This window comes from Hyperoodon ampullatus (genome assembly GCF_949752795.1).
Source record: "Hyperoodon ampullatus genome assembly, chromosome: 3".
In the NCBI taxonomy this organism is placed as follows: Eukaryota; Metazoa; Chordata; class Mammalia; order Artiodactyla; family Ziphiidae; genus Hyperoodon; species Hyperoodon ampullatus.
In genome coordinates, this window is record NC_136916.1 from 113,569,090 (window position 1) to 113,713,268 (window position 144,179).

Sequence of the window (144,179 nt, forward strand, 5' to 3'; positions counted from 1 at the left end):
TAGAGCCCACGAGCCACAACTACTGAGCCCGTGTGCCACAACTACTGAAGCCAGAGCACCCAGAGCCCATGTTCTACAACAAGAGAAGCCACCGCAATGAGAAGCTTATGCACTGCAACGAAGAGTAGCCCCTGCTCGCCTCAACTAGAGAATGCCTGCGGGCAGCAATGAAGACCCAATGCAGCCAAAAATAAATAAATAATTTAAAAAATAAAATTAAAAAATAAGTCATTAAATATAATAAAATGTATGTTCTTTGCTTGATTTGGTCTGTAAGAACTTTAAAAAAAAATTCATCAAAGACAATACAATCTAGTGGTGGAAATAATAGGTTTGCCTAGACCATTTCATTCCCTTACATCAGAGACTGCTGCAGACAGAAAGAGACAATGCCCAAGGTAGCTTGTAAAAAGCCCAAGAGAAAGTTAAGGGAGAAGGAAAAGAAGATGGAGAATCAAAAAATAAAAAGAAAGGAAGAAGGAGGAAACATCTAAAGTAAGAGTAAGAGGGGGAAAAGAGTGAAGAAAAGAAAAGGGAAGAATAAAACAAAAAATAAGTAGGTATATATATTAGGCAGTTCAATTGCTTCAAGACAGTTTACCTTATTCTGCTTTATACATTGCCTTTTTCTCAATTTTCAACACCAGTATAATCCAAACTTTTATTGCACAAGAAATAATAGGTTCATTTTAAAAAGTTTTAATTGCAGAAAAAGCAAAAAAGAATAAAATAAACATTAGCTGTAATATCACCATATAGATTAAATCTCTAGTAACATGTTAGTCAATAATATCGCCATCTTGTTTTCAAAACATTTTCTTTTTATAAAAATAGAACTGTGCTTCCTTCCTCGCTTTGTAGCCTGATTTTTTTCACAGAAAATAAATGAATATCTTTCTACCTCAATAAATACATACTTTCAAAGTATTTTAGGACTTCCCTGTTAGTCCAGTGGTTAAGATTCCACACTCCCAATGCACGGGGCACGTGTTCGATTCTTGGTCGGGGAAAGATTCCACATGCCACACAACGTGGCCAGAAAAAAAATAAATAAAGGGTGTTGAAAAATATTTTAAATATTTGCCTCCATTTAAATTTAATTTTAAAGAATTTGATTTATGGGACACATAGAGCTTTTACAAATTTATGAATTTTTCCTTTTACTTTTTTATCATGTTTGTAAAATCTCAGAGTTCTTTTTTTTTTAATTTTTTTAAATTTTTGTCTGTGTTGGGTCTTCGTTTCTGTGCGTGGACTTTCTTCTAGTTGCGGCGAGCAGGGGCCACTCTTCATCACGGTGCGCGGGCCTCTCACTGTCGTGGCCTCTCTTGCTGTGGAGTACAAGCTCCAGACGCGCAGGCTCAGTAGTTGTGGCTCACGGGCCTAGTTGCTCCGCAGCATGTGGGATCTTCCCCGATGAGGGCTCGAACCTGTGTCCCCTGCATTAGCAGGCAGATTCTCAACCACTGCGCCACCAGGAAAGCCCTCAGAATTCTTAATGTAAACACTTTTGGGGGAAAGAATAGAAAAGAGTTACTTAACGTCTACTTTTAAGAGAACCAAAGCTAGAAATAATAAAGTATATGCTAGAACCCTGTGCTGGGCTGTGCTGAAGAGAGATGGGAAGACTATTTGGGGAAAGATGAGTATTGTTATTCCTCACTATGTAATAGGTATGTATGAAAGAAGCTGTGCATCCATCAGAAAAATCACATTGTTATTTGTGAAGCTTTTTGAAGAAAATGTAGAAGCATGGATTGGTGAGACAAACATTTGCCATCTATTGCAGTTTATAATAATAGAGGAAAATGACAAAGCCTTAATTGTGAAATAATTATACACCTTATCATTGATTTCAGAAACTGCTAGCTGCATTTCTTTAGAATGTTCTCTGATGTTTCAGATCCATGGTTACTTGTCGCTAGTAACTCACATTTACCTACCAGAGAGATGTAATATGGAGAAATGTGGGTTGTACTTAGGGAAGGACATCTAACTCAACTTTCACAGGCTAATTCACCAATTTCTTTAAATGATTTGTACTTTCCAAAGTGACTATCTCAGCTGTATTTCAAAATATAATCCAAAGCCTCCACAGAAATCCATAAAACCTAGAGTGTTTCATATTATTATTATCAAACATTTATTGAGCTTTCTACTAATTGTATTCTAGTTATTGTATAGGACCAAACATTCATTTGTGATCCCTACCTAGAGGGGCTTACAATCTAAATTTGGCCTAAAGAGAGTGGGAATAAGGGATATTCACAAAAATTATGTGTATGGTTAAATAGTCAAGCAATACAAGTTCCTGTTTCCCATTGTAAAGATTTACAAATTACAGTGGCAACAATCTCAAAGAGAGAATTCAGTTAGCAACCTTTGCAGTTATTTTTTATCTTTATGGGGTTAACCTTATTGGGGTTGATTAAATTCAAGCTGCGATCTTTCATGAAAACTCAATGGAGGGTCCAGATGGTCCAACATTACCTCCTTTTGTGAGAGGAAATAACTTGAAAATTTTTGTCTAATTAAAGTATTTGTGCTGGTTATTCCTTTAAAAGGAGTCTGCATTACAAATAATCTTTATAAAATACTAATTAGTCAAAACTAGAGCTCTGATTTCACTCTTTCAGTTATGTCTGAGAACCAGAGCAGCATGAACATGACATTTTGAAACTAGACTCTGATACCATCTTTGGGATTTCAGTCTGAAAATACAATTCTGAAAAATCAACAGAACAAGGTTCTGTGGAACAAAATGCCAGGAAGGTCAATGCATTACTTTCCTACTGTTCCAGTCCCATGCTCACAATTACCTTAACTCTTGTCAAAATATTTTCTATGGTCACAGCCAAGACATAATTAGCACCTTTTCTTCATGCTGAAAATATCATTGGTAGCCATAAAACAAATTTGGAGAAAGCTTTTCAGCACCTCAACTCAGCAAATGGCTACTATGGTTATATTGTGGTCATTGGTTTTTGGTATTTGCCTGCTAGTGGAAGAAACACTCCATCTTACTCTGCCTTCCCTCCTTCTAATAGCCCTAACTGTATGAGATACAGAGAAAGAGAAAAGTCTAGGGAGAAGGTGGGGATTAGGTGGGTATGGAAATAAGTTGTGACATTCTATAGGAAATTAGGCAAGAAACAACATTACCATGCTTTGGTTATTTAGTTATTTGCCTTTGTTATTTTCCAACTTCTTTGGGTATTTTGTCTGTAATCAGGTTGATATTCTGAGATAGTTTGTTCTCCAAAAGCCTGTCTTATGTCAGACAGGCAAAAAGTGTGGGTCAATTTTGTCATGAATGGAAAGGCCCTTTATTTGGCTTTTCCTATGCTCTTGGTTCAGCCTACAAAAGCCAAAGTAGTTATGATCAGAGATTTCCAGCAGGGGGTGTACCTGCTTCTATAGGGTAAGTTCATTGAAGCCAAATGACATCAAGCATCTCAATATAGTATGTAGTGTTACCACTGATGGTAGAAGGTGGAATTTTGATAACATTTTTTATGGCTGTCATCTCTTTTGATCCTAAAAAGACCATGCATATTAATACTTTATTAGGATGTGTTAAAGAACTAGAAACTTGTGGAGAATATTTAAACTAAAAACCTAAAATGCCTGACTGAAATCTTATTCTGCTAATTTTTAAAAAGTAAATGAAGAACAAAGCTTCGGGTGATTTTAATTATCCAGTACAGCAGAACAAGTGCTTAAATTTTTTTTTAAGATAAGAAGAGTAGTTGATTTGAGAGGGGTTGGTAATATTTACTCTATCTCTCCTGTGTGTGTGTGTGTGTGTGTGTGTGTGTGTGTGTGTGTGTGTGTGTGTAAATGATAAATTACTTATTTTCTCAAAGTTTTTGTTTTGGGTGGGGAGGGTTGGTGTTTAAAGCAATTTCTCTGAAGGCATGGTTCCTGATCAGTTTTAAAATATGCCATGTTGTCCTTGGGTTTTGTTTTATTTTCTGCTGTTTATTGCCTTTTATTTATATATCTGTAAGCATTTTTAACCCTAGAACTTTTGCCCCTAATTCCTATTTTCAGATTTTTATGTGTACAGAAAACTGTATGCTTTCTTTTTTGAGAGGAGGCAGGTACTAACATAAAAATGATACAAATTTGTTAGTTATTAAGCAGTTTACCAGTATATTAGTATTAATAAGGAGCAAAGTTGTAAAGTTCCAGACCCCTTAAATCAAGATGGATGATGCAGGAGGACTAAGAAGTAAAAACAATGCCAGCTATGAAAATTATCTTTTGAAAACTATGACTTTTTTCCCCTTATACTTTCTAGTGTCTTCGTTATGAGAAAATGAGATTTTAAAAGTCATTTTTTTCCTCCTGTATTATGTCCTGATTCTTCAGTATCATGTCCTGTTTTAAAGAAAACAGTATTATGTAAAGAAAGTAACACCTTTAAAAGCCCTGATTTGACTTTGGTTTATATTGATACATGTCCATGGTTATGAAATTTCTGATTATTTAGGAAATAATTTTTAAAATATCTTTAGGACACCCTATAGTACTTAACATTTCAACCTCAAAATTATGGCTTTGAATTGGCTTCTTGTACTTTTAAGGACTTTTAGTACAGAGGTCAAAAAATGCATTTAAATGCATGAACTTTCCAACCTATACAAGTGGTGTGGCTATGTAAGGCATTAGTACCATGTTTTGATGGATCCACTCTCCGAAATTTCCTCCTCTCCTCTTTTTTCTTCCTTTTCTCTGTATTTTCTTTCATTGCAAGTTTTCTTTAGTGTCCTTTTTCCCTGCCTATAGTTTGTAACTGAAAGAAATAAGTACCTATGTACCTTACTTATCTGGTACCATTCAGATGTGAGGGAGTGACTGGAGTAATTTTAGTCACACCTTTTAAACTTAGGGAGGAAGAGACATATAGAGAAATTAAACATCCCTTCTGTTTTTGTCTATTAAGTTTACCTTAGAGAAATATGGAGAATAGAGGGGCAGGGGTGTGGAAGAAATGAACAGAATTTCTGCTGGAATATTGTGACAGATTTACTGACAAATATTTTCTAACAGATTTTTTTTTTTTTTTTTTTTTTTTTCCCGGTACGTGGGCCTCTCACCGCCGTGGCCTCTCCCATTGCGGAGCACAGGCTCTGGACGCGCAGGCCCAGCGGCCACGGCCCACAGGCCTAGCCGCTCCGCGGCATGCGGGATCTTCCTGGACCGGGGCACGAACCCGTGTCCCCTGCATCGGCAGGCGGACTCTCAACCGCTGCGCCACCAGGGAAGCCCCTCTAACAGATTTTTACCAAAAGGCAGTTTTTGTTTTTCTTTACTGACAGACCGGAAACGTACTTCTGGTTGGAAGCAGCTGCATCATTATAACACTAAAAAGCAACCTTGGCTAACTTCAGTACCTTATGTAACATAAGAAATACAGAATAATTTTAATTTAAAAGACTTTTTTATTTATATGTTTACTGATGACGAACTGTTTTCAATGCAGGAAATCTATCCCCAAAGAGAAATTCTCCCCCACATTACTTCTTTCTTTTAAACTTAACAACAAATTGGGGTAGATTTATGTTTTTGCTCATTCATTCTTTCATCTGCTGGCAGCTATTTTAAGACCTCTGTGTAAGACGGATTCTGATGACCTTGGGAAAATCACAAGACCTCAGTTTCTTCAATGGTAAAAGAAAAGGCATTCTTCCACCGTCCTTTCTCCACCATTCAATGCCAATGCCCAGATGAGAGATACACCGAAAGCTCAGTGTACCCCCAAACTTGTGAGATTTCCACAAGTCTCAAAAAATATTGAATATATTTAAGTCAGTGTAATAAAAGCCGGGTGGCCGATGGTTCCTAAGGTTGGGCTGGTAGTGGTGTGAGCAGGGGTCTTCTGGGCCACCCCAAAATCCGCCCCATGTGGCATCTCGCTCAACTTCCATAAGAACGGACTAAACCGAGGGCCTGCCTCCGTCCCTGTGCGGTGTCGACGGCGAAATGGATTCTTCTTTCTCCCATGGAGTTTTTGCCTTCTGGGTGAGTATGGCACCAGGTCCCGGGCGGGTGATGTCTGTAGTTCGCCAGCGATCCCAGGCAGAAAACTGGCTGCACACGCAGGAGCATACAGGCAAGTATGTCCCTGAGAACGAGCTTGGGCGCATATTTTCATCTCTTGAATTCTTTAACGCTCTGGGACCATAGGCTGATTTATCGAGAATCATTCAGTGCCCATGCGATGTTCTGCAACGGCTAACACAATATCAGGTTCCTTTTCAGTATTGTGGTTTGCTCTCAGTTACGGCCAGAAACCGGAACAGAAGGAAAGGGAGAAAGTAGGAAAGGTTTGGAGACGACCGTGCTCAGGGCGGCATGGTCTGCAGCTTCTAAAGCGTGGAGGATGGGACGGAGAAGGAGCAGAATACGGAGAAAGGGGAAAGCAGAGGAAAAACACTCACGCCAATGGGTAAAAGGGAAAAGGTGAGAAGGAATGGAGTAAGAGAGGGAACCAATGGGTGGGAGGGGCGGAGGAAGAGGGGGGAGGGGCAGAAGCCAATGGGGGAGCCGGGACGCGAGCGAGGACGCGGCCCCGCGCGCTCGCTCCCTCCCTCCTTCTCGGGCGCTCGCGCCTTCCCAGGCTCCCGGGAGACGAGGGCAGGGGCGGGGCCCAGCCGGGCTCGCGGCGCGGGAGGCGTCGCGAGGTGAGGGCGGCGGGGGCGGGGGATTGTGGGGAGGGCGCTGTGGCTGCGCGCGCGCGCGCGCCGTCGAGGCTGCGCCGCCGCTCCGCCCCCGGCCGGGTGTGTGGCAGCGCGCGCGCGCGCGCGTTCCGGCGGTGCGCGCCGGGAGGGATGCTGAGGTAAAGTTCGGGAGAGAGGGAGAGATCCGTCAGCGCGAGGGAGCCCGAGTGGCCGCCATTACTGAGCCCGGCGCGGCGGAGGGCGCAGGGGAAGGGGGGAGGGACGGGGCCGCCGCTGGTGGTGGGGAGGGAGGGAGGGTGGGTTACCCGGCCGCGGGAGCCGTAGGGCTTGAGGTTTCGGGGCGTGTGTGTTGGGGAGGGCGGGGGGAGGTGGCTGAAGGGACGCGGCGCACGGTGAGCGCGCCGGGAAAGAGAGACGAGCAGAGAGTGGAGGAGGAGGCGGCGGCGGGAGCGCTCCCCAGGAATGTCGCTGCCGCCGCCACCGCCGGGGCCGCTGCCGTTGAGGAGGAGATGGAGGAGACCGACGGTGTTAGGTAGGACCTTTCGACTCCCCGCTCCTCCGGGCCTGCCGGCTCGCCCCCTCCCCGCCGGGAACCCTCCAGCCACCCGCTGCCCTCTGTCCCGCTCGGTCGCCGCCGCCGGTTGTAACCAGTTCAAGGGGCTGAGGCCCCGCAGCCGCCGAGGGGAGCCTGGCGCCGCGCTCGGTCCTCGCAGGCCGGGGCGGGGAGCGGCTGCCGCGGGGAGGATACGGGCGGCGTGAAGGGCAGAGAGGCCGTGGGGGGGGGGTGGTTTCTCCACAGGTGACGGGGCAGGGGTCGGCGGAGGCCTGGTGGCGGCCGGGGATCGCGCGGGCCCCGCCGGGTGTCCGCTCTCGTCCGCCGCCCTCACTTGCTCTGGTCTCGGATGGCGCGTGGGGGAGGAAGGTGGCTGTGTCTGTTGCCCGGGTGGCTGCTGTTAACGAGTTCCACCTGGAAGGGGGAGAGGGGGTGGGCGCATATTCTCGGAGACACAGTCCTCGTTGCAAACTTGAGCGTCTTTCTGGGGGAGCGGCCCTTTCACTTTTCTCCCCTAGCTCCCCCACTCCTCCCTGGGTTCTGTTCACCAATTTCCCGTCTGCTCCTAAAGCTCGGGGTAGGACATGAGAAGTTACGCTGCGCAACCAAAACACAAGAGTCCTAAGGGTTGACTGCGCCTGGGTGAGCCTTTGATACTGAGTTCTCGCTAGAATAACCTCTAGATTCTCCCTGTTTCCACTAAAGAAAAGTATAGGGGTGGGGGTGGGGAGCTGCGCGGGAGCGCGCGCGCACTTATCCACACATAAATACACTCACTCCTTCACACCCTCCCTCTCCAGCGTTACTAGAAATGCAAGTGAGGTGGACGCTCTGGGTGCAGCTGAGGCTGAAAGGTGCTCGGAAGTCAAGGCAAACTATCAGGACGTTTAGTAAAATTTCGAGAAAGTTGTAGGGGAGAACCTTATGCTTTTACAATATGATAGAAATCCAGTCTGGGCCCATGCTGAATATATAGGAATTTAAATGTTCAAATTTAGGCCAAAATAGGCATGCAGATGGTGTGTACGCGCGTTTTTAACTTTAAATTCCCAACGATAATTTGCTTTTGCCTTTGTGATTGGTAGGAAACGACATCATTCTTTAAAAAGTGTTCAGGTATAAAACAGTGAAATACATCGCTATATTTACTGGTTTTTGCTTATGCTGTCTTCTACAGGTGTTGGGTGGGGGGCGGGGTTTGTCGACTCCACTTAAATCCAAAACCAGTATTCAATTTGAATAGTATATTAGGGAGTGTTTATTTACATTGATGTTCTCCTTCCTTTCAGGGCATATTTCTCTAAGTTTCCATTTAAGATGGTTCTTTTAACAAAAATGTGATCTAGATTCAACTCTTAAGAAAAATATTTAGTTAAGTAAGATATGTTAACAAAATCTGTTTGGAAATGTTTTGCTGTCAATTCCAGTTTATTTGACTTTAATGTGATAAAACTGTACTCTTCCTTAGTGTTTTTAGATAGACATACTGACCATATAGGTAACCTGCTAGACAGTTTCCAGATTAAGGTTTTGCTTCCATTTTAAATTGCTTTCTCATTTTTGGCTTTTTTCATGTGTTCTTTGTAATTGACTCACATTTCTTGTATCTGTAGTATCAATAGATCAGAGGAAGAGACTGGTAAATGCAGATCACCAAAAGCTTGCATAGGCCTTGGAGCATATGACTAAACATACATGACTGAAAAGCTGGGAATACCTGTGCATTTAACTTTCAAGAAATAGCACTATTGATCAGATGGACTTAAAGCAAAAATTAGAGCAATACAGGTGACTAGACAACAATCGATTTGGTTGTCATGTGTAGGCTACATTTTTTTTTAACCCACCTCAGCATGTCTTATTTTACCATTCTTTGTATGTTAATTGTAAGAGCACTGGGGAATGGGGTGTGTTACACTTTGATATGAAAAAGAATTGTCACAGAATCTGATATCTTTTATCAATTTTTTAGCACCCCTCTCCCACATTTAAATTACTTTAGCCATTTAGAAATTGTATTTCAAAATTAATCTCTTACTTCTGTCACATGGTACTTATCCTAAATGTTTTCAAACCATGCCCCCACCCCCATCTTTTTATGTTTGAAAGGCAGATTTAAATCTGCACACTTGCTCTTTGGGAGAAAATTATTTTGACCTTGAAAGTTAAGATTTTTTAAGGAATAAAATACTGTACTTGCATTCTTTTTTTGGAATTGAAGTTGTGGCACAGCTTAGAATAATAGTTTAGTAACTCACTTTTAAATTGAAAAAATTATTTCTCAAGAAGAGCTTACTAAACTTTTACTTTTTCATCATTAGCAGGACTTAAGGTAAGTGTTGCCTTTAGTATTCACTTCTTAAATATGAAATGGCATAATAGAGATTTTCTTGATAGCTACAGAATGTTTTAATTTTCACAACTTCAGTTTCCATAGATATTATTTTTTAAACTATTTATTTGGGCTAATTTTTCTTTGCCCACCAAGGAAGGATACAGGTAATATAGTTCACTCAAGAAACGCTGTATAGTGTTCTGTTTTAGTAATGTCTTATGTTCCTAAAGGATGTTTGTAAAATACATTTGAAGTACACCAAGGGAATTCGGCTTTTTAAAGAACTGTGAAGAAACTTTATAAAGTGATCCATTATTTGGTGACTTGAGTAATCAAGCTCCTATTTGTTTACGTGAAGGTTGTTGATAATTTTCTCAAACTCGGAAAATTAAGAAAAAATAGTTCAGTGCTAAGAATTTTAAGTATGAACTTTAATTGGTTTTCAAATTCTGTTCCTTGGATCCCTTATGGATTTTTGCTGGATGTCTTGAGACTTCCTCTGATACCCCACCCTTCAAAACCAGGGCAGCCTTTATTTTTGTCTATTAAATGTATTGTATCGATACTTAAATATAAAAAATTCCTTTGAAAAAAGAAATCATCTGCATTAGGAATTTTTTTGAAAGCCTCCAGTTTGTATTCATTAATTCAGATTATCTTTTTTGGCACTTACTATGTGCCTGGCCTTGGGGGTACCAAGATAAGTTAGTAGTAACTTTACCAGGAATAAATAGTTACAAGTACTAAGAGATGCGGAAAAGAGAACCACTGTTTCTGTCAGGGCCTCTTTGGGAAACCTTTACAGAAGAAGCATTTGAATTTGGATGTTTTGACGGCAAATAGGAGTTTGAATGTAAGAGAGACAAAAAAGGTTTTTGTTTTTGTTTTCACTGTATTTTGGAGGTTGACCGCAATTCCTTAGATTTGCAGTCAGATAAAATAGGTTGTTAATATTTGGTCATGTCTGTGTTTTACTCCTTAGAATTAGACTGTTGGGAAAAATTATGCATAACTTTGTAATTTTAGGGTTAAAATATGACTGGTATGTTCCATTTGGTTAGATTCTCAAGCTTTTCATCATAAAGAGTTAATGGAAAGGTGAACTTTTATTTTTCTAGCTTCGTATTCGCTTTAGTCTATTTTATTATCCCTGACCAGTATTTTATGGAGCAGCTAGGCACTGTGAGTGATACAAGGAAATATAAAATATTGCTCCCTTAAAAGAGCTTACAGCTTTGGTGGGGAGTAAGCTTGACAATTTAGGAATAGTTAAATGCCAGTTAAAAATAGAGTAGAAGAGCCATATACAAGGTAGTACCTATTGATTTAAAAATTGGTGTAAAGGAATTTAGATAAAGGAGATGTCATTTGGAAGTTGCCTAGGATTGGGATGAGTGAGAAAAAAAAGACATTTAAGTTAATGACACTGTGGACCCAAAACACAGGGGAAGTATGGATGAATTGACAGGTGAGGGGAAAATATAAGGTAAAAATGTAAGAGCATCAGTTTGTATGTTGTGAGCCAAATTGAAGGATTGGGGAAAAGTGTTAACACAAGGTTAATAGGAGGAGTAATCGGGAAATAAACAAATTACATCTGCATTACTGTCCTTGTTATTGTATTTGGCATTGTCAAACAGCCTTGGAAAACTCATTCCTTGGCTTCTGTTAAGGTATATAGTTTGTTCATTTTCTTCCTAGTGATGCAATATTGTGATCCAGTATTTTGCGTTTCTTTCTATACTTGCCTTTCCAGAGTCAGGATAATGTATCTCTTTTTATTTGCTCCTTTATTTTTATTTTGGTTGATTACTAAAGAGAAGGTAGAAAATTAACATTCCTATGATCTGGGAAACTGAGATCCAGATTTCTACTCTTCTCTGTAAGTTTGTAAATCTTTGGATGCTTGTTACAAAGGGTATTAAATCAAATGGTCTCTTAAATAATTTTCTAAAGTTTATGATCTTGAAATTGATGTTACTGATCTTGACTTTGCCTCATTTCATTTCTGTATTTTCATTTGTCTTGGTAATACTGTTACCTGAAACTCAAGTGATAGCACCATCTGTTGCTGAGGCTGATTAGTTTTTCTTTAAGAAACATTGACTCATTGGTCTTTATTTCTTTTATCTAGCAGCCAGTCACCAAGATCTTTGTTTTGGACTGCTGTTTTCAGTTCTGTGATAGTTCAGGTGCTTTCAAGCCTCTAGTATATGTCCATCTCTTGGGCATTGTGCCCTACCAAATCCAGTTTTGTATTCTACATCTAATCTGGAATGGCTTCTTATTGCTCATTACAAAGTCTAACTCTTGTTTGCCCTTGAAGACCTTCTATAGATCTTATATCTTCAGAAATAAATAAGAAATAAGTTTCTACTTTCCAACATGGCAGCTGTGTTCAACCACTCCACCCTAATCACACACCAGGAAGGACTTCTTTTTAAAATCCAAATTCAGTCTGTTTTCAGAGTTTACTCAGATCCTTTAATCTGTTGCAGGGGTCTGCAGATTATAGCCTCTGGGCCAAATCCAGCCTGCTGCCTGTTTTCATTTAATGGCTTTTTACATTTTGAAATGGTTGAGGAAACAGTTAAAAGAATAATATTTTGGTATATGTGAAAATTATATGGAATTCAAATTTCATTGTCCATAAATAATCAATGATCATTTTTGTAAGTATTGTCAATGGCTGTAATATTTACTGTCTGGCCTTTTACAGAAAAAGTTTTCCAAGCCCTGACCTATACCAGTTTGTACTGATTTTTCATTTCTTTGAATTCCTATTACATTTATCAGTTCCATAGTATAGCATACTGCCTATGACTCCTCAGCTATGGTACTATATATAAAGCTTCTTAAAAATAGTGGGGAAAGTGTTTTTCAGTCTTCTAAAAAAAAAAAAAAAATCCATACCTCCTTTTTAGTCTATACCCCTTTTTGAGATTCTTATTTGACCACCTAATGTTCCCATAATTAAGAATACTGTTAAACTTAATACAGTTTGTTTTCCCTCCTGTGTAGCATTACAATAACAAACGTTAAATTATGCCCTCTCCCCCTGCTTTTCAGTTCTTCAAAGTGAGAAGAAAGGACTCAGACCCTGGAAGGGAGCATATTCATAGCCTGGCTTAGTGGACTTCCCTATACATACCTTTGTACCCTCAAAACTTCTGACATATGGGCTTCCCTGGTGGCGCAGTGGTTGAGAGTCCGCCTGCCGATGCAGGGGACACGGGTTCGTGCCCGGTCTGGGAAGATCCCACATGCCGCGGAGCGGCTGGGCCCGTGAGCCATGGCCGCTGAGCCTGCGCGTCCGGAGCCTGTGCTCCGCAACGGGAGAGGCCACAACAGTGAGAAGCCCGAGTACCGCAAAAAAAAAAAAAAAAAAAAAACTTCTGACATAAAGCTAAGCAAATAGTAGCTAAGCACAGTATGTACTTAATGGGTTGCTTACATAGGTTGATGTAAATGAGGTTACTGTTGGTTCTTCTGTTTTCATCACAGAATAAGGAAGTGGACTAGGAGGAGTTTAGAATAACTTTGACACCACGTCCTCAGAGACAGCATGTTGTTAGAGGAAAGTGTGGATTAAAAACAGGATAGGCAGTTAATCTATCTAAGGAATAGTTTACATCGTTGCTTTTCAAATATTTTCTACAGTGAAACTTTTTCAAACAATAAATCCTTGAAATATCAAAAGATAAAAATGGATAAAAGCAGAATTACCTTTGCTGAGTAGGTTTTGGGGAGATCTCAGAGTACTGCCTACTGAGATCCTTCTGGAAGGTACCCTTCAGGCTTAATGTTTATAAACCCATAATTTGTTAATGAGCAGACTAAAGATCTTGGAAAAAATACTGGACTTTTTATATTAGAATATTCTGCTGTGCTAAACCTTATGGACCCATAATAGTGTGTGATTTTTGTTAATTGTGACTACGAATATGACTTCAAGGTTGTCCAGTGGTTTGGGATCCGAGTCTGGAGATTGATTCATTCAGTCATCAAATACTTGGACACCCACTGTGTGTCAGGCACTGATCTGAGTGCTAGGAATATGGTAAAAACCAAAACAAAATCTCCATCCTAGCAGTTTATCCTGAATCTTACCAAGATATGCTTCAATAAAGACTAATTCATAGGAATGATGACTTTAGCATTCCTTTCAACCTTAAGATAGTGTGCTTATGTGGTACAAACCTTGGTCAAAGAAAACATGGAATATGATTGACTCTCCTACAGGTGTTAACATTGTTTACTTAGCTATCTTTTATATGTTAAAATGACTTTTCCATTTCCTCTTCTAATTTTTACGGCATATATTTGTCATTGAGAATTAGCAACATTAAGAAAAGTATATTTTAAGGCAATATCATGCCATATTCATCTTTTAGTATACAGTTGATGTTTTTATTCTCAAACTGTTCTAGATAAGTTTACCTAAGATTGTGGAATATATGATCGATCACCTTTGGGCTTGGATCTGTGTCTGTCTTGAATATTTATTTAAGGGATATTTTCTCTATTTGACTTAAAGAAGATGGAGCACATAATTACAGAGCTGCTTCTGCGTAATTAGGTCTTTGAAATGTTTTCTGTAGTAAATAGTTGTGATTTAAAAAAAATTTTAGGTGTCAAAAATAAAAATTAGATGTTTATTCTGGCTGAGTACAGGCATACATTTTATTGTGCTTCGCAGATACTGTGTTTTTGCTCATTCACGGTTTTTGGCAACCCTGTGTAGAGCAAGTCTATAGATGCCATTTTCCAACAGCATTATTTTTTTATTTTTTTTTTTTTTTGCGGTACGCGGGCCTCTCACTGTTGTGGCCTCTCCCGCTGCGGAGCACAGGCTCCGGACGCGCAGGCCCAGCGGCCATGGCCCACGGGCCCAGCTGCTCCGCGGCATGCGGGATCCTCCCAGACCGGGGCACGAACCCGTGTCCCCTGCATCGGCAGGCAGACTCTAAACCACTGCGCCACCAGGGAAGCCCAGCATTATTTTTTAATTGAGATATGTACCTTGTTTTTTTAGACATAATGGTATCGCACACTTAGTAGACTACACTATAGTGTAAACATAACTTTCATATGCACTGAGAAACCAGAAAATTCATGTGACTTACGTTATTGTGATACTTGCTTTCTTGTGGTGGTCTGCAACCAAACCTGCAATATCTCCGCCTGTACAGTATTATAGATTATAGTTAGTCTTTATTCTGATGGCTTAATTTTTGACAAAAAATTTTGGGACCTTGAATATATGTATATTTTCTCCATAAATAGCTTTAGAAAATCTTTTAGATTAATAAATCATGGCACCTATTTAGTAAACCTAACATGCTTTACTTTTGTTTTTTTAAACCGAAGATTTAAGAACATTTGATTTTAATATTTATTAGCATTCATGCATTTGTTGAATAGCTACTATGTGGGAAGGACTGTTCTGGGCTCTTGGGAGCCCAGATGATGGAATGAACAGATTTGTGCCTTTGTGCACCTTTATTAAACCTGGAGCGGGGCAGGGAGAGGGATAGAGTTAATGACAGATAATAAAGAAGTAAGTTGTATAGTAAGTTAGGAGGGTAAGCAAAGGGGAATTTGGGGAGTATTAGGAAAAGTAAGTGCAAAGGTAGGAATATGTTTAGCTTGTTGAGCAACAGTTCAGGGTTTCTCACTGTGACTGGAATAGAATGAGAATGGGGAGAATAGTATGAGAGTAGGTCAGAGAGTAAGATAGGGCTGGAGAAGGTAGATCTTGTAGAAAGCCATTTAAAGGACTTGGCTTTTACTTTTAGGAGCCACTGGAGAGCTTTGAGCAAAAGAAAGGAAGGGTCTGACTTACGTTTTAAAAGAATTACTCTGGCTGCTCTATGAACAGACTTGGGAAGGGGAGCAGGAGTGGAAGCAGAGAAATTAGTTTAGAAGCCTTTGGAATAATCCAGAGCCAGAGATGACAGTGGAATGAGATCAGAATTATAGCAATAAAGGTAGTGAAAAGCAATAAATTCTGAATGTATTTTGAAGATAGGGCCAGCAAGAATTTCCTGACACAGTATGGTAACTTAAAAGCGTGAAATAGTTTTTAAAATATACTTTTTATTGATTAATGAGTGCAACAGTTTTGTGAAAAGGTACAAAACAAAATTTAGTTTAAGTCCAGAATTACTAAGAATCTTTTCAGATTCCTAGATCCCTTATAGAACTTAAAAACATTTTTGTTTTTGCAGAAAACTACTTCATGTTATTAAAACTCCATTAAAAGGAGCATGTTACGTTTGAATGGCTTAAAATAGCTCAGAAAACTTAGTTGTAGAGATAGCTTCATTGCAGCAGACAACTGTAGGACAGTTCCACTCAAAAATTGTACCTTGTCATTAATTTCTGTAAGAATGCTTAATCTAAACATTTCCTTGAAGTGAAAGTTTATAGGATAATCTTAAAGGCAGGATGAGAAACTGCATTGCAAACTATTAAAAGCAGCGCTACTGCTTAAGAAAGTAAAGATTGGTCATCAAGAGACTCATCTTAACCCTGTAACTTTTTTTTTTTTTTTTTTTTTTTTTTTTCTTTTTGTGGTTCGCGGGCCTCTCACTGTTGTGGCCTCTCCCCTTGCGGAGCACAGGCTCCGGACGCGCAGGCTCAGCGGCCATGGCTCACGGGCCCAGCCGCTCCGCGGCATGCGGGATCTTCCCAGACCGGGGCACGAACCCGTGTCCCCTGCATCGGCAGGCAGACTCTCAACCACTGCGCCACCAGGGAAGCCCTTAACCCTGTAACTTTGAGTAGGTCATTGTTTTTATCTTTGTTTTTTCATGAGCAAAAATCAGCATGATAGTAGATATTAGAGAAAACGAGGTATTTTTAGTTATATGAAAATAGTTGTATCAAAAATAGAAAAGGTATGTCTGGATTGACATAGTCAAATATTACCATTAAAAATGTTTGAAAGGAATTTTCAAATTAAATCAAACAGCCTGCCTATAGACACTGGCCATTAGCTTATTAGTGGGAACTCAAAACAAAAAAAAAACAGAAGGCATTCTTTTTTTCTCAGCACAGAAGAAAAATTACCTTGGTTAGTTAATGAGGGCAGTTTTGACTTGGATAGTGAAGACCAGTGGATAATTCATGTATGTATAAACTATCCAAGTGTCTGAAAGTAAATTTCTTTATAACCTATTACAGCCAATCTCATGAGAGCTGTAGCTGTCTTTCCCCCTTGAGGTGGTAATAGCATACGCACTCAAACAAATGGCAAATTTTGAGGGCAGGATGGCAACACTTTTTTTTTTCTGGTCTAGGATTTCTGAAACATTTTGAAAATCTGAAAACACTTTTATAAACTTTAGTTTCTGAGTTAAGTAAACCTGTAAATCAAATAAAGAAGACACTGCTCTGATGAAGAGTTGGAGAGAGCAACTATTTATTTGCCCAGTGTTCTTTTCCACCTCTAGATGAAAGAATTTTCCCACCAGAATTTGAAAATCACTATATGGTGACTCATGACATAAACTCTGGATCTGACTTCAGAATACCAGCAGGTAGCCTGCCTGAGAGCATCGTTAGAAAAAAGAATATGGATGTTCCTCACTGTGTCTAATTGGTAGTTTACTGTGAATTTGGTTTGTTAACCATAAATGTCACACAAAGCTACCTTATTTTTAATTTAAACTTCAGTATTTGTAATTCAGAGACTGCCACTAACAAATTAATTAGGATGTGTTGAAGCCTTAATATTAAAAATTATCCTCAATATAATAGAGGGTTTTTTTTGGTCAGATAAAAAGTCTTCCAGTTTTCAATGATGAAAGAGTGAAGACTTCATGCCTCCACTCATCTTCATTTACTTTTAAGGCCTTTTTCTTTCTGAAACTTTAAAAATTGATTTTGTGATAGTGTTTTTATTTCTACTCTTTTTTTTTTTTTTTTTTTTTTTTGCGGTACGCGGGCCTCTCACTGTTGTGGCCTCTCCCGTTGTGGAGCACAGGCTCCGGATGCGCAGGCTCAGCGGCCATGGCTCACGGGCCCAGCCGCTCCGCAGCACGTGGGATCTTCCCGGACCGGGGCACAAACCCGTGTCCCCTGCATCGGCAGGTGGACTCTCAACCACTGCGCCACCAGGGAAGCCCTATTTCTACTCTTATACTCTATAACTTTAGATAGAAAAGTATCTCAGTCTTTTGAGGTTTATGCTCTAGGAGAGCATGAATGATTCTTTTCATATGTTTCGATAAGTATATGTAAAAAATATTAACAAAGATGTGACCATTATGACAAGGATTAGATTTGTAGTTGAAATTTTTCTGCAATATTCAGGTCCATATGATGTTGAATTGTTACCTTTCTATTAACAGCTTTGTGTCTCTTAAGCTGGAAAGCAGGGGACAGTCTTAAACTTCTTTGAATTGCTCTTAGTTTTCAGAATAGATGTTTGTCTACCAAAGAGTTAATAAAGAGCTATATGTAGTTCCAGTGTTTGTACTGTTTAATGTAAAAATTCCCCAGAATAATCACTGGTTATGTTTTCTTTTGATGTACACTTAAAAGGATATCTTCTGCAATTTTTTGCTTGCTTAGTAAGAAGGATAGACCTTATATTCCACTGTGTTTTCAATTTTTTTCCTTAATTGTTAGTTATGAATCACTATGCTATTTTCACAAACTACTTTCCCTTTTATAAATTTGTTATCCAGTTAGTTCACTGTTGTCTTTTCAGTAAATATCCATTAAGTAGCCCAATTGTTCTTTTATGCAGTTTAGGTAAAGAATGTTAAACTTGGTGCTAAGTGCAAATATTCAGTTTGATCACATTAAGATTTTTAAAAATTTTTACTTAATGAAAGAGAGTTAAGAGCATTGGGTGGGACTGCTCTAATTTCTTATACTGCTAGTTATTGTATATACTGCTGCCAGATAAATATTTGTAAGTCACCAGTCTGATCACATCATTTTTAATAAATCTTCAACAGCTTCCTTGGTTCTAAGAATCAAATTTTAAGAACAGAACTTAGTATTTATTAAGCATTTTTTTCTTTGCTAGGCACTTAACATTAAAGAGAAAATTAGTTCTTAAATTTGTATAGATAGGCAGCCCCATTTTATAGATGGGGGAACCATGTCTCGAGGTTTAGAGCTTTACTATTGTCATAAACTAGTAAATACTAGGAGTTGAATTTGAAATCAGTTCTATTTACTCATGGTTTTCTACTACTTATGTTGCTCTTTCAACATGGCAATATTTTATTTATTACCGAATTGAAGCTAATAAATATTTTGCTTGAATATCAGATGGCTGATATTGTTAAAATTAATATTTGGTTGAGGCTGATAGGAGAAACTTAGAGAATACAAGAATAAATTTGAAACTTTATTTTAAAATATTATTATACTAGGAATATTAGAATTTTAAATTTCAAGAATAATTTCTCTTTACCATTAGTTGTTAGTATAGCAGATGTGCAACACAACCTAAATAGATGTTTACTTGCAATTTTGAGGGTAGTGGAGAAGCCACATATTGGGGGCAGGTAGTGGTTCTTTTCTTACCTTTTATTTTTTTCCTCATGGTCTTTTTATTCTTTTATTTTGTCTGGATTGAAGATAATTTTCACATATGTTGATGTACATGACTGGATATTTTCCTTGTGAAATTTTGATGTGGTAGAAATGATGCATTGCTTTTCCTTCAACCTCAAAAGAATGTGAAGAATCTCCAAATAAAACCTTCGTAAGAGACTGAGTCATTGCTTCCACACAAATAACCTAAATTAAATTACATGCAATTCTTAAAGTTTATTTGATGTTGTTGGTATATCAAATAATTCTAAAAGATTTTCTCAAATGTATAATAGTAAAATTCTTTAGCTTTGTGCTACTCAAAATGTGATCTCTGAGCTCTTTGTAAATACTCAGAGGGAATAAATGCAGAAATCAAAAACATTTAGAAACAATTTGACAGTAATTTTGTGTCTCTTGAATCTAGTAAGAAACTGGGACCTAGATTTTTTAAACATTTCATTCATTGTATTTTTAAAAATTGACTTACAGATATGAAATAAAAGTTGGTCCTTAGATCGTTTGAGAAGCATTGATCTAGTTAAACGCTGTCATTATTTGTATTAACTGTTCATTTATTTCTATTTCCTTGTTTAAGTATATGAATATCCTTAACTGGTTTTAGATATAAAATTTGATAGATTTCACAGGAGTATGTTGAAACTTCTTGAAAATTTTTTTTAATTCTGAAATCTTGCTAAATTCATATGAAATTCCATTTTAGGGAATAAGTTTTGAGGAACCATGTTACAGAAAGCAGATAGTTTTTTTAAGTTGTGAGAGAGTGGTTAACGCAACTAGTATGTTTTAGTTATCGTCAAACATAGCCAGCCTCCAGCCAGAAAAGGCAGGAAAATTGAGGGAGGGGAAAGGACTAGTTGTTTCCTCAAACTCATAGGAAGAAGTAGAAACAAAATGCACATTTGGTTAAGAGGGTTTTATTTTAAAGTTTGTAAGATCACATTAAAATTTGTATTTAGTTTTTTTAGTGTTAGATTTACCTTAAATTTTGAGGTCATCTTGCATTTATAACAGTAAATCATAAACTGTCTTTGGTGATTTCTTAAAATACATGTAACATTGTTAACTTGTCTGGTGCTTTGTTATGAACATCTTTAATATGTATATAATTTGACATGTGTAATTCATGATTAAGATTTGTCTTTTTTCTCTTTCTAGGAAGATGATCCATATGATCTTGAAGACCTTTCTGCACAGAAATGAGGGAAATACAAAGAACCAAATATAGTTCTGAAATTCGGGATCTGTATTTTGAGATGATTTTATTTTCAGAATGAGAAGTATATCTGGTTATCTTTATGAATGTAGAGACATGACAAGAGAGTTATGATGGCAAAAAACAAAGAGCCTCGCCCCCCATCCTATACCATCAGTGTAGTTGGACTCTCTGGGACTGAAAAAGACAAAGGTAACTGTGGAGTTGGAAAGTCTTGTTTGTGCAATAGATTTGTACGCTCAAAAGCAGATGAATATTATCCAGAGCATACTTCTGTGCTTAGCACCATTGACTTTGGAGGACGAGTAGTAAACAATGATCACTTTTTGTACTGGGGTGACATAACACAAAGTGGTGAAGATGGAGTAGAATGCAAAATTCACGTCATTGAACAAACTGAGTTCATTGATGACCAGACTTTCTTGCCTCATCGGAGTACGAATTTGCAACCATATATAAAACGTGCAGCTGCCTCTAAATTGCAGTCAGCAGAAAAACTAATGTACATTTGCACTGATCAACTAGGCTTGGAGCAAGACTTTGAACAGAAGCAAATGCCTGAAGGGAAGCTCAATGTAGATGGGTTTTTATTGTGCATTGACGTAAGTCAGGGATGCAATAGGAAGTTTGATGATCAACTTAAATTTGTAAATAACCTTTTTGTCCAACTATCAAAATCAAAAAAACCTGTAATAATAGCAGCAACTAAATGTGATGAATGTGTGGATCATTATCTTAGAGAAGTTCAGGCATTTGCTTCGAACAAAAAGAACCTTCTTGTAGTGGAAACATCTGCACGATTTAATGTCAACATTGAGACATGTTTCACTGCACTGGTACAAATGCTGGATAAAACTCGTGGCAAGCCTAAAATTATTCCCTATCTGGATGCTTATAAAACGCAGAGACAACTTGTTGTCACAGCAACAGATAAGTTTGAAAAACTTGTGCAGACTGTGAGAGATTATCATGCAACTTGGAAAACTGTTAGTAACAAATTGAAAAATCATCCTGATTATGAGGAATACATCAATTTAGAGGGAACAAGAAAGGCCAGAAATACGTTCTCAAAACATATAGAACAACTTAAACAGGAACATATAAGAAAAAGAAGAGAAGAATATATAAATACTTTACCAAGAGCTTTTAACACTCTTTTGCCAAACCTAGAAGAGATTGAACATTTGAATTGGTCAGAAGCTTTGAAGTTAATGGAAAAGAGAGCAGATTTTCAGTTATGTTTTGTGGTGCTAGAAAAAACACCTTGGGATGAAACCGACCATATAGACAAAATTAATGATAGACGGATCCCATTTGACCTCCTGAGCACTTTAGAAGCTGAAAAAGTCTATCAGAACCATGTACAACATCTAATATCAGAGAAGAGGAGAGTAGAAATGAAGGAAAAATTCAAGAAGACTTTGGAAAAAATTCAGTTTATTTCACCTGGGCAGCCATGGGAGGAAGTTATGTGCTTTGTTATGGAGGATGAAGCCTTCAAATATATCACTGAGGCTGATAGCAAAGAGGTGTATGGTAGGCATCAGCGAGAAATAGTTGAAAAAGCCAAAGAAGAGTTTCAGGAAATGCTTTTTGAACATTCTGAACTTTTTTATGATTTAGATCTTAATGCAACACCTAGTTCAGATAAAATGAGTGAAATTCATACAGTTTTGAGTGAAGAACCTAGATACAAAGCTTTACAGAAACTTGCACCTGATAGGGAGTCTCTTCTACTTAAGCATATAGGATTCGTTTATCATCCCACTAAAGAAACATGTCTTAGTGGCCAAAACTGTACAGACATTAAAGTAGAGCAGTTACTTGCCAGCAGTCTTTTGCAGTTGGATCATGGCCGCTTACGGTTGTATCATGATAGTACCAATATAGATAAAGTTAACCTTTTCATTTTAGGGAAGGATGGCCTTTCCCAAGAACTAGCAAATGAGATAAGGACACAATCCACTGATGATGAGTATGCCTTAGATGGAAAAATTTATGAACTTGATCTTCGGCCCGTTGATGCCAAGTCGCCTTACTTTTTGAGTCAGTTATGGACTGCTGCCTTTAAACCACATGGGTGCTTCTGTGTATTTAATTCCATTGAGTCACTGAATTTTATTGGGGAATTTATTGGAAAAATAAGAACGGAAGCTTCTCAGATCAGAAAAGATAAGTATATGGCTAACCTTCCATTTACATTAATTCTGGCTAATCAGAGAGATTCTATTAGTAAGAATCTACCAATTCTCAGGCACCAAGGGCAACAGTTGGCAAACAAGTTACAATGTCCTTTTGTAGATGTACCTGCTGGTACATATCCTCGTAAATTTAATGAAACCCAAATAAAGCAAGCTCTAAGAGGAGTATTAGAATCAGTTAAACATAATTTAGATGTGGTGAGCCCAGTTCCCACCAATAAGGATGTATCAGAAGCTGACTTGAGAATTGTCATGTGTGCCATGTGTGGTGATCCATTTAGTGTGGATCTTATTCTTTCACCCTTCCTTGATTCTCATTCTTGCAGTGCTGCTCAAGCTGGACAGAATAATTCCCTAATGCTTGATAAAATCATTGGTGAAAAAAGGAGGCGAATACAGATCACAATATTATCATACCATTCCTCAATTGGAGTAAGGAAAGATGAACTGGTTCATGGGTATATATTAGTTTATTCTGCCAAACGGAAAGCATCAATGGGAATGCTTCGAGCATTTCTATCAGAAGTTCAAGACACCATTCCTGTACAGCTGGTGGCAGTTACTGACAGCCAAGCAGACTTTTTTGAAAATGAAGCCATCAAAGAGTTAATGACTGAAGGAGAGCACATTGCAACTGAGATCACTGCTAAATTTACAGCACTGTATTCTTTATCTCAGTATCATCGGCAAACTGAGGTCTTTACACTGTTTTTCAGTGATGTTCTAGAGAAAAAAAATATGATAGAAAATTCCTATTTATCTGATAATACAAGGGAATCAACCCATCAAAATGAAGATGTTTTCCTGCCATCTCCCAGAGACTGTTTTCCCTATAACAACTACCCTGATTCAGATGATGATACAGAAGCACCACCTCCTTATAGTCCAATTGGGGATGATGTACAGTTGCTTCCAACACCTAGTGACCGTTCCAGATATAGATTAGATTTGGAAGGAAATGAATATCCTATTCACAGCACACCAAACTGTCATGACCATGAACGCAACCATAAAGTGCCTCCACCTATTAAACCTAAACCAGTTGTACCTAAGACAAATGTGAAAAAGTTGGATCCAAACCTTTTAAAAACAATTGAAGCTGGTATTGGTAAAAATCCAAGAAAACAGACCTCCCGGGTGCCTTTGGCACATCCTGAAGATATGGATCCCTCAGATAACTATTCAGAACCTATTGACACAATTTTCAAACAGAAGGGCTATTCTGATGAGATATATGTTGTCCCAGATGATAGTCAGAATCGCATTATTAAAATTCGAAACTCATTTGTGAATAACACCCAAGGAGATGAAGAAAATGGATTTTCTGATAGAATCTCAAAAAGCCATGGGGAACGGAGACCTTCAAAATACAAATACAAATCTAAAACCCTATTCAGTAAAGCCAAGTCATACTACAGAAGAACGCATTCAGATGCAAGTGATGATGAAGCTTTCACCACTTCTAAAACAAAAAGAAAAGGAAGACATCGTGGAAGTGAAGAAGATCCACTTCTTTCTCCTGTTGAAACTTGGAAAGGTGGTATTGATAATCCTGCTATCACTTCAGACCAGGAGTTAGATGATAAGAAAATGAAGAAGAAAACCCACAAAGTAAAAGAAGATAAAAAGGTAAGTTTAATTTATGGTTCATAATGTTTCTAAAGATGTTTGCTTTTGACTTTTAAAAAATTATTATTTTTTAACAGAATGGATTTGACATCAATGAGAACTTAGGCTGCCTGTGTCATTCAGTAAATATAATTGACAGCTCTTTTAAATTTTCTGAGTATTTTGTGAGGGCAGATTATTTTTTGTTACTTATTACATTTTATTGTGCTTTATCTTATTTGGAGTGGAAGTTTGATTTCATATTCTTCAGCATAAAAGTTCTAGCTGAATATGTGTATTCTCTCTGCAGAAACTCAGATATAAAGTGATTTTGTTCATTTTTTTCTGTTTGTCTGTAAGCATCCCATTTGTCTGTTTTTCCCTTTTGATCTACCAGTTTTGCAATATTAATTTGATACATTGACCTAGCTTGTTTTATTGTGTTTTGCTTTTGCGCTTCTCAGATACTGCATTTTTTACAAATTGAAGGTTTTTAGCAACCCTGCAACAAGCAAGTCTTCATCAGCACCATTTTTCCGATGGCATTTGCTTAATTCTTACTTGCTTCCATGTTACATTTTGGTAATTCTTATAATATTCCAAACTTTTAAATTATTATATTTGTTACGGTGATCAGTGATCTTTGATGTTGCTGTTGCAAAAAGATTACAGCTCACTGTAGGCTCAGATGATGGTTAACGTTTTGTAGACTAGAAAATTATAGACAAAGATCTGGCAAGATGGATCAAATAAAAAGAGAAGGCATAAATCCTGAGAATGAAAATGGGAATATAATTACAGATAGATCAGATTAATAAGATAGTAGAGAATACTATCAACAATTTTATGTCAACAAATTTGAAAGTTTAAACAAAGTTAAACTCCTTGACAAGAAAGCTTAGAATAATCCTGTAACTATTAAATAAATTATGAAGTAGTAGTTACATCTTGCCACAAAAATACCAGGCCCAGGTAATTTTACAGGGAACTTTTTAAGGAACAGATCATTCCAGTGTTCTACAAATCCAGAAAATAGAATAGGAGAATACATTCTTTAATTCATTCTCTGAAGTTATCTATTCTTAATTCCAGAACCAGTCAAGGGTAATATTAGAAAAGAAAATTATAGTCCCATTTTACTTATGAGTGCACATGCAAAAATTCTAAAAAAAGTTCAGGTCTACAGACCCTTAACTGCAATTTTGAAATCCAATAACCTCTGAGAACCAAAAGTTTGTTTAGAACTTGGCAGCATAATCTGATTTACCCTGTTCTTGGTGGGAAAACCTGACTTGAACTAATGTGTGGGGCTACATATAAGCATTGTCTTATTTAGAGTGAATATCCATATAGTTCACTGCAAGTGTATTAATGTATTTGAATACAGGTACTGACCCACAGTTTGTTGGGGTTGTTACCTAATACACGTTTTTTGTACTGTACAGTAGGGATGATGACTAAAATTTTCTGAATTCTAAAATATCTTACCCTAAGGGTTTTACATAAGGGATTGTGAATGTATAATACCAAAAAAAAAAAAATTAACAATGTAAATAAAAAGCACTTGATAAAATTTAATTCATGAGAAAGCTACTAAATTATGAACAGATGAGAACTTACTTGAGAAAAGATATCTATATATATGCAAACAAGTGAAATCTGCAATAAGCATCATCCTAATTAGGGAAATGGATTCCCTTTTCAACCAGGAACAAGACAGAATGTACACACCATCACCACTTCCAGTTGGTATTATACAGAGATCCTAGTTAAAGCGGTAAGTTAAAAAAAATTAAAAGGATGAGTATTGGAAAGGAAGAAACAAAATTGTCACTCTTGGCTGATGATATGATTGCTTATGTAAAAGCCAAAAAGGATCTACAGATAAATTATTAGTATTAATAAAAGAGCAAAACAGCTGCATATAAGATCAGTAATCGTCAGTTGCATCTCTATACGTCAGCAGTAAACAACTAGAAAAAATAATCAGAGAAGACACCATTTATAAAAGCATGGCAGATTATCAAGTGCCTGGGAGTAATTGTAACATCATGTGCAAACCTCCGTGTGGAAAAGTATAAAACTTTATTGTGGACTTCCCTGGTGGTGCAGTGGTTGAGAGTCCGCCTGCCGATGCAGGGGACACGGGTTCGTGACCCGGTCCGGGAGGATCCCACATGCCGCGGAGCGGCTGGGCCCGTGAGCCGTGGCCGCTGAGCCTGCGCGTCCGGAGGCTGTGCTCCGCAGCGGGAGAGGCCACAACAGGGAGAGGCCCGTGTACCGCAAAAAACAAACAAACAAACAAACAAACAAAAAAACTTTATTGTAAGACATTAAAGAAGATCAAAATAAATGGGGTAACTATTGCCTTCCTATCCATGAATATGGCTTATCATAAAGAAGTTATTGTTGTTCAGACTTATCTCTAGATTCAGTGTTTCATTCAAAGTGTCAAAGCTCAGATCTGCTGTAAAAAAAAAAGCAGGCATGGACAATATGTAAATGAATGAGTATGGCTTCTTTTTATTTATTTATTTATTTTTGGCTGCGTTGGGTCTTTGTTGCTGCGTGCGGGCTTTTCTCTAGTTGTGGTGAGCGGGGGCTTCTCTTGTTGCGGAGCATGGGCTCTAGGCATGCGGGCTCTAGAGCGCAGGCTCAGTGGTTGTGGCACAGAGGCTTAGTTGCTCCGCGGGATGTGGGATCTTCCCAGGCCAGGGCACGAACCCGTGTCCCCTGCATCCGCAGGCAGATTCTTAGCCACTGCGCCACCAGGGAAGCCCAGTGTGGCTATTTTTAAAAACAGGCAGCAGGGTGGATTGGTCCCCTAGGCCATAGTTTGCTGATACCTGATCTATGGGAGAGAATAATACAAGGAGAGATTTGAGACTAGGGACTAGATGCAGACCTTTTTAGCACTGTTAGGAAGTTTTGTTATTTAGCCTAAGAGTAAATTGAAATTAACAAGAGTTAGTGGATCTGAAATCACTGGGTTTTCAGTATGGAGTGTGGGTTGTGTGATACAGAAGACCAGTAGGCATTTACAGTAGTCTAAGCGAATCATGATAAAAGCTTTGAATAGGTGGAGTGGGGAGGGAGAGTGGTGGCAATGGATAGAATGGGATGGATTTGAGAAATACTTAAAATACATAAGATTTGATAATATATTGCATATGTGGGGGAAGAGTAAAGATGATGAAAGAGATAGGAAAGATATCTCCTTGGTTTCTAGCTTGTGCAGCTTAATCAGTGATGATGCTGTTCCTGACGTAGAGCATTGGAAATTTGCCAGGTTTGGAGTGGAGGGATGGAAATTAAAACTTTTAGAGTTCAAGTGGAGATGTCAAATAGGCAGTTAGATATGTAGGTCCTCAGAGAAGAGGTCTGAGTTGGAGATATGTATTTAGGAGACAATGAAGTAGAGATGGCAGTAGATAAAATGACCTAAGGAGTGAATACAGAGGAGTGCCTAACACAACCTAGACCAATGTTGAATGGCCAAGGAGCAGAGAGGATCCTTAAAGGTAGGGAGAGTAAAAATAGACGACTTACCCTTTCTTAGCTCATTCCCTCACCTGTAAATTAGGAATGATAATGTTTCCCTTGGAATTGTGGTAGAAATTGGAACTGTGTGTCTCAAGTGTCTGACATACAGCAGTGCTCAATAAATGCTATTATAGTATGCTTCAGGCCTGAAATATCCCAGTATACTCTGTCTGTATTTCAGAATAGTCCTTTGACCCATTTGTTGGATTAGTCTCCTGACTCATTTTTAAATTAAATACTCCTGTGATTTCTGATCCTGAATTTATGTACTTCTTTTTTTGTTTGTTTTCCTCTCTAAGAGAAAAGTTCATTCTCTTTACCTTCATTCTTTGATTCCAACATGGGAGCTATAGTCTAGGAATATTTTCTCAGGTTCCTTGACATTGGAAAATTATAACTTTTGGGCATTAGTGGCATCTAAGGAAGGCTCAAAGATCTGTTTCTCTTAATGTGGGCTTTAGTTGTCATTCCTGCCAAGCAGAGAAGGCTTTATGCTTAATTATCTTTTGTTCTATACCCCAAAATGAGTTTAATATTAGTTGTGGGAACAAAACCTCTAAGACATTTCTTGATTTGCAAGGATTTTCTTAAGTCATGACCCGTTATAGACATAAATATTTCTATGTAAAGGAAATCTTGCAAAACAGCAAAACAATACCTACTTTATAAGTTATTTTGATTTTCTAGTCTATTGCAGTGAAAAAAGAGGTGCTGGTTGTGACCTACTGAATTGACTTCATAACTTAACAGGTGCTTGAAAAATAGTGCTTAAGAGAATGAACTGAATGAGAAAATTTGAGTTGTATTGATAAAATTGACAGTTTTAAACATCCATTCAATGAAGTGAGGTATACTTGTGTTTAAGCTAGTTTGTTTTTTCTTCAGTATCCATTTCAGCGCTGTCAGCTTGATTCAGATAGTAAATAGTAGAATACTTTGAATTTTGTGGTGCATTAGAATAAGCTGGTATTCTAATGATTTTTCTTTTTGCGCTTTTCTTTAAAATTGTTTTCCTGTCTTATTTCCAGGTCATGAATCTTTTCATCCTCTTATTTATATTAGCAACTACCAACTCCTATTTTACTCTCAAATGTTCCATCCAGTCCTTATTATTTTCTCTGTATTTTATTGGTCCCTTCTTATTAAACCCCTCTATCAGATAGTATCTTAGAAGATTCTGCTGCTTTAGCCATTATACTAGGGTTTGGAGCCTGTTTAGGGAAGAATACCAAAATAGGTATGTTTTCTTCAAAAAACTGAAGAGATATCTATGTGTATATATTGAGTCGAATATGTTAATTTAGTATTAGTAGATAGTGAACTGATACTAAGCTATTAATAGGGTAGATCCTTTAGAGTATAGTAAATCTTAAGTTTAGAATTATTTGACTTCTGAGTTCTAGAACCTACAGTCTTTATTAAGTAAAATGCCTTTTGAAAACACTGTCAGCCAAACAGTGGTGACCAGAATTTTCTCTTGATTTATAGATTGTTCATTCCAGATATAAAACTAATGAAATATATGAAAGTATGTCTGTGTTGAACTGCTGTTTCTCTGTATCAAAATGTCTAAGTTGTAGGGTAAGTTTGCTTTTTATTTTTAGTGTATATCACTTAACCTCTTGACAGTCACTTAACTGTCAGTGTTCACATCTGAGGTTCTTGAAAGAGTTATAATTAAGGCTAAATAAAAATTGGATGCTTAAAGAGCTTACTGTAGGAAGAGCAATACTTACAGATCAGATACAGAGAGTAGTTTGCACTTTGTTTAATGAGTTAAGTCATTTAACAAAGTCTTGAACTGCTCGATAGTTTCAGGTTTTCTATTTTTCACCTATTTTTGGGGGAGTACCTTGGTTAGATTTCTGGGCAGTTGATAATAGGGTGCCCATTATATATGTTATTACCTTGCAGACACTTCCTTAGGGGAGAGAGTGAGGGTCACTTTTATAAAGGAAGTATGATCAGAAGAATGAGAAAACTGTTTTCCCAGATTCCTCAACCAGCATCTTTTCCAGCCTCATTGCCATGAGTTGGGTCTTATATCCATTCCTGACCAGTAAAGTCTGGCCAGGGGTGGAGAATTATGCTATTGAATGTAGGCCTGAGCCTTTAGAGCTCTGGGTGAGGTTGGCTTCCCCCAAATTAGGGTAATTTCTAAGGGATGAAAACTGCAGTGTCTAATGCAGGCTAGATTTATATGTTGTTTATAGTTGATCTCCATGGCCTAGCATAGTATGTTGTACTATGATCAGTTGAAGTCAGCTTTGTTTTTGTAGTGGTAATGAAAGAACCATTTATGGGTTTTTTAAAATAATTACATTTATTTTGACTCAAGGAAACTGTTGTTTTAGTCAACAAGCATCTTACTGAATGCCTTCTATGCCTGAACACTGTCCAAAGCTAAGGATACAGGCATGACTTGGTCATGGGCTCTGCTCTCAGGAATTCAGTCTAGTACATTTGATTTTGGTGAAAATTAAACATATTTTATATTTTCATCAAGGTTAGTAAAACTGGTTCTTTCATATCTCTCATTTCATTTGGAAAGCATTTACTTAGGAGTCTTAGTAACGATTTTTATTGCTTTCGTATTGGCTAAATATGTTCTACCTCTGATTGATTAGTTCTAAGGTGTTTCTGAAATTTCTCATAAAGTTAAAATTGGTTTCTTTAGTAGCATTTCTGGTGCTGGCGACATCAATTTATGGTATGACGTAAGTGTGGATATATAATGTGAGTATTTCTGCCTACATTTCACTATTTGCTGTTTCTTTGAATTTGTCTGTGCTGTTGGGTTGACCATGATCTGTTACTCTTCAAATTCAGAATGAAGTGTAATGAGATGGTTAGTTTTTAAAGTATATTTTGACTGATGTGTTCTAATAAGACTCAATTTAAATGATTGTGTCAGTGGTATGCTTGTTTTCACTAATTTAAAAGCAAATGTAAATGTCTTCAGTGTGGCTTTCTATTCAAACTTTGTGTTTTTTCTTAGCTTTCATAACAACATGTTGAATGTTTAGCAAAAACTGGCATAGCACAAATTATTGAAATTACTCTTCTGCAGCACATTCATTATATTAATTGTTAGACTATATTTAGTTAATATATCAAGGAGGCACTTTACCTCTATAACATAGAATACTGTGTTCTTACTATAATTTTATATCAATGGGCAATTGTTACTATTCCAAGACTTATAAGTGAGTTTATAGGGTTGTCAATTTTATGTGCTCCAAAAATTTATATACTACAAATCATCCCATTCAAACCTAGAAGAGTTATTTCCACAGTAGGTATAGTTTTATGATTTTCAGCTCTGTAATGTTTTTTTGTCATCTCAGCTGATGGGTTGAAAGAGTCCTCAATAGGGCTTAATCTATGACTGTGTTAAGAGAAACCTCAACAGAAGGAGGACTGCTTTTTAAAAGTAGTAATATCTGATGTTTACAGTTCTTACAACAGAATATAAGGGTGTGACAAAAGTGATCTTGAGTTAGTATCTAACTTTGTCCATGTAAAGGTACACCTTGCATATGTTCGTGTATGTGTGTGTAGTTGTTTTGAACTTTTTGGAAATTGTTCTTAGCCTTTGAAAATTTGAGGAAAGGTTTGGATATTTTTCCTGGAAAAATGCACGGTCACAAAATTTTAGTGGCATTTTAAGGGTATCATATATACTTTCTAAAGTATATATGGACTCTAGAACCTCTGTTGATGTAAGAGAAGAGAAGAACACACTTGAATTTGTCTCATTCTTTACTGATGCTCTGATTGGCAATCTTTAGAGTGACAGAAAGAACCTAACAGATGACATGGGAAGCAAAGGGAGAAACATGGTTTTAAGAATGAAATGCTGGGTATAATATAAAACTTATTTTGATTTGAATACACTTGAAAAAATATTTTTAGGGAAGTTGGGAAGAAATCTACTCATCCTTAACTTGAATAGCTAGGTGTTTTGCTAGGACCCTCTCCAGGTGACTCCAGGTTTAATTTTTTGTTAGTAAAGTTGTTAATGGCATTAATGAAATACCTGCCAGGTAGATAATATATGTTGAAATGCTTTATAGGAAGGTATCATCTTAGAGATGAATCAGTGCAAGAACCAGTTTGTCTGATACATGTATACAAGAACCCAGACCACATTTATTTGCTCTCAGTTATTTTCTCTTCCCTCTTTTCACCTAGTGTTAGGTTAAAGGGTCTGAAAGAGCATTCACAACATCCAGCACCTAACAGCTTTTAGAGAATTTAAAAAAAAAAAAAAAAAAAAAGGATTAAGTAGACCTTCATGGAGTACTGACTCTAAAGACTTCTTTCTTATGTTGATGTGTTATGCTGTGGTGTAACACTTATTCTTCCCACATAAAGTAATCACTTTATAGTAGTTTTACTGCTTTGTAGTTTAATAAGTTTTGTTTTTCTTACTACATTGTAAGCTTTTTGAAGGCAGTTATGATTATCATTCATCTTTGTGTACCATACCGTAGTGATTCTCTATCTTTTTTTATATATATATATAAATTTATTTATTTATTTTTGGCTGCGTTGGGTCTTCGCCGCTGCACGCGGATCCCCCCCCCCCCCGCCGGCTGCCGCGAGCAGGGGCCACCCTTCACTGCAGTGCGCGGGCCTCTCACCACGGCGGCCCCTCCCGCTGCGGAGCACGGGCTCCAGGCCCACGGGCCCCAGCAGCTATGGCACGCAGGCTCAGCAGCTGTGACCCCCGGGCTCAAGAGCGCAGGCTCAGGAGTTGTGGCGCAGGGGCCCAGCCGCTCCGCGGCACTCAGGACCCCCCCCCCCCCCGGACCAGGGCTCGAACCCGCGTCCCCCGCATTGACAGGCGGACTCCCAACCACTGCGCCACCAGGGAAGTTCCTGATTCTCTATCTTGAATTATGTATTGACTTTTTTTTTTAAAGTTAAAGTCTCAGACTTCCCAGGGCTATATCTGTAGCCATCTCCCAAACTTGAGTTCTTAGTCCTTGATTTTATTAGCCTAGCGTAATGGTTCTCAACCAGGGTCAATTTTGACCTGCAGGGAGCACCTGGCAATACCTGGAGACATTTTTGGCTGTCACAGCTCAGGTGGGGAATTGCTACTGGTATCTGTTGGATTGAGGCCAAGGATGCTGCTAAACACCCTGCAATTCAAAATGTCAATAATACTGAAAAAAAAAGTTGAGAAACCCCGTGTAGCCAAATGTGGTCTTTAATGAAATTCCTGTGAGATTCTAGAAGTCAGTCATACAAGGCTTGTTTGTACTTGCTCATTAGGAAAGGCAGGTTTTTCCTCACAGGTCATAGATATTTCTTCCCTATCCTCACCATGATTGGGTAAGAATGTATTTTCAGGAAGGAGGTACTGTGGGTCAAAGGTACATGCTCTTGCTATTTATCTTGTCTGATCTTTATTCTGCTGTAAGACATGTTTCCATTTCATTGTCACAGTCTTAGTCGAGGTTATCATAACTTCTTACTTGGATTATTGCAATGACCTTTTTAAAAAAAATCATTTTAATTTGAGGTAATTGTAGATGGACATACCATTGTAAGAAATAATACAGAGAGATTCCATGCACCCTTTGCCCAGTTTCCCGCAAAGGTAACATCTAGCAAAACTAGTAAAATATCACAAACAGGGTATTAACATTAATGTGACCCACAGATTCTTTAGATTCTCCCAGGTTTGCTTGTACTTGTGAGTGTGTGCACACACGCATGTGTGTGTGTACTCTATGCAGTTTTTCACACGTGTAGCTTTGTGTATCCTATCCTGCACAATACCTAGCATGATGTTACGCACATGGTAAATGCTCAGTTCTTACACACTGTTGAAAGTACATTACCTTATATCCAAATGAATTCACATAGAGTTGGCTATTTAATTCTTGTAGTTTTATGATAAGAATCATTATTTTGTATGAATCCTGATTTTATTAGGTTCAGATGCTTAAGCTTAGGTATGTCTATATAATGACTCCCGTAGGAAAAAAAAAATTAGGTATAATGAAACTGTTTGCACAACTGGTAAATAAACTAACAGTATTTTGTATGTTTATTAACAGAAATCTTATATGGTTAAAGGCTTTCTCTGGCTCCTGTTTATAATTTTGTTTGCTGCTGTTAGTGTTGACTGAGCACCTACCATGTGCCAAGTTATAGTTACTAAAAAGGAAAAGTGGACAGTTTCTAGAGTATTTTGGAAGTCATACCAACAGGGCTTCTTATGCATTCGCTGTGGAGAGTAAGGGAAAATCAAGGCTGATTCCTAAATTTATGGTTTAAGCAACTGGGTAGATTTAGATTTACTGAGATAGTGAAGAAGGTTAAGGGTGAAAGGTTTCAGACCAGAGAGACTCAAGACATCTGTTTTGTGCTTTTTATATTATGTTTAAAATATCTATGTTGACATCCCAGTGGAAGTATAAAAGTTAGATTATGAATCTGGTATTCAGAGGAAGACTTACCAGGTTATAAAAGGATTGAAAGTTATGAGTTTAGATAAATTCACGTAAGGACAGAGAATAGCTAGAGAAGAAGGGAGGGGCTCAGAAGTGAGTTTGGGTAGACCAGGAAGACTTGTTGGCAGGTGAAACCGGTCCCACTACTGGGCATATACCCTGAGAAAACCATAATTCAAAAAGAGACATGTACTACAACGTTCGTTTCAGCTCTATTTACAATAGCCAGGACATGGAAGCAACCTAAGTATCCATTGACAGATGAATGGATAAAGAAGATGTGGCACATACATACGATGGAACATTACTCAGCCATAAAAAGAAACGAAATTGGGTTATTTGTAGTGAGGTGGATGGACCTAGAGACTGTCATACAGAGTGAAGTAAGCCAGAAAGAGAAAAACAAATACCGTATGCTAACACATATATATGGAATCTAAAAAAAAAAAAAAAAAAGGGTTATGAAGAACCTAGGGGCAGGATGACAGGAATAAAGACACAGACATAGAGAATGGACTTGAGGACATGGGGAGGGGGAAGGGTAAGCTGGGACAAAGTGAGAGAGTGGCATGGACTTATATATACTACCAGATGTAAAATAGATAGCTAGTGGGAAGCAGCCACATAGCCCAGGGAGATGAGCTCCGTGCTTTGTGACCATCTAGAGGGGTGAGATAGGGAGGGTGGGAGGGAGACACAAGAGGGAGGAGATATGGGGGGGATATATATATATATATGTATAGCTGATTCGCTTTGTTACAAAGCAGAAACTAACACACCATTGTAAAGCAATTATACTCCAATGAAGATGTTAAAAAAGAAAGAAAGAAAAAAAGAAAAGAAGAAAGAAAGAAAGAAAAATGAATCCCTGGTGAGAAAAGAGGAAAAATTGGTAGAGTAGTGACATGGGAGCCAAGAGAGCAAGTGTTCAAGGAGGAAGTGATCAAGAAAGAATGTTGCTGAGAGCTCAAGAGGAATGAAAAGTTTCTTTTTGATTTGATAGTGTGGAAGTATCTGATCTTGACAAGCAGTTTAGTGGAATGGGAGAGAAAGCCAGATGGAAGCAGGGTGAAGAATGAATGGGATGTGTAAAGTAGAGATAGATATAGATGATATCTTCAAGAAGTGTTTATATGAAAGGGAGCAAGATTTGGGTCAGTAGCTAGAGTTCAATATGGGATCAAAAGAGGGTTTTGTTTTCATGTTTGTTTTTAAAAATGAGAGATATTATATTTGTATGTTCATAAGAATGACCCAGGAAAGGGACAGATTGATGCTATGAAAGAAGAGGTGATGGGATGTTGGCTTGTATGAACAGGGGATACTACAGTCATAGGAAGGAAAAGATGAATCAGGGTAGAGATACATAGGTGGGTTGGTTGTAGGTATAAATGAAGAAAAGGGAATTCCTATGTGTCTTTTCCAATGAAATGTGAGTTGAGGTCATTAGGAAGAGAGAAGGTAGGTAGTGCTTGTAGTTACATGAGTTTCTTTAATTGCACAACTTCTCAGAATTTTTTAGCATGCTGTGATATGTTGACAATCTCTTGAGTGGGACAGAGTATATAGGGACCAGAGAAAACTCAAATTGGAAGCCATTGGGGAGAAATTTGATTTCCTATTTCTTTCCATTTTGAAAAGAGGATTAAAGTTTATATATCATAGACATACATTTTTAAATTAATTAATCTGTTTTTGGCTGTGTTGGGTCTTCATTGCTGCATGCAGGCTTTCTCTAGTTGCGGCAAGCGGGGACTACTCTTCGTTGTGGTGCGTGGGCTTCTCATTGTGGTGGCTTCTCTTGTTGCGGAGCACAGGCTGTAAGCACACGGGCTTCAGTAGCTATGGCATGCGGGCTCAGTAGTTGTAGCTTGCAGGCTCCAGAGCGCAGGCTCAGTAGTTGTGGTGCACGGGCTTAGTTGATCCGCGTCATGTGGGATCTTCCCGGACCAGGGCTTGAACCCATGTCCCCTGCATTGACAGGTGGATTCTTAACCACTGTGCCACCAGGGAAGCCCAATCCGTTTACATTTATTTTTTAATTTGCTTTTTTCTTGTTATCTATTTTTATTCCTCATCAGCAAAAAAAAAGAGAAATAAAGGAACTACTAGTTATCCTTTTCCCTTGTAGATTATTACAAAACATTGAGTATAGTTCCCTGTGCTATACAGTAGGTCCTTGTTGGTTATCTATTTTATATATAGTAGTGTGTATGTGTTGATCCCAAGCTCCTAATTTATCCCTCCATGCCCCGTCTCTACCCAATGATGTTTCATTATGTGTTTAGGATTTCTAAGAAGGCAGTTCGAGAGTGCTGTAATTTAAATATTAACTATTACATATTTGAGAACTTTTAAAAATCTGTAGTTGCTTGTTACACACATTTGGATGACATACTGGCTAAATGAAGAATCTTTGCCAAATCTTTTTCCCATGAACATTCACATAGAAGAGTTTTCTGACTTCCCAAGTTTTCGTGAGAACTTTGAGGCTAGCCTGATATTTTCCCTCCTTTGTTGGTCATTGGTTTCTTCTGCCTAGATGCTTTTAAGATTTTTGAAGCTTACTGAGTTCAGCAGCATATGTCTGTAACTTGATGGTTTACTCCTATCTGTTTATCTTTCCTGGTGCGTGGTGAGATCATTCAATCTACAAATTAAATTCATTATTTCAGAAGAGACCTCGACTATCTTTGCACTTTTCTCTTTCTCACAAGCAGAATTCCAGAGCATTGGAGTATGTTAATGAACAAAGCAGATAAAAATCCGTGCCCTTGTGTGGAGCTTAAATTGTAGTAGGCATACACCAAATAATAATGATGATGATGATGATATATGAGAAAATTTATATAGTGTTGTGGGTAGGAAAAGCAGTGTAAGAGGGATTAGAAGTACTGGGAAGTAGTTAGAGAAAGACAGGCCATAGATTACAATTTTTAATAGTCAATGTAGGCCTCATTGAGAAGGTAAAGGGAACAGCCAATGCAAAAGTCCTAAGTTTGGAGCATGTGTCACATGCTAAAAAAGCAAGTAAGCTGTGTAAATTACTTGCACAAGGAAGGAAAGGGAGTAAAATGATGGAGAAAGTAGAGGAAAATGAGGTCAGAATATATAGAAGCCGAGTTCAAAGCATGCTAGATTATATACGGCCTTGAAGGCTGTTATTTTGTGGGTCACTATCATTCTTGGTGCTTTATTGAGAACAGTATGTAGAGAATGGTGGTAGAAGCAGGGAGGATTGATTGAGCAGTCAACGCAGTAATCTACATATGTGAAATGGTGATAGCTGTATGGACCAGGGAATTAGCAGTGAAGGTGGTTAAGATCTCATAGATTTTGAAGTAGGGTGTAAGAAAATAAGAGGGATCAAAAATGACTCCAAGAATTTAGCCTGGCAGCTGAAAGGATGGAATTGCCAGCAACTGAGATGTAGAAGGCTGAAGATGGAGCTCATTTTAAGGAAATCATCAGGAGTTCAGTTTTGCACGTTAAGAAAGAAATATCTCTTAGACATTCAAGTGAAGAGTCAGGTAGAAGGTTTCAAATGAGTCTGGAGTTCAGGAGAAAGAGCTCAGCTGGCGGTATTAATTTGGGTTAGCAGCATATGGATGACATTACCAAGAGGGTGATTATAGATATTGAGAAGAAAAGGCAGGGACTGAGGCCTGGGGTATTCACAGTATTACAAGGTTGCCGAGGAGGCACAAGCTAAGGAGACTAATAAGGGGAGAACAAGTGAGATAATAGAGGTCGTCTCCTGAAGTCCACTAAAGAGAGTGACTGCTGAAAAGTTAAGTAAGATGAGAGCTGAGAACTGACTATTGCAAAACAGTCATTCGTGAACTTAATAAGAGCAGATTTAGTGGAGTCATGAGAGTGATAAACTAATATAAGTACATATAAGAGGGAATGGAAGGAGAGGAATTGGAGACAGCTAGCATAGATGATTTATGTAGAGTTCTGCAAAAGGGAGTAGAATTCTGGAGCAGTAGCTAGCAGAGAGAAGAAGATTAAGACTTCTTTTAAAAATGGGAACAAAAGTATTTTTTGGCGTGTGTCAAAGAAATGATACAGTAGAAAAGAGAACTCTGATGATCTTTTCCACTTTATTCTGATGTTTTCAATCATATTTAATCTTTTACTAAAGAGGTATTCATTTCTTTAATGTTTTTTTTCTTCACTTTACATTTTGCCTCTGGTTGTTTCATTTCTTCTTTAATCTTTTATTTCAAGAATCCCATAATAAATTTAATAGAGAAATCCAAAATTTCTTGTTTCCTGGTTTTATTCTTTGAAAGCCTCCTCAACTGTTTTTTGCTACTTAAGTTTTCTGCAGTTTGTTGGTTACATATGAAGCAATTGAGGTATTGGTTTTTCCAGTGTTATTGATTGTATCGATAGTATTTATTGAATATTTGAGGATGTTGCTTAGATGCTCTCCTTTGTTGTGTTGCTGATATTGCGGAAGTGGAAGAGCAGATTCTGTAAAGAGCTATTTATATGCCTTTTCCTGGTCCTGTTTACTTATACTAATGATAGTTTTTAATATCCACTGGACACTTAACTGATAACATTGTTTATATTATTTGTGAAGTAGAATGTTTATTTTACTGGATATGCTTTTGCAGACATGAGATTTGCGTAAGTGGCCAGGAAGAAAAGACCATGGGTATTTGCATTTAAGCAGAAATTAAGATTTGTATGAATGTAGTAATGAATCAGAAGTTGGATTATCATAAATCAGATCCTGTTTTCCTGCTGGCATAATTATTTATTGGGACCTGCCATTTCTGACTATTGGTTCATCAAAAGCTATAGATATAAATGACCAAATAACCATATGCCTCATCTTTTTCTTGCATTTCAGAGAACCTTGATGGAATTTTATAGCAGTTGTAATCATCTAGCCTTAGTTTAATTTATGAAATAGATTTTAAATTATATAAGTTAATTTGAATTGGTATAAATTTGTAGCTATAGATCAGCAACTCTTAACTAAGGGTTGTATGTTAGAATAATGTAGAGTTTTTCAAAATTCACATTTTTAAAGAACTCCCTGAAGTGATTCTTATGCTTAAGAACTATCACTTATAGAAAAAAAGTTATATATGTTTTTATTCATCATAAAAGCTAATATAGGAATGTCTAATTCAAAACTATTTTCCTACATAGAGTTTTCTTTTGCACCAGTGTAAATTAGTAGAAAAATTGGTAAAGTCACATAAGCTTTTTATGCTTTTTTTCCCCATATATGTGAACTATAACTTGACTGTCAGGGCAGTTATATGTTAGTAAATTTTCCCTTTATACTTTGCCAGAAATTCCATGCTATAAGCCACTTAGCATTTCATTGCCTCAGATTACTGGTGTAATCTGATCTTGGAGTAACTGCAGAATTAAATAACTTGCCCTTGTAACTTTATGGACTTTGGGGGATGGATATTCCCTGAGCATAAGCCAGAGAAATCTACCCCCAATTTTAGTGAAGTATTCAGAGCTTAGTTTGGTTCCTAAAGGGTAATATGAAAAGAGAATTTCTTAAGAGTTGATTGGAACAGTTAGGACTAGCTAGCTTACTTTTCTTACAACTTTGTTTTTTAGGTGTCATTGCAGATTAAGATCTTTTATTCCTGTTGCTCCTGCCATAGGCTAGGCATTGCTGTTTTCATTAATTTGCTTAAGTGTAATCTTTTTCACCACTGTATTATCTCTCTAAACAAAAACATCCATCTTTGCCTCAGTTTTCACTTTTGTAACCAAATGGTGCAGCTAGTAGTTTGCAGGCTGGAAAGCACCTTAGTGCTCCTGAGAAAGAAGAGGACCCAGTCGCTCTATCCCTACCTCAGCTTTGAAATTACAATTTCTTCATTTCTACTTTCTTGCACATTGTTCTGTTTTGGTGGTGGTGGTAGTGGAAGGATTGTTTAAGGAGTAAGGAAGGATCCACACTACTTGACTTGGTGGGCTAGGTCTTGAGCCAGACCAAGTATTCCAATGCTTTGTTGGTAACATTTCGGACAACTAGTTATATTGTATGTAATCTGTACCTACCAGAGTTTATGTAATCTGTATCATCAGAATGATAATATATGAAGACTTAGAAGTTGGATTTCGTGAGATCTGGAAGTTTGCTAGGTAGAGCAGCCTGAAATTGAAATGAAGAAAGGACTTGATTGATTATGCAAGGTTGCATAACTTGGAACTTGGAAGAACACATTGAAAGATCAGTCCATCCAAAGAAGAGACTCCTCTGGGAAGAACTGGAAATTAAAATGAGGACTGTTGCTTTAAGCATTGAAAGCTCTGCCTGTGTTCCCTCCCCTGCCCCCCCCCCACACTTTTCTGATTAGAAATGGTATGTTTTTATGTGATTTGTAAGTCAGTAACAATACTTATGACAAATATAAATACACCCTACTTTAAGGAAGACTGACTCAGAATCTCCTTAAGGGTTGAATTCCAGGCAGTACTTCCTTAGGTTTTTGAAATGTTCGCTCCCTGGTTAAGAACCCATTTACTCCCAATGCAATATTGAAATTAAACTTTGAAAATTCTTACATAATTTTGTTTTTTTATTATTGTGAAAATGTTTTGTTCATTACTTATAAAAAATCATCTTTTTGGGGGTGCTTAATAAAACATTTTTAATAGACTAAATTAACATCTCCTTTCCCACTAGGATGTTATTTTCTTTTATAAAAATTATCTTAATATTTAAGAACTAGAGTCAATAGATAGGAAGAAGATGGGGAAATGATGGGGTTAAAACTCCTGGAGTTGCATAGCTTCATTGTATAATCAATAATTAAAGCTATGTTATATTCTTACTAATATAGCTATGCACAAAAATCTCACTTGGAACTTCCCCAAAGACCAAATAACAAATGCACCAATCAACAGACCACACTGAAACTGAATTGAGCATTGCTTACTCCTAGTTTCTCCTTTTCACTTGGCACTGAAAAATGATCTTTTCTAATTTCCCTACCTATCCAGTTTTCTATTATTTTCCAAAGGGAAAAGTTTCTTCTATTCAGCCATTTTTTTGTCTGTTCACTTTTGTCTCTTTCTCTTGGTCACGTTGCTCCTCCTAGCAGAATTTACTTAATGAACCGGTATTGATGGGCATTTAGGTTGGATATGGCTTTTAAATGTATCTTTTGATACAAAATGTTTATTTACATTGCTTAATACTAATGTTTTTCTGAAGGAAATTAATTTTAATAGTTTTAACTTGAATATGTTTTCTTATAGCAGAAAAAGAAAACTAAGAACTTCAACCCACCAACACGTAGAAATTGGGAAAGTAATTACTTTGGGATGCCCCTCCAGGATCTGGTTACAGCTGAGAAGCCCATACCACTATTTGTTGAAAAATGTGTGGAATTTATTGAAGATACAGGTAGGATAGAAGTATCATTGCAAGAGGTTTGATATAAAATTTCACTTTTGCTACACCAATAGTTTGTCAAATGTTCCTGATTCAAGCTAAAATTTGAAAGAGGTGTATCGTTCTCATTAGGATTGATTATCTTGAGTATTAATTCTAGATGTAACCATCTGATATTTGAAAGCAGTTTTGTTGTTAGCCAGTCATGCTTTGGTTGGACTTCTCTTTATTAAATGGCTAAGTCAAATACTAAAATGTTAAACTTACCTTATTCTGGAATTTAGAATAACTCAGTTATTAAATTAAGCTACTGTTTAATCATAGATATGATTTAAATCAGTAATTTGAATGTTTGCAACATTTTAAGTCTAATTCTATTTTTTAACTCATTTTACACGTGAATTTTTCTTTTAAAAATTCATAGCAATATTTGTGAATGTGCAAGAGGTAGCTTGTTTGTGATGTTACTATTTATTCAGCAGCACTAGCTTAATATGGTTTGTATGGTTTGAGTTGTATTTGTAAGGAGTGTGTAGATATCCCACTGTTTTAAAAACAAGCCTGCTCTTATGTTTACTTTGTCTGATGAAACTGCTGAGGGTTGGACTAGTCAGAGTTGGGTTATAAAGGCAGAAGAATATTATGTTTATGTGCATTTAAAATGAATACAAGTTAACCATGAAATTTCAGTGATTTGAATGGACTCCAAAATTTAATGGTTTGAAAACATGAGCTAATTTCATTTTAACTTTATTTATTCTTAATGACCTCTTTTGATAAACAAGTATTGTTTAAAGAATAAACAAGTTAGGATGCCCATGTCCTATCTAAAAAATCAAGCTCATTTTTACTTAGGTGTATGTACGCCATACCATTTAATCTTGACTGTCAGCTAAGTTCTATACGTACATATTAGGTTGTCTGGTGAGAAGTGCTAACTTTCAGTTTTAATAACGAGTGGAATATGGGGCAATACCTGTTATCCACTGGTATTAGAGTAGAAATAGCCTATCTTCTCCCTTAAGTTAATAAATTTTAATTTATAGAGCCTGTATTTGGATATGCCTTTAATCATTTGTTTTTTCCTTCAACAGAAGTATTAGGCAAATTTCTTTATGTATTTCTGTCCATCTTTAGCATAGTAGAAATGCAGAGGTTCTTATAATATTAGCTATCTGCTTTGAGGTTAAAGAAATCTCATTTTCTCTAGTAATATAATTAGGCCTTGTGGATATGACTGAGCAATTCAAAAAGACTTTCCTTTAGTGATTAGAAAATAGCAATAAAGTAATAATGGATTGCATTTTGTACATTTATTTTTATAATTAGAAAGTCCCACTTCTTGAATATTTTCATTGTAGTTGAGTGATTTGGCTTGAGGAAAATAAATTCCAAGTGTAAGATAAAATGAAAATTCTAGTTCAATTCTTAGCAACATTTGAGTTAGTTCAGTCAACTGGCAGGTAATTTATATATTTAAGTGCTTTGTTAGAAGTATACTTAGGTACCATAAGACCATAAGAATACTTACATAAAGATTAAAGCTAGTTCTTTTGATGTAGTAGTATGTATTATTTTGTTACTGATTAATGCTAATCCATTTTAGCAGAAATTCTCAGTTGTCTAAGAATTGAATATCAGATTCTCATTATGGACTGGAGCAGCCATCTCCATATTTAAGGTTTAACTTGTAACGTAAATATAATCAACACCCTTGTTTAGAGGACTAACCTTCTTTTAAACAACCCTGGAGAAAATATGGTGGAAGTTTTAAAAATCAGCTTTACTGTCATAACTTACATGCAATAAAATTTACCAATTTTAATTATACAGTATGAGTTTTAATAACTCTATAGTCATATAAACACCACCACAATCAAGATATAGAACATTTTTATCACCTCAGAAAGCATCTAGTCTTTTGTCAGGTATGATGTTAGCTCTTAGTTTTTTGTAGATATTCTTTATCAGGTTGAAAAGTATCCTTCTATTCTATTTCTTTAAAGAAAGCACTGGATCTTTTATTTTTATTTATTTTTATTTTTTAAGATATTTATTTATTTATTTATGTCTGCATTGGGTCTTAGTTGAGGCATGTGGGGTCTTCGTTGAGGCACGCGGGATCTTTCTCGTTGCGGTGCTCGGGCTCTTCGTTGTGGTACTTGGGCTTCTCTCTAGTTGTGGCGTGCGGGTTCCAGAGCGCCAGGACTCTTTAGTTTGCAGCATGCTGGCTCTAGTTGGGGCACATGAGCTCAGTAGTTGTGGCATGTGGGTTTTAGTTGCCCTGTGGCATGTGGGATCTTAGTTCCCTGACCAGGGATTGAACCCGTGTCCCCTGCATTGGAAGGTGGATTCTTTACCACTGGACCACCAGGAAAGTCCCAATCCTTCTATTCTTAGTTTGCTGCATTTTTATCCAAAACGGATGTTGATTTTGTCATGTGGCTTTTCTGCTTCTGTTGATATGATCCTAGAGTTCTTATTAAAGTCTGTTTATGTGGTGAATTATATTAATTGATTTTTTTGAGGTTTTTTTTTTTTTTTTGGCTGTGGGGTCTTCATTGGGTCTTCGTTGCTGTGCACGGGCTTAGGCTCTAGGCACGCAGGCTTCAGTAGTTGTGACTCATGGGCTCTAGAGCGCAGGCTCAGTAGTTGTGGTGCACGGGCTTAGTTGATCCGCGGCATGTGGGATCTTCCCGGGCCAGGGCACGAACCCGTGTCCCCTGTATTGGCGGGTGGAATCTTAACCACTGTGCCACCAGGGAAACCCCATTAATTGATTTTTAAATGTTGATCTTTAAACTAACCTTGCGTTCCTGGGTTAGTCATACACCTCTTGGTCATAATGTTTTATCGCTGGATCCAGTTTGCTAAAATGTTAAAGATTTCTGCATTCTAAGAAATATTGGTCTATAGTTTTCTTTTCTTGCAGTGTCTTTGCCTGGTTTTGCTATCAGGGTAAACCTGGCATCATAGACTGAAGTCTATTTTCTGGAAAAGTTTGTATAGAATGGTAATATTTCTTTATTAAATTTCTGTAGAATTCACCCAGGAAACTATTTGGACCTGGAATCTTGTTTGTGAGGAGGCTTTTAACTATACATTAAATTCCTTTAATAGATACAGGGCTGTACAGATTTTCAGTTTCTTCAGTAAGCATTGATTGTTTGTGTCTTTCAAGAAGTTTGTCCATTTCATTCAAGTTGGCAGAAGTGGTTTATAAAATTCCTTATCATACTTTTAATGTCTGTAGCATCTGTCTTCTCTTTTGTTTTTGGCATTACTGATTTCTTTTTTTGTCCTCTTGAGAGAGGTTTATCAATTTTTTTTTTTTTTTTTTTTTTTTTTTTGCGGTAGGCGGGCCTCTCACTGTTGTGGCCTCTCCCCTTGCGGAGCACAGGCTCCGGAGCACAGGCTCAGTGGCCATGGCTCACGGGCCCAGCCGCTCCTGCGGCATGTGGGATCTTCCCAGACCGGGGCACGAACCCGTGTCCCCTGCATCGGCAGGCGGACTCTCAACCACTGCGCCACCAGGGAAGCCCTTAGGTTTATCAATTTTATTGATCTTTCAAAGAACTAACTTTTGGTTTTATTGATTTTCTTCTCGTCCTTTTCTAAATTCATTGAATTCTTTTTTTCTGTTTTCCTTCTTTCTGCTTTCATTTTGTTTCTTTATGGTTTCTTAAAATGGAAGCTAGATAATGATTTTGACCAGTCTTCTACTATAATGTTAAATGTTTTAAAATTTCCTGTAAACATTATTTTAGCTGTGTGCCACTGATCTTGATATGTTTCCATTTTCATTCAGTTCAAAATACTTTGTAATTTTCCTTTTGACTTTTTAATTTAACTCATTGATTATTAAGTGTTTTATTTCTAAATGTTTTCCAGATATCTTTCTGTTATTCATTTCTAGTTTAATTCTATTGTAGTTGGAAAACAGTTTGATTTCAGTGTAAGTTTATTGAGACTTGTTATTCATAGCCCAGAATGTGTCTGGTTTTTTTGTTTTTTTGTTTTTTTTTGTTTTTTGTGGTATGCGGGCCTCTCACTGTTGTGGCCTCTCCCGTTGCGGAGCACAGGCTCCAAATGGGCAGGCTCAGCGGCCATGGCTCACGGGCCCAGCCGCTCCGCGGCATGTGGGATCTTCCCAGACCGGGGCATGAACCCATGTCCCCTGCATCAGCAGGCGGACTCTCAACCACTGCGCCACCAGGGAAGTCCAGAATGTGTCTGTTTTGAAGAATGTTCCATGGAGCCTTCAGCAGAATGTTTTTTAAGCCATTGGGTGAAGGGTTCTATAAATGTCAGGTCAGGTTCTTGAGAGTATTCGACAAGTCTTGTCTATCCTTACTGGTTTTCTTGTTGACTTGTTTTTTTAATTGAGTACTATTGAAATCTGAAATCATGATTGAGATTTGTCTGTTTCTCCTTTCAGTTTTGTTAGTTTTTGCTTCATGTGTTTTGAAATTCTTTTAGTTACACATACATTTAGGATTATGTCTTTTTTTATGAACTGACCTATTATTATTATGAAGCATTCTCCTTGTTCTGAAGCCTCATTCGTCTAAAATTAACATAGCCAATGGTATTTTCTTTTGAATAGTGTCTATGTGGTATATCGTTTTTCATCCTTTCATTTGTATCTTTATATTTAACATAGTTTCTTGTGGATAGCATATCTGAATCTGACAATCCACTTCTTTTAAGCGGAGCGTTTATTAGATCATTGGCTTTTCATGTAATAATCAATATAACTGGTTTAAAATCTGCCATCTTGTTTTTATTTTCTTTTTGTCTCATGTGAACATTATTCCTTTTCTCTTCTTTTCCTGCCTTCTTTTGGATTAACTGAATATTTTTTATTCTATTTTAACTCTAATGTCAGGGTTATTAGTTATATTTATCTGTTAGGATTTTTTAGTGGTGCTCTAGAATTTGAAATAATAAAAAGTTCAGAAAGTTAAAAAGGCATCAGTTATCACTTTTATACCATCCTAGTGACTTTGCTTTTTAAATGAATGGACAACGATGTACAGTTTTTACTATGTGGCCACTGGTTTAAAAGATGCTGACTTTGTTTTTTCATTCATTTTTGCGGGAAAAGGGGACTTGTACATAAGGTCAGTCCTGCTCCTTCAGAATCATGTTAAATGTGGCTAACAGTGTAGGTACAGAACTGTAGTTAATTGTGCATTTGTGATTTTTATCACTCTGTTTGTTTGATCACAGTTCATCTTCAGGCAGCATTACACCACCATGATATGTAGCTTAAGAACCTTGGAGCAGTTCATTTAACCCTCCTATCCCTTGTTCTTTTGTTGTACATTTTAATTTTACAATATGTTTTAAACATCACAGTATATGTTCATAATTTTTGCTTTAAACAGATAATCATCCTTATTTTTGAAAGATATCACATACTCTACAATTCACCCATTTAAATTGTACAATCCAGTGGTATATTTGTATATTCATAGAATTGTGCAGCCATTGGCAATTTCAGTTTTAGAGCATTTTCATCGCTCCCAAAATAAACCCCACCCATTAAGCAGTCAGTCCTTCTTCTCCACACCCACCCCCCCTTAACTTTCTGTCTCTATAGATTTACCTGTTCTGGTCTTTTATGACTGGCTTCTTTGATTTAACATAGTGTTTTATAACATCAGTGTTAGCATCTATCAGTACTTCATTCATTTTTATTGTTGAATAATTTTCCATTGATGAACATTTGTGTTGTTTGCCACTTTTTGACTATTGTGAATATTGCTGCTGTGAACCCTCCTGTAAAAGTTTTGTGTGGACACGTTTTTCACTTCTTTTGAGTATATATACCTAAGAGTGGAATTTCTAGATCATACGATAGCTCTATGTTTAACCTTTTGAGGAATTTACCAGACTGTCTTCCAAAGTGGCTGCACCATTTTACATTCCCACCAGCAATATGCAAGAGTTCCAGTTTCTCCACATCTTTGCTAACACATATTTTCTGATGTTTTGATTATAGCCATCCTAGTGGGTATGAAATGGTATCTCATATGGTTTTGATTTTCATTTCCCTGATGACAAATGATGTTGAACATATTTTCAGGTGTTTATTGGCCATTTGTATATCTTCTTTGGAGAAGTATATATTCAGATACTTTACCATTTTTATTTTTTTTACTTTTTTATTTTTTTTGTAGGTCTGTGTCTTTATTCCTGTCTTACCCCTATGTTCTTCATGATATTTTTTTTTCTTAAATTCCATATATATATGTCAGCATACAGTATTTGTCTTTCTCTTTCTGACTTACTTCACTCTGTATGACAGACTCTAGGTCCATCCACCTCATTACAGATAGCTCAATTTCATTTCTTTCTATGGCTGAGTAATATTCCATTGTATATATGTGCCACATCTTCTTTACCCATTCATCCGATGATGGACACTTAGGTTGTTTCCATCTCCGGGCTATTGTAAATAGGGCTGCTATGAACATTTTGGTACATGTCTCTTTTTGAATTATGGTTTTCTCAGGGTATATGCCCAGTAGTGGGATTGCTGGGTCATATGGTAGTTCTATTTGTAGTTTTTTAAGGAACCTCCATACCGTTCTCCATAGTGGCTGTACCAATTCACATTCCCACCAGCAGTGCAAGAGTGTTCCCTTTTTTCCACACCCTCTCCAGCATTTATTGTTTCTAGATTTCTTTTTTTTTTTTTATTTTTTTTTTATTTTTTTTTATTTTTTGCTTTATCACAAATTTAATCAGTTATATGTATACATATGTTCCCATATCCCCTCCCTTTTGCGTCTCCCTCCCACCCTCCCTATCCCACCCCTCCAGGCGGTCACAAAGCACCGAGCTGATCTCCCTGTGCTATGCGGCTGCTTCCCACTAGCTATCTACCTTACGTTTGGTAGTGTATATATGTCCATGCCGCTCTTTCACTTTGTCACAGCTTACCCTTCCCCCTCCCCATATCCTCAAGTCCATTCTCTAGTAGGTCTGTGTCTTTATTCCTGTCTTACCCCTATGTTCTTCATGACCTTTTTTTTTTCTTAAATTCCATATATATGTGTCAGCATACAGTATTTGTCTTTCTCTTTCTGACTTACTTCACTCTGTATGACAGACTCTAGGTCCATCCACCTCATTACAAATAGTTCAATTTCATTTCTTTTTATGGCTGAGTAATATTCCATTGTATGTATGTGCCACATCTTCTTTACCCATTCATCCGATGATGGACACTTAGGTTGTTTCCATCTCCGGGCTATTGTAAATAGGGCTGCTATGAACATTTTGGTACATGTCTCTTTTTGAATTATGGTTTTCTCAGGGTATATGCCCAGTAGTGGGATTGCAGGGTCATATGGTAGTTCTATTTGTAGTTTTTTAAGGAACCTCCATACCGTTCTCCATAGTGGCTGTACCAATTCACATTCCCACCAGCAGTGCAAGAGTGTTCCCTTTTTTCCACACCCTCTCCAGCATTTATTGTTTCTAGATTTTTTGATGATGGCCATTCTGACTGGTGTGAGATGATATCTCATTGTAGTTTTGATTTGCATTTCTCTAATGAGTAAAGATGTTGAGCATCCTTTCATGTGTTTGTTGGCAGTCTGTATATCTTCTGTGGAGAAATGTCTATTTAGGTCTTCTGCCCATTTTTGGATTGGGCTGTTTGTTTTTTTGTTATTGAGCTGCATGAGCTGCTTATAAATTTTGGAGATTAATCCTTTGTCAGTTGCTTCATTTGCAAATATTTTCTCCCATTCTGAGGGTTGTCTTTTGGTCTTGTTTATGGTTTCCTTTGCTGTGCAAAAGCTTTTAAGTTTCATTAGGTCCCATGTGTTTATTTTTGTCTTTATTTCCATTTCTCTAGGAGGTGGGTCAAAAAGGATCTTGCTGTGATTTATGTCATTGAGTGTTCTGCCTATGTTTTCCTCTAAGAGTTTGATAGTTTCTGGCCTTACATTTAGGCCTCTAATCCATTTTGAGCTTATTTTTGTGTATGGTGTTAGGGAGTGATCTAATCTCATACTTTTACATGTCCCTATCCAGTTTTCCCAGCACCACTTATTGAAGAGACTGTCCTTTCTCCACTGTACATTCCTGCCTCCTTTATCAAAGATAAGGTGACCATATGTGCGTGGGTTTATCTCTGGGCTTTCTATCCTGTTCCATTGATCTATCTTTCTGCTTTTGTGCCAGTACCATACTGTCTTGATTACTGTAGCTTTGTAGTATAGTCTGAAGTCAGGGAGCCTGATTCCTCCAGCTCCATTTTTCGTTCTCAAGATTGCTTTGGCTATTCGGGGTCTTTTGTGTTTCCATACAAATTGTGAAATTTTTTGTTCTAGTTCTGTGAAAAATGCCAGTGGTAGTTTGATAGGGATTGCATTGAATCTGTAGATTGCTTTGGGTAGTAGAGTCATTTTCACAATGTTGATTCTTCCAATCCAGGAACATGGTATATCTCTCCATCTATTTGTATCATCTTTAATTTCTTTCATCAGTGTCTTATAATTTTCTGCATAGAGGTCTTTTGTCTCCTTAGGTGGGTTTATTCCTAGATATTTTATTCTTTTTGTTGCAATGGTAAATGGGAGTGTTTCCTTGATTTCACTTTCAGATTTTTCATCATTAGTATATAGGAATGCCAGAGATTTCTGTGCATTAATTTTGTATCCTGCAACTTTACCAAATTCATTGATTAGCTCTAGTAGTTTTCTGGTAGCATCTTTAGGATTCTCTATGTATAGTATCATGTCATCTGCAAACAGTGACAGCTTTACTTCTTCTTTTCCGATTTGGATTCCTTTTATTTCCTTTTCTTCTCTGATTGCTGGGGCTAAAACTTCCAAAACTATGTTGAATAAGAGTGGTGAGAGTGGGCAACCTTGTCTTGTTCCTGATCTTAGTGGAAATGGTTTCAGTTTTTCACCATTGAGGACGATGCTGGCTGTGGGTTTGTCATATATGGCCTTTATTATGTTGAGGAAAGTTCCCTCTATGCCTACTTTCTGCAGGGTTTTTATCATAAATGGGTGTTGAATTTTGTCGAAAGCTTTCTCTGCATCTATTGAGATGATCATATGGTTTTTCTCCTTCAATTTGTTAATATGGTGTATCACGTTGATTGATTTGCGTATATTGAAGAATCCTTGCATTCCTGGAATAAACCCCACTTGATCATGGTGTATGATCCTTTTAATGTGCTGTTGGATTCTGTTTGCTAGTATTTTGTTGAGGATTTTTGCATCTATGTTCATCAGTGATATTGGCCTGTAGTTTTCTTTCTTTGTGACATCCTTGTCTGGTTTTGGTATCAAGGTGATGGTGGCCTCGTAGAATGAGTTTGGGAGTGTTCCTCCCTCTGCTATATTTTGGAAGAGTTTGAGAAGGATAGGTGTTAGCTCTTCTCTAAATGCTTGATAGAATTCGCCTGTGAAGCCATCTGGTCCTGGGCTTTTGTTTGTTGGAAGATTTTTTATCACAGTTTCAATTTCAGTGCTTGTGATTGGTCTGTTCATATTTTCTATTTCTTCCTGATTCAGTCTTGGCAGGTTGTGCATTTCTAAGAATTTGTCCATTTCTTCCAGGTTGTCCATTTTATTGGCATAGACTTGCTTATAGTAATCTCTCATGATCTTTTGTATTTCTGCAGTGTCAGTTGTTACTTCTCCTTTTTCATTTCTAATTCTATTGATTTGAGTCTTCTCCCTTTTTTTCTTGATGAGTCTGGCTAATGGTTTATCAATTTTGTTTATCTTCTCAAAGAACCAGCTTTTAGTTTTATTGATCTTTGCTATCATTTCCTTCATTTCTTTTTCATTTATTTCTGATCTGATTTTTATGATTTCTTTCCTTCTGCTAACTTTGGGATGTTTTTGTTCTTCTTTCTCTAATTGCTTTAGGTGCAAGGTTAGGTTATTTATTTGAGATGTTTCCTGTTTCTTAAGGTGGGATTGTATTGCTATAAACTTCCCTCTTAGAACTACTTTTGCTGCATCCCATAGGTTTTGGGTCGTCGTGTCTCCATTGTCATTTGTTTCTAGGTATTTTTTAATTTCCTCTTTGATTTCTTCAGTGATCACTTCGTTATTAAGTAGTGTATTGTTTAGCCTCCATGTGTTTGTATTTTTTACAGCTCTTTTCCTGTAATTGATGTCTAGTCTCATAGCATTGTGGTCGGAAAAGATACTTGATACAATTTCAATTTTCTTAAATTTACCAAGGCTTGATTTGTGACCCAAGGTATGATCTATCCTGGAGAATGTTCCATGAGCACTTGAGAAAAATGTGTATTCTGTTGTTTTTGGATGGAATGTCCTATAAATATCAATTAAGTCCATCTTGTTTAATGTATCATTTAAAGCTTGTGTTTCCTTATTTATTTTCATTTTGGATGATCTGTCCATTGGTGAAAGTGGGGTGTTAAAGTCCCCTACTATGATTGTGTTACTGTCGATTTCTCCTTTTATGGCTGTTAGTATTTGCCTTATGTATTGAGGTGCTCCTATGTTTGGTGCATAAATATTTACAATTGTTATATCTTCTTCTTGGATCAATCCCTTGATCATTATGTAGTGTCCTTCTTTGTCTCTTCTAGTAGTCTTTATTTTAAAGTCTATTTTGTCTGATATGAGAATTGCTACTCCAGCTTTCTTTTGGTTTCCATTTGCATGGAATATCTTTTCCCATCCCCTTACTTTCAGTCTGTATGTGTCTCTAGGTCTGAAGTGGGTCTCTTGTAGACAGCATATATATGGGTCTTGTTTTGTATCCATTCAGCCAATCTGTGTCTTTTGGTGGGAGCATTTAGTCCATTTACATTTAAGGTAATTATTGATATGTATGTTCGTATTCCCATTTTCTTAGTTGTTTTGGGTTCTTTATTGTAGGTCTTTTCCTTCTGTTGTGTTTCTTGCCTAGAGAAGTTCCTTTAGCATTTGTTGTAAAGCTGGTTTGGTGGTGCTGAACTCTCTCAGCTTTTGCTTGTCTGTAAATGTTTTAATTTCTCCATCAAATCTGAATGAGATCCTTGCTGGGTAGAGTAGTCTTGGTTGCAGGTTTTTCTCCTTCATCATTTTAATTATGTCCTGCCACTCCCTTCTGGCTTGTAGAGTTTCTGCTGAGAGATCAGCTGTTATCCTGATGGGGATTCCCTTGTGTGTTACTTGTTGTTTTTGCCTTGCTGCTTTTAATATGATTTCTTTGTGTTTAATTTTTGACAGTTTGATTAATATGTGTCTTGGCATATTTCTCCTTGGATTTATTCTGTATGGGACTCTCTGTGCCTCCTGGACTTGATTAACTATTTCCTTTCCCATATTAGGGAAGTTTTCAACTATAATCTCTTCAAATATTTTCTCAGTCCCTTTCTTTTTCTCTTCTTCTTCTGGAACCCCTATAATTCGAATGTTGGTGCGTTTAATGTTGTCCCAGAGATCTCTGAGACTGTCCTCTGTTCTTTTCATTCTTTTTTCTTTATTTTGCTCTGCAGCAGTTATTGCCACTATTTTATCTTCCACCTCACTTATCCGTTCTGCCTCAGTTATTCTGCTATTGATCCCATCTAGAGTATTTTTTATTTCATTTATTTTGTTTTTAATCGATGCTTGATTCATCTTTAGTTCTTCTAGGTCCTTGTTAACTGTTTCTTGCATTTTGTCTATTCTATTTCCAAGATTTTGGATCTTGGAAATAGAATCTTGGATCATCTTTACCATCATTATTCTGAATTCTTTTTCAGGTAGACTGCCTATTACCTCTTCATTTGTTAGGTCTGGTGGGTTTTTATCTTGCTCCTTCTCCTGCTGTGTGTTTTTCTGTCTTCTCATTTTGCTTATGTTACTGTGTTTGGGGTCTCCTTTTTGCAGGCTGCAGGTTCGTAGTTCCCGTTGTTTTTGGTGTCTGTCTCCAGTGGCTAAGGTTGGTTTAGTGGGTTGTGTAGGCTTCCTGGTGGAGGGGACTAGTGCCTGTGTTCTGGTGGATGAGGCTGGATCTTGTCTTTCTGGTGGGCAGGTCCACATCTGGTGGTGTGTTTTGGGGTGTCTGCGGACTTTTTATGATTTTAGGCCTCCTCTCTGCTAATGGGTGGCATTGTGTTCCTGTCTTGCTAGTTGTTTGGCATAGGGTGTCCAGCACTGTAGCTTGCTGGTCGTTGAGTGAAGCTGGGTGCTGGTGTTGAGATGGAGATCTCTGGAAGATTTTCGCCGTTTGATATTATGTGGAGCTGGGAGGTCTCTTGTGGACCAGTGTCCTGTAGTTGGCTCTCCCACCTCAGAGGCACAGCACTGACTCCTGGCTCCTCAATTTGGGATGATTCGTTGTCTATTCATGTATTCCACAGATGCAGGGTACATCAAGTTGATTGTGGAGCTTTAATCCGCTGCTTCTGAGGCTGCTGGGAGAGGTTTCCCTTTCTTTTCTTTGTTCTCACAGCTCCTGGGTCTCAGCTTTCACCATTTTTAAATTGAGTTGTTTGTCTTACTGTTGAGTTTAAGAGCTCTTTATATATCCTGGATACAAGTTGCTTTCAATATGACTTGCAAAAATTTTTTCCCCAGATTCCTTGTTGGTATCGTTTGAAGCACAAAAGTTGAAAATTTTGATGAAATCCAGTTTTAAAAAAAATTTTGTTACTGTGCACATGGTATCATATCTAAGAAGGTTTTGCCAAACCCAAGATCACAAAGATTTATTCCTATATATTCTTCTAAGAGTTTTTTGGTTTTAGCTCTTTCATTGAGGTCTGTGATCCATTTTGAGTTAATTTTTTTGTATGGCACAAGGAAGGATTCCAGCTTGATTAGTTCGCTTCTACGTATCCATTGTCCAAGCACCACTTATTGAATTGCCTTGGCATTCTTTTTGAAAATCAGTTGACTGTAAATATGAGTACTTCTGCACTTCCACATTTATTCCATTGATCTATATGCCTATCCATTTTTTGAAAATATTTATTTGGTTGCACTGGGTCTTAGTTGTGGCAGGTGGGCTCCTTAGTTGTGGCTCATTGGCTCCTCAGTTGCAGCATGCCGGCTCCTTAGTTGTGGCATGCGAACTCTTAGTTGCAGCATGCATGTGGGATCTAGTTCCCTGACCAGGGATTGAACCTGGGCCCCCTGCATTGGGAGCATGGAGTCTTAACCACTGCACCACCAGGGAAGTCCCTATGCCTATCCTTTTTTGCCAGTACCACTTTGTTTTCATTATTTTAGCTTTCTAGTAAGTTTTGAAATTGAGAAGTGTAGTCCTTCAACTTTGTTCTTCTGATAGTTCTAGGCTGTTGATGGATTTCTTTTTTCTTTTCAGCTTTTTTATTTTTTATTTATTTATTTTATTTATTTTTGGCTGCGTTAGGTCTAAGTTGCTATGCGTGGGCCTTCTCTAGTTGTGGCAAGCGGGGGCTACTCTTCATTGCAGTGTGCGAGCTTCTCATTGCAGTGGCTTCTCTTGTTGCGGATCATGGGCTCTAGACGCGCGGGCTTCAGTAATTGTGGCACATGGGCTCAGTAGTTGTGGCTTGCGGGCCCTAGAGTGCAGGCTCAGTAGTTGTGGCACACGGGCTTAATTGCTCTGCGGCATGTGGGATCTTCCTGGACCAGGGTGCGAACCCGTATCCCCTGCATTGGCAGGCGGGTAACCACTGCACCACCAGGGAAGCTCTTCTTTTCAGCTTTTTAAAGACTGCTTCTTGTCTTCTGCATGATATTTAAAAGGAAATCTGCTGCTATTCTTAGCAGTATTCCTCTGTATATGATGTGTTCCCCTTTCTCCCTCGATTCCCAGCTGCTTTTAACATTATTCTCTCTAGTTTTTAGCAATTTTATTAAAAATGTATTTTAGTGTGTGCTTTAAAAAAAAAAACACTTCTGCTTGAGGTTTCTGGAGCTTCTTAGATCTCATGGTTTATAATTTTCAAATTTGTGGCCATTATTGAAATATTTTTTCCTGTTCTATTTCCCAGTTATGGACTCCAGTTACATGGTGTTAGACATCTTAAAATTGTTCCGCAGCTTACTGAGACTTTTCATTTTTTTAAACCTTTTTTTCTTTCAGTGTTTCATTTCACCTAGACTGTGTATCTATTGCTATATCTTCTAGTTCACTGATTTTTTTTTTTCCCTGTATGGTCAAATCTAGAAGTTCCATTTTAAGTCTCTTTTTTATTTGTTTCATTTATCAATATCATGTTGATATTTTCTTTTACATCTTTAAATATACTTATAAAATTTGTAATAGCTGTTTTAAGGCCCTTGTTTTATGGATTCTGTCATATTTTATTTCTTGGTCTGTTTATGTTTCTGTTGGCTTTTCTCCTGATTATGGGTTGTATTTTTCTGCTTCTTTGACTGGCGGTTTTGATTTCACATCAGACATTTTGAATTTTTCATTTTGCGCGGTGAATTTTCTAGTGTTCCTTTAAAGAGTGTTGGATTTGTTTTTTCATGTGTTAATAAGCCTTTTGTGTATCAGTCTGGTCCTTTCTAGGCTTGCTTGTAAGTTTATTTTGGCACAGCCACGCAGCTTTTATTCTAGTATTTATTTAGACCTACTTTAAGGTATGAAGACTTCACTTAGTGCCCTGCATATTAGAGGGTCTTAAATCAGCTATACTTCAATTAAAAAAAGAAAACAATACTTAAAAAAAAAAAGTCTTTTGAGAATGGAACTTGGACTAGTCTCAGCCCCTGTCCTCAGAAAGTTTCCTCTCACACACTTGCAGTATTCAACCAAAGACTCCAGTGTCTTTTCTGCATATCTCTGAGGCTCTTTCTCTATATATCTCTCCCTGTTTTTTTGGTACTCTACCTCACAAATTCTAGACATCTCATCCTTTCTGAATTCCTGTCTCCATATTCTCAACTCTGGTGGGCCATTATGATTCCACCTCTCTGCACTGCTATCTAAAATCTGTTTCCAGGCACTAAATCGGGGCATTCAGACATTTTAATTTATTTGCTTCTTTTTCCTTACAGATTAGTTTTGAGCTGCCTATAGTTCAATGTCTGAAAACTGTTGTTTCATATAAATTTTACAGTTTTTAGTTGAAGTTGTGCTAAGTTCCATTTAGGAAATGACCCTTGAAATATTAGTATACGTTTTAAGTAGACAGAAAGTGTGGTGGAGAGAGATTGAAAAGAAAGAGTAATAGTCCTGTCTCAGAAACTATTTAGGATAGATAAGGAGTTGAAATAGTCTCAAAAATGCCTCTCAGATTCTATATTAGGGTGACTATAGGTGGTACACCATTAATGAAAACAGGAATTATGGTATGAAAAGCAGATTTGAGAGTTTGATAATAGATTCATATTATGTACATCTTAAATCTTAAGGTGCCTGTAGGGCAGTGGTCCCCAACTTTTTGGCCCCAGGGATCGGTTTTGTAGAAGACAATTTTTCCACAGACTGGCAGGGGCACGGGGCCTCTCCCATTGCAGAGCACAGGCTCTGGAGGCGCAGGCTCAGCAGCCATGGCTCACGTGCCTAGCCGCTCCGTGGCATGTGGGATCTTCCCGGACCGGGGCACGAACCCGTGTCCCCTGCATCGGCAGATGGACTCTCAACCACTGCGCCACCAGGGAAGCCCAGTTATTTGGTCTTAAGATGTGACTTTGGTAATTGTCATTGTATAGATATTAATGTAAACTATGTGCTGATGAAATTCAGGGTGAGCGTAGAGAGTGAGAAGAAAAGGTCACACAAAAGAATGGAGCCCTAAAACAGTAAGAAGAAAATTTTTAATAAGAAGGAAGCATGGTTATCAGCTTTGAAGTTACAGGGGTTAGATGACTGAGAATACTTTTTTTTTTTTACATTTTTATTCAGGTGAAATTCATATATTATAAAATTAACCATTTTAAAGTATACAGTTCAGTGACATGTAGTACATTTACCATGTTGTTGTACAACCACTGCTTCATCTAGTTCCAAAGATTTTCATCATCCCAAAGAAAACTATACCAATTAAGTGGTTATTCCCTTCCCTTTTCCCCCCTTGCTCCATCCTCTGCAACTATAAACTTACTTTCTGTCTTTATGGATTTACTTATTCTGGATAGTTCATATAAATGAAATCACACAATGTGTGACCTTTTGTCTGGCTTCTGTCATTTCGCATAATGTTTTTGAGATTCATCTGTTGTAACGTGTCATTGTATGGATACATACCACATTTTGTTTATTTGTTCAATTGGTGGGCATTTGGTTTGTTTCCACCCTTTTGCTGTTGTGAACAGTGCAGAAGTGAACATTCATGTACAAATATTTGTTTAATACCTGTTTTCAGTTATTTTGGGTACATACTTAGGAGTGAAATGGTGGGTTGTATGGTAATTCTATATTTAACTTTTTGAGGAAATGTCAAACTGTTTTCTACATTTTACATTTCCATCAGCAATGTATAAGGGTTCAAATTTGTCCACATCCTCCTCAACACATGTTATATTCTGTATGTGTGTGTGTGTATGTGTGTGTTTTATTTATTTTTATTTTTTTATACAGCAGGTTCTTATTAGTTATCTATTTTATACATATTAGTGTATATATGTCAATCCCAATCTCCCAATTCATCCCACCACCACCACTCCCCCACTTTCCCCCCTTGGTGTCTATACATTTGTTCTCTAAATCTGTGTCTCTATTTCTGCCTTGCAAACTTGTTCATCTGTACCATTTTTCTAGATTCCACATATATGTGTTAATATATGATATTTGTTTTTCTGTTTCTGGCTCACTTCACTCTGTATGACGGTCTCTAGGTCCATCCACATCTCTACAAATGACCCCAGTTTCATTCCTTTTTATGGCTGAGTAATATTCCGTTGTATATATGTGCCACATCTTCTTTATCCATTCATCTGTCGATGGGCATTTAAGTTGCTTCCATGTCGTGGCTATTGTAAATAGTGCTGCAGTGAACATTGGGGTGCATGTGTCTTTTTGAATTATGGTTTTCTCTGGGTATATGCCCAGCAGTGGGATTACTGGGCTCATGTGGTAATTCTATTTTTAATTTTTTAAGGAACCTCCATACTGTTCTCCATAGTGGCTGTATCAATTTACATTCCCACCAACAGTGCAAGAGGGTTCCCTTTGCTCCACACCCTCTCCAGCATTTATTGTTTGTAGATTTTTTGATGATGGCCATTCTGACCGGTGTGAGGTGATACCTCATTGTAGTTTTGATTTGCATTTCTCTAATAATTAGTGGTGTTGAGCAGCTTTTCATGTGCCTGTTGGCCATCTATATGTCTTCTTTGGAGAAATGTCTATTTAGGTCTTCTGCCCATTTTTGGATTGGGTTGTTTGTTTTTTTAATATTGAGCTGCATGAGCTGTTTATATATTTTGGAGATTAATCCTTTGTCCATTGATTCGTTTGCAAATATTTTCTCCCACCCATTCTGAGGGTTGTCTTTTTGTTTTGTTTATAGTTTCCTTTGCTGTGCAAAAACCTTTTAAGTTTCACTAAGTCCCGTTTGTTTATTTTTGTTTTCATTTCCATTACTCTAGGAGGTGGGTCAAAAAGAATCTTGCTGTGATTTATGTCAAAGAGTTTTCTTCCTATGTTTTCCTCTAAGAGTTTTATAGTGTCCAGTCTTACACTTAGGTCTTTAATCCATTTTGAACTTATTTTTTTGTATGGTGTTAGGGAGTGTTCTAATTTCATTCTTTTACATGTAGCTGTCCTGTGTGTGTGTTTTAATTCTAGCCATCCTATTATTCCTTTTTGATAGGGATTGCATTTTGATCTGTAGATGACTTTGGTAATATTTCCATCTTAACAGTATTAAGTCTTCCAATCCATGAACACTAGATGTCTTTCCATTTATTTAGGTCTTCTTTAATTTCTCTCAACACTGTTTTATAGTTTTCACTGTACAAGTCTTGCATTTCCTTGGCTAAGTTTATTCCTAGGTATTTTATTCTTTTGGATGCTGTTATAAACGGAATTATTTTCTTAATTTCATGTTCGGAATGTTTGTTTCTACTATATAGAACTGATTTTCGTGGGATTATCTTTTATCCTGCAACTTTGCTGAAGTTTTTTTTATTAGCTTATTAGTTTTTTTGGTGTGTGGGTGTATTTGGGATTTTGTCTGTATATAAGGTCATATCCATTGTGAATAGGGATAGCTTTACTTCTTCCTTTGAAATTTGGTTGCATTTTATCTCTTTGTCTTGCTCTGGCTTGAACTTCCAGTGTAATGTTGAAAAGCTGTGGTGAAAGCAGGCATTGCTGGTATTCCTTACTTTAGAGAAAAACTTTCATTCTTTCACCATTATGTTAGCTCTGAGTTTTTCATAAATGCTCTTTATCGCATCGTGGAAGTTCCCTTCTGTATTAGTTTCCTGGAGTTGCCATAATGAAGTCCCACAGACTGAGTAGTTTAAAACAACAGAAATTTATTTGCCAACAGTCTAAAGGCTGGAAATCTGAAATCAAGATGTCAGCTGGGTCACACTTCATCTGAGACTCGGGGTAGAATCTTTCCTTGCCTCTTTCTGGCTTCTGGTGGTGGCTGTCAATCCTTGGTGTTCCTTGGCTTGCAGCAGTGTTAACTCCAGTCTCAGCCTTTGGGGTTCTCCCTGTGTCTCTGTCTTCTAAGAAAGACACTAGTCATTGTATTAAGGACTCACCCTACTCCAGTATGATGTCATCTTATCTTAGCTGATTACATCTGTGATGACCCTGTTTCCAAATAAGTTCCCCTTCTGAGGTCCTAGGGGGTTGTGACATCAACATATCTTTTGGGGAGACAGAGTCAACCCATAAAACCTTTTATTCCTAGTTAAGTATTTTTTTATCATGAAAAGGGTGTTGGATTTTGTGAAATGGTTTTTCTTTCTCAATTGAGATGATCATGTGGGGTTTTTTCTTTCATTCTGTTGATGTGGTGAGTTGCATTGATTGTTTTTTTCTTATGTTGAACCACTTTTGCATTCCTGTGATAAATCCCACTTGCTCATGGTATGTAATCTTTTTAATGCTGTTGCATTCAGTTTACTAGTGTTTTGTTAAAGTTTTTTGCATCTGTATTCATAAAGGATATTGGTCCATAGTTTTCTTTTATTTGGTGTCTGTCTGGCTTTAGTATGGGGTAATACCTCATACTGTGAGCTAGGAAGTGTTTCTTCCTTTATCCTTTTATCCTTTAGAATGATATTTTAATGAAAGTTTTCTCTGGTATTAAAAACGTGCTATCTTCAGAATCTTTTGAAGCATTCCTATGTTAGAGACTTTCTAAATTTTTTTCTAGATTTTATAGTTTTTCAATTTCCTGCTTTGTTGTCAGTGTACCTCCTGCTGCTTATAATCTTATTTTGCTTTTCCAGTTTGCAACTTCTAATCTGCTGTGAGTCAGGAAAACATATGGCAGAGTTAGTTGTGTTTTTGGTTAGGTTAAATAGAATCTGTGGAAAAACAGGAGGTATTCCTCCTATAAAGGAAATAATATATTTTAGTGCAAGGGCTTTGTACATCTTTTTGGCTATTTATAATCCTTTTTGTTTCCATTTTTTCAATTATGACAGGTTAGGTGAGCAGATGACCAAGTTCGAGATAAGGGAATAATTTCTTTACCTATGTATCCTAAAATTTATACTTGCATGTAGATGTAGTTAATTTGGAATGCCCCCACTATTACAAATGAATTATAAAGAAATAAACTATCTGTATAGCTTAGAGGTTATTTTTCTGCTAAGACTCTGTTAGAAGGATGAATGTCTCAGTAAGTTTCTTTAAATATTGGTCTAAAAATTATGTTGTTCCAACACACCAATGATGGATGAAATAAATGAGGTGAAATGGGTAAAACAAATCTTTGTTTTATTGCTAAAATAAAGGTCAGTATAACTTTCTTTTTATTTAAATATATAATTTTCTTTTTATTTTATGTATTTTATTTAAAAGCATTCCCACTTGCTTTTTTGAAGAACTGCTACTAATTTTCATTATTCTGACACTTTTTCACTAAATGTCATTACCTAATGTCTTCTGTACTTCCTTGTCCTGCCTATATAGATCTCAATCCATTTTTGTATTCACTCTTTTGCATACCTTCTCAACCCCCACCATGTTATTCTCTTGGCAAACCTCAACTTTGGTTAAACTAACTCCCTGTCTACTGTGTGGTTGGACCAGAAAGTAGATTATAGCTGTAGAAAAACAAAAACCATGCATTTCGTGTTAAATATGTGACCACAAATCTGAAGTAACTATCCCATATTTTCTTTATTTCTTCACATTTTGAAAACTTTTGAACCTTCAGAAATGTTGCAAGAATAGTATGATTGAGCATCCATATACCTTTCATCTAGATATACCAGTTTGGATGGGGGGCTGGGTTGCCACATTTCTCCCCAACTTTTTTCCCCCCCCCCCAAACCATTTGAAAGTTACAGACATCATGGCACTTTGCTCGTAAATCTTTTTGGCATGTGTCTCTTAAGAACAAGGACATTTTCTCCACATAACCACAGTATAAATACCACCTTCGGGAAATATAACATTGATAAAATACTGTTATTTAGTATTTTATTTATAATAAAATTTCCTTCATTGTCCCAATAATGCCCTCTTACAACGTTTTTGTTCTTTCACTTTAGGGTCCAGTCAAGGATCGTGCATTGCATTTCTTGTTATGTTTCTTTAGTTTTCTTTAATCTAGAATAGTTCCCTACCCTTACGTATGTTTTCCTGACACATTCTTTGAAAATTTTAAGTCACTTTTTTGCAGAACGTTCCTGAATTTTGTCTGATTCCTGGTCAGATTCAAGGTAAACATTTTTGGCTGGAATTCTACACAGGGCTGTTGTGTCTTTCTTAATGCATCACACTAGGAGACATTATTTCCTAAAGGACTTTTTATGTTGCTTTTGAAATTCTAGGCTTTTAATAACCTTATCCGTGTCAGATAGTGCTAAAAGTTGGTATCATTGGCATCTGAATTTAATGATTCAAGTGTGACTTGTTTATTCTTGATCTAGCAAAGAGGAATTATAAATTAGACCTTAAAGCCTTTCTTTAGATAATTTTAGTATGCCTATATCTAGCAGAAATTCCTTAAGATTTTTTAGTATGTTAATGTTACCTTTTGTGTTTTCCAGTTTATCTGTTAGCAAGAACATTTTCTTCTTTGAAGTAGTTGGTCATTGGGTTACAGCCAATGCTTTGTTTTGTTTTGTTTTTTAAACACTACAGCCATTAGACCATAATCTCTTAAGAGAGGAGGGACCCCCAGCTCCTAAAACTAGGAGGACATGTGAATAAATCCTTTTTTAATAAATGTTTAAAAAATGAACCCTACTTATTTTTAATAATCCTAAGTGTGTGTCCTTGTGCCAGTAGTTATACATGAATGATATCTCTTTAAGTCTTTATTTAACAAACTAGAATTAACATTTATTATTTTTTCCTACAAAAATGCATGACCTTTGCAAAAGATGAGAGAATGGAGGCATTTGTGCTACAATGTGACTTTTATAATTTACATTTATATCAATTGACTAATTTGTATTGTGCTGAGCTGTTATATCATTAAAAACCCAGGTTTTACATTGTGATAATAGTGGATGATGAAGGTGATACACAATAGGCAAGACGCTCTGTGGTTATGACAGGGAAAGAAAGGCTATTCTCAGGAGAAAGCTATGTCAAATACTTTGTTTTTAAGTTAGATTGAAACATATGGAATTGTCATTTTTTGTTATTGACAACCAGGTGATTATACCTGTAGCTCTTTTGTGTTTTTAATGGTGAAATTCCGGCAGGAAAATGAATGTGGTGCAAGTCTGAAGAAACACTCTAGCCCTTATTCTTTTTATCCCCAAGGTGAAATAATTAGTAATGTATTCAGCTTTTACTGAATGCTTCCTATTTGTGTAGTAAACTTTCGGTATGCTATAAAATAAGTGTGTTGTTTATTCATTTAATTTTTTTAAAGTATTATTTGTTTATTTAGCCGTGCCGTGTGGCTTATGGGATCTTAGTTCCCCAACCAGGGATTGAACCCTTGTCCCCTGCAGTGGAAGCATGGAGCTCTAACCACTGGAATGCCAGGGAATTCCCTGTAGTTTATTCATTTAATTTTCACACCTCTGTGGCATGGGTGTGCATTTACTATCTCTGTTTTACAGAGCAAGAAACTGAGGCCCAGAGAAATTAAGTAATTTGTCTGAGGTTACACAATTGGATTCTAGTCCAGGCTCCACTACGATTATCGCTTACAGGTGATTTTTGATAGCCAGGGTTTTGTTTGTTTGTTTGTTTTGATTTGTTTTAAGGAAAGGAACTATCTATTTCATTACAGCAGGAAAAAAAAGTACAGATGAGTCCATAAGGAATAGAACTGAAAAAAATCACCTGTGATTTCATGAGCAAGAGATAAGTTTTTCTTCTTCTAAATGTTTACACATTTAAACATATAGCTTTTTCAAAGGGGGAAAATTCAACATGGTTTTGTAGTATTTTTAATACATGAGCAAAACTTCATTCCATTTGATAAGATACTTTGGAATTATTTTTTATGACCTATATTTCATATCTAACATCTTGATAATTATGGTTCAGTAATTCCTTATTTCTGAACATGTCTTGATACAGTCAATAATGGCAGTTATCCTTTTGTTTACATCTATGCTCGCATTTTTTTTCCTAGGAAAAATGACTAGACATGAAATTGCTATGCCCAACCCCAGTGATAGAAATCATGCAGAGAGAGGAAATCACCTAGCATAAAACAAATGAGGTAGCATGTCAAAAATATTTCCTTTTGTATATTGAATGAGACACACTAATGACCCTGGCTTGCCCAGTTTCTGATTTTAGCAAGTCACTTCACTTTTCTAAGTCTGTTTCCTTATCATTAACATAAGGCCTCTTGTCCGTTATTTTGAACGTGGAATGAAAACAATGCATGTCATGTTTATGTTATGTATTTTTAAGCATTATATGTAAAGAAAGTAACAAAATGAAAGATTGGAACACTGTTGTTGCTTTTTCTTAGATATTAAAGATATATATATATCTCTCTTTAATATAACTTCCCCCCCATATTTAAAAATACTGTTTTTGATTGAGGAAAAAAAATACTGCCTTTAGCCTTCTTATTTCTGTAGCATTCTTGTCCCTGAAGTGTCACTTATCATTGCTAAAAGACTCTCGCTCCATTGATGTTACTTCATCCTTATAAGCTTTGATGTATCTATATATGTCTATATCTTTTTATTAAAAGAAGTTTTAGGTTTATAACAAAATCAAGAGGGAGGTTTAGAGATTTCCCATATACCCCCTATCCCCCCACACATGAAACCCTCCTCACCCCCAATTACCAACATCACTCACCAGAATAGTACGTTTTTTGCTAAGGATGAACCTGCATTGACACATGATAATCACCCAAAGTTCATAGTGTACATTAGTGTTCACTCTTGATGTTGTACATTCTGTTGGTTTGGACATATGTATAATGACATATCCATCATTATAATAGCATACAGAGTATTTTCATTGCCCTAAAAATCTTATGTGCTCTGCCTATTCATCTCTCCCCACCTCCCCCACTCCTGGCAACCATTGATCTTTTTAGTGTTTTCATAGTTTTACCTTTTCCACAATGTTATATAGTTGTAATCATACAGTATGTACGCTTTTCAGATTGGCTTCTTTCATTTAGTAATATGCATTTAAGTTTCCTCCATGTCTTTTCATGGTTTAATAACTCATTTCTTTTTTGGCATTGAGAAATATTCTGTTGCCTGGATATACCACAGTTTAATTATCCATTCACCTCCTGAAGAACAGCCTGTATGCTTCCAAGTTTGGGCAGTTATGCTATAAACATAGCTATAGCTATAAAATAAATGTTGTAAACATCTGTGTGCAGATTCTTGTGTAGATATGTTTCCACTTCCTTTGGGTAAAATAACAGGATGATTGCTGGATGGTATGGTAAGAGTACATTTAGTTTAGTTTTTTTTTTGTTGTTTTTTTTTTGTCCGCACTGCACAGCTTGTAGGATCGAACCCAGGCCCCTGGCGGTAGAAGTGTGGAGAGTACATTTAGTTTTGTTAAGAAACTACCAAGCTGTCTTCCAAAGTGTCTGTACCATTTTGCTTTCCCACCAGCATTGAATGAGAGTTCCTGTTCTCCACATCCTTGTCAGCAATTGGTGTTGTCAGTGTTCTGGATTTTGGCCATTCTAATAGTGGTATCTCATTGTTGTTTTAACTTGCAATTCCCTAGTCACATGTGATGTGGAGCATCTTTTTATATGTTTATTTGCCATCTGTAGATCTTCTTTGATAAGGTATCTGTTTTTGCCCCATTTTACAATGGAGTTGTTTTCTTATTACTGAGTTTTAAGAGTTCTTGGTATATTTTGGATAACAGTCCTTTATCAGATGTGTGTTTTGTAAATATTTACTCCCAGTCTGTGACTAGTCTTCTAATTCTCTTGATGTTGTCTTTCACAGAGCAGAAGTTTTTAATTTTAACAAAGTCCAGCTTATCAATATTTTTTTCACAGATTGTGTCTTTATCTAAAAAGGCATCATCATAGCCAAGGTCATCTAGGTTTTTTACTATGTTGTCTTCTAGGAATTTTATAGTTCTCCATTTGACATTTAAGTTTGTGATCCATTTTGAGTTCATTTTATACGTATATATATATATATATATATATATATATATATATAATTTATTAGGCTGCGTCGGGTCTTAGTTGCAGCATGCAGGATCTTTTCGTTGCGGTGCGCATGCTCGCTCTTCGTTGCGGCGTGCAGGCTTCTCTCTAGTTGTGGTACACAGGCTCAGTAGTTACGGCATGCAGGCTCCAGAGTGCACGGGCTCAGTAGTTGAGGTGTGTGGGCTTAGTTGCCCCACGGCGTGTGGGATCTTAGTTCCCCAACCAGGGATCAAACCTGCGTCCCCTGCATTGGAAGGCAGATTCTTAACCACTAGACCACCAGGGAAGTCCCCAGTTTGAGTTCATTTTGTCAGGGGTGAAGGTCTGTGTCTAGGTTCATTCTTTTGCATATGAATGTCCTATTTTTCTAGCACCATTTGTTGAAGAGACTGTTTTTGCTCTGTTCTTATTGCCTTTGCTCCTGTGTCAAAGATTAGTTGACTATTAATGGGTGTTTATTTCTGGGCTCTCTACTCTTTTCCATTGATCTATTGAATATTTGCCTCTTTTTTCCTCAATACCATATTGTCTTGATTACTGCAGCTTTATAGTAAATCTTAAAGTCATGTAACGTCAATCCTCCAACTTTGTTCTCTTTAAATATTGTCTTGGCTTTAAGTCTTATACTCTCTATATAAACTCTAGAATCAGTTTGTTGATAACCATAGAATTATTTCCTGGGAATTTGGGGTTGCATTGAATCTGTAGATCAGGTTGGGAAGAACTGACGACCTGACTATTTTGTCTTCCTATCCATGAACATGTTATATCTCTCCATTTACAGTTAGTTGACCCTTGAACAACGTGGGTTTGAACTGCGTGGGTCCACTTATACCTGGATATTTTTCAAAAGTAAATACTATAGTACTACACAATCCATGGTTGGTTGAATCCGTGGATATGGAGCAACAGTGGATACAGAGGGCCAACTATAAGTTATACATGGATGAACTACTGCATTGTTCAAGGGTCAGTTGTATTTAGTTCTTTGATTTCATTCATCACTTTTGTAGTTGTTCTTATATAGATCTTGTACATATTTGTTAGAAAAGTTTCATTTTGGGACATGCTAATATAAGTGGAATTGTGTTTTTAATTTCAAGGTCCATTTATTCCTTGGTATATAAGGGAAGAAGTTGATTTTTGTATCCTGCAACCTTGCTATAATCACTTACTAGTTCAAGGATTTTTTTGGCAGATAGATTTTCTACATAGACAATCATGTCATCTGTGAAAAATGATAGTTTTATGTCTTCTTTCCTAATTTGTATACCTTTGATTTCCTTTTATTGCTTTAACAAGTACAAGAACTTCCAGTACTTTCAACCAGATGTTGAAAGGTATGGTGAGAGGGGACATCCTAGCCTTGTACCTGATCGTAGTGGGAAAGCTTTGAGTTTCTTTGGGTACTAGACCCTTATTAGATAAATGATTTGCAAATATTTTCTCCCATCTTATAGATTGTCTTTCTTGATAGTGTCCTTTGATGCCCAAAAGTTTTAAATATTGTTGAAATCCAATTTATTTTTATTTTGTTTCTCATGTGTTGGTGCTGTATCTAAGAATCCATTGCCAAACCCGCTGACCTGAAAAGGTACTCCTGTGTTTTTTTCTAAGAGTTTTATGGTGTCAACTCTTATATTTAGTAAGTATTGTCATCAGCAATTAGAACTAATTTTACTTAATTCTTTTATGCTTTGGATTCCTTTTATTTCTTTTTCTTCCCTAATCTAGCTAGAACTCCAGAACAGTGTTTATTAGAAGTAATGAAAGCAAACATCCTTGTTGATTCTGTTTTTCTACCTTTTTATTTTTGTTTTCTACTTTTTATTTTGTTTATATCCATTTTACTTTTTATTATTTCCTTTGTTCTATGTAGCTCTCTTTGAGTTTATCCTGTTTTCAGTTCATTGAACTTCATGTATAGATTTGTAGGTTTCTTTTTCATATTTGGAAGTTTTCAGCCATTATTTTTTCAGATATTCTTCTTTCTCCTTTTCCCCTCTGGGAAAGTTTTTATGCTAGTGTTGGTATGCTTGATGGAGTCCCAGAAGTCTCTGTTCATTTTTCTTCATTCTTTCCTCTTTCTGCTCCCTAGACTGGATGATCTCAATTAACCAGTCTTTAAGTTCATTGTTTCTTCTGCCTGCTAAAATCTGCTATTAAACCTCTATAGTTTATTTTTCATTTTAGTTATTATACTTTTCAGCTCCAGATTTTCTCTTTAGTTCTTCTAATAATTTCTCTGTATTTATTGATAGTCTTCATTTGTTAAGTCATCATTCTCTTGGTTTTCTTTAGTTCTTTGTTCATGGTTTCCTGTAGCTCTTTGTGCACCTTTAAAGATTGATTTAAAGTCTTTGTCTAGTAAGTGCAGTGCCTGGGTTTCCTCATGGACAGTTTCTATTAATTTCTTTTTTTTCTACAATGGGCCATACTGTTTTGCTTCTTTCCATGCCTCTTAATTTTTTTGTTGAAAATAAGAGGTTTTGAATATTTTAACATAGTGAAACATAGGCAAGCCCTTGTGCTCTTTCTTCTGGTAACCACCAGACAGGTCAAAATATGCAACTATAGTTCTTTGAGAATAAGATCTGTGTTGCTCCCTCTGGCACTTGAAACCTAAACCCAGAGTGCAGGCTGCCTTCCTTATGGTCGTTGCCAGTCTAGAGTGGCAACGGGAATGGTAGGTCGGCAGCTTAAAGCTTCTTTCTTCAGCAAGCCTTCTAATGGTGGTTGTAATTTTTTTACTAGATTCCAGAGGTTCTGCAGAAGTTGATTCTGATACTTTTTGGCTGCTCGTTAGTTGCTTTTATGGGGGAACCAAGCCCCAAAATTCCTTTCTCTATCTCTTTTGCTGATGTCACTTCCCATGGACATATTAATCTAATTTGTGGATTATCTACACACCTTACTTCTCCTTTACCATTTGTAATCTGTTTTATGACTTCAGTGAAACTCTTGTTTTGTATCTATTAGCAACTCAAAGAGAACTTAGACCATTTTAGAACTTCAGATATCAAGAGTTCTGTGTAGTGTAAGGATTAGTTACCTTTCTAATGAAAGAAAAAGGGGTGATGATACTTGGTTCAAACATATTTTAAATTTAGTTTTGGAATATTGGGATAGATTTTTAATACCTATATTACTTGGAGGCCCAGGATAGATACTTTGGGTGATATAAGTCAAAGTTAAACTTGGATAATTCACATCTAGATAATTGAGTTGGCTTCTTTTTTTTTTTTTTTTTTTTTTTTTTTTTTGAAGTCACTCAGTTATTAGTGAATGGAAGGCAAGATTTTTATCATGGATGATTAAGCACCTTATAATTTTCATTTAGCAAATAAATGCTTATCACTATGTCAGGGTTTCTCAACCTCAGCATTATTGACATTTTGGACATTTTAAATTCTTTATTAGGCAGACACTTCAGGATCTAATCTAGGTGCACTGCTTTTAGTAATCATGTCTTTTTTAACACCTTTAGTTGGGGAGAGTTGCTCAGCTTCTTTTGTTTTTCTTGACTTTGAGACTATCAGACTTTCAGCCACTAGTTTTAGCTTCCGTTGATGATTTTTTTTTAGTCTCTCATTTTTTGTATGTTTATTGGTTGGCATTTTACTGTACAAATGAACTTTTTCTTTCTCCTTCAATTTGAGGTTGCTGTTTCCTCATTATTAGATTCAAATTATGCATTTTTTTAGAAATACCACCAAAGTAATGTTGTATCCTTCTAAGTGCATCATATCTGTTGGGATAGGATGTTATTTTGTCCCACTGTAGATGATAATAATTTTGGTTATTTGGTGGTGTCTGCCATGCTTCACTGAAGTTAAAACTTTGGATTTAATAACTTTGACACTTTTGTCAGTGGATTTTTGCTACCTTTATGATCATGAATTTCTGAATATAAAAAATTAGAATTAACATACTGTCCCATACAAGCGCCTTGACATTTGTCCAGGAATAAATTTGACAAATTCTACGTTTCTGTTGATTCTTTTTTTCTCCTTGGGATCAGAACAATAACAGTGCCTTATCAAATTGAGTCTCTCCCAGAAGTGCTTTCAGAAACTTCCCATTGAACATAGAGATAGGTTTTCGGCTGATGACACAAAATTAGATCTTTTGTTATTGTCCCACAAATCCCTGAGGCTCATCATTTTTTTTTTAGTCTAATTTCTTTATGTTCTTTAGATTGGGTAATTTCTACTGATTTGTCTTCAAGTTCACTTATTCATTATCATTACTCTGTCATCACTTTTCTATTATTGATCCCATTCAGTGAATTTGTTGTTTCTGTTACTGTATTTCTAGTTCTAAAATTTCCAGTTAGTCCCTCCTTATATTTCTGTTTCTTTGCTAAAACTTTCTCTTGGGAAGTTTGTTTCAAGTGTGTTTTTAATTGTTCACTGAAGTGTTTTATGATGCTTTGAAATCCTTGTCAGATAATTCCACAACTGATATCTTTGTATTGGTGTCTGTTAATTGTTTTTTCTCATTCAGGTTGAGACTTTCTTGGTTCTTGGAATGATGAATGATTTTAGTTTTATTATTATTGTATTCTAGACATTTTGGATAGTATGCTGTGAAACATTGGATCTTATTTAAATCTATTTTAGCAGGCCTCCTCTGACACTGCACCAGCAGGGGAGGTGCAGCTGCCACATTACTACAAAGTGGGGCTAGAAGATTGGACTCCCCTCCCCACTTGATCTCTACCAGCCTCTGTTGACTACCATGGTGAAGAGGGGGAGGGTACCTCTTACCTCAAGGTGGTAGTAGAAGTTCAGACTTGCCATTCAATCCTTGCTGACACTCTAGAGAGGGGAAGGGGCACCTTTGTTACTGCTGGCAGAGGTAGAATTCTAGTCTCCCTACTTGGTTCCACTGATGTGGATGAGGAGGAGTGGATTCCATGGTGTTTGGCTGGAGTAGGGCAGTAACAGTAAAAAATGTTTTTGCTTCTTAGTCTGCACCTTTCCCAATCCTTTCACTAGAGAGAACTGGCTTTTCTTGTTGGTTTTCTGAGTGGTGTTTTGTTTTCATTTTTATTTTTTTGCCTGGGCTCATTGGTATTTCTGGGTTGCAGGCTTCTCTGTTGCCTGGACTAAGATATGTAAGAAGCAAAAGGAAAACCCAGGGAACTCACTGTCTTGTTGTTCTTCAAATTCTGTGGTTGCTATTCAAATTCACTTTCTCTCCACCTTTCAGAGTCTTTTGACTTTTTTAATATATTGCACTCAGGAATTTTAGCTGTATTTAGTGGACTAGGAAGAAATGTATCTTATTTTACATGGAACTGGGTAGCCTAAATGGTTTAAAATTAAAGTAGTCCATTCAGAACTTACTTTAAATGAAATGCTCAAGAATATTTTATTCTTAAAAATATTTTACCACCATATTTTCTAAGTCACTAAAATGTACATAAGGTTAAGTATATTCTTTGTTGTAGCCATATATTCATGTGTAAAAGTCTATTTATTTCTTTATTCTTTTAGGATTATGTACTGAAGGACTGTACCGTGTTAGTGGGAACAAAACTGATCAAGACAATATTCAAAAGCAGTTTGATCAAGGTAAGAAGATAATTATAGATATATTTATATATATATTTGATCAAGGTAAGAAGATAATTATAGAAGATAAAATAAAATCATTGTTTTACTATTTCCCTCATTGAAATTTCATATGAAAACCTCCTAAGAATATGGATGTTTAGGGAAGAAAGTTTTGAAGTAGTATTGGAAGTATTTAATGGTACAGATACCACAGTCAACAAATGGGAGAGCTATAAATCCATTACCAGAATTAGAGAAGCAATAAATTGAGTTATGATGCATCATCATCTTTGTATATCACAGATTGCACCTATTTAAAGTTGCGATTTAAAAGGTTTTTTTTTCCTTCATGATACTGGGCCAACTAACTAACCATTAGGAATTTTTAAAAAGCTGAATTTCCTACTCATATTAAAGGAAATCTGTATGAGATCAAAGGTTTAAATGCAAAAAATGAAAACTAAGTTCTAGGGAGAAAAACGAGTGAATATATTTATAATCTTGGAGTAGGGAGAAGCCTAAACTTGACATGAAACCTAGAAAGCATGAAAAAGATGATAAACTAGACTGCCTAAAAATGTAAAACTTCTGTATGAAATAGTGTATAAAGCAAACAGAATCAGGATACAAACTGTAAACTTGGTGTGGCTGTGGAATTTCTTTGCTAGATTAAGCAATTCATATCAGAAGAAAGCAACCAACAAATATATGAAAATATGCTCAGCCTCTGTCAGTTATAAAGAAATAAAAATTAAAACAAAAAAGGTTGTATTTATTTTATTATGTGAGTGGAAACGATTGTTGGTAGGGTGTAGGCAGGCAGGTATGTTGTATGCTGTTGGTTATGGGTGCTTCAGGTAGCTTTGCTGGAGAAATTCCATTTGTAAATACTTATGTTACAAAAGTCTTTGTGTAAGCATACCAAGATATTTATTGCAGCATTGTTTGTATTTTGTTTTAAAGGTAGGGGGACCAATCCTGTTTACAAGTAGAATACTAGATAGCCGTATAAAATAATGAAGATTATATGTGTTGAAATGGTAAAATGTTGAGTGGTAAATGGTAAAGTTGAGTGGTGGTGGGGTGTCTGTGTGTGTGCCTTGCTTTGAAAGACTATTGCATGGTATTTCATTAAAAAAAAATTGTTAGAAGAACTGTTTAGACTTTAGCAAATTGGTACAGTTTCACTTCAGGTAATGAAGGAAGAGTAGTCGTCAGTACCAGGGCCTCTTGAATTAGAGTTTCTGGTTTTGTTTTCTGGTTCTGCCACTTACTGTCTTTGTGGCCTAGGGAGGTTAACCTTTCTAAATCTCAGCTTTTTCATATCTAGAATGGGAGTGATAAGAGTAACTGAGGAATAATGAGATAATGCATATGACGAGTCTTCTGTGCCAGGCACCGTGTTAAATGTTCACTGGGTAGCTGTTATTACAAGGAATATAGCCTGCCTAAGGACCTAAGCTTTAGTACATAAAAGTTGTTATCATAACATCTTTATAATATTTTTAAATGAAATAAATCTAAATGTTCAGTAATAGAATATTATGTAAAGTTTTATATCTGGGATCATGTTTTATAGCCATTAGAATTGTTTATGTAGGGCAAAATGTAAGGATTGATGATTCTTGGTTAGGGATATATGTGAGTTCTTTGTATTTTTATTATTCTTGCAAATTTTCTGCAAGTTTGAAATTACAATGAAATGTTACCTGCCCCCCAAAAAAGTTTTTAAAAGTTGCTTGTGAAATTTTTATTAACCTTGGATAATGCCTTAAAAATTAAATCCAATATAAAATCTATCTATCTATCTATCTATCTATCTATCTATATATATATTTCTTTTTTTTTTAATGAGCAGAAAAGGGCTGAAAGGAAACATGCTAAAGTATAAACAGTGATTATCTCTTGGTTATGGGAGTAATTTTTTTATTTATCATAAATATTCATTGTATTTATAATAAGGAAAATGTGACTTTTTTAATAGCAAATTAACCTTATGATATACCTTTAATATGTTACATTCTTAATTTTTAAGTCAGAACTTCACTGATAAGTGTTTAAAGTGTTTTTTTTTTTTTTTTTTTTTTTTTTTTTTTTTTTTGCGGTACGCGGGCCTCTCACTGTTGTGGCCTCTCCCGTTGCGGAGCACAGGCTCCGGACGCGCAGGCTCAGCGGCCATGGCTCACGGGCCCAGCCGCTCCGCGGCATATGGGACCCTCCCGGACCGGGGCACGAACCCGTATCCCCTGGCATCGGCAGGTGGACTCTCAACCACTGCGCCACCAGGGAGGCCCTAAAGTGTTTTATATTAAAATTTTTAAAGTATAAGTTATAAGTTCCCCACCAGGGAACTAGTGGATTTACACTACAGATTACAATATATATTGACTTGCAGTATAATATTGTAGAAAAAACACACAAAAGTAGTCCTGCGATGTGAGAATGATAATGTATTTTGAAACAATAAAATTGTGTTCGCCTTTTACCCCTTTTACGTCCAGTTAAGCATACTCCATGAGGTATAGTGATTTTGTTTTTTCTTCCAGTTTTATTGAGATATAATTGACATACAGTACTGTATAAGGTGTACAGCTTAATGATTTGACTTACATATATCATGTAAGTAAGTAACTTACCACAGTAAATTTAGTGAACATCCATCATCCATCAAAACTTGAATATATATGCATGATTCCTATCTTTTGTCTTTCTGCTTCCTTATGGCCTCTTTTAAATAGCTTATGTGAACAAAATGTTTCAAAAGAAGAGAGATGTCAGTAATATTGCTCATATACTGACAAGCCTAATAGCATTTTTTATTGTCACAGAAAATGCTTCTTACTTGGTTTTCTCTTTCCTTATCTATAGTTTGTCAGGCAAACTTACATTAAAACAATGGGGGAGGGATGAATCAGCCTGTGAAGAAAGGTGGTCCATGAGAAGACTTAAATGTCTTTGGATCTACAAGTACCCATTTAGCTTACTTCTCCTGTAATAAATTTAAATTTATTATAGTTGGGCTTCCCTGGTGGCGCAGTGGTTGAGAGTCCGCCTGCCGATGCAGGGGACACGGGTTTGTGCCCTGGTCCGGGGGGATCCCACATGCCGCGGAGCGGCTGGGCCCGTGAGCCATGGCCGCTGGGCCTGAGCGTCCGGAGCCTGTGCTCCACAGTGGGAGGGGCCACAACAGTGGGAGGCCCGCGTACCGCAAAAAAAAAAAAAATAAATAAATAAATTTATTATAGTTTTTAATTTTAATTTTTATTTTTATTTTTGTCTTATAGATCATAATATCAGTCTAGTATCAATGGAAGTAACAGTAAATGCTGTAGCTGGAGCTCTTAAAGCTTTCTTTGCAGATCTGCCAGATCCTTTAATTCCATATTCTCTTCATCCAGAGCTATTGGAAGCAGCAAGTAAGTAAAAGCCTCCTTTTTTTTTTTGAGAGGGATGATGATAGTGAGGTTTGTACATTGATTGCTTTGTGTTAAAATCAGTCATGCACTAGAATATGTAGCTAATAAAAATTCAGCTTCTAGAACTGTTTATTAAAGCTCTTTCCCTTTAAATAAATAGTTTTAGCTAGGCTCCCAGATGACTAGGTGCTCCTAGAAGTTAGATCATTATATTAGAAGTTTGAGATTTGTGTTTTTAATTCAAACTCAAAGGCATTGTAAGAAAAAGAAATTAAGACTTCAAATGAATGTGTCTGTAATGTACTTTAGTAACATACTAACCTCTGTATGGTCTGTACACATGTGTATATAAATTTTTTTTAAGTCAAAGAAATTAACTTTGGCCTCATGTCTTAATTCAGTTTTTGGAAAAGTAAGACAGGAAAATGGGTACTCATTCAGTATTGATTCCTACTTGGCATCATCATTCATCCAGATGTTTCTATGAAGCAAATACTCATTTGTTATCTGGAAAATGAGACCAAAGGTCTATTTGAGTATTAGGTAACCTAGTGCTTAATCCACATTGTGTTCTCAATGGCTAAATTTAATGTAGTTTCTAAATATTTCTCTTTAATATTTCCTTTTGATTACAAGTCTTCAAGCTCTGTAGCGTGAGACTACTTATAATACTGATTGTTAAAGTTCTCAGTTAATTTTCTTTTCATCGAAATCCACTTCAGTATATTGTCACAAGATACAGTTGCCTTATACATTCTCTCATGAAAACTGGGAAAATAGTCCAATTGATAGCTTAGATTTTCTTACTTTTTGGCCATGATCAATAGCCTCAGAACTTTCCTACCTAGGAACTATTGAGGGCTGATTTAGAAGTAGTATGTGGCAAATGAGAAATTTGTTAGTACTTGGTGTACTACCATGCGTTGGTTGGCAGACTGGCCTCCTCCAGAGGAATCCATTGTTATTTTAGAAGAATGAACTGAATGAGGAAGAGCAGCAGTAAGGCGCTCTCTCCTCTCCCATTTACAGCAGAGCCACATTTCAGTTATCCTGTTTCATAATTTGTGTAAATTTGGAAAGTAACTGAGCTAAATGCTTGTACTGCTTGTGCTACTTGTGAAGAACAATGTTTTATAAGCTAAGTGGATTATAAATAAGTATAATGCTTTAAATCAGGTGTTGTCAAACTGGCCTGTGGGCCAAATTTAGCGTGCCATCAGTTTTCAGAAGGCTTGCAAGCTAATAATGTTTTTTTACATTTTTAAATGGTTGAAAAAATATTAAAAGAAAATTTTATGAAATATTAAAATTATATGAATTCAGATTTTTAAAGTTCTATTGGATCACAGCCACTCTTGTTACATATTGTCTGTGGCCACTTTTGTACAACTGCAGAGTTGAGTAGTTTTCACCCACAAAGCTTAAAATACTTACTCTCTGTAGCATGACTATTAAGAGCCTAACAGATTTTTAAGTAATTAGTTAATTCTAAATCAGTATCTAGTTATATAAGTTGCTTAAAGAAATTACTAATATACCATTTCCTATTTTACCACCCCCAGGTTACTTTGATCTTCAGTTATTAGCTGTACTTGGGAAAAGGCTATTGTAAATAGATGGTAGTCCGTTTATTAGCAGGTTCTTTACAACATTTTCTTTGTTTTTGTTTCCCTCTCCTGATATGCTTTATATACATTCTTGATTGTCTCACACAATAAGCATAACAGGAGGCTTTATCAATATTTTTTAATGTTTGTGTTTCACACAAATTCCTCGCTACTTTAATTTTACAGAAATCCTGGATAAAACAGAACGTCTTCATGCACTGAAAGAAATTGTTAAGAAATTTCATCCTGTTAACTATGATGTATTCAGATATGTAATAACACATCTAAACAGGTATTTTTATTTTTCGTTTTTGCAAATAAAATGCGCTACGGATTTCAAACACGTAACTATAAATTGGGTCATCATAAAATAGAGAAAGAGAGACTAATTTAAACATACAGTTCAATTTTGGTTCTCTAAATTATTTTTTCTGTATTTTTAAAATAGATTTTTCATCAACTTGTTTAAAGAAAGGTATATGACCCTTTTAGTATCTAACATTATTATATAAATAGTAAGTGTGGTGAGTACTTTTTTTTGTCACTGCTATTCTTTAACAATTCTTTTCTATAGAATCTTAGAATTTTAGTTATGAAATGACACTTAGATAATTAACCAGATCAACCTATTTGAAGTTGGAAAGATTGAGGTTTAAAGAGAGAAATCATATGCTCAAGTGACACATCTTATGACTAGAATCCAAGTTTTATTAAGTGGTTTAATTGCCTCTTCTTCTGTACTGTGTCTCTTTTGTGTATCTTGCTTGTTTTGTTTGGATATTCTTCATAGTGAAATTTTATTAGAAACTTGAATTCATATTACTATCCACCTTGACTGTTACTGAAATGCAGGACATTAATCCCATATCAAAAGCCTTAAATATGTTAAGCTTCAAGTTTATACTTTTTTCTATAAAGATACTCTTCCGAATACCATTTCTTAAATGAAAGGCAATATTAATATTGTATAATAGCGTAAAGCTCAAGACTGTGGAGTTAAATAGGCTTGGTTTTGAAACATTTTTAGTTCTGTGGCTTTGGACAAATACTTCACCCTGCCTAAGTCTTGATTTTTCTCAACTATAAGAATGAGAAGAATAATAGCTCACAAAGTTGTTATTGAGACTGAATAGAATTATTAGTATTTGTACTACTTTTTTCAAAAATCTACTCTTCACAGTATTTTCTACTAACATTTTAACGAACTGAGGTTTGGTTTTTTTAACTAACAATGTCAGTGTCCAAAACAAGTACATTTCAATCTGTACCTCTTAAAAGAGAGTATTCAGCAGTGTTTAAAGTTTTTTTGTTGTTATCAATGTAGCATAAAATTATATTAGCACTTCTAGTCATTCTTCTCTGGAGTCTCCCTCTGTGAGAAAATACCAACATACATAGTATTGCAGTATAATTAGTGGAATTTCGTCTTTTGAAAATTACCATGCAACGTGGTAATACCATGATTTAACAGATGGGTACAGGGTACTACAGGAGACCTTACCAATATGGAATGTAGGGATGGTATATGAACATATTATTGTATTGCCTGATTAAAGTGCTGAAACAAAAATTGGACTTTATTAAAAACAATAGGGAAAAGAGACAAAGGGAAGAGCATATGCAAAGAATCACAGTGCTAGCCCACCATCAATGTTATATTAAGACACTTAACTGTGTTTGACTCCAGTGATACAACAGTTAATGACAGTTAATAACACAGGCATATTTGGTGTGTTGAGGAACAGCAAAGAGGCCTGTGTGGTTTGAGCAGAGTGAAGGAAAAGGCAGTACTACTCAGAGTGTAGCCTATTGATTAGCTTTAGTCCTCAAAATATTTTACTGACAAGGAGGTTGCTTTCATGTCTATCACTAAGTGCACTGTTGAGTTCAGCTGACATTTATGGGGGGTGGGGTGGGGAGCAAGACTTTGTCAAAGAAAAAAGCATTGCATGATTGTTACTCTGAATGGTATGGGGAGCCACTAGAGAGTAGAACAGAGAAATAGTATCATCAGACTTAAATTTTAGAACAAACACTCAACTATTGATTATAATGGATGTACTCTTTGTGCCAGGTAGTCTTGTAAACGCTATACAGACATAGCAGTAAATAAAATAATCACATTTCATGGAACTTTACATTCCAGTATAGGAAATAAATGATAAATATATATTGGGTGATTGACAGATTGCAAAAATTAATCCATGGAGCTGTTCTTTGGATGTATTTTCTCTCACCTTCCATATTCAGTGAGTTATTGTGTCAAATTAGTTTTTTCTCCTGATTATTTTTCCTTTTCATTCCTCTGCCACTGCTTTAGTTTAAATTTGATCATTTCTCATTTAGGAAACTCTAGTTTATCATTGAGCTCTCTCTTTGCCTATTTTTCTTCTTGATTCTCCCTTAATCCTGATGCCAGAATGATCTTTCTAAAAGCTCTTTGTGTAAAGATCACTTATATCCTAAAGGAAAAAAAATCTAAATTGTTTATCATTAAGTGGCCTAGTTCTAACTTACTCTGTTAAATCTCCTTTCCTTTTCCACCGTGCAACACCAAGTGCCACTGTATTAAACTAATAGGACTTAACCGAAAGTATCAATTTGTGCCTGGTCCCTTATCACATCTTAACATGACTGCCTCAGTCTTTCTCAAAATTCAGTCCTCAAACCAGCAGCATCAGCATCACCTGGGAACTTGTTAGGAATGCAAATTATCAGGCCCCACCCCAGACATAATTATCAATCTGTGTTTTAACAGGCCCTCCAGGAGGTTCTGATACACACTGAGAATCACTGGGTGGGTGGGGGGTTGTTTGTTCGTTTGTTTTTTATCGAAGTATGGTTGATTTACAATGTCATGTTAGTTTTCAGGTGTACAGCAAAGTGATTCAGTTATATATATTCTTTTTTTAGATTCTTTTCCATTATAGGTTATTAAAAGCTATTGAATATAGTTCCTGTGCTATACAGTATTGTTTATTTTATATATAGTAGTGTGTATCTGTTAATCCCAAACTCCTCATTTATCCCTCACCCGCCCTTTCCCTTTTGGTAACCATAGGTTTGTTTTCTGTGTCTGTGAATCTGTTTCTGTTTTGTAAATAAGTTCATTTGTATCATTTTTTTTTTTAGATTCCACATATAAGTGATATCATATGGTATTTATCTTTCTCTTTCTGCTTTACTTTGCTTAATATGATAATCTCTAGGTCCATCCATATAGCTGCAGATGGCATTATTTCATTCTTTTTTGTGGCTGAGCAATATACCATTGTGTATGTGTGTGTGTGTGTGTGTGTGTGTGTGTGTATATATATATACCATATTTTCCATGTCTTAGTTATTGTAAGTAGTGCTGCCATGAACATTGGGGTGCATATATCATTTCAAATTAGAGCTTTCGTGTTTTCTGGATATATGCCCAGGAGTGGGATTGCTGGATCATATAGCAACTCTATTTTTAGTTTTTTAAGAAACCTCCATACTGTTCTCCATAGTGGCTGCACCAATTTATATTCCCAACAACAGTGTAGGAGGGTTCCCTTTTCTCCACAGCCTCTGCAGCATTTATTATTTGTAGACTTTTTGATGGTGGCCATTCTGAGCAGTCTGTGATGGTATCTCATTATAGTTTTGATTTGCATTTCTCTAATAATTAGTGATGTTGAACATCTTTTTATGTGCCTGTTGGCCATCTATATGTCTTCTTTGGAGAAATGTCTGTTTAGGTCTTCTGCCCATTTTTTGATTAGGTTGTTTGTTTGTTTTTTGATACTGAGCTGTTTGTGTATTTGGAAATTAACCCCTTGTCAGTCACATCATTTGCAAATATTTTTTCTCCGTAGGTTGTCTTTTCATTTTGTTTATGGTTTCCTTTGCTGTGCAAAAACTTATAAGTTTGATTTGGTCCCAGTTGTTTATTTTTGCTTTTATTTCTGTTGCCTTGGGAGACTGACCTGAGAAAACATTGCTATGATTTATGTCAGAGAATGTTTTGCCTATGTTCGTTAGGAGTTTTATGGTGTCATGTCTTATATTTAAATTTTTAAGCCATTTCGAATTCATTTTTGTATACAATGTGAGAGAGTGTTCTAACTTCATTGATTTACATACTGCTGTCCAACTTTTCCAACATCATTTGCTGAAGAGACTGTCTTTTCTCCATTGTATATTCTTGCCTCCTTTGTCAAAGATTAATTGACCATAGGTGTGTGGGTTTGTTTCTGGGCTGTCTGTTGTGTTCCAGTGATCCATATGTCTGATTTTGTGCCAGTACCACGCTGTTTTGATTACTATAGCTTTGTAGTATTTGAGAACCACTGTTTTGACTAAATTACTCTTTCTTCCTACTGTTTTACTAACACCCATCACCCTTGGCTCAGCCCAAACATTACCTCTTCAAGGACCCTGACCACCCTCATCTAACTGATTTACTACCTTTCCTTTGTACTTTTTGACTCAACAATTAGACTTGATGCCCATATTCATGTCTTTCAAATCTGTAGGTATTTTCAGAACCTATACTTGACTACCACACAGACACCCCTGACTGGGCCCCTCTATACACTATATTTTAACAGATGTTGATTTTTTTCCGAATATTCTAATTTAGTCTCTTAACAAATAGTAATAACTTTTACCACAGAACACATGTTTTTAGAGCACTTATTTTACCTCAGATGAGCAACTCCTGTGTTTGGGGATGTGGGTCATTTGGTTTAGATTTAAAATTTTTTTTTTTTTTTTTTTTTTTTTTTTTTTGCTATATGCGGGCCTCTCAGTGTTGTGGCCTCTCCCGTTGTGGAGCACGGGCTCCGGACGCGCAGGCTCAGCGGCCATGGCTCACGGGCCCAGCCGCTCCACGGCATGTGGGATCTTCCCAGACCAGGGCACGAACCCGTGTCCCCTGCATCGGCAGGCGGACTCCCAACCACTGCGCCACCAGGGAAGCCCTAAAATTTTTTGATATACAAATTCAAATAAAAAATTTTCCTGCTACCTTGCATATTGGGCTGTTTCTTCATGTGTGAATGAGAGGATTGGATAAAATACCTAAAATTTCCTCCCAATTTAATAATTTTGAGTTAAAATTCAAGATTTGCTTCTTATGTTTCTTGCTTATTACAGACAATGGTAGTAGTGCTTGCTCATATTTAAAAGACTGGATGCAAAATAGTTAACATATGGTCATTTGTAAATTATTTATTGTCAGATTAAAAGAATTTTAAGGTAGAATGTGCTCTGTGAACTGTTGTCATTGAAATTAAATTTGTAACGATATACAAGGTAGTTAATGATTAAAAAGATTGTTTTTTGGAATACTAGAAACTTGAGTTTTTCGAAAGTTGAAAAGCCTCCTGGTTGGAGGATATGATAATTTTTCCAAAGTAAAAACCATCTTTGGTTCTCATAAGGAATGGATTTTACTGCTTCTTTCTGTTATTAGAATATAGTTGAACATGGAATGCACAAGCAGGAAAATGTTTTAAATTTGAAGTTAAAATTTTTAAAAAAGGTAAAACCAAATCATCTGAAATAATATCCAGCTCTCAGATTCTTTAATTGCGATGAGTTTTGACTGGTTTCTAATTGTTTTTTTCCTATCATAATTTCAGGGTCAGTCAGCATAATAAAGTCAACCTAATGACAGCAGACAACTTATCCATCTGTTTTTGGCCAACTTTGATGAGACCTGATTTTGAAAATCGAGAGTTTCTGTCTACCACCAAGATCCATCAATCTGTTGTTGAAACATTCATTCAACAGTGTCAGTTTTTCTTTTACAATGGAGAAATTGTGGAAACTGCGAACACTGTGGCTCCCCCACCACCTTCAAACCCAGGACAGTTGGTGGAACCAATGGTACCGCTTCAGTTACCACCACCATTGCAACCTCAGCTGATACAACCACAGTTACAGACGGATCCTCTTGGTATTATATAAGTAGGAAGTGATTGCAGACTGCCTGAAATTGGACAAAAGCAAATCTAGGCATGCATGTTTCAGGGTTCAGTAGTATACTTCATGTTTCTTACAGATAATTCACATTCAAAATAATGAGACATTTTCTCTTTGAACTATATGGTATTCCTTGTTCATTTACATTACAAATCTAAGACCATGTGATAAGCATGACTGGAGAGGTTTAATTTTTATAAACAAAAATAGCTATAAAATACAAAGCTGCTGTTGCATGCAACCTTATTGCAATCAGTATATCATTCCTGTGGCATTTTCTGTCACATTATATTGTGAATAAAATTTTTCTATAGAAATTAAATGATTTAAAAAGTCACGTATATGAAACATTTAATGCTTTCCAGCCTGCTTTATGGCTGGTTTTGTTATTTGATGTGCTAATTTGAGCAACTTAATTTACTTTTATCAGTCTATATAGATAACTAAAAGCCCAGTTAAGTATTTTATAATTTCAGGCTACTTATGCCATGCTTGGGATGTTGTTTGAAAGAAAGAAAAATACACTTAACATATTTCTGCACCTTCATTTTCTAAGTAAACCTGTGGATGATTTGATGGGGGTAAACGGATATATTTCTTGTACACACATACCAAGGACATGCTTGTGGCTAAAGTGAGTTGATAATGTTGTGCAAAGGATAGTTGTCACCAACTCATTTCTTTATAGTCCATGATGAAACAAACATCTTGTATACTGTTAATTCTGTAAACAGATGCATGTTCAAAAGATCTATTATGGTCTTGTAATCTTAATCTAATATATTTTAGATATTTTAATTTTTTCCCTCTTGGGAAATACATTTAGTATAGTGTAGAAAATACTTCATGACATTTTCATATAAGGTTATATAACTTTTCATACATAAACATGAAATTTGTTGTAGAAAATTCTTTAAACCAAACATTTTAATCTAGGACTTCAATTTAATCTGTCCCTTGAATCTATTTTTATGTGGCCCTTAAAAACATATCCAAAAATCCATTGCTAATATAGCAATAAGAATACTTTGGGTACTGACAGCCTCTTTGGAGTATGTATATATAAAGTTGCATACTTGTATTCATATTCTTTTCTGTGATATGTTGTACTAAAATCCAAAGTGGCTTTTGCACCATTTTTTAAACCAATTTTTTCCTTTGATGTTGGTACCAGATTTGCTGTAAATGACTGCTGCTTTGGAGGTTAAACATTTCGTTAGTGAAGTTACAACCAGAACACGAAATTATAGATAAAATTTTCAGAATAAGTGGCATAGGTAAATTTTGTTAGGCTTTATTCAAAATTTGTTCATTATCAAACCATGCCGGGTTTTTTCCCAGAAAGGGAAAAAATGTTTTTTTTGTTGCTAGGTTATATTTTGTGTAGTAAAGAAAAAATTATTTGGTCCACATTGTAATCTTCAAACTGCAATTTTAAGGTTGTCTTATGTGTACTGTAGTAAATAGATGATTTTGAGATTTGAGGCTCCCAAGAGTTTGATTTGCTCCATTTTTTCCTAAAATAAATATTGTCTTTCCCACCTGTTATGTCCTAGGTATTGTACTTCTAATTTTAACTTCAGAATCAAGATGTTGACATGAACCAGGCTGCTGTTGAAGTACATGTATATTATAAATTATCTTATTTGTGTTATACTCTTACATGTTATTATCTTTTCTAAGAAAACAAAGTCCCTATTATTCCTATTGCAAAGCACACAGGAATTAAGAAAGTACAGTAATTTTTAAAAAGAAAAATCTGGTAAATGTAGTATTCTTAACTTGTTCTATATTACTTATACCTACTGTCTATATAGCTTTAATTTATAGCTGTCAGTTTAACATCGGCATGTCTGGCAAAGAAAATTAAACTTTAAGAGTTTTATAAACTGTTTCTAGGTTGCTAAAGAATTTATTTTTCTACTATATATGGTATAGACAAAGCTCAAAACTATGTACAGGAAAAAAGCCTGACTATTTCTTTTGGAAGTAGGCTGAAAAGAGAATTTTCAGAACTGTTCATGTCTTCAGTTCATTTGGTCATAACTTTGCTATTGTAATATGTGAATCCCAGTTTATTTAAGCTATTCTCTTTTATACTGTGTTAATTTAACTTTCATGTGCATTTAGTACAACTTTTGTTATTGAAACTAGCATTTACCATTTTCCGCATTTACTACCTTACACCTTCCCAAAAATTTATCTCCACTTTTCTATGCATTCTATAATTGATTTGAAAAGCTTCATAGTGGGTCATTTAAAATTCTACTTTTGGTTCACTTAACAGATAGGTTACAGTTAATTGAAAATTAAAATACGGTTTAAAGCTCAGTCTGTTACACTGAATTGATTGCGTTTGTTTTTGCCAAGGGTTTAGATATGTTTTTAAATATTAGGAAAATAATGCTAAAAACAAAATAATATGATTAAACTTTTTTCTGGTAAGTTACTGGAAGGTTTCACTGTTTAGGGAACTATCATATATGAAACTTCTTAAAGGATGAAAAGAATATTAGGTAGTCTCGTAATTATGCGTAAACATTAAGGCATTCATTATATTTTACAGTTTTAAATAAAATTCCATCTACACACATGTTGCCATCGTTTCATTTAAGCTTCAGTGCTTGTAGTTATTACAGTATTGTACTTAACAGTATCTAGATTAGCAGTATAAAGAAGCATAGTAGAATTCTCAAATTTTCAGTAGATTTATGGGAAGTCAAATTCTATTCAACAGACACTTATTAGGATATACAATTAATTTTAGAACAAAATTCCAGGCACAATATATTTTCATTTGAAATGGTATTTGTTAGTAGTGCTTATTTTCCCCAACATTTACAATGTAAATAATGTAGGTAGCAGCAATCTAACTTAGCCAAAAAGCAGCTTTTATTTTCCATACTGTATGTAAATAATGTAGACTTTTCTTTTTGAGGTACTGCAATTTAATTTCTAATATCTCTTAGATAGGAACAAAAAGGAACAATTGGAATAAGAACTTAGGCCTTAGCTTCCATGTGATTTTTAGTTTTTTATACAGTAATAATTGTGATGCTATTTGTCAACTGGATATAAATATATATATATAATTTTAAAAAGTCAAAAGTGCTTTGTTTCTTCGTTTATAATTAACGTAATTTTGTGCTTCACCAACAGGATGATGCAGTAAATTAAATATCAGTGAAGCTTCTTCTGTATGAAGAATGCTGTGAATAAAACATTAAGAAGCTGTGTAATTTTAAGTTATAGTTGCCTCTAATTTTACCATTTTATTAGTAAAAATCAATATTTTTTCATAAAATAGGAAAATGTTTTTAAAATTATGAAAATTTTATTAGGGAAGTGTTTTATTGAGCTTTTACTGTACCATGAGAGGAGATCTAAAATTTATTCTGGATGTATAAATACAGATGAAAATTAATTTTAAAATGTTTAGGAAAACAGGATTGCACAGATTTCTAAGACTCAAATGTTACCTGGAATTTCGAGCTGTGGCTAGACATATTTTGAGCCACTGGAAATATTTTGAAGCCTATTCTAGTTTATAACAGAGGTGCTAACATTGAACAACATAATATTTTTATTTTCTTCATGGTTTATGAATATTAAGTCAAACTTCTATAGGTATATGTTGTCAGACTCTATGGATCTGGTGAGGTCGGTTTGACCTGAATCATTGTATTTGTTTATCTTGAGTTTAATCCTTTTAATTAAGTACCTTAATTCTTAGGCTGAACAATTTCTGATTTGTTTCAGAACTTTATGGGACACTTAAAATTTTTTATTGTGTCTGAACTGTTAAAGTTCTTAGCGTTTTCAATTTATCAAATGTCTGAAAATAAAATTTTCTAAGGTTTAATAAGGGAAGGAACTACTCTTCAAAATTGATTTCTTATGGTAGGATCTGTGTGTAGTTGAGAAGACTGTACAAGCATTAATGACATCTCATATCCAATATCCAGTTGTTAGATGTGATCCAAGTACCATGATCTTTTTTTTTTTTTTTTTTTGTGGTACGCAGGCCTCTCACTGTTGTGGCCTCTCCCGTTGCGGAGCACAGGCTCCGGACGCACAGGCTCAGCGGCCATGGCTCACGGGCCTAGCCACTCCACGGCATGTGGGATCTTCCCAGACCGGGGCACGAACCCGCGTCCCCTGCATCGGCAGGCGGACTCTGAACCACTGTGCCACCAGGGAAGCCCACCATGATCTTTTTAAAGCAGTTAAAAATCTACTAACTAAGGAACTTTGGGAATATCCACTATTCAGTTGGTCCTCATCATCATCCTATAAGCAGGAGTCCATTTTTTTTCCCTTACAATATTAGTTTTAACTCTTGGGGTGTGTTGGGGGGTTGGCGCTGGGTGGGAAGGATCCACAGTTCTCACATCGTTTAAGTCTTAACGTGTTCAATATTAGTCTTCTGTAGAAATTTTGCAGGCAGTAGGAATGATTTTGAAAAGCTAATCAGTGGTAGTCAAAGGTAGGATTTCAGTTATAACTAAGTTTAATGTATAAAATTATAAACCTTGAAATTAATGCAGTGCTGGCAGTTCTGGTTTAGTTATTTTTTACTCATTAGAAGAGTGCCAAGACCTGCAGTATACGCACTTCTGCTGTAAGTAGTTTTCAAGGAATTTGTACTTTAGAAACGACCTAACTACTTGTTTATTCCCACAGTATAGTTTTTCTATTCAGCTTTATTTGCCTCAAAATTTATTCATAAATTTATTATGAACTATTTAATAATGGCTTTCTTGTTCTAATAGTTTGTCTGATAGTTAAGATTCCCTTAGTGTTAAAACCTATTTTTGCAAATTTCTATTTTGTGTTAAATCTTATTCCAGCACAAGTGATGTTGGATTAACAATTGATATATTTACTAATTGCTTTACTAATCATCAAAATTAGTTTTAGTTATGTATCTGTACTCACCAGATCATTTTCTTTTTTTTCTGTTATCTATTTTATACATAGTATCAATAATGTATATATTACTGATATATATATATATATATATATCTCACCCCCCCGGATCATTTTCTTATGACCTTGAACTAAATGTTCTGTCCTAACTATTTAGTATTTTTTAGGTCCTTACCAGTTTTTAAACTACCTTACCAGTTTCAAATTTGGAGCTCTTAGTTTCCCTTATCTTTAGATTCTTGGTATTTCATTTTATCCAAATAAATGTCTTTGTAGGCTTAGTTGCTCCATGGCATGTGGTATCTTCCCGGACCAGGGCGTGAAACGTGTCCCCTGCATTGGCAGGCGGATTCTTAATCACTGCGTCACCAGGCAAGTCCCTATCCAATTCTTTATTGCAAAATGGCTTGTAAGTTACTTTAAAATCCACTTAGATAATTATGAACATGGTGAGCAAACTTTTTGGTGAAAGGACAGACAGTGTCTTAGACTTTGTAGGTCATGCAGTCTCTGGCACTACTCAACTCTGCTGTGGTGCAAAAATAACCAGAACAATATAGAAATAAATTAACACGACTGCATTCTAATAAAACTGTGTTTATAAAAAAAGAGGCTGCAGGCTGGATTTGGTCCACAGAGCCGAGTTGATTGATCCCTGCCTCAGATGGTTAGTAGAATTAGTATCTTCCAAGTTTTATCCATGTGGAATAATGTATGATAGAGTAACACAAAGTAAAATTTTATGAAGGGTGAAGACAGTTGCCCGCTGTTTTCCTAAAGGGGATCATCTTTTTTTTAGTTTTAAGTAATGAGAGCTATGTGGAATCGTTTTTTGAAAGATCATAATAAATTATTAAAACGTTGCATCTAGAAGGTAGGAATGGTGATATAATTTTATACATCAGAACTGAATTGCTTTCACAGCTTTCTCTTAAGGATAACAAAGTAATATTTTTTGAGGGCAGTAATTGCCATCTCCACACACTATATATTAATCATGATCATATAGTAAGTATGTCAATAAGTTGTTGTATAGGTTAATGAAGTGGTTAATATCTTTAAAGTGCTAACCCTAAAATAAAATCATGTCCATAATGGATCTAGAAGTATGTGACCATCATTTAATGGATGATCTCTTCAAACTGTAGGTCTCTACTTCTGAAATCTTTTTGGTTGTTTTTAGTCTATATTTAAGTGCTATATGAAGCTTATAATGGCAAATCCTAATAGATTCATAAGTTCAAACAAGTTCCTTCAGGTAAAAATAACCTTTCTCAAGTTTTAAGAATGTGCTGGCTGGGCTTCCCTGGTGGCGCAGTGGTTGAGAGTCCGCCTGCCGATGCAGGGGAGACGGGTTCGTGCCCCGGTCTGGGAGGATCCCACATGCCGCGGAGCGGCTGGGCCCGTGAGCCATGGCCGCTGGGCCTGTGCGTCCGGAGCCTGTGCTCCGCAACGGGAGAGGCCACAACAGTGAGAGGCCCGCATACCGCAAAAAAAAAAAAAAAAAAAAAAAAAAAAGAATGTGCTGGCTTTTGAGTGTTTTTCTGTTTATAGCAATGGTTTCCATACATCAGAATCACTTGTGGGAGCTTTTTAAGAATCAGGCTATCCAGAAGCTAGCCAACTATACAAATCTCTGAAGTGCAAGTGTAAGAGATTTATTCCCAGTCATGTGCTTTTGTATTCCATCTAGGGAGGACAAAATGGAGTTTCCAGAAGAAAAATTTCATATGGTAAGGGTTAATTACATAGAAAAAGCCTTGGTATTCAAATTTAAACTCATAACTATATCATGTAGGCTTGATAGTTACTGAGCAATTTTATAATCATCCATTGTAATAATCTAGTCAAAACTAAGCTTTGGGCTTCCCTGGTGGCGCAGTGGTTGAGAGTCCGCCTGCCGATGCAGGGGACACGGGATCGTGCCCTGGTCCGGGAGGATCCCACATGCCGCGGAGCGGCTGGGCCCGTGAGCCATGGCCGCTGAGCCTGTGCTCCCGGAGCCTGTGCTCCGCAACGGGAGAGGCCACAACAGTGAGAGGCCTGCGTACAGCAAAAAAAAAAAAAAAAACCAAAAAAAAAAAAACTAAGCTTTTTAATGGCAGAGATCTGGGCTTGTTAGTAAGGAAATTTTAATGTTATTTCCTAGAAAATTCAAGTATTTACAATTCCTTCTTCCCCTTTTTGTGAATAAAAGGGTTCTATCAAAGAAATAGAGAGGAAAATGATAATAAAGGGAATAGGACAAGGAATTGGAGGAAAAAGTAATTTGCACTGTAGAACGTTTTTTAGTGTTCTAACTTTATACATCCTGAATTTTCCAAAGTCATCATTTTCATTTTTATACCACTTTAATATTTGCCTTACAAACGATGTAAAGGTTCTATTTTCAATGGGATGTAGTAAGTCACAGCAGGTAAAACTACACCATCTAACAACATACAAAAGCAAGATAATTTTCGAAGGCCATATTTTTAAAGGCATCAATGTGATATGGAAATGACTAACTATAAAATAGACTTCAGTCTCACAGAGGGGAGAACTATTCAGAGGTTAGTGGAAGATCAAAAACCTTTTTTTTTTTTTTTTTAATTTCCCTGATTTCCTTTGCAGTATCAGGGCATAGTCTGGGGATTTGGATTTGGCCCAGGCAGAGGGCCACGTTAAGGGAAAAAGAAGCCAGCTATGCTTTTAATGATTGCATAGGGCTGGAGTTACAAAATTGGAGGTTTGAAAGAATAGCCAGTCTTCCTGTCAAGATATTAATTAAATGTTGTAGCTTAGAAAGGCTAAAAAAGCTAAGCGGAAAATTTCTGACAGGCAGAGCTGAATCCCTTGCAGATGTAATAAGAAATGTAATAAGTGGGTTTTTTTGAGAATTCTGTAGGAGGTAGCTGAGCAGCTGAGCAATACTTCTGATGGCCTCCTGTAGGCATAGGTGGGTTTTGAGTTTGGGGGTAATTTACACAGCAATAGATACTAGAACAATTGCACATCAAAGTTCATAGTGGGGGTATACTTTGTGAATGCGGTGATTATGCATTTCCTTCACTTCCAAGTGTAACAAAATTCACACAGAGTGAAATCATATATGTATACTGAGTGAGAAAGCACTAAGTGCTAGAGTAAATCTCAGTAAATGTCAGAAAACTCCCTGTAATGAAAAATTATATTTGTACCAGATAAGAGAGAGCGTTTGTAAAGAAATCTTTAAAATACATGTCAGAGAACCTGTACTAGACAGAAATTTTATGAGTGTGCTGACTGTGGTAGCTCCTCTAGGAAATATCACAGAAGCAGTGGAATCCAGTGGCTGCTGGACTCACAAGGGAAAGAAACTGTGTGTGTGTGTGTGTGTGTGTGTGTGTGTGTGTGTGTAAGAAGGCTTTTCCAAACAGTGTTTGAATATGACCAGAGTAGTCATGCTTGAGTCACCGTTAATGCAGTGACTGTGGGAGGGGCCTTGGAATCAGTTCTAGTGTATATCAGAATTTATAAATGAAAGAAAATCTGTTTCTTCAAAGTGAGAAAGTCTCACAGAATCAGATGAAATTGCACGTTACAAATTTTATATAGCCTAGAAACTATATAAATATATTTGTGAGAGGAACTCTGAGGAGAACAAAATGAAGGATGCATTGAGGAAAGGGCATCTCATTTCACTTAGGTAATAATTCATAATGAGGGAAATCCTACCAGTTTGAAGTATTAGGGTGTGGACCAGCAAACTTATAAAGGGCCAGATGGTAAATATTTTAAGCTTTGTAGGCCAAGAGGCTAAAATCAAAAATCTTATATAGATAACTTAAGAGAAAACAAATGTCCACAATATTTCTACTGACAAAAATTAAGGTCATTGCATCACAAATCATTTCCAATTGAAGTTTGGAAATTCCACAATTGCACAAATATATTTTTAGATATAGAAATTTCCCTTGCAATTTCATAAAAGTCCGAAAAATCCTGCTGGAATTATAGTGTAAGTTTGGAAAGTACATCCAGTGCAAATTTGGAAATGAAGGATTCACTTCTTGTTTTAACTTCTGATAGTACTGAAAGTGTATAAAGCAGCTTGACATTACTTTTGATTCAAACCATGTTAATTGTCATCGAAATGACTACTGCAGCATAGATTTTGCATGTAAGAGCTATTTTGCCACCCTCCACAATAGAAAGAAAAGCATTTTATGTGAACATAACACTCAAGTGGAATTTAGTATATGTGCTGCCGAAGTGAGCACTCTCAAGTGGAATTTAAAGGGGAAAAAAAAGTTATACAAGTTTGTTTCGTTTTGTTTTACCACAGTTCCCACATATCTTCACCTTTATCAAGCCACCTTTTTTCTTACAAAAAGTCAGGTTCCTATATAGTTAGAATATAAATGGCTTCAGTAACAAGAAGGGATTTCCATTTATAATAATGCCAGGTAAGGTCATTTGGACCAACTCTTCAACTTAGGACACTTAGAAAGAAAAAAAATGGACAAAATTATTTCAAAAAAATCAATTTGAAGGCCATCAAAAAAAACTAACAAGATAGTGAAGATTTGTAGCCAGGAGTCTGGAAGGAAAAGATGCCTAGATAGATAAACCTGTGTTTGGAATCACTTCCCCCTTGGTTGTTTTTGAGAATTCTGTAGGAGGTAGCTGAGCAACTGAGCAATACTTCTGATGGCCTCCTGTAGGCATAGGTGGGCAGAAGTTGGAGTTCAAGACCTCAACGTATTTCACAAACAGTTGCAAATTTGGTGTCCATTACAAAATAAGGCATGTGTGGAGATAAGGCAACATGAATTAAAAGTAACAGAAACACAAAATTTAAAATATGCTAACTGAGCCCAAGGAGATAAAAGTCAAGATGGAGATTGCAGCAGATAACTGGGAAAGTACAGAAAAGTACCAAATGGAAGTTAGAGAACCAAAAAGTATATTAATTGAATTTAAGAACTCAAAGGATGGGCTTATAGCAGATTAGACACAGCTGACAATAGAATTCGTGAAAGACTGGTCATAAGAAAATAGGATAAAACGAGAACTGAAAGAATAAAAATACAGAGAAGAGAGTTTTGTGATAAATTTAATGAACTTCCCAGAAAGAGGGCAGAAAGAGAAAGGTAGAAGCATTATATGAATGGATAATGGCTGAGATCTTTGCACAGCTATCTGAGAGCAAGCAACTGATTCAAGGTTTGTGAATTAATCCCATGCAAGAAAGAAAAATCCATACTTAAGCATATCATAATAAAGCTGCTGAAAACTGGACAAAAAATTATAAAATTATAAAATTTATAAAATTTATAAAATTATAAAAGCAACCAGAGAAAAAGAATCACCTTTGAAAGTACTGCTTAGACTAAAATCTGCTTTCTTAATCAAAATATTAGAAGCCAAACAACAGTGAAATTATCTTTACCTAAAATTCAGTAACAAAAAAATTTAGCCTTTAAGGAATCTCCAATGGAATGCTGATATGTAGGAAAGAGTGAAAAGAATGAAAAGCAATGAAAAATACCTTGGTAAGTCTAATGTTAACAATAATAGTAAAAATGTATAACATCAAAGTCAATAGAAGGGGGAAAATGGAATAATAAAAAATGCTTAATAAAAAGGGGAGAAAAAGAAGAAAGAATAAAGAGACAAATAGAACACAAATGTATTATGGTACATTTAGACCCAAATATATTAATAAGTACATTGAATTAATAAAAATGTTCTAAATGATATGAGAATCAGACTGGATTAAAAAAATGACAAAATCGCAAGCATTTACAAGGGCCCCACCAAAAGTCATAAGGATCAGAAATATTAAAAGGAAAAAGATTATAAACAACTGATATCTATTAAAATGAATCTGTAACTTCAAAGTTCATGACACACATAGGCCTACATGGCTTTGCTGGTGAATTTCACCAAATAAGGAGAAATAACACAAATCTTATATAAAGTCTTTTTCAGAACGAAAAGGAGGAAATACTTTAACTGATTTTATGAGGCCAACATAATCTTGCTAATTAAATTCAACAAGGACATAATTATGGGGCAATCTCATGAATATAAATGCAAAAATCTTAAGTATTTGTATTTAGCAAGATATTAAGAGGAAGAAATAGAGTTGGTTCAACTTTCAAAAATCAGTGACTAATCTGCATTTATGGAATAAGAAAAATATATGATTGTGTCAAAAGATAAAGCATTTTATAAAAATATATCATGCAAATACTAATAGCTGGTATTGCCATGCTATTATCAGACAGTAAAATATAAGGCAAAAAACATTACTAGAGAGAGAGAACATTTAATAATGTTGAAGGGTTTATTCAGCAAGAAGAGAGAGCAATTCTAAATTTGGAAGCACCTAATAGCATAGCATTAAAATAAATAAAGCAAAAAAGAAATACAAGGAGAGAGAGAAAAGTTTACAATCCAAGTAGGAGATTAGCACCTCTCTTTCATAACTGATGGAACAAGCAAATAAAAAAAATATCTGAAGGTATCAAAGATTTGAACATGGTAAGCAAACATGACATAATGGATCTATATTACACATGGCACCTAATAACTAGATATTTACATGAAGTTGTTACAAAATTGAATATATGCTGAACCACAAAGGAAATCTCAATAAATTTCAAAGGATTAAAATCACACAGTTTGTTCTCCAGTTACATTAGAATTAAGGTAAAAATCATTAACAATAAGATAAGAAAATCTCCAAATGTTTGGAAATTAAGCATATACTTCTAAAAAGTTCATGGGTGAGAAAGAAATTGAAATGCAACAAATATTTTGAACTAAAAGATAATAAAAATAACATCAAATCTCGTGGGATGTTAATTGTGGGAGGTTGCTTAGGGCCATGCTTAGAGGGAGATTTATGACTTTGAATGCGTATATTATAAACAGGATTTATAGCTTTCAATGCATGTATTAGGAAACCTAAATTATCAGTAGGGAAAAAGAGTAAAAAGTAAGAAGTAGAAAACACACACAGAGTAAAGCCACAACTCATATCTTTGTTTGCTTTTTTTTAATCTTTCCCCAATGAAATTTTTTTTAATTTTATTTTATTGAAGTATAGTTGATTTACAGTGTTGTGTTAGTTTCAGGTATACAGCAAAGTGATTCAGATATATAGATATATAGATATAGATATATTCTTTTTCAGATTCTTTTCTCTTATAGGTTATTACAAAATATTGAGTGTAGTTCCCTACGCTATACAGTAGGTCCTTGTTGGTTAACTATTTTATATACAGTAGTGTGTATATGTGAATCGCAACTCATATCTTTGAAAAGACAAATATGCAGAGTTACCTAGTTTTTTAGGTATGTGATGGGAAAAGACAACATGTGGCATTTATGGTATCATTCCCCAACAGAAGAATCACAACAGAGTTTCTTAGGATTTTGAAGCAATCCATGTCATCTGCAGCAGAGAACTGCATACTTTTCAGAAAGCTCCTGGCATGCTTATGGGCCATGGAAAAGACAGAAAGCATGATCATGGACTATTAAGTGACCATGTGGCCAGAACTATTTAAGATGAGGTAGGTTCTGTCAAATCCATCAAGTCATCCTGAGGTCAGATGGACCCAGCAGGAATCTATCATAAAATGGAAGTGGTACATCTGTGATTGGGCCTTAGTGGGGCTGGAGGACCCAATTAAGTTGCACAAGCAAGTCATTGTGATCCCCATCTCATCAACTTGTGTTGTTGCCCTAGTGCCTATTTCTCAGTTCAAAACCATGTGCATATGGCAGCCATGGAAGTGTACTGCTCAAATCTTTCAAGAATTGCCTCTAGGATTGCACTCAGCTGACAGTCCTAAGCTGCAGCACTTTCAGAATCCACTGCAGCATTTAAATTCAAGACATACTATCTCTGGGTACCTATAGCCAATGACCAAGTACTGGTGGGGTTGGACAGACATTAGTATCTAAATATTCCTGCATTCACCAAGATCCTGTGACTTTGCATTCATCAAGACCATCAGGAATGTTCTTGTGAGAGGAGCACCAAGTATCGCTAAAGAGTATAGTGGTGGCTCCTCTCATCTACAGGCTGGAGATGATGGTAGGAAAGGTAGTCACAGAACTGAGCTAATTAATAGCAACAGGAATGATGGCATCCCAAAGCAGGTGGCACACTAAACTGCAAGAAGTCACAAGGCCATAATTACAATGACCTGCAAGGTTGGAGGGGTAGTCTCAGAGGCTTGACCAGGGAATTGTGGAGAAGGCTAATAGAACACTTCATCTCCAGGGGCAAAACAGATGGACATTCAATGAGGATGCTGTTTAATATCTAAAAAACATTTTTTTAACCAAGTATGGAGAAACAAGTGGCCAAAGGCAGCCAGTCCCAAAAAGTTGAAATCCCTTGCTTAGTTCCCTGACCTGTATTCACAACCAGAACCAACTGACTAAAAAGGCAAACAGGTCTCCAGGAGGAAACATCTCAGCTAGTATATATTATAAGATTTCCCGTCTTTTCCCAAAACGACTGAGGCCCTTTACTCAGATGATTGTACACTGGGGAAAGAGGAGAACCTTGCATTTCAAAGAATATTAGACACAGGGTCTGAGTTAACGTTTGATACCTAGAGACCCAAAGCATCATCACCACCCCTTTGTTAGAAATTCACTAGTCTGTCCTCCGAAGAAACCATATGGATCCTGGAGAATGACTGTAGACTATCATAAATTCAACCAAAGGGTGTCATGTAACATTACATAACAGATGTAATGTTAGGCATGATATCATTGATAGAGTATATTAATAATATACATGTCATGTGGCCATTGATTTGGCAAGTGTAAGAATATATTCCAATTGAGAAAGAGAATCAGAAACAGTTTGCTTTCATGAGGAGCAGATGATGTTGATTTACAGTTTTACCTCAGAACTCTGTCAGTTCTCTTAACATCTGTTATAATACATTGTGAAGAGATGAAAGTGTCTGGGCATCCCATGATCCATTAGACTGATGTCACACTGATTACGCAGGTGGAGTCCTTGATGAGACAATGCACTCCAGAAGAGGGAGATAAGCCCTTTAAAGATCAGCGAGCTGTCACTTCAGTAGAATTTTTAGGGGTCCAGCGGTCAGGCACGTGCCAGTATATTCTCCCCAAAGTAAGAGAAATTTGCTGCATCTTGCATCCCCTTCTACAAATAGGGAAGTACAGCACCTGGTAGGCCTCTTCTGGCTCTGAGTGCAACACATTCTACAGCAGGATTTTTCAACCTTGGCACTATTAGCACTTTGGACCAATTAATTCTTTGTGTAGGGAGCTATGTTGTGCATTGCAGGATGTTTAGCAGTATCCCTGGTCTCTACCCAAGTTGATGCCAATAGCACTCCCCCTACTCCAGTCATGGAAATAAAAAATGGCTACAGACTTAGCAAATGTTCCCTGGGGAGCAAAATCATCCCTGATTTAGAACCATTGTTATATACCTAGGAATTCTGCTGTCCCATGTACCAAGTGACAGGGAAAGCTGCCAGATTTCAGGGTGGTCCAGAATACAAAAGAGCCCAGCAGAAGGTACAAGCTTTGGTAGAAGCAAATATACTATACTATCCAGTAGACCCTCTGGTCTTGGAGGTGACAATAGTGGAAATGTAGAGTTTGTTGAAAGTCCTAAAGGGACAATTACAGTGCAGACCCTTGGGGTTCTGGAGCAAGGCCATGCCATCTAGAGTGGAAATTCCTATATCTTTCGAAACACAGCTTCTGGCACATTCCTGGGCTCTGGTGGAGAAAGGAATATTTGACTGTGGACACCAAGTGTCCACACTCTGTTGTAGGGAGGAAGGTGGGACACTAAGGGAGATACTGGATCACCATATGACAAAGGAGGAAGAAACCTTAAAGAACCTCAACATTTCACCATTGAGGAAGCTGAGTCCAGAGACATAACTTTGCCTAAAGTCATCACGAGGTTAGTGGAAACCAAGTTAGGAGTCTTCTACTCCATGTAAGTGAGTATCTCACTTCATAAATTGAAAATGATTGCATTTTCCCTGTGGAATATTCTTACACACAATTCTTGGGTTGTTTAGTACTGTGGCTACAGTGCATTACAGGTTAAAGAGAATTTTGTGGGCCAGTTTGATGTCTTTCTCTTACAGAATGCATTCTGAGTCCCCAAAAACTGACTTACAAAACAAACTTGAACACTGGGAACTGCTTGGTATGTGTGTGAGGTATGTTACAGGCTCTCAGGTTTTAGAACAATAAGAGGGAATCTTCCCCCCTACTCCTGCCCCTGCCCCATATACTGTGCAACAAACCTTTCTGCCAGGTTACATGGAGCAGCAGTTTTCAATTCTCATTTTGACCAAGACCCAGAGTAAGAAATATTTTTGACATCATGACCCACTGTGTGTATGTGCACACATACACACTCACACATACAACAAAGATATGAAAGTTTCCCAAACAGAACTTGCCCTTACCATATATAATGCTTTCAATTATTTCCTCTATTTTTTTAGTATTGATCATAACCAGCTAATCATAGCTACAATCCTACTGAGCAGGTAATTTCACAGCCCAGTAATAAGCTAGGTCCCAAAGTTAAAACAAAAACAAAAACAAAACACCAATGTTGAGAGTTGTAGGCCTAAAAATTCTAGACTCTAAATATAACTTGATAATAATATATACTCAAAGATTAATTTTTGGGGACTTCCCTGGTGGCACAGTGGTTAAGATTCCACAATCCCAATGCGGGGGTCCAGGTTCGATCACTGGTCAGGGAACTAGATCCCACATGTATGCCCAACTAAGAGTTCACATGCTGCAACTAAGACCCGGTGCAACAAAATAAAATTAAAAAAAAAGATTAATTTGTCAAATATGAACACTTATTGGAAGTTGGCTGTTTGGATGGAAAATACATTTCTCATTGGGAAATATATCTTTTAAGGTATAAAGCAGGCCAGTCCACAAAACTTTCTTTCCATAATGTATACACAGGAATAGGACACCAATTGGGCAGCATCTTGGGGTGGGCAGTCAGCCACTTCACTGATGCCCTTATGTCTTCTACAGCCATTTCGAAAACAGGACATTCTCTTTTATAATATAACAGACAAAAAAAAAATGCTAACCAGCCCCTTGGAAATTATGATAACCCAAAATGCAAAATTTCTTGAAATGGATTTTTTTGGTCCACACAATAGGATTATTAAGTACGTGATGTTTAGAACTTCCTAAGCCAGATTCTAGGAGAAGCATTTTCATTGTGTATGAGTTATACCCACTTAGAAACATGTTATCCCTAACACTGAGTAGGAACAGGGACAAGAACTACATAATAGAGCACCTAGAGGCTCTACAATAAACACTTTCTATATAACACTGTCTGTATTGGGCTTAGTAATTCTATGAACAATATTTTTATTCTGCAGCTGAGGAAACTGAGATGCAGATATTTTAAATGTAATTTTCTCAAGACCATGCAAGCTTTATGGTGGATTTGAACCCTGGTTGTTCTGACTTCAAAAGCCCATGTTCTGCACAGTCTCATCTGCTTCTTAGTCATTTGATTTGTTGATTGGGAAGAAGTGGCCATCCTTTGACAGTCAGTCCTTTGAAGAAGTCCATAGTGCTATGAGTTCTTACTGCACCAGGAAGTGTCAGGTAAGCCTGAAAAGCTGACTTTGCTCCAGTTTTGATCAAGTTGGAAAAAACTGAACTCCTAAGTCAGTGCTGTATCGCCTGAAACTTGAATTTCTGAGATTGGACATAATAATATAAAGAAAATTAGGGAATTCCCTGGCGGTCCAGCATGCTTTCACTGCTGTGGGCCCAGGTTTGATCCCTGATGGGGGAACTAAGATCCTGTAAGCTGCGTGGTGCAGCCAAAAAAAAAAATAAATAAAAATAAAAATAAAAATAAGGTCAGAATTGTAAAAAGATATTTTTTAAAAAAGAAATGATGAAAATTAACAATGGTTTCAATAAGAACTCTAACATAATTTCATACCTTGCATTTTCTTCCACTGTTGATAGGGTACTGATGTTTAGGCATTTCCCACCCCACTCCCACCCCCAAGTAATATTTAATATGTCTTTCACTATACCATCAGAGGCTTAGCATGAAATATGAGAGTTCAGACAATCCTTCCTTTTCTGGTCAGGAGGAATCCAAACAATCTTGGGAGGATCATCTAAAAGATCACCTCTCTTTGGTGTGAGCCTGAAAGTTTTTAGTGAATTTTCAATTTGCACCATTCCATAACCACATCAATCTAATATGATTGACAATATTTTTCTACGACTTTGTCTCGTTCATCTAAACTTTCAAATTTATTGACACTAGTTGTTCATGTTTATTACCCTTTTAATTCCTGCTGTATCTGTAATATCCCTTCCTCTACATTTTAAACATTGCTTATTTGTACCTCTTCTCTTTTTGTATTGATTAGTCTTGCCGAAGTTTGTTAATTTTATTAGTTTTTTTTCCCAAAAAATCAACTTTTTGCTTTATTGGTTCTTTCAAAAATAGGGTCTTTGTTTTTTATTTCATTAAATTCTGCTTTTATCTTTATCATTTTCTTCTGGGTTTATTGTGTTGTTTTTATAATTTCTCAGATTGCTTACCTAGATCATTAGTTTTGGAGTTTATTCATTCCTTCAATGCACATTTAAAGCTATAGGTTTTCCTATATGTAGTACATTAACTGTATTCTACAAATTTTGATATAGTGTAGAGTTTTTATCATTGTTTATTTTGAAATATTTCCTAATTTCTGTGTATTAGAAGCATTTTTAATATTGTATATACAGAAGATTTGTAGTTATGTTTTTGTATGATTTCTAATTTAATTGAAGTTTTTAGAGATCATAGTCTTTCTAAAATTTTTCTTGTCTTGCCATAAAATATGAATTTTATTTCATCATAATGAAAGTCAACAAATTGTCCTCTGATTTTTTTAACTAAGAGAAAAGGTTGATGAAAAGAACTTCAGTTGGGGCAGTTCAAAAATGGGATCCCAGCTGGTGCAGCTCACACATGGTAGAGTCCTAGAAATCATAGTCTTTCTAAAAACACTTTGAAATTAGTTGAGATCTATTTTATGGAGAGTACATGATCAGTTTTCTTTCCATAAGCACTTGGAGAGAAAAGGTGAAGTCTCTAATTCTTGGGTACAATTTGTGTTCTATACCTGCCCTAAATTACACTAAGCTTAGTAAATTGTTATGCTTTCGATCCTTAATATTTTTACTGATTTTTTTGGTCTGTTGCTCTCAATTACTAAGATAAGTGTGTTAAAATCTTTCATATGATGTAGAATTTGCCAGTTTTTCCTTACGTTCTGTCAATTCTTGCTTTAGATAATGTGAAGTTCTTTTTTATGTTCATAAATATTCATGATTATTAAACTTTCTTGGTGAATATCATCATCATTGTATAATATCTCTTTTATCCCTGTTTATGCTTTTTGCCTTAACATCTATTTTGTTCATTATTAATACAACTCTGCTGCTTTCTTTGTGTTAGCATTTACTGAGTATGTCTTTTTTTGATCCTTTACTTTCAATCACTGTGTTGAAACTTCATCTCAAACTTTAAATATTTCTCCTGTAAATGGCATAGGGATGGACTTCTCTTTTTTTTTTTTTTTTTTAACAAATTAATTAACATGCTTGGCTTTACTTTCAGCCTTAATTTCTACTACACTTTTTTTTTTTTTTTTTTGTGGTACGCGGGCCTCTCACTGCTGTGGCCTCTCCCGCCGCGGAGCACAGGCTCTGGACGTGGAGGCCCAGAGGCCATGGCTCACAGGCCCAGCAGCTCCACGGCATGTGGGATCCTCCCAGACCAGGACACGAGCCTGCATCCCCTGCATCGTCAGGCGGACCCTCAGCCACTGCACCACCAGGGAAGCCCAGATGGACTTCTTTTTAACTTAGGGCAACAGTTTTGTATTTCAGTTGGAAAGTTCTATATACTTGTTGTAATCATTTATATACTCGAATTTCTTTTTGTCATCTTATTTTGTGTTTTCCATCTGTTCCACTTTCTCTCCCTCCTTTGTTTCTATTTGTTTCTTGCCTTCTTTTGGCTTTGACTGAGTATTTCTTCTAGCCTCAGACAAGAATGTGACCTCAAACAAGTCTTTTCATATCTTTGGGTCCAATAGAAGAAGTTCTATCTGGTGAACAGTGTGCCACCTGTTTGAAAACAGTGATATGAAACACCCTAAAAATGCAAGAAGGTACATATTTTTTGTTTGTTTGAGACACACACACACGCACACACACCCCTCACTTTAAGCCTTGTCCATTGTGAAATATAACACACATACATAAAAAGTGCATAAAATAGTAATGTATACCTTAATCATCATAAAATCAAACCATGTAGCCACTACTCAGATCCAGAACACTGGCAGCTCCCAGAAAACCCCTGAATGCTCCCCACCCCTCCACCTATGATAATTGCTTCCTTGCCTTCCTTTTCAAGGTAATTGTTAGTCTTTTTTTTTTTTTTTTTTTTTTTTGGCAGCCCCACACAGGGCGATTTCAGTTCCCCAACCAGCAGTGAGAGCTCTGTCCTAACCACTGGACCACCAGGGAACTCCCCTTCAAGGTAATGTCTTTATTTGTTTGTTTCAAGATATTATTCTTGATGAAATTTACTGTGACCAGAATTCTTCCAGTGTTTTGACTCAAAGGTCTTTGGAATGTCTGTGGGCTCAGAGAGAAGGGGATTGGGAAATTCCTTACTAGATTGTTGTTGAGAACTCTCCTTTCTCCTGAAAGGGAAGCTCAGGCTTAGGCTGTGCCTTGAATGGCAATATCAGCTGCCCAGCTGCCCCACTTCCAGCCTGTACTGTGCGGTGGGTGCTGTTTTGGGCATTGTATATATTTACATCATTTCATCCTTGAAACAGACTTGTGAGAAAACTGAAGTAGTCTCTAAGGTCAAAGAGCCAAAGAGAAAGATAAAGGAAAGAAAAGTTGTACTTAATTCCTAAATATTCAAGACTATTATCTTATTTACATTTTTTCCCAAGGTAAAATGTACAAGGCATGGCCCCAAGTGACTGATTTGAATTTACCTCTTTAAAGTATTTGCATAATTGCCATTTACTTTATCTATGGAGAACTTGAAAAAATAAATTTCCGTGGATCAAAGCATTTTGAACACACTTAGGGCTCACCAAAATTCTTATGAATTATTAAAAATGTATCATGTGTACCTATAGTCAGCTGTACTGTAAATTGCAGCTAATCAATGTTTAGTTGACAAAAGGTGGAATAGTTTGGCTGATTTACTCCTTGGGCTCCTCCTGTTTCACTGGAAAACTCCTCTAAACATGCATGTCACAAACTAATTTCAAGACAAAAGCAAAGCCTCAGCTGAATGGTGAAAATAGATAGCCCCATCCAAAATAGATAACCCACCTTCCCAGGTAAGACTGGGAAGACTGCCTGTCTGAAGGAAACAGCCATCAATCTAAGTGAATGTTCCAGAAAGACACTTCTAAAAATAAAAGCAGCCTCTCTACAGGAGAAAAGAAATATCACTAGACATTTTGACTGTGGTTTTATTTCATTAAATTGCTGAGTGTAAGCTGAGTTACAAGAAGTCAAATTCAATATATAGTTTCCAAGTTCCTCCTCTGTTTAAGGCACTATGTGGTGGGTGCCAGAGGACGCAAAAAGGAATGATCTGCCATCCTCACTATTGAGGAGGTTATAATCTAAGGAGGGGTAAACAGCAAGATAACATTATATGAGCAATGTGTGATGAGACTTATGAGAAAGAAGCAGAGGGGAAATGAACCAAGTTATTTGAGTACCTTTCATAGGCCAGGCATGTTTCATACATCAACTTATTTTAATCTTACAATAAGGTAATGAGGTTGGTATTATTCCCAATTCGAGGAACTGTGGGAAAGTACAACCAAACAACTAACCCAGGATCACACTAGTAAATGGCACAGCTGAGATTCAAATCCAGATATGCCTGCCCCAAAACTTGTGTTCCTAACAACCCCACAGGCCTTAACCATGTGATGGATAGAAAAGAGGTCCTTACTGACCATGACTCTCAGAATTAGAAAGGAGCCAGGAGGATAAAACATATTAGGGTGACTTCAAACACCATTTATGTATGCCCTCCAATACATGATTGTATGATCTGGCATTGTTTTCTTAGCCTAGAATGTAAAACACTTCGGATAGAAGGCATGGAGTGAGATTTGATCACAGGCATTCTTCTGTCTCCGCCATCAACCTCACTCTGCTCAAAAAGATAAAACAAATTGAATTTTATTATTTATTCATGTGAACACTAACACTGTGGATATATTTTCATAAAATAAGAAAAAAAACACCCTCAGCCTCACCATATAAATTGTAGGGGTCCATTTTCACTCTTATTACTATTACTATTTATCATTTTGATTCTTAATTGTCTTTTGTTCAGGTGACTATGCAGCTCCAGTTGTCCTTCTCTTTAATTGCTTGCTTTCACTTGAATACCTGCTTCATGGTTTCTCAAGAGCTATCATCATCATTATCATCATTATTTTGAAAGGTGAATGAACACAAATGTCGATTTTCATCATGTGTAGACTCCACTGACAATCAGCAAAAGTTTTTCTTTCATATGAATTGTGTAGCTTAGAGGGGATGCTAGAAGATTAGCCCAAAATGGACAGTTCAGCACTCTCTGGTTTAATTTCAGTTCTGCCAGTGAGCCACTGGGCAGACCACAGTGCCCTTTGGCACGGTCTCTGTTTCTAAGCAGGTGACATTAAAGATGCTTGTCACCCATTGTTTTCCCTGAAGTGCTAATAGGGTTTACTAATGAAATAAAACACCATTTCTCAAAATGAGACAAAGCATCATAGAAACTAAAATTATAGGAAATAATTTCACCCACATTTTGGCTTGCACAGGCCTACCTGACTTTGGGAAAGTTGTTTTTATGACAAGGGTTGATCTACCGTTGTTGAGACTAATACAATTTTAGCTTTTCATCAATGTCAAACAAAGCTAAAACACCAATGGCTAGAATCTCTTTCTGTTCCTCCACTGATGAGAACCAAAATAAACTTTAAGACATCAAAAGCAACAATACTATGGTGTGGTAACAGATGCTTAAACTGGTGAAATCCTGTGGCTCAACTGCATGACTCCAGAACAATTCCAGTGAACTAGTTGCTAAGACTTTGGAGTCTGAAACTTTAATTCCCTATACTGTACATGTTATATGAATGAGGGCTTGGTATGTAGTATGATTTTCATGGGTCATTTCAAGCCAGTAAGTTTTAGAAATCCCCAGTCGCTTACTAGTATACCTTCTTAAATATTCAAGCCTTGAGGAGAAAGTGGGAGTTTCCGGTGAAACTGAGGGATGATAGTGGATCTTAACAGTGTGGTATTCTTTACTTAAATGCACAGTCCATATGCTTTTAATTTGTGTGTAATGATTTGATGAATTGTCAATCTGTCCTTTTTTAAGAGTGTGTGAGAAAATGTACATAAATGTGCAACAGTGAAATAGGCCTTCATGTTCTCATGTTTTGAAAATGTGTTTTCTTCATAGAGTGAGAGCAAAAGTATTTGAGAATTGATATTTGAAATCATAACAGAACTAAATGTGACATGCAGTTTGACAGGCAAATATGTGATTCACACACCCTGCCTCAGAAATGAGTAAAATGTGGTCAAATATTTCATTTTCCTCATTGCATTTATCACCATCTGAAATTACCCCATTTATTTATTTGAATACTTTTAAAATCTCTGTCTCTTCCACACTCAAGTGAAACTCCATGGTCACTGCTCTACCCCTGGTGCCTAGAACATTACCTGCCACACAATAGGTGCTCAATAACTATTTATTAAATAAAGGAATTAATGTAAGTTTAAAGGTATTCAGTGCACTACTTTAGAAGTATATTTATCTATTTCTTTTTTTTAAAAAATTTTATTTATTTATTTTTGGCTGTGTTGGGTCTTCCTTGCTGCATGTGGGTTTTCTCTAATAGTTGCAGTAAGCAGGGGCTACTCTTTGTTTTGGTGCGCGGGCTTCTCATTGTGGTGGCTTCGTTTGCTGTGGAGCATGGGCTCTAGGTGCGCGGGCTTCAGTAGTTGTGGCACACGGGCTCCAGAGCACAGGATCAGTAGTTGTGGCGCATGGGTTTAGTTGCTCCGTGGCATGTGGGATCTTCCTGGACCAGGGCTCAAACTTGTGTGTCCTGCATTCGCAAGCGGATTCTTAATCACTGCACCACCAGGGAAGTGCCGAAAGTATACCTATCTATTTCTTAATTCATCTTGATGAGGCCACCACAAAGGCAGTATCTACCAGCTTTACTAAGTGCCTTGTTATTAGATGGGATCAATATATGTCTAGTAAGGGAGTATAGATAAAGTTCCAGGAACACTGGTTAAAAACAGCAAACCCGGGCTTCTCTGGTGGCGCAGTGGTTGAGAGTCCGCCTGCCGACGCAGGGGACACGGGCTCGTGCCCCGGTCCGGGAAGATCCCACATGCCGCGGAGCTGCTAGGCCCGTGAGCCATGGCCGCTGAGCCTGCGCGTCCGGAGCCTGTGCTCCGCAACGGGAGAGGCCACAACAGTGAGAGGCCCACGTACCGCAAAAAAACAAAAAAACAGCAAACCCTTCGGCATTGGATTTCAGCAACAATTCTTTTGTTCTTGCTGCTTTCTTCTTTTTAATGGAAACGTGCTTTTTTATTGCAGTATAATTGATAATGGTGAGATGCACACATTTCATGTGTATAGTTGATATGTTTTGACAAATGTGTACACCCATATAACCCACATACTGATCAAGATATAGAACTTTACATCATTTCAGAAAGTTCCCCTGTACCACATTTAGTCCATTCCCCATTTCCCTCTCCCCTCTAAGCAATGGCTGTTCTGATTTCTATTACTATTAGGTTAGCATTGCTTGTTCTTAAACTTTATATGAAAGAAATCACACAAATGTATTCTTTTATGTTTGGCTTCTTTTGTACAATTTACCTGTAAAATTCATCCAGGCTGCTATGCATATCAGTGATATGATCCTTTTTATTGCTGAGTAGTATTCCATTGTATTTAATATACTACAATTTATCCAGTTTCCTGTTGATGGAAAACATTTGGGCTGTTTCCAGTTTGGAACTATTATGAGTAAAGCAGTTGCAAACTTTCTTATACAAATCTTTGTGGACATATGTCTTAATTTCTCATGGACAAATACATAGAAGTGGAATTGATGGTTCACAGTGTCAGTGTATGTTTATCTTTATATGAAACTGCCAAGCAGTTCTTTGAAAGTTGTATCATTTTATACTCCCACCAACAATGTATGAGAGTTCTTAGTTGCTCCACATAATTGCCAATATTTCGTATTATCAATCTTTTACATTTTAGCCATTCTAATAGGTATGAAATAGTATTCATTGTGTATTAACTAACAGTTCGCTGATGATTAATGATGTTGAGCATCTTTTATTTGCTAATTAGCCATTTGTATATCTATTTTTGTGAAGTGTCTGTTTAAGTCTTTTGGCCACATTTTAGTTGGGTTGTTCTTTTTATTGTTGAGTTGTAAGAGTTCCTGATTTATTCTAGATACATGTCCTTTTCCTGATATCTCATTGTTAAATTTTCCTGAATATTTTCTCCCAGCCTCTAGATTACCTGTTTTTTTTTAAATGGTGTCTTTTTATGAGCAAAAGTTTTTAATTTTGATGAAGCCCAGTTATCAACTTTTTAATGGTTTCTGCTTTCTGTGTCCTATCTTAGAAAGCTTTGCTAACCTTAAGGTTGCAAAACTATTTTCCTATTTCCTTTAGAATCTCCATCTCTAATTAATTTTTGTGTGTTTAACAAAAAAACCCTGTGTTTTACCTACCTTTTTAGGAGCTCTCAGAAATGCTAGAACTCTATGTGACTCTACTGAGGTTCATTAATGAAAAATATTTGATTAAAACAAAAGCTTACTACCTAAAACAGAAAGCTGATTTTAGTTGATAAAACATGCATTCAAATAATTGAGTTATTATTTATTTTATTCAATTATTTTTCAAAAACTGAATTTTATTTTATTTTGCTTAATTTTTTTTAAAGAACTGACCACTAAAGGCAATTCTGAATCGCTTGTTTTAACAGAGGACAACATGGGCACAAATCCTGGCTTGGGCCATTTTATTATTGTTTTTTATGGTCACAGGCTTTTTTTCTTCTGTTTTTTTTTTCTTGACCACAACAATTATATTACCTTTAATTCATAAGTTACCTTCAGTGGTCTAAAAAACATAACCCAGAACATTTTGGAAGATAAAAATAAGCTGGGTTGAGACAATTTTTTTCCTTCATAAGCTAGAAACAGAATACCTAGAGTTGACTGAAGTTTTTCCTCTTATTATGATCTAGGTATTGATTGCCCAAGAATTTTAAAATAGTTTATAAATATTTTCCTGGTTAAAGCTATATTAGGATTCCTCTAATGTTAAATAAAATTACAGAATAAGAAGGAACATGGATTTGGATTCTAAGGAAACTGAATTTGAATTCTGGCTTCCCCCAGTCCAATATTATTACCCATATGAATTTACCCAAGGCACATAATTCCTTTGAGCATCAATTTCCTCAGCTGTAGAATGGGATAATACCTACCCCTCAGAATAATTGCAAACATTAAATGCAATCTTGTATGTAAAATGCCTTCCAAGTAGTTGGTGCTCAATAACTATGATCCCCTCCTTTTCTATTTCTAATTCTTGAGTTGTCCTCTCAAGAAAAGAACACATATAAAGCTACACAAACTCCAGAAAGTAGATTTTTCTATATCAGCCTATACAGTGTTTCTCAAACTAGGATCTAGAACCTCTTGGAGGCTTCAGACAGATTCTCAGGGGTCAGAGGCTTTTCTACAGGATTTTCAAAAGAAACTGTTTATATTTGGATGATTATCCTAAAATATTAAAATAAGCAGAGTCTGAAACTTCTGAATAAGTTATCTTTAGCTTATAACTAAGCATTGCCATAAGATTTCAATATGAATTTGCATTTACCTTTGCCATTTCAGCTTACTGAACTAAGGGACCATCAATGTGTCAGTGCTGTTTGGTTGGCATGTCCTACTATCTAAATGGCAGCAATGGCCAGTGTCTGCTATTATACTCATGTTGTCTGTGAAGGCAAAATTTCTATTTCCTAGTAATAACATACATATGAATAACATTTTCAATGATGAAGACTTTAGTTTCTTATCTTTTTAATAAATCAATACTTTGATTTCTCATCAAGAAAATGACACACCACTGAGTATTTACTATTTTGTAGAGGCTAATGAGAAATGAACAGAGGTAGACTGAATAATATAAATGATACACTTGCACCAAGAGAAAGCCAAATGCTTTCAGGACATTCTATACAAATAAAGATTTAATGGTAATTTGAATATTCTAAATTGAAAACAGAGTGGAAGCAATCATAATAAAATCTGATTTATGATCCATTTTGAAATGGTGTAAATGAGGCATTTTCAGTATCTAATTGCCTCTGTGAAATTCTGCATTCTCAAGCCTCATTCATGGTAAACATGGCGCTGAGCCTGTTGAAAACCCACAAGGCTTGTGATGCCTGTGTCAGACTTGTTTCTCTGTAGGAACCTGTCTGCCTTGTTTTGGGGGTGAGAGGGTAATTTTGATTATACAGCCTCTCTGTTAATCCTTTTCTCTCTTGCCAACAATTGTTGAAATATTGTCCAAATGGAGTCCCAAGCAGATATAAACAAAACACTGTGAAAAACCTAGTTCCTTCTTTGCCTTCAACAGTCTATGAGCTCAGGGCTGAAACGGAAAAAAAAAAGTTTAAAAAGTATTTCTAGGAGTTTAAAACTAACTTCACATAATCTTGTTCTAAATTTGATTATGCATTTAGTGCTGATTTCAATTATACTGTTATGCCAACTCCATGTTGAAATAAGTAATACAGCTTTACAGAGTCATCAAGCAAGGATTGCTCACTGCAGAATGTTAATTAGGAGGCCTAATTTTCTGAAACTACCTTATTTCATAGAGTCTCAGCTCCCATCTATTGTGTGCTGTGTCCTGATTTCAAAAATGCTACAATATCAAAAAAGTATGTTCCAGTATCTATATAATTTGGTAGTAAACAAAGGTTCAGTTTTTTCAGAACATACTTATGTGAACTGGTATTCTCTGCATTAGTCAAAACACAGAAACAAATTAAGTATAGAACTGAACCTGAGGCTACATCTTTCCACTATCAAATCCAACAGTGGTTATTCAGTTTCAGCCAAACACATTATCACTGCAATAAATTTGAATTGTATTGATTTGCAGTTGTGTGTTTAATTTGTAAATCTGCTTTGGTTTTAGAGTATGTAACAGCTATAAGCATGAGTTTATACCCAGTTTTATGTTTACACATATTTAAATAACAATATAATAGAAGTAATTTTGGGAATACTGGGAGCCTAGAGAGAATTTATTGTTTTAAAGGGGGTCGTGCATATATCACCTGTGAGAAATTCTGCTCTAGTTCTTTAACAGCTCATTGTTCAAAAGTGCCACGACTCTAAAACCATGCGTTTTTGCTATTTCTGTACACACCTGATAATTTAAAGCCATTATAAAGATTTTTCCTCCAAAGGATTTGATCTTTAGTCAACTTTCAAATCTTTTTTTGTCTGTGGTAAACATTTTTCCTCTTTTCAGAATATAAACATTTTTCCTTTTCCTGGCTTAAACATGGTCGTCCAGAAGTGTAGCTGACTGAAGGAGCTTACAACTTGTTAGACATCAAGCTCATGTCCCTGGAACTCTGACCATCCTTCCAACTATAGATTCCTCTAATCATGTATCCTTTAATAAAATGGTTGTAGGGTTTCTAAAGAGAGTAAGAACATGAAGAGGTTTTGATATATTTCTTCAAATCATAAAATTGAACATCAATTTACTATTTCTTAATAGCTTTGAAGTCAGAAATGCTTATTGGAAAGACAGGCTATTAGAAGAAATACATCAAAGCATATTTTATTTGTAATTGGGCAATTTAACTCAACAGGCTGTCATTTTTTGCCTAATTTGGGGGGGTGGGAAGAGCAGTATATTTTATTACTTTTCAAAAGCTGTGAAAGTAAAGAATTATAGCTATAAACACTGAGAAAGAAAGGTTGAGCAATAATCCCTATAGGCTTTCTGTTCCTTTCTCTATTTTTGTTTCAGCAATACCAGAAACTCTTACATGGTTTCACACTACTTTCTTTTTGTACATCATAAAATTGGATACCAATTTTAAAACTTCTCAAAATTACTTATCTTTCACAGGTTTTTACTTCAAACTATTCTGTTGTGGAAAGGATAGGACGACCATAGGAAGGAGAAAAAAGAAACAAAACTTCACTTATTTATCTATAAAAAATAAATATTCTATTTATTCTATAAATATTCATATTCCTTGTTAAGGGTGCCATTTTAACACAACGCAGGCAAACCTATGCCCTTCACTTTACTTCAGTATATGGAGGCTTTCACCTTTGGCCCTCAGTTCACTATGTGTAAGGCTGTAACTTGAGCAGCAGTTAATATCAGAATGTTTTAACACTAACATTCCAGTATTTCTTTTTTTTTTTTTTGCGGTACGCGGGCCTCTCACTGTTGTGGCCTCTCTCGTTGTGGAGCACAGGCTTCGGACGCACAGGCCCAGCGGCCATGGCTCACGGGCCCAGCCACTCTGCGGCATGCGGGATCTTCCCGGACCGGGGCACGAACCCGTGTCCCCTCCATCGGCAGGCGGACTCTCAACCACTGCGCCACCAGGGAAGCCCCATTCCAGTATTTCTTGCAGATAGATCTGTCCTGCATGTTTGTAGCATAATAGGGCTAGGGTTAGGGTGTGGGGAAGTATACTTAAGTACAAGAATGATTCTCCAGTTCAGCTCTAACAGTTTAATTCTTCGAATCCATCTCTCAGGCCGAACAGGTGCGCTTCAGCATGTTCTTCAGTGTTCCAGTGGGTTGGAGGCCAGGCTCGAAGGCGGCCTAAGGGAATGACACCTGTGAAGGGCGTGGTCACCCATGCTGGCTCCTCCCCCATCCCAATGACGCCTGCGCAGAATGGACTCAGGTCGAGACACTGGTGCAAATACTCGAAGAGCCCAGGGCGTCCTAGAATGTGGTGCTGACCGTCAGATCTGAGTGGTCAGTCGTTGGGAGTAATCCCCCGGAGAGCTGGACGCTGGGCTCCGCCATTTCAACAAAGCCTCTGGAACTGGCACAAGGCTCCTATGTCATGGGTGAAATATCGATGACACGTTCCATATTTTGCTGGGAGGACCCGAGCTCGATCCAGAACCCTTGTGACCCAGCGTCCTGGTTGGTGGCCCAGCAAGCCAACCGATTCGCAAACCTTAGAGAGACTTGGGAGAGGCGCCGCTTGTTCCAGGCAGGCCGCCAGGGTCGCCTCAATCGCTCCAGCCGGGTGGCCCACTCCGCATCGCGGCCGCCTCAGAGAGCGCGTGTCCAGCTCGCTAGCCGGGTCCTCGAAGGCGCCGCACTCGCCACTCCCGGCATGCTCCGCGAGCCGAGCGCCCCTGCGGGAGGACCCACAGCCCGGGACCTGGGGCCCGCGATGGGGCCCCTTACCCAAGGTGCCCCGGGCGCTCATTTGCATGTCCCTCCGAAAGGTGAACTCAACAGGCCTCGCGGTTTAGCAGTGATAGCACCAAAAGTGCGAGCCTGCTCAGTGGTTGCGCGGCATCAGATTTCCCTAAATGTTCGGCTGTCGCTGGGAAGACGCGCAATTCAGTCACCGTAAATGAAAGAAGCGAGAAACTCCCGTGCCTTATATAAGCTGTGGACGAATAAAGTACTGTGCTCGCTTCGGCAGCACATATACTAAAATTGGAACGATACAGAGAAGATTAGCATGGCCCCTGCGCAAGGATGACACGCAAATTCGTGAAGCGTTCCATATTTTATGCCCTTCCACACCATCCGGACACCCTTTGTTCATCAGCTCCAAAGGAAAAGCTATGGGTCAGAAGCACAACGTCTGGCACTTAATGCTGAAATTAAGTGATAGTGAAAATAGTGAAAATCATATAGTGATTTTTCACTATAAAAATATTCGTGTAAGGCAATGTATGAAACGTGAATGAAGCCGAGTTGTACACCTGGGAATTTATGTGCAAATATGTCGTTTCTACGTATCTTGGAAATGAGAAAATGTCAACTTGCATTTCCTTCATAGAACTTGAAAGTTCTGAAATCGCCTTATTTATGGTCTGTCTCCCTTAACAACACAAACTCCAGAGGCCCAAGTGGGTTTAGCTCTTATTCACTAAAGACTGACACATGAATCGCTCGATGAGTCCTTACCAAATCATTTCTAAATTGTTAAATCACTGAATTATTGCGAAGTTAATGAATCCTTGCTAAAGGAAGTAAGCAACAGCAGTGCACAAATCTTGGGCCTACTTTGTGACATTCTTTGGTCGTTTTAGGCCGGAGTTCGTACGCTCTCAGACTGAGCTACACAAAAGCAGGGACTGTTACCAAGGGGTGGTTGTACCGGATGAGATCAATGTTGGCCGGTGCCTGTGGATCCTAGAGCTCCAGCACCAGTTGAAAACTGGCTAGAAGCAGCAAGCCCATTCTGATCTGCTTTCCTAAGAAGTCATTTTTATCTGACTTCTAAGGAGCACTCAAAATGCCGCTTTACCTAAATCGGGTGGATTCTGTGATGGGAAATTTAAGAGAAAAGTTAATTGCCCAAACCAAAAGCAGATTTTAACCAATAGTAACAAGCATTCGACTGCAGACAGCAAGGTTATCTAGGTAATTTAATAATAGAAATGAGACAGGTCGGCCGCGGGCATGCCGGGAGGCCATCGAGCTAGAATCGACCCTGGGAGGAAAGAGTATCCGGTGGGAGAGCCATGCAGGCGGCCTGAGAGCAGGCTTCCAGAGCTGCCTCTCAAAACCCCACTGTTTTTTGTGTTAATCAGCCACAGGGGTCGGAACGGTGTGGAAGGGCATAAAATATGGAACGCTTCACGAATTTGCGTGTCATCCTTGCGCAGGGGCCATGCTAATCTTCTCTGTATCGTTCCAATTTTAGTATATGTGCTGCCGAAGCGAGCACAGTACTTTATTCGTCCACAGCTTATATAAGGCACGGAAGTTTCTCGCTTCTTTCATTTACGGTGACTGAACTGAGAGCGTCTTCCCGGGGATCGCCGAACGTTTAGGAAATTTGATGTCGAGCCCCACTCATGAGGCTAGCACATTTGGTGCTGTAGTCGCTAGACTGCGAGATGTGTCGGGTTCATCTGTAGGAGCGGTATGCAAATGAGCGCCCGGGGCACCTTGGGTAACTAGCCCCGTCGCGGGTCCCAGGTCCGGGGCGTTGGGTCCTCCCGCTGGGGCTCCCGGCCCGCGGAGCATGCCGGGAGTGGCGAGCGCGGCGGACTACCCTGCGCGCGGCGCACTGCTTTGCGCGCGGCGCCCTCGAGGACCCGGCGAGCGAGCGGGACCCGCGCGGTGCGTGAGGCGGCCGTGGTGCGGAGTGAGCCGCCCGGGTGGTGCCGCACTTCAGAGCACGTCGTTTCCCACTTAAACTTCCTTTGACGAGTACTTGGGGAAAAAAAAAAAAAAGTAATCACCCAGCCATTATCACACCTCGAAGAGTTAAGGTAATTCCTTAATGTCACCTAATATTCACTCTACGTTCCAATTTCCTTGATTGTTTTAAAGATGCCTTTTATTGGTGGTTTGTCGTAAGGATCCAAACGAGGTTCAGTCCTCCCACATGGTGTTTGGTTGCTATGCCTCTTAGGTCTCTATTAATCTCCTAAAGCCCCTCTCCACACCCACCCTCCCCCCACCGCCATTTTTCTTCACGCTCTTGATTTGTTGGGGAAACCGGATACTTGCACCATGAAACGTCACATTTATTTCATTTGGCTCATGTATTACTGATGATGTCGTTTAACTTGTTTCTCTATCCTCCATGTTTCTTGAAAGTTTGTAGTTAGATCTAAAGCCATAATTAGGTCCTGGTTTAATTTATTTCTTAAGCTTTAGAGGCCCATTGGTAGGGCCTATCCTTCCTATTGCATCTCAACATAAGGCAGGTAATGTCCGGCTGCACCAGTGGGTTCAGGTGAGGTCAGTAGCCTGATCCCTCCATTATCAAGTTTCCCATACATCTTTCACTTAATGATTTTAGAATACACTGATGAACGTTGCCCAGGTAGAGGGTCTGGCGGTCTGTTTGTTGGTTTGTTTTTAACCCTTGGCTCATGAGCTATAAGGATGTAAACCCAAGACCCTTGGTGTCCAACTTCTGTACCCCAAGGAAGAAATTGAGAGAAAAAGACCAGGGAAAGAAATGAAGGAAGAGTGTCATTGGTCATTCAGTCCTTTCCGTGGTTTGGTTACATGAGCTAACAAATTGCCTTTCTTGCTTAGGCTGGATTGGAGCCCAGTTTCTGTCTCCTCACTGCTAAGAGGCTCTTATGGAGCCAGCAACGGGTCTCCAGACACCACCTCCCTCACACAGTCTGCTTTTCTTTAGCTACACTTTTCTTGTGTAGAATCAATTGGGTAAGAAAAATAGCCCCACCCACCCATATCACTATTTGAAGGCAGGCTGTTTCTTTTCTGGACATTTTCTGAATGTTTTCTGTCAGGCTATACATTTATTGAAGGCCTCACCCAGGAGGACAGTTGCTGGGGTGTTCAAATTAACATCTTAGATTTCCTTACTCTGTTCTCTCCTTTCTGTTACACAGTTGTCTTCCCTCCCCCCCACCCCAAACTCGTGTTCGCCTACTCTTCTCCTCCTGTTTCTTCTTTCTCTATCCTGTCCCTCCTCCCAGCTACATCGAATACCTCACTAACTGAGCATATTTACCCAGTTCACCTTATGCCTTTGTAATCACCCTCATGTTTTCACACTACACATTTGCAGCATTGAAACCCTGTTGGCTTCTGCCAAACTACAGAATATTTAAGATCCCATATTTAGATTTTGACGAAAACAATTCTTGTTCTTATCACCGGTTAAGTATGTGTAAGTCTCCAGTTGCTTTTTTACGGGGAGATAGTGATCTTTAAACATATCTTTTGGAAGTCATATAGGAAGGTTCTGAGGAAGGTGGCTTTTTAGTTAGATAATCTTTTGTATCTTAAGATCTCACATGAGGAGTCTCACTAGGCATTTTTTAATAAACAGACTTTAGAAAAGGTTGATTTAAAGGATTTTTCTCAATTTATCCGATTTTTTAACAAGAAAAAAAGCGTTTTATTTTTATATTCTGGAACATTTGGACTCTGTTACCAATAAATGCTGTCATCATAATAATTCTAACTATTTACATTAGCAGTGGAATAAAACAATCATCTATGTTTTCTTAGTGGTATGTAAAACTATGGTGCATCTTACAATCAGTGGCATTATAGATCCAAAGAGATGGAAAATCTCATTTTTCAGAGAAGGAAACTGAGGCTGAGGTAAGTGTGTAGTGATTTCCCTGGGCAGTACTGGCACTGGTCCTACCATCTTCTGAGGCCAAATTCATTTCTCTTTCTACTGTACCACTTGTAGTATTACTAGGTCATACTCTTTGCAATAGCTTAGAAAAGAATAAAGACTTAAAGCCTGTCATTTTACAGCCACATTTCTGAGTCCTGCTCATTTTACTGCAACAACAGGATAGCACACACTGATAAGCGGAAAATCTACCTTATTCTTTTTCTTTTTATTCACAGAAAGGGAACATTCAGTGATGTGACTCAGTTGAAACAGGCAAAACCCACAAGTCATTTCCTCTTTCGGAATTTTTCTCTAATTAAAAAGAAGAGGGGCCTCCCTGGTGGCGCAGTGGTTGAGAGTCCGCCTGCCAATGCAGGGGATACGGGTTCGTGCCCCGGTCCGGGAGGATCCCATATGCCGTGGAGCGGCTGGGCCCGTGAGCCATGGCCGCTGAGCCTGCGCGTCCGGAGCCTGTGCTCTGCAACGGGAGAGGCCACAACAGCGAGAGGCCCGCGTACCGCAAAAAAAAAAAAAAAAAAAAAAGAAGAGGAAGCTCAACCGAAATGCTCACATCCTCTTGAACAGGGAGCAGATGAGTCACTTAGAACCACAGTATCAGTGACCAGCTTTACCTGGTGTGAAATCGGTGAACTTCAGCTGGGGAACAGAGCTTATCAACCTGGGCTGCAGTTTGTAGTCACCATGAGAGCTTTTTAAAATATCAGTGCCAGAGCCCTCCCGTGAAGGTTCTGATTTAATTGTTCTCCATTTCTCTGAGTCTCTCTACTGAAGAAGCTCGTTGGAGTTCCCCACTAGCCCCCTTCCTTTGCTATTCCTTCCCTTTTATGGCCATTCCCCCTTCCCTCCTGTTGCACCCATTGACTCCCCAGGACACCTCCTAAATATCCCACCTAGAAAGAACTCCAAGGACCTTTCAGAACTTACTAGTCCTGGGTTTCATCTTTTCAGGGCTCTTCTGGCTAACTCCATAAACTAAAAGGTAATAGAGCAGGGTTTCCCAAACTTGCCTAGAGATAGATTCCCAGAGGATTGGCCAGTGCCAAGGCAAAGGATGATACAGCATATCTCCCAGATGACCTATCTGTGTCTTAAAGGCTACTTTTACTGAAATGAGAAAGTCACTGTGGTAAGGCTGGTGTGAGATATTTTTGTGCATGGAGCCCTTTCATAGCAACCAGCTCCTTTAATTTGTAGTAGCAGATAATCTCATGTTTTGTTTTATGGGGGGAGTGGGAAGGGGGAAGAGGGGAAAGCATGCACAAGAGACTTATCAGAGATGAGCTTCCTTAATTTCTTGTCCTTATTACAGATTTACTTATATTCACATACATCCCTGTTTCTTCTGTTTTCATGGGAGAGGTGTCTCTTGTATGGGAAAAATTTGTGCCCAGGTGGACAACTGCATTATCTAGAATCTAGACAATCCCCCAGGGTTATCTGATTAGGGTTATCTGATTCCAAATCTATGGAAACTATCTTAAAACTCTGTAAATTGTAGATAACTGATAGCAACACAAAATAATTCTTGTTTATAGACATGCAAAATCTGTCCTTACCACTAGAGGTTCAGTTGACTTCTCTCTACCACTGTGGAAGAAGCTTGTTTTGCTTCCATTTGCAGATTCATTTTAACATTCCTTTACTCTATATAAGTTTGTGGTTTTTGATTTCTCCTTTGAGCTGGTTACAATGTCTACCTTGTTTCTTCATTGATTAATACATTCAATACAATCTTTAACACATGTTCATTTTATATCTGTATGAGAGGCATGGTTTTTACCCTTTTTTTTTTTTTCCCCAAATGTCTTTTAACAGTTTGGAGGTCTTCTACTGAGTTGCCCAATGGATTCACCTAACAAAACTAGGTATAGTTCTGACCAGAGAAATGCAGCTCATGGGTTGCTTAACACCCAGACACATCTTTTTTTTTTTTTGCTCTCAAAATGACAACAACTTCACTTTGCTCTCTGTTTTTCTAGTTTTAATATTGTTCTCTATTAATTTTGTGGTTTGTCTTTGTTGTGCTTACAGCAATGTCATTGCCCACTCTTGGTAGCAACGATTAGGAATTTGGTGTTATGTTCTGACCAGAACATGTGAACGGATTAATGATTTGTAGAGATCTTTTCTCTGTTGGGTGAGAGACAACACAGAAACTAGTTTGTTTGTCTTGTTTGTTTGCTTATTCATTTATCTGGGCTCAAGTAAGTTAAGAATGTTGTATTCCACCAAGAAGGAGAACAGCTCTTTGATATCTGAACCAGTAAACTTTTTGTGCTTCTGTGTTTACTCTTGACTCATGACTGAAATTTTAAAACTGAAACTATAAACTCTGTGTCTGTATGTCTCTATGTCTGTAATTCAGAAAGGTCTTTATGTCTCATTGTATGGATGTGTAACGCTTTCCTGAATCCAGATGGTATTATTAGATTATAAAATTTCCTAAATTAAAGAAGTCCTGTTCTGATTGACTTATGAGATAAATAAGTGCTTATTTAAATATAATATTCCTGTAATTCTCAGAAAATAAGGAAGTGGAATTTCTGAGATTTAACATGTGCCAGATTTAAAAAATATTTTAAAAGAAATCAGCTCAGAATCATTTACAGAATTCAAGTTCACATAATTTAGGTAAATCCTTGGCAAACTAGACTTTTTTAATGGTAAGATCCGTGAGGCAATGCATCAGGATGGACTTCAGACATTTCTTTAATAGAAAGAAGGTCAGGCTCCTCTTCTGAGAGCAGAGCAGGAAGAAACAAGAATGAGAGCAGATGCAGGTGTGCTTTCAGGGGTGTGTATGGAGTGGAAAGATACAGGGAGATGCTTGATGGATTTCAAGTCTGATGGATTCTCTTTTTAAGAATCTAGGAGGTGAGGGAGCCTGCTGAGGATGAAGGGCTAGGTTTGGGTAGAAGGCCTGGGGAGGGTAGCAAAGACTTAGGAAAGTATTTCACAAAGTGGAGGAGCTAAGTCACTGATGTACTTGGAGGCGATTTTCGTGGGTACATAGGCAGAGTTGTTTTTAAAAGTTTAATAGTTATGAGTTTATTTTAATGCAGAGGTTTTTTTTTCATTTTAATAGTTTTGTTTTTAAATGTGAATTGGGAAAAAAACAATTAGCACATCAAACCTAATATTTTATGGATATTACTTATAAAGCAAAAGTACTGTTTAAAAATTAAGGTAGGGCTTCCCTGGTGGCGCAGTGGTTGAGAGTCCGCCTGCCGATGCAGGGGACACGGGTTTGTGCCCCGGTCCGGGAAGATCCCACATGCCACGGAGTGGCTGGGCCCGTGAGCCATGGCTGCTGAGCCTGCGCGTCCGGAGCCTGTGCTCCGCAACTGGAGAGGCCACAACAGTGAGAGGACCGCGTACTGCAAAAAAAAAAAAAAAAAAAAAAAAAAAATTAAGTTAATTTGAAGAAAGGGATTCAGTTACTATTACCTCAGGTGCTACTTTGATATGGCAAAAATCCCAAAGGTGGTACTCAAAAATTTGATATAAATAAGATATCCAATAGGGCACTTGGGAAAAGAGGAGCACTGTGGATGAAAAGACTGGTGAGTCGTTCTGAGACCCTAGCCACCTGAAATCACAGCTTTTAGCACTGGCTCAGGCCATAATTCTTCCCCGAAAAGCCCTCGTGCTTTCATGGGGGTGTTGCCAGTAACCGCTGAAAAAATAGGATTTGTCAGAATCAAGATAAGCAACAAACTGAAGAGTAAAACAGTGCATTCTTTTTTTTTTTTCTTTTTGGTTTAAAACAACAAATTTGGATTAAGAGTGCTGCTTAAAGGAGCTCCAGAGATGGGCGCGAGCCGCGGCTAACAGCGCGTACCCCAGAGATGGGCATGAGACGCTAAGGCTGCTGCTGCCGCCACCAAGAAGCCTGTGTGCGAGCACAGGTCACTATCCACACCTCCCCTCCTGGGAGTCTGTTCAGCCCGCCACTGCCGGGGTCCCGGGATACAGGGACAACTTCCCCGGGAGAACGCACGGCGCGCCTCAGGCTGGTGCAACGTCACGCCGGCCTCTGCCGCTGCAGGCTTGCCCCGCACTCCATGCCCCTCCCTCCCCCCCGGCCTGAGTGAGCCAGAGCCCCTGAATCAGCGGCTCCTTTAACCCCTTCCTGTCTGAGCGAAGAACAGAAGCCCTCCGGCGACCTACACGCAGGGGCGGGTCCAAATCGAAAGCTGAACCCCGGGAGCTGTGTGAACTAAGAAGAGAAAGGGAAATCTCTCCCAGAAGCCTCAGGAGCAGTGGATTAAATCGTCACAATCAACTTGATGTACCCTGCATCGGTGGAGTGCCTGAATAGACAACGAATCATCCCAAATTGAGGAGGTGGACTTTGAGAGCAAGATTTATTATTTTTTCCCCTTTTCCTTTTTTGTGAGTGTGTATGTGTATGCTTCTGTGTGAGATTTTGTCTGTATAGCTTTGCTTTCACCGTTTGTCCTAGGGTTCTGTCCATCCGTTTTTTTTACTTCTTTTTTTTTTTTTTTTTTTTGCGGTACGTGGGCCTCTCACTGTTGTGGCCTCTCCCATTGAGCACAGGCTCACCGGCCATGGCTCACGGGCCCAGCCGCTCCGCGGCATGTGGGATCTTCCCAGACCGGGCAAGAACCGTTGTCCCCTGCATCGGCAGGTGGACTCTCAACCACTGGGCCACCAGGGAAGCCCTTTTTTTACTTAAAAAAAAATTTTTTTTTCTTAATAATTTTTTATTTTAATAACTTTATTTTATTTTATCTTACTTTATTTTATCCTCTTTCTTTCTATCTTTCTTTCTTTTTCTTCCTTCCTTCCTTCCTTCCTTCCTTCTTTTTCTCCCTTTTATTCTGAGCTGTGTGGATGAAAACTGTTGGTGCTGCAGCCAGGAGTCAGTGCTGTGCCTCTGAGGTGGGAGAGCCAACTTCAGGACACTGGTCCACAAGAGACCTCCCAGCTCCACGTAATATCAAATGGCGAAAATCTCCCAGAGATCTCCGTCTCAACACCAACACCCAGCTTCACTCAACGACCAGCAAGCTACAGTGCTGGACACCCTATGCCAAACAACTAGCAAGACAGGAGCACAACCTCACCCATTAGCAGAGAGGCTGCCTAAAATCATAATAAGGCCACAGACACCCCAAAACACACCACCAGACGTGGACCTGCCCACCAGAAAGACAAGATCCAGCCTCATCCACCATAACACAGGCACCAGTACCCTCCACCAGGAAGCCTACACAACCCACTGAACCAACTTTAGTTTAGCTACTGGGGACAGACACCAAAAACAACGGGAACTACGAACCTGCAGCCTGCAAAAAAGAGACCCCAAACACGGTAAGATAAGCAAAATGAGAAGACAGAAGAGCACACAGCAGATGAAGGAGCAAGGTAAAAACCCACCAGACCTAACAAATGAAGAGGAAATAGGCAATCTACCTGAAAAAGAATTCAGAATAATGATAGTAAAGATGATCCAAAATCTTGGAAATAGAAGAGGGAAAATGCAAGAAACATTTAACAAGGACCTAGAAGAACTAAAGAGGAAACAAGCAACGATGAACAACACAATAAGTGAAATTAAAAATACTCTAGAAGGGATCAAAAGCAGAATAACTGAGACAGAAGAACGGACAAGTGACCTGGAAGATAAATTAGTGGAAATAAGTACTTCAGAGCAGAATAAAGAAAAAAGAATGAAAAGAACTGAGGACAGTCTCAGAGACCTCTGGGACAGCATTAAACACGCCAACATTCGAATTATAGAGGCCCAAGAAGAAGAAGTGAAAAAGGTACTGAGAACATATTTGAAGAGATTATAGTTGAAAACTTCCCTAATATGGGAAAGGAAATAGTTAATCAAGTCCAGGAAGCACAGGAGGTCCCATACAGGATAAATCCAAGGAGAAACACGCCAAGACACATATTAATCGAACTGTCAAAAACTAAATACAAAGAAAACATATTAAAAGCAGCAAGGGGAACACAACAAATAACACACAAGGGAATCCCCATAAGGGGATTCACCTTTTCAGCTTCTAGAGGTCACCTGCATTTTGTGGCCTGTGGCCCCTTCCATCTTCAAAGCCAGCAATGCCATCTGAGTCCTTCTGCTGCCATCTCTCTGATTCTCTCCTGCCTCCTTATTCTCCCAGTCGATTCTTGTATTCAGAAATTCCTGCCCATCTTGTTGGGCTTAATGCATATGGGAGAGGAGAGGACAACATATATAATTATGATAGGTCATAGCACAGTCATAAGCTCTTGCTATGGAAACAGGTGAGAGTTGCTAACCAGGAGAGCTAGAGAAGATACTTTTGAGGTGACATTTCACCAGGTGGGCAGGGTTGATGACAAGCCAAGGGAAGTCACACCATGAAAGCTCAGAGGTGTGGAAGGGCATGATGAGTAGAGGGTGTATGAGATGATCCAAAAGGTCTAACTCAGATGAACTCTTCCTAGCCTTGATGGCTGAATGTTTTTCTAGTCACTAGAACACTGCATTTTTACTCAAATTCTAAAACATCCTTTTTAAACTGTGATACCGTTTCTAGGAGGACTAAGGCAGGAAGCTGTTATCATTGCTTGGGTTTATTTTTAACCCAATCTGTGGGTTAAAAATAACTGTGAGTGTGGGTCCAGAATAGAGGAGGGAACTTTCCATAAGAGCAGCCAAGTATCTGGAACCTGTGGTTGCCTCTGTGGAGTGTTCTAAGGGGATGTCCTGGGAAAGCAGAGGCCACTGATTAATTAGGGAGGGAAATGAGCGGTTTCTCAGACAGGCTGACTCAATGAGGACCATTCACATATTCATTCATTAAATATCTGTGTCTAGTCTCATGAATGTAGGAAATTCATTTAGTGGTCCACCTAATCCTTTACTTTCTAGGTCTAATAAATTTCAGAACTCATCAGTGGAAGATGATGATGATGTTTTTATCGAACCTGTACAGCCTCCCAACCTTTTGCACTAGTGATAGCTGATCAAAGAACTGTAACATTTATATCATCAAAAAATTAGGAGCTGCAATGAAATGATTCCACAATTCTTCCTTCCTCAGAAGAATTGGCTTCTCAGAAGGGACGTGTGAGACAATTGTCATTGGTGATGAAGAGGACATGGAAACAAATCAAGGGCGAGAGAAAAATTCCTCCAATATTATTGAATGGAGACCTCCTGAAACTAAAACTAGAACCCATGATGTGAATTTCTCCACTTCCAGTTTTTCAAGAAGACCAAGACTGCAGTAGGACCTTTTAATCCTGGTAGAATGAATGTGGCAGGAGACTATTTCAAAATGTAGATTCTGCAACTCATCATAATCCTGATTCTTGGATCTCCCAGTCAGCATCATTTCCCTGTAATCAGAATCAGCCAGGGGTAGAGTCTTTATCACCAGTAGCCTTGCTTCCTAAACAGATTTTCCAGTCTTCTGCCCACTAAACCAGTTAAAGTCTCTTGCGCAAACTGCAAAAAAAGAAGGGATAGATTAATAAAAATAGCTATGTCTTCTCTGATTTATCAGTATTACATATAATGCAAGTATACATTTTTTTTATACTTGGGTATGTTTTTTCTAAACTTATACATGTTTACAGGTCAAGTAAACTAGCATTACATTATTTAATGCTTTGCTTATGAAAAATGTAAATTTGTGTTTGACCAAATTAAATCCTTATTCTGATGTACTTTGTTTAATTAGTAATTATATCAGCTTAAAGATAAATTTCCAAGATCTAGGTAAGTTAAATCTTGGATTGGCATTAGATTGGGTTAATTAATGGAAAATCATTGGATACCTAGATCATTTGCAAGTAAGATCGAACACTAAAGTATTAATTATTAAGCATAATAAATTTATAATAAATTAAAATTTTATATACCTTAGCTTCTTATTTTTATATACTACAGAAAAACTATATCTTTGGTTCATGTTAATGAACACATTCATTTCTACCAGTTTGAGAAGTTGTATATGGAATATTAGTGACTGTAGAAAGTTATGTTATGTGAATTCATGAGCTCTGCTAGTCTGATAAAATGCTGGGGTGTGACAGTTCACATTATCCACGCCCCCAATCTTCTATGCAAAATAGAAGTTATTTTGGTTAAAAGTTATAATTATTATAAATGGTTGAGACTACACTGAGAAGCAATAGTTTCAGAGAATTATAACTGTGTACATGCTTCTGTGTTTTCAGGAAAAGGCTAGTTTTGTCCTAAAGCAGCAGCATGAAGTTTTTCGTAATATTACCTTGTTTTTCTTTTAATCTCTCTAGTATCTGTAATGAGGTCTCCTCTTTTGTTCCTGATGTTGGTAACTTGTGTTTTCTCCCTTATTTTCTTGATTTGTCTGGCTAGAATTTTATTAATTTTGTTGTATTTTGCCAAAAACTCACACCAGTTTTGGTTTCATTGTTTTTTCTATTGCTTGTTCATTTCTGTGTTAATTTCTACTCTTTATTTCCTTCCTTATATTTACTTTAGCTTTAATATACTCTTCTTTTTCTTGTTTCTTATAATGGAAATTTGGATTATTAATTTTAGACCTTCTTTTCTAATAGAAGCATTTAGATTTACTTCTAGGCAATTTTAGCTGCTGTAGCTGTACCCCACACATTTTTTTTTTTTTTGGTACGTGGGCCTCTCACTGTTGTGGCCTCTCCCGTTGTGGAGCACAGGCTCCGGATGTGCAGGCTCAGCGGCCATGCATGGCTCACGGGCCCAGCCGCTCCGTGGCATGTGGGATCTTCCCGGACCGGGGCATGAACCCATGTCCCCTGCATCGGCAGGCGGACTCTCAACCACTGCGCCACCAGGGAAGCCCACACATTTTTTTTTAATTTAAAAAATTTTATTTAAGTATAGTTGATTTACGATGTTGTGTTAATTTCTGCCGTACAGCAAAGTGACTCAGTTATACACATATATATTCTTTTTCATATTCTTTTCCATTATGGTTTATCACAGGGTATTGTATATAGTTCCCTGTGTTATACAGTAGTTATATCCATACACTATACAAGTGTATGGATAATCCATACAAGTTATTGTAATCCATACAAGTTATTGTTTATCCATCCTATATATACTAGTTTGCATCTGCTAATCCCAAACTCCCCATTCTTCCCCTCCCCACCCCCCCTCCCCCTCCCCCTTGGTAACCATAAGTCTGTTCTCTTTGTCTGTGGGTCTGTTTCATAGATTTGTTCATTTGTGTTGTATTTTAGATTCTACATATAAGTGATATCATATGCTATTTGTCTTTCTCTTTCTGACTTACTTTGCTTACTATGATAATCTCTAGGTCTATCCATGTTGCTGAAAATGGCATTATTTCATTCTCTTTTATGGCTAATAGCCCATTGTGTATATACACCACATCTTTATCCATTCATCTGTCGATGGACATTTTGGTTGTTTCTGTGTCTTGGCTATTGTAAATAGTGTTTCTATGAACATAGCAGTGCATTTATCTTTTTGAATTATAGTTTTGTCTGGGTATATGCCCAGGAGTGGGATTGCTGGATCATATGGCAACTCTATTTTTAGCTTTTTGAGGAACCTCCATACTGTTTTCCATAATGGCTGCATCAATTTACATTCCACTAATAGTGTAAGAGGGTTCCCTTTTCTCCACACCCTCTCCACCATTTAGTATTTGTAGACTTTTTGATGATGGCCATTCTGATTGGTGTGAGGTGATACCTCACTGTAGTTTTTTTTTTTTTTGTGGTACGCGGGCCTCTCACTGTTGTGGCCTCTCCCGTTGTGGAGCACAGGCTCCGGATGCGCACGCTCAGCGGCCATGGCTCACGGGCCCAGCCGCTCTGCGGCATGTGGGATCTTCCTGGACTGGGGCACGAACCCCTGTCCCTTGCATCGGCAGGCAGACTCTCAACCACTGCGCCACCAGGGAAGCCCTCACTGTAGTTTTAATTTGCATTTCTCTAATAATTAGTGATGATGAACATCTTTTCATGCACCTCTTGGCCATCTGTATGTCTTCTTTGGAACAGTGTCTGTTTAGGTCTTCTGCCCATTTTTTGATTGGGTTGTTTGTTTTTTTGTTACTGAGTTGTTTGAGCCGTTTGTATATTTTGGAAATTAAGCCCTATCAGTTGCATTGTTTGCAGGTCTTTTCTTCCATTCTGTAGGTTGTCTTTTCATTTTGTTTATGGTTTCCTTTGCTGTGCAAGAGCTTGTGAGTTTGATTAGGTCCCAGTTGTTTTTTTTCACTTTTATTTCTGTTGCTTTGGGAGACTGACCTGAGAAGACATTGCTACGATTTATGTCAGAGAATGTTGTGCCTATGTTTTCTTCTAGGTGCATTTATCTTTTTGAATTATAGTTTTGTTTTGTTTTGTTTTTTTAATTTTATTTATTTATTTATTTATTTATGGCTGTGTTGGGTCTTCGTTTCTGTGCGAGGGCTTTCTCTAGTTGCGGCAAGTGGGGGCCACTCTTCATCGCGGTGCGCGGGCCTCTCACTATCGTGGCCTCTCTTGTCGCGGAGCACAGGCTCCAGATGCGCAGGCTCAGTAATTGTGGCTCACGAGCCTAGTTGCTCCGCGGCATGTGGGATCTTCCCAGACCAGGGCTCGAACCCATGTCCCTTGCATTGGCAGGCAGATTCTTGACCACTGCGCCACCAGGGAAGCCCTGAATTATAGTTTTGTGTCTATAAGACACATACAGTGTCTTATAGACACTATATATAAGACATATGGTGTCATGTCATATTTAAGTCTTTAAGCCATTTTGAGTTCATTTTTTTGTATGATTTGAGTGTCGTAACTTCATTGATTTACATGCGGCTGTCCAACTTTTCCAACAGCACTTGCTGAAGAGACTGTCTTTTCCCCATTGTATATTCTTGCCTCCTTTGTTGAAGATGAATTGACCATGGGTGTGTGGATTTATTTCTGGGCTCTCTATTCTGTTTCATTGATACCACGCTGTTTTGATTACTGTAGCTTTCTAGTATTGTCTAAAGTCTAGGAGGGTTTTGCCTCCTGCTTTGTTCTTTTCCCTCAAGGATCGCTTTGGCAATTCTGGGTCTTTTACGGTTCCATATAAATTTTAAGATTACTTGTTCTAGTTCTATGAAAAATGTCATGTGTAATTTGATAGGGATCACATTAAATCTGTAGGTTGCTTTGGGTAGTATGGCTATTATAGCAACATTAATTCTTCCAATCCAAGAGTATGTTTACCCCACACATTTTAATGTGCTGTGTTTATATTTTCATTTAGTTAAAAATATTTACTTTATTTTTTATCTTTTTTTTTTCTTCGTCATATGGATCATTTAGATGCTTACTTTTAGTTTCCAAATATTTGGGGGATTTTCTAGATATCTTTGGATTACTATTATTTTTTTTTGCGGTACACGGGCCTCTCACTGTTGTGGACTCTCCTGTTGCGGAGCACAGGCTCCGGACGCGCAGGCTCAGCGGCCATGGCTCACGGGCCTAGCCGCTCCGTGGCATGTGGGATCTTCCCGGACCGGGGCACGAACCCGTGTCCCCTGCATTGGCAGGCGGACTCTCAACCACTGCGCCACCAGGGAAGCCCCTTTGTATTATTTTTTAATTTAACTCCCTTGAGGTATGGTTTCAATTATTTTAAATTTATTGAGACTTGTTCTACAGCCCAGGTTCTATGCCTAGTGAATGTTCCATGTGGGCAGAAAAAGAATGTGCAGTTGTTGGCTGTATTGTTCTATAAATGTTAATAGGTCAAGTTAGTTGATAATGTTATTCAAATCATGTATATCCTTGGGACTTCCCTGGTGGCACAGTGGTTAAGAATCTGCCTGCCAATGCAGTGGACACGGTTTTGAGCCCCGGTCCAGGAAGATCCCACATGCTGAGGGGCAACTAAGCCTGTGTGCCACAACTACTGAGCCCATGTGCCACAACTACTGAAGCCCATGCATCTAGAGCCCGTGCTATGCAACAAGAGAAGCCACCGCAATGAGAAGCCCGCCCACCACAACAAAGAGTAGCCCCCACTCACCACAACTAGAGAAAGCCTGCATACAGCAACGAAGACCCAATGCAACCAAAAATAAATAAATAAATGAATTAATTTTAAAAATGCTTTATAAAAAAAGAATCATGTATATCCTTACTGATTTTTTATACTTCTTCCATCAATTATTGAGTGAGGACTGTTGAGGTCTCTAGCTATAAATATGGAGTTTTCTACTTGGTCTTTCAGTTCCAACAGCTTTTGCTTCATATATTTTGAAGCAAATGTTGTTAGCTATATACACATTTAGGATTGCTATGTCTTCCTGAGGAATTGATCCTGTTATCATTATGAAATGTTCCTCAGTGATCACAACTAGTAAAATTAATCTAGTGGATTTTTGTTGATTTATAGAAACATTTAAAATGGACACACAACTTGTGTTTTGTGAAAGCCACATCCCCTGTATCCTGCTTCAGTTTTTTCCATGGCATCTGTGTCCATTATACAATTTATTTGTTTGTTTTTTTCTATCTTCCCCCACTAGAATAAAACTTCCAAAGAGTAGGACTTCATTTGTTTTTCTCACTGCTGTATCCCAACTACCTGTCACAAAGTCTGACCTCAATAAATACTTTCTGAATGAATTAATGTATAAAAAAGCTGCAACAGCTATGAGCAGATAATATTCCCATGACTCTATCCCATTTACTCCATGGTAAGAAGGCCTCTGCTCACACAGGGGCTATTTCAGAAATAACCTCTACACTCCTGTGTACTCTCATACTGCCCTTCAGCACAACTAGTGCCACAAAACAGTGTTGCTTTGGGTTCTTAGGGTCTCAGGGAGACGTTAGTAAGGTAATTCTTTGTTTTAATTTGCTCTTTGTATCTTTAGTCCTGAATCATTCCAGAATGGTGATTCCAGAATGACAGACACCCAGACTCTGCCCCCCACACCCTGGACCTGTATTATATGCCTCCAGTCACTCCTTCAGGAGGTCATTCAGGCCCTCATGTAAGGTGGACTTTTGGGCTAACCTCACTGCTTCCAGGAGTGGCTCTATATATCCCTGGATTGTAGGGTGAGTAGGAGTTTGGTTCTTATACCAAGACCCCAACTGTATAAAGCATTTACATTTCACATCTCCTTAGCCACACTGTGGTTTCACTTCCCCCACCAACTCTGTTCCTTCACACAGCTGAAGGGTTTTGTTTTCCCAGGAAATTTAGGCTTCAAGTTCACCAGGAAAACTGAGCCTACCCTGATTGAAGTATTTGATAATGTAAACTGCAGATAAAACATCAATCAAGTATTCCTCTCATATTTACTTCTGAAGAGAAAAAAAAACCTTTTTAAATTAATTGTGTGTTTCATGTATCATAAAAAGATCCCTGAGCCTGATGGTCAGAGTTCAAATCCCAGCTCCATCCCTTGGACATACACCTACCTGTGAAGGGAGAAAATAATAGTGTCTGCTCTGCGCGCCTCTGAGGGTTGATGGAAGAATCTATGAGAAATGCTTGGGAAAGTGCCTTGTGCATTGCAAAGCTCTGCAGGTGTGTAAATTGCTGTCGTTGCCATGAGAAGCTTTTTTAACTTTAAGCTTTGCAGTGATTGAATATTTTTTGCTCATTAATTCAAGAAGAGCATTTGGGTATTTGGATCAGAGGCCTTCACTACATCCTGAACTGCACCTGCCTGCAACTCGTAAACTGGGAGGAATACAACCCAATATCCATTGGCTGTTACCTTGGAAACTAGGACAATTTAAAAACACTGGAAAGGAAATACTATAACTGGGAGGAGAAGCACACTTGGGGCCAATCACCTTTTTTCTTCCAAAGCTTAAAATATTAGACACCTGTGTAAACATTTCTTAATCATTTTTTTAAACCCGTAAGTTATTGTTAAATACATGATGAAAATGAGAGACATAAGATCTTTTCTTACTTTGGGGAAGTTAAAAGTCCTACTACTTGTATCTACTGTGTACCTACTCTTAGCCTATTGGTTTTTCTTACTGTCTAGGATGCTATCAGCAGGCTCAAGCTGTATTCTTTTTTTTTTTTTTTTTGTATGCGGGCCTCTCACTTTTGTGGCCTCTCCCGTTGCGGAGCACAGGCTCCAGACGCACAGGCTCAGCGGACATGGCTCACGGGCCTAGCCGCTCTGCGGCATGTGGGATCTTTGTGGACCGGGGCACGAACCCGTGTCCCCTGCATCGGCAGGTGGACTCTCAACAACTGCGCCACCAGGGAAGCCCCTCAAGCTGTATTCTTGGTCAGCTATAGGAGTCCCAATGTAATTATCTAGGACTACAGAGGACAAAAAAAACCATCCAAGCACCCAGTAGAACTTTCTCCACAAACTCCCTCATCCTTGTGATAATGTATAATTCTGGTTCCTGCTAAGCTCATAAACTCCTTTCTTTCTGTATCCTTCGTTGGCTACTCTTTGTGACCCATAACTGTTGAGACCTCCTCCCCCCTGCCCCCTTCCCCTTATGCTTTAGTGCTTGGATCCTGCTTTCCTCTTCAATAACTTTGGGTAAGCTCAGCCACTTGGAGTTTGGTCTACAGAGTATACATATCTTATCTCTGGTTCAATGGGGGACACTCCAGTGCCCTCAGTACCTCCCTCCTCTAAATTCATTTAATCCAGATTCCTGGGATTGTGGTTCAGTAGGTCTGGAGGGGAGCCCTGAAATCTGCATTTTAATAGGCACACAGGGGATTCTGATGCAGGGCTCTAAGGGCTACTGTTTGAGTATCACTGTATTCAAATGCTGGCCTGATTTTTATCTTTGATCTTTATCTTTCATCATAAATTTAATGAGCCTAAAACTAACCTCCACGAATAGATACAGGTTTCTCTTGCCTGTCATCATGCCTGCACCAGTTTTGTAAATGTAATCAGTGTAATCTTTGTTCTTCCATCTTCCCTTCTTTCCTCCTCCCTCCTCCTCCTTCCTTTTTTTCCTCAATCTTCCAGTCGTTCCCTGTCTGGTTGGCTCCTCCTCCCCAGTCTTCATTCACATTAAATCTCATTCTTAGGGCCATTCCTGTAAATCCCCACCCTCATCAACTCACGCACGGACTATCCAGGTCTTCTAGCCTCTCTCTTTCTGATCTAATCCTTCTTTCACGTTTTCACCATGTCACTTAGCTGTTCAAGACTAAGTAGTATTCCCTGTTTGCCATGTCAGAACTGAACTTCTCTCCCTAGTATTTTATGTTTTCCTCGTTACTCCAAAATTATGTATTTTTATTTTCTGAATTAGTGCCTCAGTCCATTATTTAGACACAATTTCTTTCCTCTTGCCTTTGAATGTGTAGTCTCAAAATATATTCATTGCAAACTTCCATGGACATAGAATTTATTTGTTAGAGAGGAATTTTGATATACTGACTGCATATTATAAATTCCTTCCCATAGGCGAGGTCTAGAGAGGAAACCAAGTGGACTGGTGGACTGATTGAATGAGAACGTTACATTCCTCTGTTTTACGGCAGAGTTAAATTTCATTTTTGTGGTTTCCTTAGATTAAATGAATTCTCTAGTGCAGTGAACTTTGAACTTTTAAAGGGAGTAGATTACCTTTTAGTAGGTTGTCTATTGGTAAAATTTTCCTAAAGCTGTTCAGCCAAGATTTTAAGTCAATATATAGATGGTTTTGTACACCTTAAAAACTATTTTCTGTCCTGAGCAGCTGTATATTTAGTTAAACTGAATCTACTAAGACAAAGCTCTGACATGTTTTGAAAAATAGAAACAAGTACTCAGAAAATCAGGAGAGGTAGCTGGTCACTCTCATAACAGGTTTTTTTGTTCTTATTCCAGTGCTTTGATGTCTCTGGTACCCATGCAGAAGCTTATGTTGGAAACGGTTTAAGTACTTGATAAATCACAAATGTTTCTTTTCAGGGCGCTTATCATTGAGGCTGGCCACTGTCCAACACCTTGAGAAAGACTTAACAGTTCTCAACCTCTTTTTACCACAACATAACATCCCTAAGCGATCCCCCTCTTTCTGACAGTAACAGAGGTGTACTGAATTAATTCTCAGAAGATCTCTCCTTTTCTCCTCTCTGGGTAACGTATTATTTGAAAAAGTTCCTCAGGTGGTTCTGAAACCCCCACCCATTCTGCATTGGGAGTCACAGCTTTCAGATCTCCTAATCACTCCTTCTTTAATATAACTAAAATTTATTGGCTTGATTTATCAGTTTCTGAAAGATGTGTGCTGAAATTTGCCTCTGAATTTATAGTTGTGAAGAAGTTTTCATTGTAGTTCTGTCACATTTGCTTTATATAATTAGGTGCTTACAAGTTCAAGATTGTTTCATCTTCCTGGGGTGTTTTCTTTTTCTCCTTATGTAGTATACTACTTTATCCCTGTTAATGTTGATGCATTACCTTTTATATTGTCTAATATTAATATTGCTATGTATTCTTTCTTTTGGTTAGTATTTGCTTGACATATCTTTATCCATTTCCTTATTTGCAAACCTTTGGTGAGATTTTTAAAAAGTATGTTTTCTGGTAAATAGCATTATTTGACTCTTTAAAAAGTGACTTGCTCTCGGGCTTCCCTGGTGGCGCAGTGGTTGAGAGCCCGCCTGCTGAGGCAGGGGACACGGTTTCATGCCCCGGACCGGGAAGATCCCACATGCCGCGGAGTGGCTGGGCCCGTGAGCCATGGCCGCTGAGCCTGCGCGTCCAGAGCCTGTGCCCCGCAATGGGAGACGCCACAACAGTGAGAGGCCCGCGTACCAAAAAAAAAAAAAAAAAAAATTGGCTTGCTCTCATCTTATTTTTTAATAAATGGGTTTAATTCAGAGGTCAGCAATCTTTTCCTATAAAGGACCAGACAGTAAATATTTTTGGCTCTGTGACCCATATAGTCTCTGCCGTAACTACTCAGAAATAGCCACTGACGATACATAAATCAATGCACAGGGCCAGATTTGGCCTGCCAGGTGTAGTTTGCCAATGCTTGGGCTTAGTCCATTTACATTTTTGTGATTGATAATATACCTACATTATTTCTGTCAAATTATTTTATGTTTTCTGTTTACCATCTTTATTACTTAGGGTAGTGCCAACTGAGGTTACAGATGAACCTGGAAACCTCAGTGGCTTAAAATAATAGAAGTATGTATTTTGTTATGTAAAAATCCAATCAGTGGCACAGAGTGTATGGTCTGCCCCACACAGTCATTCAGGAATCGAGGTTTCTTCCATCTTGTGGTGCTGCCACTCCCAACATGTAGGTTCCAAGATCACCCTAGAAAGGGAAAGAAAGGGTTAGGCTGCTTCTTAACCACATCAACCTGAAAGTTATTTATATCACTACTACTCACGTTTTGTTGATGAGAACTAGACATATGGTCCTACCTAGAAGCAAGAGGGGCCTGGGAAATGTAGTTCTTGGCCTGACAGCCACTTCCTAGCAGCAGTTCCTCACTATGGTAGAGTATCACAAATCTTTGGCAGACATCTGGACATTTCTGCTGCAGCCACCCTTTTTCTTTGCTGCTTTTTTTTCTTTTCTGCTTTCTGTGTGGTTGATTTTTTTTTCTATTTTCCTTTATTCCCTTTGTTGCTTGCAATATATATGATGCATTACTTTTATTTTAGTGGTTGTCCTTACAGTTGTAACATATATACATAATTTAAAAAATTTCTATAAAGCCTATGTTTATTAAGTATATCTCTTCTCTTCTGGATAAGAAAATAATTTCTTTGTTCCTCTCTTCCCCCTGTACCTACACTGCACATATCTTTCTTCATAATTGCTGTCTAGGGTTTTATTTAAACCTACCCCCCCCCCCCCCAAATAGTTATTATTTTTCTGGGCAAGGATTAAATATACAGTTATTATATTTTTATCAGTTTCTATACGCATTCTTCAGTTTTTTGTTTGTTTTTTTCATGAGTCTCTAGGTAGTAAGCTACCCTAGTCTGTTAGTTTTTTAAGGAACCTCCATACTGTTCTCCACAGTGGCTGCATCAATTTACATTCCCACCAACAGTGCAAGAGGGTTCCCTTTTCTCCACACCCTCTCCAGCATTTATTGTGTGTAGATTTTTTGATGATGGCCATTCTGACTGCTGTGAGGTGATACCTCATTGTAGTTTTGATTTGCATTTCTCTAATGATTAGTGTTGTTGAGCATCCTTTCATGTGTTTGTTGGCAATCTGTATATCTTCTTTGGAGAAATGTCTGTTTAGGTCTTCTGCCCATATTTGGATTGGGTTGTTTGTTTTTTTGACATTGAGCTGCATGAGCTGCTTGTAAATTTTGGAGATTAATCCTTTGTCAGTTGCTTCATTTGCAAATATTTTCTCCCATTCTAAGGGTTGTCTTTTGGTCTTGTTTATAGTTTCCTTTGCTGTGCAAAAGGTTTTAAGTTTCATTAGGTCCCATTTGTTTATTTTTGTTTTTATTTCCATTTCTCTAGGAGGTGGGTCAAAAAGGATCTTGCTGTGATATATGTCATAGAGTATTCTGCCTATACTTTCCTCTAAGACGTGTATAGTGTCTGGCCATACATTTAGGTTTTTGATCCATTTTGAGTTTATTTTTGTGTATGGTGTTAGGGAGTGTTCTAATTTCATTCTTTTACATGTAGCTGTCCAGTTTTCCCAGCACCACTTATTGAAAGGCTGTCTTTACTCCATTGTATATTCTTGCTTCCTTTATCAAAAATAAGGTGACCATATGTGTGTGGGTTTATCTCTGGGCTTTCTATCCTGTTCCATTGATCTATATTTCTGTTTTTGTACCAGTACCACACTGTCTTGATTACTGTAGCTTTGTGGTGTAGTCTGAAGTCCAGGAGCCTGATTCCTCCAGCTCTGTTTTTCTTTCTCAAGATTGCTTTGGCTATTCGGGGTCTTTTGTGTTTCCATACAAATTGTGAAATTTTTTGTTCTAGTTCTGTGAAAAATGCCATTGGTAGTTTGATAGGAATTGCATTGAATCTATAGATTGCTTTGGGTAGTAGAGTCATTTTCACAATGTTGATTCTTCCAATCCAAGAACATGGTATATCTCTCCATCTGTTTGTATCATCTTTAATTTCTTTCATCAGTGTCTTATAGTTTTCTGCATACAGGTCTTTTGTCTCCTTAGGTAGGTTTATTCCTAGATATTTTATTCTTTTTTTTGCAATGGTAAATGGCAGTGTTTCCTTAATTTCTACTTTACCAAATTCATTGATTAGTTCTAGTAGTTTTCTGGTAGCATCTTTAGGATTGTCTATGTATATAGTACCATGTCATCTGCAAAAAGTGACAGTTTTACTTCTCCCTTTCCGATTCGGATTCCTTTTATTTCTTTTTCATCTCTGACTGCTGTGGCTAAAACTTCCAAAACTATGTTGAATAATAGTGGTGAGACTGGATAACCTTGTCTTGTTCCTGATTTTAGAGGAAATGGTTTCAGTTTTTCACCATTGAGAATGATGTTGGCTGTGGGTTTGTCATATATAGCCTTTATTATGTTGAGGTAAGTTCCCTCTATGCCTACTTTCTGGAGGCTTTTTATCATAAATGGGTGTTGAATTTTGTCAAAAGCTTTTTCTGCATCTATTGAGATGATCATACAGTTTTTCTCCTTCAATCTGTTAATATGGTTTATCACATTGATTGATTTGCGTATTTTGGAGAATCCTTGCATTCCTGGGATAAACCCCACTTGATCATAGTGTATAATCCTTTTAATGTGCTGTTGGATACTGTTTGCTAGTATTTTGTTGAGGATTTTTGCATCTATGTTCATCAGTGATATTGGTCTGTAGTTTTTTTACGACATCTTTGTCTGGTTTTGGTATCAAGGTGATGGTGGCCTCGTAGAATGAGTTTGGGAGTGTTCCTCCCTCTGCTATATTTTGGAAGAGTTTGAGAAGGATAGGTGTTAGCTCTTCTCTAAATGTTTGATAGAATTCGCCTGTGAAGCCATCTGGTCCTGGACTTTGGTTTGTTGGAAGATTTTTAATCACAGTCTCAATTTCAGTGCTTGTGATTGGTCTGTTCATATTTTATATATCTTCCTGGTTCAGTCTCAGAAGGTTGTGCTTTTCTATGAATTTGTCCATTTCTTCCAGGTTGTCCATTTTATTGGCATATAGTTGCTTGTAGTAATCTCTCATGATCCTTCGTATTTCTGTAGTGTCAGTTGTTACTTCTCCTTTTTCATTTCTAATTCTGTTGATTTGAGTCTTCTCCCTATTTTTCTTGATGAGTCTGGCTAATGGTTTATCAATTTTGTTTATCTTCTCAAAGAACCAGCTTTTAGTTTTATTGATCTTTGCTATCATTTCCTTCATTTCTTTTTTATTTCTCATCTGATCTTTATGATTTCTTTCCTTCTGCTAACTTTGTGAGTTTTTTTATTCTTCTTTCTCTAATTGCTTTAGGTGTAAGGTTAGGTTGTTTATTTGAGATGTTTCTTGTTTCTTGAGGAAGGATTGTATTGCTATACACTTCCCTCTTAGAACTGCTCTTGCTACATCCCATAGGTTTTGGATTGTCATGTTTTTGTTGTCATTTGTCTCTAGGTATTTATTGATTTCCTCTTTGATTTCTTCAGTGATATCTTGGTTATTTAGTAATGTATTGTTTAGCCTCCATGTGTTTGTGATTTTTATGGGTTTTTTTCCCCTGTAATTTATTTCTAATCTCATAGCATTGTGGTCAGAAAAGATGCTTGATATGATTTCAATTTTGTTAAATTTACCAAGGCTTGATTTGTGACCCAAGATGTGATCTATCCTGGAGAATGTTCAGTGTGCACTTGAGAAGAAAGTGTAGTCTGCTGTTCTCGGATGGAATGTCCTACAAATATCAATTAAGTCCATCTTGTTTAATGTATCATTTAAAGCTTGTGTTTCCTTATTTATTTTCATTTTGGATGATCTGTCCATTGGTGAAAGTGGGGTGTTAAAGTCCCCTACTATGAGTGTGTTACTGTCGATTTCCCCTTTAATGGTGGTTAGCATTTGCCTTATGTATTGAGGTGCTCCTATGTTGGGTGCATAAATATTTCCAATTCTTATATCTTCTTCTTGGATTGTCCCTTGATAGTTATGTAGTGTCCTTCTTTGTCCTCTGTAATAGTCTTTGTTTTGAGGTCTATTTTGTCGGATATGAGAGTTGCTCCTCCAGCTTTCTTTTGATTTCTATTTGCATGGAATATCTTTTTGCATCCTCTCACTTTCAGTCTGTATGTGTCCCTAGGTCTGAAGTGGGTCCCTTGTAGACAGCATATATATGGGTCTTGTTTTTCTATCCATTCAGCCAGTCTATATCTTTTGGTGGGAGCATGTAATCCATTTACATTTAAGGTAATTATTGATATGTGTGTTTCTATTACTATTTTCTTAATTGTTTTGGGTTTGTTATTGTAGGTCTTTTCCTTCTCTTGTGTTTCCTGCCTAGAGAAGTTCCTTTAGCATTTGTTGTACAACTGCTTTGGTGGTGCTGAATTCTCTTAGCTTTTGCTTGTCTGTAAACGTTTTAATTTCTCCATCAAATCTGAATGAGATCCTCGCCTGGTAGACTAATCTTGGTTGTTGTTTTCCCCTTTTATCACTTTAAATATGTCTTGCCACTCCCTTCTGGCTTGCAGAGTTTCTTCTGAAAGATCAGCTTTTAACCTTATGGGGATTCCCTTGTATGTTAATTTGTTGTTTTTCCCTTGCTGCTCTTAATATTTTTCCTTTGTATTTAATTTTTGATAGTTTGATTAATATGTGTCTTGGCATGTTTCTCCTTGGATTTATCCTATATGGGACTCTCTGTGCTTCCTGGACTTTATTGACTATTTCCTTTTCCATATTAGGGAAGTTTTCTACCATAATTTCTTCAAATATTTTCTCAGTCCTTTTCTCTTTTTCTTCTACTTCTGGGACCCCTATAATTCAAATGTTTGTGTGTTTAATGTTGTCCCAGAGGTCTCTAAGACTGTCCTCACTTCTCTTCATTCTTTTTTCTTTATTTTGCTCTGCAGTAGTTATTTCCACTATATTATCTTCCAGGTCACTTATCCATTCTTTTGCCTAAGTTATTCTGCTATTGATTTCTTCTAAAGAATTTTAAATTTCATTTATTGTGTTGTTCGTCATTGTTTGTTTGCTCTTTAGTTCTTCTAGGTCCTTTTTAAACATTTCTTGTGTTTTCTCCATTCTATTTCCAAGATTTTGGATCATCTTTACTATCATTACTCTGAATTCTTTTTCAGGTAGACTGTGTATTTCTTCTTCATTTGTTTGGTCTGGTGAGTTTTTACCTTGCTCATTCTACTTCTCTGTCTTTCTCTGTCTTCTCATTTTGCTTAACTTACTGTGTTTGGGCTCTCCTTTTCGCAGGCTGCAGGTTCGTAGTTCCCGTTGCTTTTGGTATCTTCCCCCAGTGGCTAAGGTTGGTTCAGTGGGTTGTGCAGGCTTCGTTATGGAGGGAACTAGTGCCTTTGTTCTGTTGGATGAGGCTGGATCTTGTCTTTCTGGTGGGCAGGACCATGTCCAGTGGTGTGTTTTGGGGTGTCTGTGACCTTATTATGATTTTAGGCAGCCACTCTGCTAATGGCTGGGGTTGTGTTCCTGTCTTGCTAGTTGTTTGGCATAGGGTGTCCAGCACTGTAGCTTGCTGGTCGTTGAGTGGAGCTGGGTGTTAGCATTGAGATAGAGATCTGTGGGAGAGCCTTCGCTATTTGATATTACATGGAGCCGGGAGGTGTCTCGTGGACCAATGTCCTGAACTCAGCTCTCCCAGCTGAGAGGTATAGGCCTGACACCTGGCCAGAGCACCTAGACCCTGTCAGCCACGTGGCTCAGAAGAAAAGGGAGAAAAAAAGAAAGAAAGAAAGAAAAAATAAATAAAAAGAAATAAAGTTAGTAAAAAATATATATATTAAAAGGTAATAGCAAAAAAGGAAAAGAAAGAAGAGAGCAACCAAACTAAAAAACAAATCCACCAATGATAACAAGCACTAGAAACTATATTAAAAAAAAAACAAAAAACGGACAGACAGAACCCTAGGAGAAATGGTAAAAGCAAAGCTATACAGACAAAATCACACAAAGACGCATACACATATGCACTCACAAAAAGAGAAAAAGGAAAAAATATATATATATCTATATATTAAAAAAAAGGAAGAGAGCAAACAAATCAATAAACAAATCTACCAATAATAATAAACTCTAAATACTAAACTAAGATAAATGTAAAACCCGAAACCAGTCAGTCGCATACAGCAAACCCCAAGTTTACAGTTGCTCCCAAAGTCCACTGCCTCAATTTTGGGATGATTCGTTGTCTATTCAGGTATTCCACAGATGCAGGGTACATCAAGTTGATTGTGGAGCTTTAATCCGCTGCTCCTGAGGCTGCTGGGAGAGATTTCCCTTTCTCTTCTTTGTTCACACAGCTCCCGGGGTTCAGCTTTGGATTTGGACCCGTCTCTGCGTGTAGATCGCCTGAGGGCGTCTGTTCTTCGCTCAGACAGGACGGGGTTAAAGGAGCAGCTAATTTGGTGGCTCTGGCTCACTCAGGCCGGGGGCAGGGAGGGGTACAGAATGCGGGGCGAGCCTGTGGCGGCAGAGGCTGGCGTGACATTGCACCAGCCTGAGGCGCGCCGTGCGTTCTCCCGGGGAAGTTGTCCCTTGATCCCGGGACCCTGGCAGTGGCGGGCTGCATAGGCTCCCTGGAGGGGAGGTGTGGATAGTGACCTGTGCTTGCACGCAGGCTTTTTGGTGGCGGCAGCAGCAGCCTTAGCGTCTTGTGCCCGTCTCTGGGGTCTGTGCTGATAGCCCTGGCTTGTGCCCGTCTCTGGAGCTCTTTTAAGCAGCGTTCTTATTCCCCTCTTCTTGCGCACCAGGAAACAAAGAGGCAAGAAAAATTCTCTTGCCTCTCTGGCAGCTCCAGCCTTTTCCCGGACTCCCTCCTGGCTAGCTATGGTGCACTAGCCCCTTCAGTCTGTGTTCACGCCGCCAACCCGAGACCTCTCCCTGGGATCTAAGCTCCGAAGCCCGAGCCTCAGCTCCCAGCCTCGCAGACAAGCCTCTCGGGCTGGTGAGTGCTGGTCGGCACCGATCCTCTGTGCGGGAATCTCTCCGCTTTGCCCTCCGCACCCCTGTTGCTGTGCTCTCCTCCGCGGCTCCGAAGCTTTCCCCCCTCCGCCACCCATGTCTCTGCCCGCGAAGGGGCTTCCTAGTGTGTGGAAACCTTTCCTCCTTCACGGCTCCCTCCCACTGGTGCAGGTCCCGTCCCTATTCTTTGTCTCTGTTTTTTCTTTTTTCTTTTGCCCTACCTAGGTGTGTGGGGGAGTTTCTTGACTTTTGGGAGGTCTGAGGTCTTCTGCCAGCGTTCAGTGGGTGTCCTGTAGGAGGTGTTCCACATGTAAATGTATTTCTGATGTATTTGTGGGGAGGAAGGTGATCTCCATGTCTTACTCCTCTACCGTCGTGAAGGTCACCCCTTAAAACATTCTTTTTATATTTTATCTGTTGCTTTATGTTTGGAGTAGTGGTGAGAGGGTTGTGGTCCAATTCTTCTTCTTTTAGGAATCAATCCCCCCTATTTGAGACCTTTCCCCTATTCCTTTTGATTCCTTCATTGTGATAATACTGCTTGGTCCATTTTCTGTACCTCACATCACTGTTGGATCCCCAAATGCACTCTTAGCAAGCAGGCATGAATTGTTCTAGATAATTTTCCTCTGAGACAGATGGTGGTTAGTGAGCCTGATGACGGGAGTGGGTTGGGTCTCAGTGGCTGTGTCAGAGTGAGGTTAGGACATGGCTGGCTTGAGTGTAAGTCCTGGCAGGGCCACCATGTTTCTGTCACCCTTGCTCCTCCTAACATCTCTGTCCTTAGCCTGGCATAGACCGATGTCCCAACATGCAGAAGGGTGTGAGAAGCCTGACCCAGACATGACACCTGCCATCTTTTCTGACACTCTGCCTTGAACCTAATTATTTCTAACCCCTGAGCTATGGAATGGGACGGCTCTGTGTTGCTATGCGTTGTGCACTGTACCTGAGCACAAATCATGCCCACATTTCACCCAAGCTGTGCACCCACAGGTCTCTATCTACTCAGAGTGAGGGAGGGCCTTCTCATTTACACAAAGATGTCAGTTAGACTATGTTGGCCATAGAAGGACTCCTGTATAGCCTCTCTCTGGGCTTCTTGTCGTCACCTCAGATAAGATGCTCAGGCTCTAAACTCCTTGTTTATCACCCTTATAGACAAGAGTATTGCTGAACCCCATCCTGGGGATGCTTTCCTACTAGGGTATGGTGAAGGGAGGGCCAGGGCCTGGTGCCAAGTTGTTGTGTCACCTGACTGGCAGCTGGAAGAAACTCCAGAGGCTGGGCTTTTTTCTCGTATTTCAGTATAGACCTGGCAGGTGAGGTACCATCTTCCCCTTTTATCTGGGTTAGACCTCATTTTTTCCAACAAGTGACACCCTCAGACTGCCAAGGGGCCAAGGCAGTTCCTGGCCTTTGTTCCCTCCAGGGGCCAGCTTTTTGTGCACACTGCCACTGACCCCCTGGGCCTGGATCTAATCCTGTCTCCCTCTGCACCCCACCCTCCCTCGCCCCAGTTGGGCAGTAGTTTCTGGCCATAAAGCTATTAGAAATTGGCACCAGCAAATGGGTCGCTGGAAACCCAGCCCTTGGTACAAGGAAAGCCATGGTAAACATCACCTTGCAGTGCTGCTGAGATACTCAATATTAAGTAATGTTATAGCCTGACTCCATTTCAAGGGACCCTTCTGCGCTAGTGCCTAAGGTAGCATAGAAGTATTTGTCTTCTGGAGCCAAAAGCGTGCTTCCTTTAGCTTTTTTGGGTTTTGCTTTTTTGTTTGCTTTTTTTTGACTGGTCTTTAGCATTCTTGCTACTTTTGCCAGAACTTACTAAAGAATTCCTTCAGGGAAGTTTAGGAGATGACAGAAGGAAGGAGAGGTTCATTTGTAATAGCAGGAAGAGCAGTAATTATGAAAAGCACAGAGGAAGCTAGAGAAAGAAAATCAAGGAAAAGAGACTGGGAACAAGTCCAATCCGAGGGATTCATGTTGTGGTTGGTAGATTTGGGTTGGGAGTCTCTTTCACAGGAGTGCCTTGTGCCAGCCACTGTCCCTGAACCCAGTTAGTAGGGACAGGGGAACAGGATTCAGGGACCATGAAGAATCTGTCTTACAACCAGGGTGCAGGAGCATGGTAGTCAGCCTAGCAAAGCTAATGTTTAGAATTATGGAGGCTTTTGATGCACTTTTCTTCTAGGAAGCATTTTACTAGGCCAGACAGAGTTTACCAATGCAGGGGACAGGAGAGCTGCATTGCTGTTTGGAGCAGGACAGTTCTTCCTTGTGTCCCCTTGTGTGGGACACTGTTTTCAGCTAGGCACTGAGAGCATTTGAAAGTCTACAGATGTCGTCCGTGATTGTTACGAAGAAAATACCAACCATGGACCCTTGAATACAACAGAGCAGTTGTAGGTACAATTCCTAGAGAATTAAATGGGCATGGGTTCCAACATCATGGAATTTATCAAGTTATCTGTAAGACAGAATCTCAGGTGGCTGTTTCCACTCAGATCAGAGAAATCAAAGGTAGAGATATGAATGTCTTTGGTACCATGGGAGAGATGTAGGAATTACACGTAAGAAACTAGGGAGCAGAGAATGTGTTCTTATGATGGCAGCATTCAGAGTGCAGGAAGGGGAAGTTTGTAGGTAGATTATGGACTGTAATGAGGATGGAACTTGATACCCACTAGAAAACTTTGTTCCCATGAGTGTGGCCGTTTGGGATGCTGAGAAGGCAGAGTCTGGGAGAACTTTCCCACATTATGCTCATGGTTTATTCCACATTTGTTTCCCTTTCCTATCTACTTATACATTCATTCCTTCTGTCCTACCCCTACCATTTTACCATGTATTCACAGTAATCTTTCCTATCATCATCAAGAGAGCTTCAGCAGTGCTGCCTTCTCTAAGGCATCTTTCTCACCCACTGGAAAAAATAGTTCCTGTAATGTGCTGGGGTTTGTGCAGTTCGCATGCATCATCTCATTTCATGGTCCCAGCAAATCCATGAAGTAGTTATGAGAAAACTTTCTGGAAATCTCCAAATGGGGTTTAAGATCCCTGGGTCTGACTAGGTAAAGGTGTTTCCATCCCATAGGCACAGAGGGTATTAGTGAATTGTGAGCACTGTTTTTAAACCATATTGACAAGGGTTGCCACAAGACGATTTTACAAAATCTTCTCTCGCTAGGGGAAAATGAGTAACACATGCTTTATTTAGGCTCCTTTTAGTAAGCAAACATGTCTGGGAGTCAGGTTTGAATCAGTGAGTGTCAATAGCAAGTCAGGGAATGTTGGTACCTTTCTAGGCAGGTGTAATGAAATAACATTCCTTGCCAAGGAGGAGCAGGGGTTGAGATTGTTGTAGTGTTGAATCCACTGAACAACATACACTGGCTCAGGAGAGACATGAAAGGCTGAGCAATTGATTTCTCAGTAGTGGACCTGAGCTGGCCAATTTGTAGCAAACTTGGTTATTCAAAATATATTTTCCAGCTAAAGACAGATGGACCCTTTGATGTGAGATGTTTTGCTGTGCTCAGAGAGCTCATAGCCAAGGCACAGCCAGGCACGGTGAGCAGAGTCAGTTCATTTACCAGAAATCACCCTGATGAAGTTATGGAATCCAGAGCATATGGATTACAGGGAAAGATGGGGGCAGTAAGGGAGCATAGAGATCCTAGGCCTTCTGTTAGGGGTGTTAGACGATAACTAGTGGGATGTGGGAGTAGGAGATGGAGTTGAACATTTGATGCCCTTCATGTGGGGCTGATT

General features: G+C 37.7%; 1 protein-coding gene and 1 long non-coding RNA gene across 3 annotated transcripts; both read left to right on the forward strand.

The window, feature by feature from the left end:
- Positions 1-20,479: 20,479 nt before the first annotated feature.
- On the forward strand, positions 20,480-82,796 carry ARHGAP5 (Rho GTPase activating protein 5; the record flags this gene model as incomplete). Of its 2 annotated transcripts, none has more annotated exons than XM_079700017.1 (6): positions 20,480-24,199; positions 41,446-41,593; positions 71,771-71,848; positions 75,115-75,246; positions 77,040-77,145; positions 82,469-82,796. In XM_079700017.1, the coding sequence occupies 6 exons, from the start codon at positions 20,480-20,482 to the stop codon at positions 82,794-82,796; spliced, it is 4,512 nt and encodes a 1,503-aa protein (XP_079556143.1). The 2 variants fall into 2 exon arrangements, with proteins under 2 accessions (XP_079556143.1, XP_079556144.1); XM_079700018.1 differs by having other exon boundaries at positions 41,449-41,593.
- Positions 82,797-114,258: 31,462 nt separating this feature from the next.
- Positions 114,259-116,847, forward strand: LOC307049988. Its single transcript, XR_013810773.1, has 2 exons — positions 114,259-114,457; positions 116,538-116,847. It is a non-coding gene; the product is annotated as an uncharacterized lncRNA (long non-coding RNA).
- Positions 116,848-144,179: the final 27,332 nt, after the last annotated feature.